Genomic DNA, 143,831 nt, shown 5'->3' with positions numbered 1-143,831 from the left:
CTGAACTTGTATGCGGGACAAATGCTGTTGTTAATGGAGTGACACTACTGCTTGCGGTGGTAAAACGTGTTGTGGAGGAAGAAACTGTGGTTATTGGTTGTACCACTGTTGTTGCTGTAGTTACATGTGTTGTAACAGTGCTTACATCAATTCTAGTGGAAGGTGCCTCTGTACTTGTTATGGGTAAAAATGCTGTTGTAGTAGTTGGTGTGGTTGCAGTAACTGTTATAGGGGAAGAAGTTGAGGTTGTTGGTTGAACCTCTGTTGTTGCTGTAGTGACAGGTGTTGTAACAGTGCTTACATCAATTCTAGTGGAAAGTGCCTCTGTACTTATCATAGGTACAAATGATGTTGTAGTAGCTGGTGTGGTTGCAGTAACTGTTATAGGGGAAGAAGTTGAGGTTGTTGGTTGAACCTCTGTTGTTGCTGTAGTTACAGGAGTTGAAAAAACGCTTACATTAACTCTTGTGGTAGGTGCATCTGTTTTAGTAGTAGGTTCAAATGCTGGTGTTGGTAGTGTGGCTCTACTGCTTTTGGCAGTAGTATCTGTTGTGGATATTGAAGCTGTGGTTGTTTGTTGCACCGCTGTTGTCGCTGTAGTTTCAGCAGTTGAAACGCTGGCCTCATCAGTTTTTGTAGAAGGTAACTCTGCACTTGGTTTAGTTACAAATGTTGTTGTAGATGATGTGGCACTCTTGTGTGTGGCAGCAGTAACTGTTGTAGGGGATAAAGCTGTGGTTGTTGGTTGCACCTCTGTTGTTGCTGTAGTTTCAGCAGTTGAGACGCTGGTCTTATCAATTATTGTGGTAGGTGTGCCTGTACCTGTTGGTGTAAATGCTTTTGTTGTTGGTTTTGCACTAATTTCTGTGGCAGTAGTAATTGTTGTGAAGGAAGTAGCTGAGGTTTGTGTTGGCAACTTTGTTGGCAACTCAGTTGTTGTATGTACCCATGCTGTTGTTGTTGGTGTGGCTTTACTGTTTTCGGTAGTTGTAACTGTTGTGGATATTGAAGCTGTGGTTGTTGGTTGCACCTCTGTTTTTGCCGTAGTTTCAGCAGTTGAAACGCTGGCCTCATCAGTTCTTGTAGAAGGTGTCTCTGTACTTGGTGTAGGTACAAATACTGTTGTAGATGATGTGGCGCTCTTGTGTGTGGCAGCAGTAACTGTTGTAGGGGATAAAGCTGTGGTTGTTAGTTGCACCTCTGTTGCTGTAGTTTCAGCAGTTGAAACGCTGGCCTCATCAGTTTTTGTAGAAGGTAACTCTGTACTTGGTGTAGTTACAAATACTGTTGTAGATGATGTGGCACTCTTGTGTGTGGCAGCAGTAACTGTTGTAGGGGATAAAGCTTGTGTTGTTGGTTGTACCTCTGTTGTTGCTGTAGTTTCAGCAGTTGAATCGCTGGTCTCATCAAATAATGTGGTAGGTGTGCCTGTACTTGTTGGTGTGAGTGCTGCTGTTGTTGGTTTTGCACTAATTTCTGAGGCAGTAGTAATTGTTGTGAAGGAAGTAGCTGACGTTTGTGTTGGCAACTCGGTTGGCAACTCGGTTGTTGTATGTACAAATGCTGTTGTTGTTGGTGTGGCTTTACTGCTTTTGGTCATTGTAACTGTTGTGGATATTGAAGCTGTGGTTGTTGGTTGCACCTCTGTTGTTGCTGTAGTTTCAGCAGTTGAAACGCTGGCCTCATCAGTTCTTGTAGAAGGTGCCTCTGTACTTGTAGGTACAAATGTTGTTGTAGATGATGTGGCACTCTTGTGTGTGGCAGCAGTAACTGTTGTAGGGGATAAAGCTTGTGTTGTTGGTTGCACCTCTGTTGTTGCTGTATTTTCAGCAGTTGAATCTCTGGTCTCATCAAATAATGTGTTAGGTATGCCTGTACTTTTTGGTGTGAATGCTGTTGTTGTTGGTTTTGCAATAAATTCTATGGCAGTAGTAATTGTTGTGAAGGAAGTAGCTGAGGTTTGTGTTGGCAACTCTGTTGGCAACTCGGTTGTTGTATGTACAAATGCTGTTGTTGTTGGTGTGGCTTTACTGCTTTTGGTCATTGTAACTGTTGTGGATATTGAAGTTGTGGTTGTTGGTTGCACCTCTGTTGTTGCTGTACTTTCAGCAGTTGAAACGCTGGCCTCATCAGTTCTTGTAGAAGGTGCCTCTGTACTTGTTTTAGGTACAAATGATGTTGTAGATGATGTGGCACTCTTGTGTGTGGCAGCAGTAACTGTTGTAGGGGATAAAGCTGTGGTTGTTGGTTGCACCTCTGTTGTTGCTGTAGTTTCAGCAGTTGAAACGCTGGCCTCATCAGTTTTTGTAGAAGGTAACTCTGCACTTGGTTTAGTTACAAATACTGTTGTAGATGATGTGGTACTCTTGTGTGTGGCAGCAGTAACTGTTGTAGGAGATAAAGCTGTGGTTGTTGGTTGCACTTCTGTTGTTGCTGTAGTTTCAGCAGTTGAAACGCTGGCCTCATCAGTTTTTGTAGAATGTAACTCTGTACTTGGTGTAGTTACAAATACTGTTGTAGATGATGTGGCACTCTTGTGTGTGGCAGCAGTAACTGTTGTAGGGGATAAAGCTGTGGTTGTTGGTTGCACCTCTGTTGTTGCTGTAGTTTCAGCAATTGAATCTCTGGTCTCATCAAATAATGTGGTAGGTATGCCTGTACTTGTTCGTGTGAATGCTGTTGTTGTTGGTTTTAAACTAATTTCTGTGGCAGTAGTAATTGTTGTGAAGGAAGTAGCTGAGGTTTGTGTTGGCAACTCTGTTGGCAACTCGGTTGTTGTACGCACAAATGCTGTTGTTGTTGGTGTGGCTTCACTGCTTTTGGTAGTTGTAACTGTTGTGGATATTGAAGCTGTGGTTGTTGGTTGCACCTCTGTTGTTGCTGTAGTTGCAGCAGTTGAAACGCTGGCCTCATCAGCTCTTGTAGAAAGTGTTTCTGTACTTGTTGTAGGTACAAATGTTGTTGTAGATGATGTGGCACTCTTGTGTGTGGCAGCAGTAACTGTTGTAGGGGATAAAGCTGTGGTTGTTGGTTGCACCTCTGTTGTTGCTGTAGTTTCAGCAGTTGAAACGCTGGCCTCATCAGTTCTTGTAGAATGTAACTCTGTACTTGGTGTAGGTACAAACACTGTTGTAGATGATGTGGCACTCTTGTGTGTGGCAGCAGTAACTGTTGTAGGGGATAAAGCTGTGGTTGTTGGTTGCACCTCTGTTGTTGCTGTAGTTTCAGCAGTTGAAACGCTGGCCTCATCAGTTTTTGTAGAAGGTAACTCTGTACTTGTTGTAGGTACAAATGTTGTTGTAGATGATGTGGCACTCTTGTATGTCGCAGCAGTAACTGTTGTAGGGGATAAAGCTGTGGTTGTTGGTTGCACCTCTGTTGTTGCTGTAGTTTCAGCAGTTGAAACGCTGGCCTCATCAGTTCTTGTAGACGGTAACTCTGTACTTGGTGTAGGTACAAACACTGTTGTAGATGATGTGGCACTCTTGTGTGTGGCAGCAGTAACTGTTGTAGGGGATAAAGCTGTGGTTGTTGGTTGCACCTCTGTTGTTGCTGTAGTTTCAGCAGTTGAAACGCTGGCCTCATCAGTTTTTGTAGAAGGTAACTCTGTACTTGGTGTAGTTACAAATACTGTTGTAGATGATGTGGCACTCTTGTGTGTGGCAGCAGTAACTGTTGTAGGGGATAAAGCTGTGGTTGTTGGTTGCACCTCTGTTGTTGCTGTAGTTTCAGCAATTGAATCTCTGGTCTCATCAAATAATGTGGTAGGTATGCCTGTACTTGTTCGTGTGAATGCTGTTGTTGTTGGTTTTAAACTAATTTCTGTGGCAGTAGTAATTGTTGTGAAGGAAGTAGCTGAGGTTTGTGTTGGCAACTCTGTTGGCAACTCGGTTGTTGTACGCACAAATGCTGTTGTTGTTGGTGTGGCTTCACTGCTTTTGGTAGTTGTAACTGTTGTGGATATTGAAGCTGTGGTTGTTGGTTGCACCTCTGTTGTTGCTGTAGTTGCAGCAGTTGAAACGCTGGCCTCATCAGCTCTTGTAGAAAGTGTTTCTGTACTTGTTGTAGGTACAAATGTTGTTGTAGATGATGTGGCACTCTTGTGTGTGGCAGCAGTAACTGTTGTAGGGGATAAAGCTGTGGTTGTTGGTTGCACCTCTGTTGTTGCTGTAGTTTCAGCAGTTGAAACGCTGGCCTCATCAGTTCTTGTAGAATGTAACTCTGTACTTGGTGTAGGTACAAACACTGTTGTAGATGATGTGGCACTCTTGTGTGTGGCAGCAGTAACTGTTGTAGGGGATAAAGCTGTGGTTGTTGGTTGCACCTCTGTTGTTGCTGTAGTTTCAGCAGTTGAAACGCTGGCCTCATCAGTTTTTGTAGAAGGAAACTCTGTACTTGTTGTAGGTACAAATGTTGTTGTAGATGATGTGGCACTCTTGTATGTCGCAGCAGTAACTGTTGTAGGGGATAAAGCTGTGGTTGTTGGTTGCACCTCTGTTGTTGCTGTAGTTTCAGCAGTTGAAACGCTGGCCTCATCAGTTCTTGTAGACGGTAACTCTGTACTTGGTGTAGGTACAAACACTGTTGTAGATGATGTGGCACTCTTGTGTGTGGCAGCAGTAACTGTTGTAGGGGATAAAGCTGTGGTTGTTGGTTGCACCTCTGTTGTTGCTGTAGTTTCAGCAGTTGAATCTCTGGTCTCATCAAATAATGTGGTAGGTGTGCCTGTACTTTTTGGTGTGAATGCTGTTGTTGGTTTTGCACTAATTTCTATGGCAGTAGTAATTGTTGTGAAGGAAGTAGCTGAGGTTTGTGTTGGCAACTCGGTTGGAAACTCTGTTGTTGTATGTACAAATGATGTTGTTGTTGGTGTGGCTTTACTGCTTTTGGTAGTTGTAACTGTTGTGGATATTGAAACTGTGGTTGTTGGTTGCACCTCTGTTGTTGCTGTAGTTTCAGCAGTTGAAACGCTGGCCTCATCAGTTCTTGTAGAAGGTGCTTCTGTACTTGTTGTAGGTACAATTGTTGTTGTAGATGATGTGGCACTCTTGTGTGTGGCAGCAGTAACTGTTGTAGGGGATAAAGCTGTGGTTGTTGGTTGAACCTCTGTTGTTGCTGTAGTTTCAGCAGTTGAAACGCTGGCCTCATCAGTTCTTGTAGAAGGTAACTCTGTACTTGGTGTAGGTACAAACACTGTTGTAGATGATGTGGCACTCTTGTGTGTGGCAGCAGTAACTGTTGTAGGGGATAAAGCTGTGGTTGTTGGTTGCACCTCTGTTGTTGCTGTAGTTTCCGCAGTTGAAACGCTGGCCTCATCAGTTCTTGTAGAAGGTGTCTCTGTACTTGGTGTATGTACAAATACTGTTGTAGATGATGTGGCGCTCTTGTGTGTGGCAGCTGTAACTGTTGTAGGGGATAAAGCTGTGGTTGTTGGTTGCACCTCTGTTGCTGTAGTTTCAGCAGTTGAAACGCTGGCCTCATCAGTTTTTGTAGAAGGTGTCTCTGTACTTGGTGTATGTACAAACACTGTTGTAGATGATGTGGCACTCTTGTGTGTGGCAGCAGTAACTGTTGTAGGGGATAAAGCTGTGGTTGTTGGTTGCACCTCTGTTGTTGCTGTAGTTTCAGCAGTTGAATCGCTGGTCTCATCAAATAATGTGGTAGGTGTGCCTGTACTCGTTGGTGTGAATGCTGTTGTTGGTTTTGCACTAATTTCTATGGCAGTAGTAATTGTTGTGAAGGAAGTAGCTGAGGTTTGTGTTGGCAACTCTGTTGGCAACTCGGTTGTTGTATGCACAAATGCTGTTGTTGTTGGTGTGGCTTCACTGCTTTTGGTATTTGTAACTGTTGTGGATATTGAAGCTGTGGTTGTTGGTTGCACCTCTGTTGTTGCTGTAGTTTCAGCAGTTGAAACGCTGGCCTCATCAGCTCTTGTAGAAGGTGCTTCTGTACTTGTTGTAGGTACAAATGTTGTTGTAGATGATGTGGCACTCTTGTGTGTGGCAGCAGTAACTGTTGTAGGGGATAAAGCTGTGGTTGTTGGTTGCACCTCTGTTGTTGCTGTAGTTTCAGCAGTTGAAACGCTGGCCTCATCAGTTCTTATAGAAGGTAACTCTGTACTTGGTGTAGGTACAAACACTGTTGTAGATGATGTGGCACTCTTGTGTGTGGCAGCAGTAACTGTTGTAGGGGATAAAGCTGTGGTTGTTGGTTGCACCTCTGTTGTTGCTGTAGTTTCAGCAGTTGAAACGCTGGCCTCATCAGTTCTTGTAGAAGGTGTCTCTGTACTTGGTGTATGTTCATATACTGTTGTAGATGATGTGGCGCTCTTGTGTGTGGCAGCAGTAACTGTTGTAGGGGATAAAGCTGTGGTTGTTGGTTGCACCTCTGTTGCTGTAGTTTCAGCAGTTGAAACGCTGGCCTCATCAGTTTTTGTAGAAGGTAACTCTGTACTTGTTGTAGGTACAAATGTTGTTGTAGATGATGTGGCACTCTTGTGTGTGGCAGCAGTAACTGTTGTAGGGGATAAAGCTGTGGTTGTTGGTTGCACCTCTGTTGTTGCTGTAGTTTCAGCAGTTGAAACACTGGCCTCATCAGTTTTTGTAGAAGGTAACTCTGTACTTGTTGTAGGTACAAATGTTGTTGTAGATGATGTGGCACTCTTGTATGTCGCAGCAGTAACTGTTGTAGGGGATAAAGCTGTGGTTGTTGGTTGCACCTCTGTTGTTGCTGTAGTTTCAGCAGTTGAAACGCTGGCCTCATCAGTTCTTATAGAAGGTAACTCTGTACTTGGTGTAGGTACAAACACTGTTGTAGATGATGTGGCACTCTTGTATGTCGCAGCAGTAACTGTTGTAGGGGATAAAGCTGTGGTTGTTGGTTGCACCTCTGTTGTTGCTGTAGTTTCAGCAGTTGAAACGCTGGCCTCATCAGTTCTTATAGAAGGTAACTCTGTACTTGGTGTAGGTACAAACACTGTTGTAGATGATGTGGCACTCTTGTGTGTGGCAGCAGTAACTGTTGTAGGGGATAAAGCTGTGGTTGTTGGTTGCACCTCTGTTGTTGCTGTAGTTTCAGCAGTTGAAACGCTGGCCTCATCAGTTCTTGTAGAAGGTGTCTCTGTACTTGGTGTATGTACATATACTGTTGTAGATGATGTGGCGCTCTTGTGTGTGGCAGCAGTAACTGTTGTAGGGGATAAAGCTGTGGTTGTTGGTTGCACCTCTGTTGCTGTAGTTTCAGCAGTTGAAACGCTGGCCTCATCAGTTTTTGTAGAAGGTAACTCTGTACTTGTTGTAGGTACAAATGTTGTTGTAGATGATGTGGCACTCTTGTGTGTGGCAGCAGTAACTGTTGTAGGGGATAAAGCTGTGGTTGTTGGTTGCACCTCTGTTGTTGCTGTAGTTTCAGCAGTTGAAACACTGGCCTCATCAGTTTTTGTAGAAGGTAACTCTGTACTTGTTGTAGGTACAAATGTTGTTGTAGATGATGTGGCACTCTTGTATGTCGCAGCAGTAACTGTTGTAGGGGATAAAGCTGTGGTTGTTGGTTGCACCTCTGTTGTTGCTGTAGTTTCAGCAGTTGAAACGCTGGCCTCATCAGTTCTTATAGAAGGTAACTCTGTACTTGGTGTAGGTACAAACACTGTTGTAGATGATGTGGCACTCTTGTGTGTGGCAGCAGTAACTGTTGTAGGGGATAAAAGTGTGGTTGTTGGTTGCACCTCTGTTGTTGCTGTAGTTTCAGCAGTTGAAACGCTGGCCTCATCAGTTCTTGTAGAAGGTGTCTCTGTACTTGGTGTATGCACATATACTGTTGTAGATGATGTGGCGCTCTTGTGTGTGGCAGCAGTAACTGTTGTAGGGGATAAAGCTGTGGTTGTTGGTTGCACCTCTGTTGCTGTAGTTTCAGCTGTTGAAACGCTGGCCTCATCAGTTTTTGTAGAAGGTAACTCTGTACTTGTTGTAGGTACAAATGTTGTTGTAGATGATGTGGCACTCTTGTGTGTGGCAGCAATAACTGTTGTAGGGGATAAAGCTGTGGTTGTTGGTTGCACCTCTGTTGTTGCTGTAGTTTCAGCAGTTGAAACGCTGGCCTCATCAGTTCTTGTAGAATGTAACTCTGTACTTGGTGTAGGTACAAACACTGTTGTAGATGATGTGGCACTCTTGTGTGTGGCAGCAGTAACTGTTGTAGGGGATAAAGCTGTGGTTGTTGGTTGCACCTCTGTTGTTGCTGTAGTTTCAGCAGTTGAAACGCTGGCCTCATCAGTTTTTGTAGAAGGTAACTCTGTACTTGGTGTAGGTACAAATGTTGTTGTAGATGATGTGGCACTCTTGTATGTCGCAGCAGTAACTGTTGTAGGGGATAAAGCTGTGGTTGTTGGTTGCACCTCTGTTGTTGCTGTAGTTTCAGCAGTTGAAACGCTGGCCTCATCAGTTCTTATAGAAGGTAACTCTGTACTTGGTGTAGGTACAAACACTGTTGTAGATGATGTGGCACTCTTGTGTGTGGCAGCAGTAACTGTTGTAGGGGATAAAGCTGTGGTTGTTGGTTGCACCTCTGTTGTTGCTGTAGTTTCAGCAGTTGAAACGCTGGCCTCATCATTTTTTGTAGAAGGTAACTCTGTACTTGTTGTAGGTACAAATGTTGTTGTAGATGATGTGGCACTCTTGTGTGTGGCAGCAATAACTGTTGTAGGGGATAAAGCTGTGGTTGTTGGTTGCACCTCTGTTGTTGCTGTAGTTTCAGCAGTTGAAACGCTGGCCTCATCAGTTTTTGTAGAAGGTAACTCTGTACTTGGTGTAGGTACAAATGTTGTTGTAGATGATGTGGCACTCTTGTATGTCGCAGCAGTAACTGTTGTAGGGGATAAAGCTGTGGTTGTTGGTTGCACCTCTGTTGTTGCTGTAGTTTCAGCAGTTGAAACGCTGGCCTCATCAGTTCTTGTAGAAGGTAACTCTGTACTTGGTGTAGGTACAAACACTGTTGTAGATGATGTGGCACTCTTGTGTGTGGCAGCAGTAACTGTTGTAGGGGATAAAGCTGTGGTTGTTGGTTGCACCTCTGTTGTTGCTGTAGTTTCAGCAGTTGAATCTCTGGTCTCATCAAATAATGTGGTAGGTGTGCCTGTACTTTTTGGTGTGAATGCTGTTGTTGGTTTTGCACTAAATTCTATGGCAGTAGTAATTGTTGTGAAGGAAGTAGCTGAGGTTTGTGTTGGCAACTCGGTTGGAAACTCTGTTGTTGTATGTACAAATGCTGTTGTTGTTGGTGTGGCTTTACTGCTTTTGGTAGTTGTAACTGTTGTGGATATTGAAGCTGTGGTTGTTGGTTGCACCTCTGTTGTTGCTGTAGTTTCAGCAGTTGAAACGCTGGCCTCATCAGTTCTTGTAGAAGGTGCTTCTGTACTTGTTGTAGGTACAAATGTTGTTGTAGATGATGTGGCACTCTTGTGTGTGGCAGCAGTAACTGTTGTAGGGGATAAAGCTGTGGTTGTTGGCTGCACCTCTGTTGTTGCTGTAGTTTCAGCAGTTGAAACGCTGGCCTCATCAGTTCTTGTAGAAGGTAACTCTGTACTTGGTGTAGGTACAAACACTGTTGTAGATGATGTGGCACTCTTGTGTGTGGCAGCAGTAACTGTTGTAGGGGATAAAGCTGTGGTTGTTGGTTGCACCTCTGTTGTTGCTGTAGTTTCAGCAGTTGAAACGCTGGCCTCATCAGTTCTTGTAGAAGGTGTCTCTGTACTTTGTGTATGTACAAATACTGTTGTAGATGATGTGGCGCTCTTGTGTGTGGCAGCAGTAACTGTTGTAGGGGATAAAGCTGTGGTTGTTGGTTGCACCTCTGTTGCTGTATTTTCAGCAGTTGAAACGCTGGCCTCATCAGTTTTTGTAGAAGGTAACTCTGTACTTGTTGTAGGTACAAATGTTGTTGTAGATGATGTGGCACTCTTGTGTGTGGCAGCAGTAACTGTTGTAGGGGATAAAGCTGTGGTTGTTGGTTGCACCTCTGTTGTTGCTGTAGTTTCCGCAGTTGAAACGCTGGCTTCATCAGTTCTTGTAGAAGGTAACTCTGTACTTGGTGTAGGTACAAACACTGTTGTAGATGATGTGGCACTCTTGTGTGTGGCAGCAGTAACTGTTGTAGGGGATAAAGCTGTGGTTGTTGGTTGCACCTCTGTTGTTGCTGTAGTTTCAGCAGTTGAATTGCTGGTCTCATCAAATAATTTGGTATTTGAGCCTGTACTTGTTGGTGTGAATGCTGTTGTTGTTGGTTTTGCACTAATTTCTGTGGCAGTAGTAGTTGTTGTGAAGGAAGTAGCTGAGGTTTGTGTTGGCAACTCGGTTGTTGTATGTACAAATGCTGTTGTAGGTGGTGTGGCTTTACTGCTTTTCGTAGTTGTAACTGTTGTGGATATTGAAGCTGTGGTTGTTGGTTGCCCCTCTGTTGTTGCTGTAGTTTCAGCAGTTGAAGCGCTGGCCTCATCAGTTCTTGTAGAAGGTGCTTCTGTACTTGTTGTAGGTACAAATGTTGTTGTAGATGATGTGGCACTCTTGTGTGTGGCAGCAGTAACTGTTGTAGGGGATAAAACTGTGGTTGTTGGTTGCACCTCTGTTGTTGCTGTAGTTTCAGCAGTTGAAACGCTGGCCTCATCAGATCTTGTAGAAGGTAACTCTGTACTTGGTGTAGGTACAAACACTGTTGTAGATGATGTGGCACTCTTGTGTGTGGCAGCAGTAACTGTTGTAGGGGATAAAGCTGTGGTTGTTGGTTGCACCTCTGTTGTTTCTGTAGTTTCAGCAGTTGAATCTCTGGTCTCATCAAATAATGTGGTAGGTGTGCCTGTACTTGTTGGTGTGAATGCTGTTGTTGGTTTTGCACTAATTTCTGTGGCAGTAGTAGTTGTTGTGAGGGAAGTAGCTGAGGTTTGTGTTGGCAACTCGGTTGTTGTATGTACAAATGCTGTTGTTGGTTTTGCACTAATTTCTATGGCAGTAGTAATTGTTGTGAAGGAAGTAGCTGAGGTTTGTGTTGGCAACTCGGTTGGAAACTCTGTTGTTGTATATACAAATGCTGTTGTTGTTGGTGCGGCTTTACTCCTTTTGGTAGTTGTAACTGTTGTGGATATTGAAGCTGTGGTTGTTGGTTGCACCTCTGTTGTTGCTGTAGTTTCAACAGTTGAAACGCTGGCCTCATCAGTTCTTGTAGAAGGTGCCTCTGTACTTGTTGTAGGTACAAATGTTGTTGTAGATGATGTGGCACTCTTGTGTGTGGCAGCAGTAACTGTTGTAGGGGATAAAGCTGTGGTTGTTGGTTGCACCTCTGTTGTTGCTGTAGTTTCAGCAGTTGAAACGCTGGCCTCATCAGTTCTTGTAGAAGGTAACTCTGTACTTGGTGTAGGTACAAACACTGTTGTAGATGATGTGGCACTCTTGTGTGTGGCAGCAGTAACTGTTGTAGGGGATAAAGCTATGGTTGTTGGTTGCACCTCTGTTGTTGCTGTAGTTTCAGCAGTTGAATTGCTGGTCTCATCAAATAATTTGGTAGTTGAGCCTGTACTTGTTGGTGTAAATGCTGTTGTTGTTGGTTTTGCACTAATTTCTGTGGCAGTAGTAGTTGTTGTGAAGGAAGTAGCTGAGGTTTGTGTTGGCAACTCGGTTGTTGTATGTACAAATGCTGTTGTTGGTGGTGTGGCTTTACTGTTTTTGGTAGTTGTAACTGTTGTGGATATTGAAGCTGTGGTTGTTGGTTGCACCTCTGTTGTTGCTGTAGTTTCAGCAGTTGAAGCGCTGGCCTCATCAGTTCTTGTAGAAGGTGCTTCTGTACTTGTTGTAGGTACAAATGTTGATGTAGATGATGTGGCACTCTTGTGTGTGGCAGCAGTAACTGTTGTAGGGGATAAAGCTGTGGTTGTTGGTTGCACCTCTGTTGTTGCTGTAGTTTCAGCAGTTGAAACGCTGGCCTCATCAGTTCTTGTAGAAGGTAACTCTGTACTTGGTGTAGGTACAAACACTGTTGTAGATGATGTGGCACTCTTGTGTGTGGCAGCAGTAACTGTTGTAGGGGATAAAGCTGTGGTTGTTGGTTGCACCTCTGTTGTTGCTATAGTTTCAGCAGTTGAATCTCTGGTCTCATCAAATAATTTGGTAGGTGTGCCTGTACTTGTTGGTGTGAATGCTGTTGTTGGTTTTGCACTAATTTCTATGGCAGTAGTAATTGTTGTGAAGGAAGTAGCTGATGTTTGTGTTTGCAACTCGGTTGGAAACTCTGTTGTTGTATATACAAATGCTGTTGTTGTTGGTGCGGCTTTACTGCTTTTGGTAGTGGTAACTGTTGTGGATATTGAAGCTGTGGTTGTTGGTTGCACCTCTGTTGTTGCTGTATTTTCAACAGTTGAAACGCTGGCCTCATCAGTTCTTGTAGAAGGTGCCTCTGTACTTGTTGTAGGTACAAATGTTGTTGTAGATGATGTGGCACTCTTGTGTGTGGCAGCAGTAACTGTTGTAGGGGATAAAGCTGTGGTTGTTGGTTGAACCTCTGTTGTTGCTGTAGTTTCAGCAGTTGAAACGCTGGCCTCATCAGTTCTTGTAGAAGGTAACTCTGTACTTGGTGTAGGTACAAACACTGTTGTAGATGATGTGGCACTCTTGTGTGTGGCAGCAGTAACTGTTGTAGGGGATAAAGCTGTGGTTGTTGGTTGCACCTCTGTTGTTGCTGTAGTTTCAGCAGTTGAATCTCTGGTCTCATCAAATAATGTGGTAGGTGTGCCTGTACTTGGTGTAGGTACAAATACTGTTGTAGATGATGTGGCGCTTTTGTGTGTGGCAGCAGTAATTGTTGTAGGGGATAAAGCTGTGGTTGTTGGTTTCACGTCTGTTGCTGTAGTTTCAGCAGTTGAAACGCTGGCCTCATCAGTTTTTGTAGAAGGTAACTCTGTACTTGTTGTAGGTACAAATGTTGTTGTAGATGATGTGGCACTCTTGGGTGTGGCAGCAGTAACTGTTGTAGGGGATAAAGCTGTGGTTGTTGGTTGCACCTCTGTTGTTGCTGTAGTTTCAGCAGTTGAAACGCTGGCCTCATCAGTTCTTGTAGAAGGTAACTCTGTACTTGGTGTAGGTACAAACACTGTTGTAGATGATGTGGCACTCTTGTGTGTGGCAGCAGTAACTGTTGTAGGGGATAAAGCTGTGGTTGTTGGTTGCACCTCTGTTGTTGCTGTAGTTTCAGCAGTTGAAACGCTGGCCTCATCAGTTCTTGTAGAAGGTAACTCTGTACTTGGTGTAGGTAGAAACACTGTTGTAGATGATGTGGCACTCTTGTGTGTGGCAGCAGTAACTGTTGTAGGGGATAAAGCTGTGGTTGTTGGTTGCACCTCTGTTGTTGCTGTAGTTTCAGCAGTTGAATTGCTGGTCTCATCAAATAATTTGGTAGGTGAGCCTGTACTTGTTGGTGTGAATGCTGTTGTTGTTGGTTTTGCACTAATTTCTGTGGCAGTAGTAGTTGTTGTGAAGGAAGTAGCTGATGTTTGTGTTGGCAACTCGGTTGTTGTATGTACAAATGCTGTTGTTGGTGGTGTGGCTTTACTGCTTTTGGTAGTAGTAACTGTTGTGGATATTGAAGCTGTGGTTGTTGGTTGCACCTCTGTTGTTGCTGTAGTTTCAGCAGTTGAAACGCTGGCCTCATCAGTTCTTGTAGAAGGTAACTCTGTACTTGGTGTAGGTACAAACACTGTTGTAGATGATGTGGCACTCTTGTGTGTGGCAGCAGTAACTGTTGTAGGGGATAAAGCTGTGGTTGTTGGTTTCACCTCTGTTGTTGCTGTAGTTTCAGCAGTTGAATCTCTGGTCTCATCAAATAATTGTATAAGTGTGCTTGTACTTGTTGGTGTGAATGCTGTTTTTGTTGGTTTTGCACTAATTTCTATGGCAGTAGTAATTGTTGTGAAGGAAGTAGCTGATGTTTGTGTTGGCAACTCGTTTGTTATATGTACAAATGCTGTTGTTCTTGGAGTGGCTTTACTGCTTTTGGTATTAGTAACTGTCGTGGATATTGAAGCTGTGGTTGTTGGTTGCACCTCTGTTGTTGCTGTAGCTTCAGCAGTTGAAACGCTGGCCTCATCAGTTCTTATAGAAGGTAACTCTGTACTTGTTGTAGGTACAAATGTTGTTGTAGATGATGTGGCACTCTTGTGTGTGGCAGCAGTAACTGTTGTAGGGGATAAAGCCGTGGTTGTTGATTGCATCTCTGTTGTTGCTGTAGTTTCAGCAGTTAAGATGCTGGCCTCATCTGTTCTTTTAGAAGGTAACTCTGTACTTGGTGTAGGTACAAAAACTGTTGTAGATGATGTGGCACTCTTGTGTGTGGCAGCAGTAACTGTTGTAGGGGATAAAGCTTGTGTTGTTGGTTGCACCTCTGTTGTTGCTGTAGTTTCAGCAGTTGAATCTCTGGTCTCATCAAATAATGTGGTAGGTATGCCTGTACTTGTTGGTGTGAATGCTGTTGTTGTTGGTTTCGCACTAATTTCTGTGGCAGTAGTAATGGTTGTGAAGGAAGTAGCTGAGATTTGTGTTGTGTACTCTGTTGGCAACTCGGTTGTTGTATGTACAAATGCTGCTGTTGTTGGTGTGGCTTTACTCCTTTTGGTAGTAGTAACTGTTGTGGATGTTGAAGCTGTGGTTATTGGTTGCACCTCTGTTGTTGCTGTAGTTTCAGCAGTTGAAACGCTGGCCTCATCAGTTCTTGTAGAAGGTAACTCTGTACTTGTTGTATGTACAAATGTTGTTGTAGATGATGCGGCACTCTTGTGTGTGGCAGCAGTAACTGTTGTAGGGGATAAAGCCGTGGTTGTTGGTTGCATCTCTGTTGTTGCTGTAGTTTCAACAGTTAAGACGCTGGCCTCATCTGTTCTTTTAGAAGGTAACTCTGTACTTGGTGTAGGTAGAAAAACTGTTGTAAATGATGTGGCACTCTTGTGTGTGGCAGCAGTAACTGTTGTAGGGGATAAAGCTTGTGTTGTTGGTTGCACCTCTGTTGTTGCTGTAGTTTCAGCAGTTGAATTGCTGGTCTCATCAATTTTTGTGGTAGGTGTGCCTGTACTTGTTGGTGTAAATGCCGTTGTTGTTGGTGTTGCACTAATTTCTGTTGCAGTAGTCATTGTTCTGAAGGAAGTAGCTGAGGTTGGTGTTGGCAACTCTGTTTTTGTATGTACAAATGCTGTTGTTGTTGGTGTGGCTTTACTGCTTTTGGCAGTAGTAACTACTGTGGATATTGAAGCTGTGCTTGTTGGTTGCACCTCTGTTGTTGCTGTAGTTTTAGCAGTTGAAACGCTGGTCTCATCAGTCCTCGTAGAGGGTGCCTCTGTACTAGTTGTAGGTACATATGCTGTTGTAGTTGAATTGGCATGACTACTTGTGGCATTAGTAACTGTTGTGGAGGATATTGATGCTGTGGTTTTTGGTTTCACCTCTATTGTTGCCTTAGTTACAGTAATTGAGACGCTGGTTTCATCAATTATTGTTGTAGGTGTGCCTTTACTTGTTATCAGTGTAAATGCTGTTGTCGTTGGTGTTGCACTATGTATCGTGGCAGTAGTAATTGTTGTGAAGGAAGTAGCTGAGGTTTGTGTTGGCAACTCTGTTGTAGGTACAAATGCTGTTGTTGTTGGTGTGGCTCCACTGCTTTTGGCAGTATTAACTGTTGTGGATATTGAAGCCGTGGTTGTTGGTTGCACTTCTGTTGTTGCTGTAGTTTCAGCAGTTGAAACGCTAGTCTCATCAGTTCTTTGAGAAGGTGCCTCTCTACTTGTTGTAGGTACAAATACTGTTGTAGTTGATGTGGCACTCTTGCGTGTGGTAGCAGTAACTAATGTGGAGGATAAAGCTGTGGTTGTTGGTTTCACTTCTGTTCTTTCTGTAGTTTCAGTTGTTGAATCGCTGGCCTCATGAGTTCTTGTAGAAGGTGCCTCTGTACTTGTTGTAGGTACAAATGCTGTTGTTGTTGATTTGGCATGACTACTTGTGGCATTAGTAACTGCTGTGGAGGATAAAGCTGTGGTTGTTGGCTTCACCTCTGTTGTTGCCGTAGTTACAGCAGTTGAGACGTTGGTCTCATCAATTATTGTGGTAGGTGTGCCTGTCCTTGATGTTGTCTGCAAAAATGTTGTTGGGGATTTTGGTTTTGTCGAACCATGAGTTAATGTTATAGCAGTTGTCTCTACCACTGTTGTCTTGTCTTGGGATGTTGTTTCTTCCGTTTGGCAAATTGTTGATCCTGTTGTAGTTTGTTGAATCTTGCTTGTTGTTTGTTCATCAACACAGCATTCACAGCAACAGTTGCAGATTTCACTTGCGTTTGTTGAGAGTGAGATTGATGTTGCATCTGACTTTTTTGATAAATCAGTCATGGTTGTTGTTAGAATACCTGCAATTATAGTTAAAGGGAGTTTAAAACAATTGTTTTTCATTCAATGCTTATTATTGACTTACCTGATATTATGAGGAGGCGCAAAAACATTTTTTGAAGTCCCATTGCAGTTTGTCCTCTCAACTGGATAATTTAAGAAATCTCTCCTCAAATTGAAAGTTTTTATTCCTGAAAAAAAAGATGATCAGAATTAAGTTTAACCGTTTGAAATCCTACCAAAATGGGAGTCTAGAGAACTCCAGACAAAGCAGCATCTCAAGTCTAAGCTAAGGAAGTTTAAGTTCAGAGTTCCTCAGAGCATAGTTTAAAATTATTTTTGTTTTAAGTCCAGCGGTGATTGTGACTCACCCAGCACATCTAATTTAAAGAAAATAGTCGATTGCTTTTACTTATAAGAATGCACAGGACTAATCTAATTTTTCCAAATACCTTTGCACTAAAAATACGTCTATCTTTGGGCTGATGTGGTCTTATACTCATGTATGTTAAAAAAGTTTGTCAAAAAATGTTGGACCAGTCCTATTTTAAAAAAATGATATAAGTGATTTTAAAATATACCTATTGTTCCTGTGTTATCTATTACTGTGACTTTTGTTTTCAGCCTTTTCGCTATAAGATGTGAAACCTTCTCTGCACTTATTAAATTGACAAAACTTGTATGTTTGCATTTTGTTGAGACACTCTCATTGTGTGCACACATACTCATATAAACAGTATGAGACAGCCTGTCAGTTTAGTTTTTTGTGTCATCGCTCTTTTGTTTTCTGTGCAGGTTGGCTGTTTCTTCTCCTGGATGTTACCGCCCACTCATTTGTGGCTCTCTATGGAGCAGCGCACAGCTGCTAGCACTTGACTTGATTTGTTTGTGCAGTATTTAAGTGTTGCTGTTTTAGTCCACAGTGTCAGTGTGTTCTGGGGCCTGTTTCAGAAAGGAGGTTCAACCAACTCTGAGGTTGAACTTGAACTCTGAGTTGGTCAATCGGGAGATTAACAACTCTGAGTTTTCTGTTTCAGATAAGCTGATCCGAGTTGGGTCAATCAACTCTGAGTGGACTGATTCGGAGTTTAGCGTGCGCACCGCGACTATAAGAAGCCATTATCAATGGAGCGCAGATATCACGAGTCACCATGGCAACCGTGAAAAAAAGAGGTCTGCGTATTTTTCGCCAGCTGAACTTGACGTGCTGCTGCAGAGTTACAGTGAATATGAGCACATATTCCAGAAGAAAAGCAACACCGCTGCATCTGCAAAACAGAGACAGTTAGCGTGGAAAACATAGCTGCTCAAGTTAATGCCTAAGTTTGCATTTAAATCATTGTTATAAAATATTGACTGTAATAACTTTTTAAATAGCGTAAGGAGTGAAATAAAAAATGGCGATATTTAGGTGTACGTTTGAAGTGTTATTCCTGGTGTAAATGCATGAAATGCTGCATAGTGTACAGAACCAATCTGGGGGGAAAATGCATTTAATGTTGATAATGTTTAGAGGACTTTTTTGTTAACCTCCCCCTCTTGCAAACGTTGGTCAGTTTAATATTAATACATGCAATTGTGTTTTTCAAAGTGAACTTTTGTCTACTGTTGAACCTTTCGCTGCGCGAAGACTTCTCCTTTCTTTTCTCTCGACTTTCCGACCGTGCTCACCCCCCCCCCCCCCCATCTGCACCTGCACTCGCACCCCGCTCACCACACACACACTGCAACACTACCATTGTATTGGTCAAGTGGTATAGGTTTATATGGGATTAAGAAAGTAAGCAGTGCTAGCAAATTGTGTTTCCAAAAATTAATTGTGACATTAATCTAATTCAATGTCCCTGATTTCATTTTCATGTAGATGCAATCCTGCAGGAATTAAAAGAACATGGCAGCAGCTAAAAATGAAGTATAAAAACATAATTCAATCAGGTCAAATATGAGCATGTCATGGATGTAGGCTTTGTTGACAATATTTGACATATGAAACATCTACATAGCAAGACCTAATGTTGTTTTCATTTTGTATATGTAATTGACTGCAACGAAAAACGGTAACGCTCAAACAAAAACGTATGGGGAAATGACAAAATATTGTGTCTTCTCAAAATCCTCGTACGAGGTAAATATAATTCTCTACGAATTAATGCAGCCTCCTCGTCTATTGGGTCCTCCAAAAAAGAACAAGCCATTCTTGTCATTTAGACCGTCTCTGTCTGTGTGACGGAAATTTGGGCAATGAAGGTTAAAGCGAAAAATACCACTTCGTCTTTAAAAAGGGGAGGGGACCGGCAGAAACCTTGAGTTTAGAGAATAAAACCTGCTCCCGACCAGGTTAGGTTCACAGCATAAGTAACCATGGACACTGACTCCGAGTATAAGTTACCTCTCTTTTAGAAACGGGTTTGACTTACTCTGCTTTCTCCTGTTTAACAAACCTCCCATTCTGAAACGGAAAACCCAGGGTTTCCCTGATTCCAGGGTTAACGCACTCAGAGTTTACACTTAACCTCCTTTCTGAAACAGGCCCCTGATCTGTGAACTCTTCACTATCACTGCATTGCACTGAAAACAGTGTTGGTTCCTTTGCTTGTTTTACAGGTTTTTGTGTGCGTGTGTTTGTTTTTCTTTCTTCCCACGTAAGATTTGCTTGATCTATCCTGCAAATTCTGGTATAGCATAAGACACAAATTTTAAGCTTAAATTTAGCTACAATGTTCAATATGTATAAGAGAGCCACCAGTATTTACACTTGCACTGTTAAAAACAAAAAAAGAATCTTACTCTAAATGTTGGTTTCTAGTTATGAAGCAGTGACTTCATATTTCTGGCTAAAATCTTTTACCAAGATAAGCATAAATCTTCTCTTTTGTATTTGAGGAGACTATAAACCTTTATCTATATTCTTGTATAGCTGGACAGGAGTGGCATGCTAAGAAAACAAGTGGCTAGTTCCACCCAACAGAATAACCAAATGCGTTAGTTTGCTTTAGTGTAAAATGCCATGCAGAGGCATGTCTGATTATTTTCTTAAGTAAAATAGGAGTTGCTGCCAGAATGACCTAGATTGTGCCTTCAAGAAGCACCGACTGTATTATTATGCTAGCTAACAGCAATGTACTTGACCACACTGGCCATTAAAAAAGGCATATAATTTGCATTTAGTGTTAGATTCTTTTTTTTAAGCCTCCGCCATCCCTTCTGTATTTTTCTTTTTGGCAAAAGATAAACCAAAAAAAAGTTTATACAGCCATGTATAAACACGGGCATCTATGCTCAATCATTATGAGTTGAATGGTAAGAGTTATAAGTAAGGTGACAATCCCATTGAGAGAACTGTTATTTCCCCATTACCTCAGGCAGACACCAAGCCTATACTAAACTAACCAACAGTAGAGGTGAAGCCCAAGACTAGCAAGCCATTCAGCAGTTGTTCAATTAAAATGATGCTTCTCTTAACCCTTTGATGCGCAACATAGGTCTAAAGTGACCCGGCTGAGTTTTTATTTTTGATATCTTTGCAACAAATTAATGTTGTCAAACAGTCAAGGTATTCCTCAATTAACTTGTTTTAGACCATCACACATGATTTTCTTATTTTTTCATTTCTTACTTTTTGATGAAAAACTGTTTTTTTGTATCACTACCCCTTTAATGCGCAACATGGGTCCAAAATGAGCCACATTCATTTTCTATGTTATTTCTCACATGGCTCAGTATTTATACAACATAACTTTGAAATAATTTACATTTATTCCTCCATATATAGTCAAAATATCTTGTTTTTTGTGCCTCTTGAGCACCATACATGATAACAAAGCGGTGGATGACAACAGGCAGAAGAAGAAACCAGAAGTGATCCAGTACTATGAGAAATCAAAATGAGGTGTGGACACAATGGATCAAATGGTTAGAAACTATTCATGTCAGTGAAGAACACGGAGGAGGTCCATGGTTCTTTGGTACAATATACTGGATGTTGCCACCCTAAATGCCTTCACTGCTCAACACCCTGGCTATTTGGGTGGTGTCATCAATGCACACTGGCTTTTTATCAAGGAACTGGCAAAGAGCCTGTCATGCCACATATGAAGAGGCGCATTGAGGGCACACCCCAACACCAAAAGCATGTTTGGGTGGGAGTGGCTCAGGTGGTTGAGCAAGTCAGCCAATGATCGGAGGATCAGCGGTTCGATCCCTGCTCCCCCCAGTCAACTGTCGTTGTGTCCTTGGGCAAGACACTTCACCCTCCCTGCCTCCAGTGCGGCTCCACTGATGTGTGAATGTGCATGAATGTTCCGGTGATGGCCAGAGGGACCGTAGGCGCCAATTGGCAGCTACACCTATGTCAGTCTGCCCGAGGGCAGCTGTGACTAAAACAGTAGTTACATGAATGAAGAGTGAATCAATAATGGACACATTGTAAGAACTTTGAGCGTCTGGAAAACTGCAGATAAATCCAATCTGTTATTATTATTATTATTACTATTATTTTCAGGCAATGGGAAAATGTGGGTTTAAAAAACAAACAGAGCCACTATCCAGCCTGAAGATAGCATCAAACAGGATCAAACAGGAGGGCCAAAGGAAGAGGAAGAAGTGTGCGATCTGCCCAGTTTCCAAAGACAGAAAAGTCAAAAGCTGGTGTTCTCACTGCACCAGATCTGTGTGCTGAGCACAAATATCACATTATAATTTGTGGCATGTAAAAACGAAGGTTGCAATTTGTGTACACGGATGTCCCATACCAGTTTAAAGTTGTTAAGATACTGAAAGAGTTCAGATTGTTATACATGTTATGTTATCAGAGGTATGTGTTAAAAAAAGGAAAATGACCATGTTTCAATTAAAGACATTAAAGTTTGGCCCAACTCATTGCAAAAATATTACTTTAAAACAAATGTAAGTGTTACAGTATTAAGTAATTTGATTAAAATCACACTTGAATGACTGACTGTGTCGTGTATGTAAATTTGTTGTAAAAAAACATTCTTATTTATAAAGTATGAAAGGAAAAATGTAACTCTTATTCTGGGTTAATAAAAAAAAGACATGTAAAGAATACTTGGAATATTCAACAGCAAAAAATATATATTTCAAAAGATACAACAAAATAAAAACTCAGCCATCATAAATTTACATAGAAAATTAATGTGGGTCATTTTAGACCCATGTTGCACATTAGAGGGAGTGTGGATATGTTGCGCATCAAAGAGTTTAAATGTATTAGAATGAAGCAAATATTCATTTTTTTATATAACTAAAATGTCTAAGTATTGGTTAAAATACAGGAAAACACAAGTGAAGAAGGTGCTAAATTTAAAATCCAAGCTAAAAAGTTATTTAACTCCGGCCGTTAGGGCACACCGTTTTGTAGTGTCTAATGTGTTTCTACTCACACATAACATTCAGCTAATCATCATCCTTTATAGAGACACAAAAAATTACAATAAATAAAACCAGGTTTTGGATAAGTATGCAGGATGGTGTGTCCTAAAGACCAGGATTGGGGAAAAAAAGAACTAAAGACCAGACAATTGAAAGCTGCTTTTAAAAATAACCTAAATTAAAATGCACAGAAGATTGTTCCAAAAACTTAAAAATAATAGATCCTCAGAGTTTTTTTCATGGATTTTTGAATTTACTGGCAAATTGGATGAGTTGACCTTAAAGCTCAGGGGGACAGAAAGGAGACAGCAGGTTTTATAGGTGAGGACTATAGGTTAAATTTTTCCAAAAATTGATACACAGCCAGTGGAGTGAATGTAAAGTCTTTAAAGTGTGTTCTTTTCTAAGTTTTTACTCACAAAAACCCTCTCATCTCATGTCATGCTATAATACAAGGGTAATGCATTGCTTGCCTTCCACGGCTCCACTCAAAAACTCTTTCCACCACCTCTGACACTGTTGGCAGTGTTAGTTTCCTTGTCATCCTGTCTCATCACATTGTGTATCGCCAAGACTTGTTTTTGTTTTTTTTATATTGTTTTATTCTAGACATTACCTCAAAGACTCTATAGAGTGTAAATGAGTTTTTGTGTGTTATGAATTGTCTTATCAATTCAAATATCCAGCAGACTTTCATCTTCAGTCAGCTGATAGTCCGTTTGTTGTCATATTTGAGAAATATTTGTCTCAGTCCAGATGGTTTAGTTGACTTTGCAATTGACATTGTGTCTTATTTCCTATGTTGTTTAACAAAGTTTAGAAATTTGAATATCTTTATGCTTTACTTTGAGCGTACAGGTAGAATATTTGAATATTTTCTATTGCACAAGTACAATTGTAGAGATAGTCTCACCAACTGTTTAAGAATGGTTTTTATCATTTGTCAAAATGTTTTTATTTTTTTAATGCTCCTTTAAGCACAAACCTTGAAGTAAATGTTAAAAAAGCTATTTAATCAGCATTTTTATATTCAGAAAATGAGTAAATCAGGGTTTAACCTGTTAAAATGAAGGGAGATTTCTACACCTTTATCAATGTTTTTTATTTGACTGAATACATGAATTGACATTACCAGTTATTTATATTTTTGCACTCTTTTTAACCCAAAGGATCAAAAATCCCTTTGAGCAACATATCAACCATGAATGAAGTCAAAGTATAAAAGATCCACTTACAAATAGGATGAGTTCCTCAAAAGAAACTTAAATCCAGGTAATAGAACTTAAGAGATGACTTGAACATTATCCTTCTGCTCTTCAACTATTTCTGTGATGCTTTGATGAGTCTTTTATAATAGCTAAGTATCAGAGAAATGTGACGTGACTCTGAGTGTTGGAGGCTTTAAAGGAATCAGGCTAAAGACAACAAAACCAAAAAAAAACATGAAACCCCAATCAGTCATCTTCATGCTTCATGCAAAAATACAGTATAAGTATTGTTGGGATTCCATTCTCTGAAGTGAACAAACCAGTCCTTCTAGCTACCTAGTCGAGTTGTAGAATTGTGACAATTCGAAACCTTAAATGTTTGTTTCTTGCAGGGTTGCTACACACGACAAAGCATAATACAATTTCAGATTTTCTCAATACAGTAAAACAACTGTGTCTTTTCTAGACATTTACAGTAGAAGTAGGTCTTTTGAAAATCTTTTTCTTTTTTTCTTTAGAATTAAGAATTATGAAAGTCTTTGGTGGGAAAAAAGCCAAATGTCTTCAACTTAAAAAAAATAAACGGGCCAGGTTACCTTTCTCTGCCATGGAACCATTTTTAACAAAACATTTTTAAAGTACCTGTTGGTTGTTTGTTTGTTTTTTCCTGAGATAATTAACCCTCTGTAACGTCAAACTGTTACAAGCTGCTTGGATAGGAGCAGAGTTATTCAACATGAGAATTTTGTGGAAAAGCCTGATCCTTTTTGGTACTTACATGTGTACACAAATGTGTACAACAATGGATTACAAAACATTTATAATCTGTACATCATGCACTTGTCCTGGGAGCCGGTTTAGCTCGTGCTGGTTTGCGGCGCCTTCCGTCCGTGAAACCAGGGTTCGACTCCGGGCTGCTCCCTGTTCCCTTCTCTACCTCTGTGCCGGTCCCAAGCCCGGTTTGAGAATGTTGCGTCAGGAAGGGCATCCGGCGTAAAACATTGCAAAGTTTACCATGCGACTTGTTCGCTGTGGCGACCCCTGATGGGAGAAGCCGAAAGGGGAAGAAGAGGAGACATCATGCACTTGTCCTACCAGAAATTTCACTTTTCAAGACCTCTTTAAGGTTGATTTTTCTGTGATTCTGTATTTTTCCCATTTAAAATACATGGCAGTTATCCCACTGAATTTTTTTGTATTGATTTTTTTTTTGGTGTTTTATTTTGTTCTCTGGAAAAGTTTTCCGCAGTCACACTACACTAAAAAAATCACAACACACTATCACATTCACCTGAGCCACACTGGAGATGCTATAAGGTCCCTCGTTTTGCCAAACAAAACATACTTAACAAGAAAATAAATTTTGTTTCGCCCTGGAAGGAATTTGGTCACACATGGTTACACTGGTGCTTTGGTAGACAAAATCTTACTCTATAATAAGTTAAATGTCTCTCACATCACAGTCAGCAAGACCAAGTGGCCCCAGATGGTGACAATGTGGGCCCCAGATGAGTTTGTTCGCAGTTTCCATGTTGGCCCCACCTGTGTTTGCCCACATTGGCTTAAGAGGGCACTCCATCCAGACTGCCGGCTAGCACCGCGGGGATGCTAGGCCACCTGGTGGACAGCTCAGTTGTCCACCTGGCGGCTGCCTAGCGTAGTGAGCCAGCCCACTGAGTGTCCACTTAAGCCAATATGGGCAAACCCAGGTGGGGCCACCACGGAAACTGTGGACAAACCCATCTAGGGCCCACATTTTCTGCCTACATTTTAACCATCTAGGGCCCACATTTTCTGCCTACATTTTAACCATCTAGGGCCCACTTAGCCTTGCTGGCTGGGGCAGTTAGTCAACTTTATTTCACAGTCTCATGTGTAGTTTCACTGTTCCCAACTCAACCAAACTAACAGCATTATGAGACATTATTGTATGATTGGTCAAATATTTGAAGAAACTTTCTTTTGATAAACAGCTGGCAGAGGCAGTGATTAGCTGTGAACATGTCTATAATAAAAAAAACTGTTGTGGATATAAGCAAACTCACCTATTTTATAAGTTGCGCGCCATCCTGTGTGGGTATGCCTTTCATGCTAAGCTATGTAGTCTGCACTAGAGCCCTGCACGGGACTACTTTCTTCATCCCGCTCCCGCCCGCCGAATTTCTGACCATTACTGCCCGCTCCCACAACGTATGCGTTAAACTCCCGCCCACACCCGCAATATGTATGTCCACTCCCGCCCGCAAAACTCTGAGATTGTATTCCCACACAATAATAGAGATGCATTGATTTTGTGTCTTCTCCCGTCCCGCAGGATGAAAAAACACATATGTATTGATATTATTAAAGAGATTCATGGGGTTGTTTGTTTCATTTCCCTTGCCTGTATGTTTAAAAAAAACAATTGAGAAACTTCTCCAAATGTCAGACTTTCCTGCTTAGCTTTTGTGCTGTTAATCAGCGGTCCCCAACCTTTATTACTGCACGGACCGGTTTCTCACGGAGCGGGATATTATCTGTGGCGGACACACGCTGCAGCAAATAGAGGCAGAGACGTGAAAAGACGTACGCTGTGCTTTTATTTTGACACGTAAAACATTGTACATCGCACAGGTGTCGTCATCCTATCCCCTTCCCACACTATTGGTGCTAAAAAGAAGTAATCTCAAAAGGAAGAAAGGCAAAATGAAACACCCGTGCTCAACCCTATTTGACCTGATTTCCTCAGCCTGTTGAACTCCGACAGCAGACCAAACGTGCACGTGACCGACACTACAGTACAACAAAATAATTTGATATGGCCTGCATGAAAACTGTGGTATTTTCTAAACATAACAATGAACACGAATTATGACATGAGCAACGTCCTCTCTGCCGGTGACACTCTGGTCGCTAATCGCTATGATAACATTTAAACATGCCTTCAAAATAAGTGCATGGAAAATCCAACTCACCACAATGCTGAATGGTTCGAGGGAATCTCCCGTTGGGATAAATACGTATTTTAACTAGGACTCCTGATACTTCCTATTAAATGTAGCTTTCTTTTTTTGGAATTCGAAGGCTCCTCATCTGTGTCCTGGCTGGGCCTTTTCCCCTTGGCAAAGAAACTTTCCAGATTTTTGTTTTTTATTCATTTTGCTAGTTCCTGGGTTTTATTTTAGCGGTATCCTATCACGTGACCGAGACAAGCAAATTGGCCTGCGTCAAGAGGAACATAAACGCATGTAACAGAGAAACAGGCAATTTTTCAAAATAAAACATCATTCAGATTCCAAAATCACTAAAATGGAAGTAAAGTAAGTTATTTTATTTTTCTGTGCGGCCCGGTACCAAATGACAGGGGGTTGGACCGCTGCTGTAAATGCCTCGTTTGAGGTTCTTTTCTACATCATCTATTGCAGTGTTTTTCAACCAGTGTGCCGCGGCACACTAGTGTGCCGTGGGAGATGGTCAAGTGTGCCGTGGGAAATTGCCCTCATTAACTGATCATGACATTTACCATCTCCAGGATTTCAGCTCTCTGTTCATCCAAACAGGCCCTGATAAAACACTGAGGAGTTAGGAATATAAAAGATCGTAAAATACTTTTTCTTTGCGTTTATTTTATTTTATTAAAGACATTTTGATAAGAATGACGTACCGCGATTCAGCTGGACCTTCGGCTGTATTTTGGAAACGTCCCGTCCCTTTAACTGTCTCCACCAATCATTCTTGGGGGGGTTAATCACATGTCATCGGTCTGACCAATCAGAAGTGCTTAAAGTCTTCACTTCCTTGTTCTGATTCTGCTCGTAAAGTCGCTCAGTTCTAACAAAAATACCATCTAAAGCTCGTCTTTAGCGGTGTAGCTTTCCACAGAATCCGGTATCAGACCGTGGAACAAGTGAACAAAACAATGAAGCTCCGAAAACCGATCTCCGGCCGTTTTATGCACTACATCTCCCATGATGCATTGGGTTGTGAGAGTGAAAGCGCACAAGGAGATCTGTTGTTAAACGTCTTGAAACCAACGAACACACATCAAACTGTTTTTAAATCTTCTAACTTAACTTTTATTGCATCTTTTAGAAAAAAACAACTGCAACTTCCAGCTTTTTCTGCAACAATGATCACAAACATGCATGTGAGATTGTGGAGGGGCTGTAGATCAATACAGACTATGAGTTTGTCTTTTTTTTTTTTTTTTTTTTTTTGGATGCTGGTGTGCCGCGGGATTTTTTTTAAGGTTAAAGTGTGCCGTGGCTCAAAAAAGGTTGAAAAACACTGATCTATTGACATCTTCTCCATCATGTCGCAAGGCAACCTCCCTATATCCCGCTGTGTTTTTATTTAGCCGCCCGCACCAAAATTCAAACCGCCTGCGAGATTTGGTAGGGTCCCGCGGGACCCAATCCCAATGCAGCCTTCTAGTCTGCACTTCCTCTGATAGTCTGATAACTCATCAGAACTTTGGTGCTGAAAAAACGAATCATGGTAAGGTTCACTACATTGTGAAAGGACATGAACTCACCAGTGAGCCAAAGAGTTAAAGTAAACTAGCATAGGACATAAAGGTGCAGAAAAGTTGAGACTGTAGCTATGCCACAATGAACAGGGCTCACCTGAGCTCATGTTTGTTCTTCGGTGGTTTTTAAAAGTTCAGTATTTCATGCTTTGCTCTAAATGCAAAAATGGTTGGTGTTATGCCATTGAAAAAGTGTCTCAAAATTGGGCTTACGATGGAAAAAAATGAATAAATTATGGAGCTTAAGGACTTCAAAATAATTAAAATGCTTCTAAAACTGAAAGGACTTTTGTGCCAAGGACAAAAAATTTTTAAATTTTTGTCCTTGGCAGTGTTACGTTTGTCTGAAACTCCAAATTATGAAATGATCAAAGACAAAAAGGTTTTAATGGATCTGGTAAATAAAGCATAAAGTTGAGTTGGGGAAATGGCAAGAGAGTCTTCCTATCAACAAATGGCAGTCTCAACAATGGAATTGAGGAACTTCTGTAGCTCCAGACAGGGTCCTGTAGCTCCTGTGGATGGTTTGTTTCTGATCCAGTGAGGATCAGGAACAAACCATCCACAGCAAATCCAACACAGAAGTTGTGTTCTGGTAAGAAGTGCAATTAACCAGGTCCAGGGCAAAACTAACACAGGTCAGATCTGAAAAACTGGTAAAATATCTAAACAGGACACACCATGAGCCAGGCTGGAAGTAAGGGCAGTGGTTCAACACACTTTGGCACCAAAGACCCAAAAGTCAGAGGCAGAATGTATAGGAGGTACCACAGCTGAGCAAAAACTACTAATCGGCAACAATTATGACGAGAAGTACAGGCGTTAGACCAGTTTATGTGTGATGTGTGGGACAGCGTACATCAACCAAGGTACTGTCACTCGTTATAGGCTGTCTGTACCTTGGTGTTTTACATTTTACTTTCCTCCTTGACCCTGTATGTAGCTGCTATGTTTGTGGAAAGAATCCTGAAATATGTAACACAGTCAGCAGTTGGCAAATAAATTGGGTTCAAATGTTTGTTAATCTGATACTGAAAGAGTCAGAATTACCAGCCACCAACTTCACAGAAACAAAGAAATGTGATACTGACAATACAAGTAGGAAAAAAATACCTACGTGATGCATGATTCAAAGGTAACATGATTGGTAAGCAGCTGCGAGTACTTATTAATATTTGTCAATATATCAAAGCAAAGTATTTTACAGGGTCACGACTAAGTTGTGGCATTTTTCTCCCGTCAGTGGTCATTTCTAAGCAATTGTACTGGGTGATGTTTTTTATGTGATTTGGTTTGCTCTCACACCTGCAGAATCAAACCAAAGTAAACCAATTAAAGATTGAACAGTTGTCAACCTTCCCTACAAAAATCAAACAGAGTCTACAAAAGTATATCTGGGTCAGATAACACGTCTGTAGCTTTTCTTTTTCTTGTCCGTGTCGCCAGTTTCTAGATATACAAGTTAGCCAGGTTTTTAACTTACTGTAAAAAAAATTTTAAACCTTTGCAAACTAAAAATACCAAATGTTTCAACAAGCTGATAACTCCTAGTCATTATCTTGTTTAAATTAATCAAGCTGCCTTTCCTATCTAGTAATGTCGGTATTGGTGTAAGAACTGCATCCGACCCACAGAATTTGCAATGTACAATTCAACTGAACACATGATTAAATGTTAATATTCTTGATCAAATAACTAAAAGACACGTTTAATGTAAAAAAAAATCCTTTATTGTGTACAAGGATTAATTTACAAACCTTAAAAACCACAAACCTAGTTAAACACTATCAATGAGCCATATGTACAAACTTGCCATTACAATATATAGGAAGAAACAAACAATTTTTTTTAAAAGATTAAAGTTCCACTATCTGTCACACACCTTGGTGTGCAAAATTTGTTCTCCTTATTTGACCCATCCCCTGGGGAAGCGGTGAGCTGCAGACAAAGCTGTGCTTGCTTGGGAACGATTTGGTGGATTTAACCCCCCAATGCTGAGTGTCAAGCAGGGAGGCATTGGGTCCCATGTTTTTAAAGTCTTTGGTAGACTCGGCCTGGGTTTGAAGACACAACCTTCCAGTATCAGAGTATCATTAGAGCACATATGCAGAGATTTAGATTCCACGGAACCAGACAAACCACCACAAATGTGAAGACAGATTTTCGTGCTTGTCTTGACTCTTATCTTGTCCATCAGTGACATCAGCAGAACAGTTCATTGGAAATAATCAAAAGAAAGTTCAGCTGTGAACTAACTACAATCTACAAGAAACAGCATTAATGTGAAAAATGTCACCAATCTGCTTCTTTTGGGGGAAGACGGTGGGTGTGGATCACATATTCTGTTCCCAGAATTAGTGATCCACACCCACTTTTGACTTTAAAAGTGGTGCAGGATGGCTTGTGCCAGTTTTTCTTTCCTTCATCTTTAAGCTATGGCCAGGTATGAGGCAGATTTACATTCCTAAAGGTCATTCTAGTTTATCCAAAAAAGCTTAAAATGTTATTGAAACGTAAATTTTGTTTGGCCTTTACCCAAAAGTTTCTGAATAGGCTTCAGCATCCTGTTCTTGGTCAGTGACCTTGACCAAGAACAAGCAGGTTGAGAAAATTTTTCTTTTTCCTTGAGAGTATGGAAACGGCTTTTTCATGACGTAAAAAGGGATTTTTTTTTTTGTCAACGACGCTGGAAGAATGAATTCAGAAGAATACAAGCTCAACAGAAACCAAGGTTTAAAGGATTAAGTAACACAAAACATCACTCAATACGGGGGGAAAAGACACTGAAGTCAAGAACTCAAACCTGAACTCATTGTTGTGATTTGTAGGCTTAGATTTGGACAACATCCAAAACATACCCACACTAACAATTGGGGAAATAAAAGCAAACTCAGACAGTCACATTATTCACAATCCAATTGCATGTTTTCGAGTGAAGTAGCCTAAAACTTTTGTCAAATGTAACATTTAAATGTAAAAACGTACGTGCTGCTAATCGAATGAATGTGATTTGTCCTGCGGGGATGGCCTGTTTCAATGCTAAGTTAATGTAAACACACTACATTTTTTAGCTGTGACTGAAAGAATGGGCCTTCCCGGTAAGGATGACTGTATGGCGATAAAAAGGATTTTCAACCAAAACCAAATAGAGGAGGCCAGTTTCCCACACAAAATAGCGAACGAGTTCGCCTTTCAGGCTGCCAAAACTCTGCAGTCTCTTCCCCCCTAGGGCGGTAGCTAATTAACTCACCTGTTCAGCGTTCTATTTAAGTCCAGGTGTGCAGCCGTTCATTCTCTTTCTTACCGCAGCGCTGCATTCGTCGCCCCACCCTCCTCCCCGGCTTCCACCTGTGCGCTCCGATCGGGGTTTCTTACCCTAAAGTTTATGGAAATTATCTCATGGAATTGTACGGAGCCTTATGCCAATCAAAGTTTGTTAATGCCAACTAAGATGTAAATTAAGTATGTGAAAATAAATGTATTCTACTGCAAGAGTTTTGTCTTGCTGAAATCTTGTTTGGCATAAATTGAGTATAACTGATTTTTCTTTATTGCCATTTGTATGGTTCAATCCATCAAGTGTAAAGCTGTCCTTTTGGTCATGACATGAATATAAGCAGCAAATGTTCAACAATTTCCAGTGACTTTGGCATGTTCTAGTCCTGTCGCTGTTAAACATCCACTTGGTTATTTATGAGCGTTTTACTTTTGAGTCATGTTTCTTTTTTTTATTTTGAAGGTGGTTAACGCCCTTTTCCCGACGCAACCAAACGGTGGACTGTCCGTTGGATAAGATCCTCCACCCCCATTCTCTGGAGCTTTCGGTGAAGGTCCGTATTTCATCCTTTTTCATTAACTTAATTAACCCTTGTGCTATCTTAGATCACCTTACATTGACGTGTTCTCCCTACCATGACAAAGGTGGATAAAGGTGGAAAGATTTCATGTAATCCATGGACACCAGTGAAGATCACAAATTATTGAAGAAAAAAGGGTGTGGGTCTAAATGACCCAACTCCCAATGTTAAAGTACACAAGCACAAGGATTACAGATAAAATTATTTATTTACTTGAACACAATGAGAAAAGCAGTAACTTGATAAGTGCAGCATTGGAAACGAGGTGTAATATAATGCCATCCAGTAATGTTATTCTTCCTGTTAAATTTCTATTGGATGCTTTTTGAGGGAGCTTTTAGATGTTGGCTCTTCAGCTCCACCTATTGAGAGCCTTGAAACAAAGGCATGCAAGCGCTCTTCCTCGATTGGGAGTTGGCTGCAAACCGTCACGTCTATTCAAAAGCATAATCTAACATTTCTTGTTCGTTTAGCTAAAAAATGAGGATTTATTTATTTTTTTGCGATGTGATCACATCTAAAGATTTCCAAGAAGACAGACCTGTGTTGTTGTTTTGAGCATTTCTTCTCACAAGTAGATTCTGTTGCCAGATTATGAAATAATTTGAAAGGATTATTTCCATTTTAGCGCATGTTCCTGTTAGAACAATGTCAATGCTTTCCAATTGTTTAATGCATGTAGATATAAAAATTTAATCAAATAAATTTAGCTATTTAACTATAAATAATTTACAGGAATAAAGCGCTTAGTTTCACCCGATGTTATGAAAGCCTCTTGATAAGGAAACTTTCTGCATTTTTGTTTACTTACAGTCACCATAAATCTTTTGAATCTCCTGCATACCAGTGCGTGTGGCAAAAACCTGAATGTTAGGAATGTACTTGTGGCCAACCTCCATGCTTTCATTCTGACTATTAAACATATCAGATAAAAATATCAATAGATATATTTAAAAAATAGGTTACTAACAGATGTGAACATTAAATCGGTAGGACGTGACGGGTGGATCCCCATTTTATTTAGTAGTTAAAAGATTATTTTTTTAAATGAAGAGCCTTTTATAATGAAAATTATAAAGACCCAAAGTGTTTTCTTGAGAATCTAAACTTCAACCTCTCAAGACCTGCGTGATTACAATTTTGGGTTATATTACCAAAGTAGTGAATTCTGCTTGACTTTGGCTTTGTGGTTGTAAAAAAGGCTTATCAAACAACAAACAATTATATTTCACATTTGTATTATTATTTAGCTGCTGGTAGAAACAAAAACAGCAACAAAAACTTTGTGTGTTCAGTTGTTGTTGGGTTTTTGGCATTATTTGTTTAGTTAAAAAAATACTGACTGGTGTGATAATCTACGTACTTAGACTTAATGCCTTGTAAAGCCTAGATTATGTTTTATAATCTCCTGGTGAACCGTGTGTGTACTGAAAGAGAGCTTCATTTCTTGTAAGTCGTGATTTCTTTGAGTGACAGCTGCCCTGCAGCTAGGAATGCAGATATCCTTGACGGAGTGACGTTTGGTGACAGTAGGGAAAAAAAACGAGTCAAGGAAGAAGAAAATAAAAATAAATGCTTTAAAAATATGCTGTGGGTGATCTTTGAGGAGATTTTCTTTTGGAAAGCTAAAAATAGAACTGTTTTATTGGAAATGAATATTTACTTACTAGAGAAATTCATATCATTCCACCTTTTGTGTGGGTTGCAGATGAAGTCAGGTGGTCTTCCAGTCTTTGCCCAAAACCTGTAACCCTAATCAATAATATTCTTTCCAATCTTAAGAAAAAGCTCCATCTTTCTGTCTGTGGTTCATGTTTAGTGTGAAACACAATGAGAAAGTGTTTTTATATCACCTTTTAACGGGCCTATATCAGGCAAAACCAACTTTTTTGAGCTATTCAGTGTATTATAATGTCCATTCCTCACAAAAGCCACAAAGTGGTATTTTGATCCGTTCACGCTTTTCCAAGTATTCTTCTTAAAACCTAAGTTTTGAGAAACCAACCCTGGGAGGGGCTGGGATGAAAACGAGTGGGTTTTCACATTGCGATGTAGATAAGTAAAGAACAGCCCCTTCCAAGAAGAGTCTGCACTGCCGGCACCGCCCCCCAAGATAGCACACACGCCCACTTTGAAACGCAGACATGCTGCTGAGGCCGATTCTACGTTAACGTCATGAAATGGGCAGCACCCACATAGCGCAAAAGTCGTTGCCTCAGAGATGGAGTCATCTTACTTCCGGGTTGGCGAATGAGTTGTTAAGATAAATCATATTTCATAAAAAATGTGTTCTTTAATTTGCCAGAGGTAATATATTATCATATAAATGGACATAGTTTACACTGAAAGCCTTAAGAAAAGCATTCAAATTCAAATCACGTTTTTTCAAAAATTGTTTTTTTTATTTGGAGTTCTGTATGTAAATTTGGAAATTTAAGTATAAGGAATTTCTGATTTTCTTTATTTTTTTACATAATCATTAGTTTATTCAGTGAATATATTGTGGCTTTTCTTTCATTTACGTACTTTAACAATCTCTACCCCATTTAACATGTGTTAAACTTGGATTTTGCTTTTTCACCGTAATCCTATTCATTTGTAATATTTGAGTAATTTTCACATATTAGTATTTTGATTATAGCTTTCTGTTGGTGTGCATGCCTCCAAACTAACTCTTTAGTTCATATTTTAACACTAATAGTTTACAAGTAAATGTTTTATTACATTATGAATGAATGCCGTCTGAGCTGACATGGTGTCAAAGAGGTGAGTGAAATGTCATTAGTATAATGCCAATACAAAAGAAGGTATGAAAGATTGCTTCACTTTAACAGCAGGGGTGTAGCCAAAAATGTGCAACAGTTTATGTAGACATGTTGGGATATGAGCCAAAGTAAGAATAAATTACAGAAGATAAACATATAAAGTTCATTTAAAATATGTTTGAAAGAATTGAGGATTAAATAAATGAAAACTGAAGGTTTTTTTTTTTTATTCTATCATTTGTTACTTTACAGGACTGTAGGGGAGGCACAAATGTTAGCGTTCTTGCTCCTGGAAGGGATGTATGGAGTTTGCATGTTCTCTCTGTGCATTTGTGAGTTTTCTCCAACTACTCCTGCCAACAGTCCAAAAACATGCTTGATAGGTTAATTGTCCTTAGGTGTGATTGTGTGTTTGTGTGACCTGCCAGGGTGTACCCCACCTTTGCCCAACAGTAGCTGGAACAGGCTTGGCGACCCTGAAATGGGATACGGAGGGTTCAGAAAGTGATGTTTCTTTAAAAAATGTTTTACATTTACCCATAATGCACTGATAGTGTAAACTTATATAGCGTTTTACTACCTTCTTAAAAGGCCCAAAGTACTTGTCAGTCATAACCCCATTCACCCATACACATTCACATTCACATGGCCATTTTTGGTGTCCATGTATACATGCCCTTTAAATGCTTCCAATTGGGCTATGTCTATGACAGTCTCAGACACATAGGAGGTACAGCTTTTTATCTGGGTTAAACTTCCAAAGTTCTTCAAAAAAAATGTACTGAAATAAGTTTGGCTCCTTTAGAGTTTGCATGTGAAGTCTACAACCACAAGTGGTGTGGTAACCAGCATAAGGGATCGGAATGAAAAACGCATACGGATTTATTTATTTTTTTAAAGTCATTTTTCAAACCGGAGAAACCTTTTTATTTTTTTAGCATGGAATGTCTGGACTTGTTATACAGCAACCTGATCAGACAGCGTTGGCTGATGGGAATCTGGTCTGATCGGTTTGTCACATCCCTTGATTTTCTCTTTTGTTTCTGTACAGTTCCCTCCAAGCAAAAGCGGAAGTTAGCCACAGAAAAAGAATCATTTAGAACTGACCTCAAACTATGTCAAACAATATTACGATCGCCAATCTGGTTTTTGAAAAAGAACTGCAAATTTTGCAATGTTCTGCGTGATCTGTGAAAGACAGAGACTTAGAAGTGTTTGTTTTGCCGTAGAGAAAGACTTGCAGGTATGCCTAGTAAATCCTTTCACTAACAGTAAGTAACTGTGGGAAAGCCTTCACTCACGCAGACAGAAACAAGGAAGTGGCTCTGTTTTCTTTTGTTCATCATTCCATCCCCTCACAGTTCTTTTGTTTGAATATTTTTTTTCCCTCTGTCATGCTTACATTTTCATTACTTAACAGTTTATCTTTATCGACGGCTTACTCATTTATTCCTTTCTGCTTTGCCAACCTACTCTAATTTCAAATAATTTAGGGTCTGCCAAAACCTTGTCAGCCATCACTATCCCCCTTTTACGGCAAAAAAGCTATGAACCTGATGCTACGTTAACACCAGGCCTGGAAACGGCTCGAAAAGGTGACCACTTCCAAAGAAAAGTCTATGTAAACACATGCATATGCTTGTTTCGGGCATCCACTCTCAAAACTCTCATGTTGATGCATTGCTACCAAGTTTTTAAGTCAGTTTTCGGGCTCTACCTACAAAACGTCCGGCAGTGTTGACAGTTAGAACAACAACACAGGTACGTGAACATAACACACATTTTACTGTTTGGTAAAGACATAATTTTAGTCCATGCTTGCTTTTCTTCAAACATAAGAACGTGTAAATTTTGTGGATCTCAAACAGCTTTTGAAACAGGAGCGAGAATCAAAGCTTCCTTTTTGGTCACGGCATTAGTTCCCATCGTCGAGCTCCTCTTTGACCCTATCTACTTTGTATCATGCAAGCCTTCCCAGGCAACACAGTTGTGTTTGTGTGTGTGCGTGAACAGGAGTGGCAAGCCATGAAACTGAAAGCAGAGTGTTATAATTCTTTCAGTAAAAAAAAAAAAAAATTAACCTGTTTACAATATTAGAATTTATAGACTGATAAATCCAAAATGTCGTACCAGTTTTCAAATATCTGATTACATTTTTAGAGCACGGCTGGGTCTTTCAGCATGACAACGATCTCAAACACACTGCCCGGATGACGAAGGAGTGACTTTTTAAGAAGCATTTCACGGTCCTGGAGTGGCCAGTTTCCAGGGGCTTCATTTATAAACGTTGCGTACGCACAAAAGAAGGCGTACGCCACTCTCTACGCAATAATTTATATTTATAAAAAGCAAACTTGACGGAAAAATGTGCGGTCCTTCATGCAAGCTCTGACCCAGGCGTGCGCACAAAAACGGGTGAAAGGAGAAATGGCGACACCGTCGGCAGATGGAAGAAACACGTGAAAGTGAAAATGACAATACTGCCTCTCAGAAATAACATGAAGACTTCACAAAACAAGTCTTACAATTAACAGCCTACATGAACACCCGTTGGATCAATCAGCAGTGAAACAAAAATAAAAAAAACAAACGAAAATTACAACAGAAATTCAAATGAACACATATTTGCAAAAAGAAAAGTGAAATATGTTGTGCAATATTGGCATGTTGTGCAATTCATCCTCATAAATAATATAGTTATTGCTGTGTTGGCCCCGACCCTGAACCCCATCCCCCACGCATTTGAGCCAAATGCTGTGCGCCAGCGTTTGGAAGTAATGAGTCACTTGTAAAGAACAGCAAAAGGTGTGGAAAATATTATTTATTCAAGAATTCCCTCATTGTGCAGTTTTTTTCAGTCAGGGCAGTCTTGATTTCGCCCAACTCCTTGGCCACCTCTGAATGAAGTAATGACTTCCCTCTGCATTTCAAGGACTGCATCGGTGAGGACACCTCCACTGCTGGAGGGTTGAGAGCCGCGTGCCGTGGAGACGCTGGGTCCAGACAGATGCTCAGCTGCAGCATCGTAACCAATGGCCCCGCTGGAACACCCAGCAACTAAAATAAAATTGTTCTATATTAATAAATTGTAATTGTGAAGCCTGCATACATGTGACTTGACTGCATTCATTTTAATTATTTCTCTTACCTGTGTCACCCGGTGCATCTGGCGCGTCGGTGTCCCCCTCCTCCACCACTCCACTTAATACAGATTCCCCAATAATTACCGCCAGTCTCTCATCAGGAGGGGTCAGCTCCGGTGTCCCCTTTCCCCCACCTGTGGCAGACACACTGTGGCGATGGAGCGCTAGACGTTTTTTTGCTTCGATTTTGATGTCCGACCATTTCTTTTTTATGTCGGCCACGGTCCGAGGTTGTGAAGCTACAGCATTTACGGCGTCTGACTTAAATAAGTAATTTTCGCCACCTACTGGTACATAGTAACTATAACCAGAGTTTATAGAGTTTAACTGCAACTTACAGCTATGTAGTCTGTCAGGTTTTCAGCACACCTTCCAAGAGATGGTGCAGGTGACTAGGCCCGTACAGACCAAAACTCATGATTTCTGGTAAGAATCACATGAGCAAGATATTCCATCTGAAAATTCCGATCGCGCAAGTCACCCAAATATGAAAGCTTTGATTTTCTGTAGGAAAATAAAACCCGCATGGTACTAAACAAAGTTAAATAAAAGCTTCATAAGACTGAGTACACTTAAACATTCAGATTTTACCCTCAGGGTGAGGGTTTGTTACACTAAGTACCAACTTCCGAACACGTAGTTGTAGTACATGCTAGACATTATCTAGCAAATTACTTTTAAAAGCTACTAGTTTAAGGTAATCAAATTCAAAGTTTGAACTTTTTGGGCATTTTCAATTTAAATAAACCTGGTAACCCTGGTCTTATTTGGTTTTTAGATGGTTTTTAGGCAAAATTTTAGTTAGCTAATACACATTTTAAAGGGCCTATATCATGCAAAATCAAATTTTGAGATTTTATGTGTATTATAATGTTAATTCCTCACAAAAAGAAACCCAAAGTGGTATTTTGATCCATTTACTCATTTCTAAGCCTGCGCTCTGAGCAAATGCCCCTCCCAATCGTTGCATTAAATTAGATATAATTCAAGTGTAAAGTGGTGCAGTGCTTATGTTTGTACAGGCAGAGGTTTAGCAGTAAGTCACACTTAACCACAGAGACAGGCTAATGAGAGCATCATTCTTGTCTGATGTCTTCTGACATCCGCATGACAATGAATCACTTCACATATGACACCTGAAACTTTGCCTTTGTTTTTTCTCACTATTCAGTTGGGGTTGGGCATGTAAGTTAAGACTTTGAACAAGATAACTAACATTTAAACAATTGAAAAAATGTTCGGAACTAAAAAGACAATAAATCTCTGTTTCAGACCAAGATTAAATTAATTGTATCTTGTATTAAAAAGAGTACACTGACATTTGTCTGGGCCTCAAAATATAATTCACAAATTAATTTTATTTGCATGAATATTACTTTTTAATTAATGTACTTCAGTCTAAAACATGGAATTAAGCATAAATAAAAATAAGTTGAAGTAAAATGAAAGGAAAAGACAAAACAATCAAATTCAGACACATAACCAATTTCCCCCTATAAATCAGCTCAACAGACAGCATTCCTATTCATACTATTGATTTTGAGTAGTGGTTATGCCATTTTTCAGACAAAATCACAAAGCCTTTTTATTGAGCTAATGTCGGCCACCAGTGGTCAAAAACCCTAATTATAACTTTAAGTGTATAAGTTTAAATCTAAATCCATACTCCAACAACATTAACATAAACTTGAAATAAGCACCATTACCACTGAGTTTGTCTGTGTTATTCTGTTTCTATTTTGCAAAATCAAAAAGGAATTCATTATCATCTATTCTTGGGCTCCCTCCTGTGGCAGATTTAAAATAATGCATTTTTTCCTAATGAGAGAAGGAAGGTCTTAAAGAGCCTACATCATGCAAAATCCACTTTTTTGGGCTTGAAAGTGTATTATAGTGTTAAGTTCTCATGAAATAACCTTAAAGTCGCATTTACATCATTCCACCTTTTGTGTAGGGTGCAGATGAAGTCACATGTACATCAAGCCGATGGAGGTGGTCTTCCAGTCTTTGCCTGTAACCCTAATCAATGATTATTTTTCCAATCTTAAGAAAAAGCTCTTTTCTGTCTGTGGTTCATGTTTAGTGCAAGACCCTATGACAAACGGACAGTCCCTTCAAAGGGTCTATATCATGCAAAATCAAATTTTTGAGTTTTTTAGTGTATTAGTGTATGTATTCTGAACACCAGCCCCTCCCAGTCCATGAAAATGTCTGGGTCCTCACATTGTGACGTAGACCAGTGAGAACAGCCTCTTCCAGGGAGAGTCTGTGCTAGCGGTGGTCTAAACACTTTCCTTTTTATTTGCACAATTTCGTTTCATGGGCAAGAGGCAGACACGATACCGAGGCTGACTCTAAGTTGACGTCACCCACAAGGAGTGACAAGAAGTGCCTCACAAATCGATTTGTAGAAAAATGAACTGAGAAAATAACTAATATTTAATTAAAGAATTGTTCTTCAATGTGCCAAAGGTGATATATTATCATATATATGGATATATTTTACTTTGAAAGTTTTAAGAATAGCTGGCCTATATCAATAGGCCAGCGGGCAGTGCAGGACGTTTAGCACAATAGTAGCCATGGCTTGGAGAAGTCACTTTTTTTAACTTTAAAGTTGACAACTGCTAATAAATCTTCAGTCAGAAATACTATGCTTACATACTAATAACTCAAAAACTGCACAGTATAAGAGTACATTTGTGAGGAGATTGCTTTGTTATGTGTCTTAGTATTATTATTGCAGTGATACATAATTAGAAACATATAAGGGACGCCCCGGGCCTCGAGAAATGCTCCTGCGGGCTGGAGTCGTCCTCCGCTGGGGACCTGGCCGGGAGAAGAAAGAAAGGAGAAAAAAATGTGCTTAGTGTATTCAAACACAGCGACATATGTTTCAGAGGCAAGGCAAGTTTATTTTTTAATTCAAAGTGCTTCACAAAACAGGAAAATGCATTAAAATCACAATAAATAACAGTGCAAAGATAAAAAACATACATAAGCAATTATAAAATTTACCTTTAAAGAAAGGAAAGGGAAAAGAAAATGAAAAGAGGTGTCGATAAGAACCCTTCAGTTATAGACACGGCTAAACGGGAACGTTTTGAGTCTAGATTTAAACCTTAACACAGTAGAGGTCTGTCTCAACCTCAGGGAGACTGTTCCAGCTTTTAGCTGCATAAGATTGAAACGCTGATTCCCCTTGTTTAGTCTTGACTCTGGGCACCCGCAGGAGGCTGGTCACTGAGGTCCTCTGAGTCCCAGATGGTTCATATGGCGCTAACATGTCAGAGATGTACTTTGGTGCAAGGCCATGGAGAGACCTGTAAACAAGCAGAGCTGCTTTAAAGTCTTTTCTTTGAGCTACAGGAAGCCAGTGCAGAGACCTGAGCACAGGACTGATGTGATGGTCCTTCCTTCTAGTCAGGACTCGAGCAGCAGCGTTCTGGATGTACTGAAGCTGTTTAACTGCTCATTTGGGGAGGCCAGTGAGCAGGCCGTTACAGTAATCTCACCTACTGTAGACAAAATGCATGAATAGGTATCTCCAGGTCTGGCTTTGACACTACGTTTTTGGATTTTGGCAATGTTCTTTAGATGGTAAAATGCTGCTGATGTTACTGTCTTGATATAGCTGTTAAAGTTCAGGTTAGAGTCCATGAGTACCCCCAGGTTTGATTTGAAGCTTTTAGAGACAGAGAGTTAAGGTAACTGCTGACACCTTCTCTTTGTTTCTGTGGACCAAAGATGACTTCAGTCTTGTCCGAGTTTAGCTGGAGAAAGTTGTTTTGCATCCAAGCACTGATCTGTTGGATGCAATAACTAAGTGGATCCACTGGTCCATATTCACCTGCTGTCAGTGATCATACTCAGTGGATCTGAGTATGAGACACAACTTCCAGTTTCAACAAAATATTTCCTGTCTTCTAGATAGGACTTGAACCAAGTAAGGGGCAGAGCCAGGAAATGTTCCAGATTAAGCAACAAAATTTTCAGTACAGACTTTAGAAATCTAGTGGGTAACACATCAAGGTAACATGTAGATGAACTAAGACAGGTGATGATCTCTTGGACAGTTTTGTCAGTTACAGGTATCAAGGGAGTCAGCTTAGAGTGACTAGGTTGCTATTGGGTACTGGTTATTTGTGTTGTGGAGTTCATGGCTTTTTTTAATGCCCTGAACCTTGTCATTGAAAAATACAGCAAAATAATTACATTTAATAGTGCAAACCAGTTCTAATGGCAGCTGAACTGGAGGGTTTTTTAATTAGTTTACTGTTGCGAACAAGATACGAGAGTAGCTGCTGCAAAATTTCAATGATTTCAAAAAAGTGCCTTTCCCTTGTTTTGCATAAGGATGTTCGATTGGCCGTTCTGTCTGTTAATCAAGTGACGTATTAGTATTTAACTTTGATGTCCCGTGATATACCGTCACATCTACGTAGTGAGCACTCCTGCTCTATAAAACAGGGGTTTTGAGTCCTTAAATATGATATTTTTCTTGAGGAATCAACCTCACATTGTCTATGGGGCATCCAGTAACTGTAAAGGAGAACTGGACTGAATGTGACATCACCAATAGAAAATGCCTAACTTCCGTATTCATTGAAATAAAGCTTATTTAAGCATTTGGAGCCAGACGACGACTGTGAGCAGTGATTGGCTTGAGATTTTCTGAGCCCATGTTTCTATGGGAACTACTGTTACCAATTTAGAATGTCCTCAGGAGAATTCGTCAATCAAATGTTTTAAAATTTTGGGGTGGGGCCAGCGGGCAACAAGTGCCTTTATTGAGGCATCTGATTGGTCAGTTTACAACTTGAACATCTTGCAATAAAGAAAACATTTGAAAAAAATTTGGATTACCAAGAATATGTTAAAAAAGGTATCAGAGCAAGAATGGTGATTCTGACAAATAGAGTGACTGAGTAAAAGCTGTTTATTTCTCTATAGAACTCTATGGCATTTTTGCTTTTTGGAGCCAGCAGGTACTTCCTTTTTGGAATATGAGAGGGAGAATTGCTAAGTCCAGTTCTCTTATGCAGTTAATGGGTGCGACATTCACTGAAGTGAGATTTGCAATCTCAACAAAACCTTCATGTCCTTATTTTGAAAGTGTGCTGGAAGTGCATTTTGACATTCTCAGCCTTTTTCCTATTTATGTATAGCTGTGGTTCCACAGTGGTTGTGTCCGAAATTCTTTCACTACTTACCAGTTTGTGCACTTTCAAACAAACTGTCTTTATATAAATATAAATAAAACCAACTACATCATATTTGGCTATAGAAAAGGGGAAAACATCTCTGAGTTAAAAATTGAGGATGTTGTTCTTGAAAGAGTAAATGAAATAACATTTCTGGGAGTAATTTTGAATCATACATTATCATGGAAACCACACATAACTTATGTTCTCTCTAAATTGTCCAAATCATTAGCCATCCTACATAAAGTCAAATATTTTTTAAACACAGCAACATTGTATATTTTATATTGTTCCCTCATTTGACCTATTGTCTAGAAATCTGGGGGCATAGTTACAAGTCAAACACAAAACCAATTTTTATTCTGCAAAAAAAAGCAATTAGAATTGTAAATCACTCTTCATACAATCAATCCACAAACCAAATATTTCCTAAATTGAGGGCAATTAAATTTTTTGATTTAGTAGGAATTTTTATGTTTAAAGTTAAAAAAACAATGTGTACCTGCCAAAATACTGAGTTTGTTCGAAATAAAAGTTAATAATTATGATTTTCGAGGTAAAGATATGTTTAAAAAGAAAGTGGTCAGAACTAATGCATTAAGGAATAGTATTTTTGTTCATGTGGAATTTATTATCAAACGAACTGAAAAATGCAAAATCCATACTGCACTTTAAGAAGATGTATAAATTTAAAATGTTTCAAAAATACCTTCTGGACTGAGAGACTTTGGTGGTTGTGAGGTCATTTTGAGAAGTGTTAGTTTTTGTTTTTTTTTTTGTTTTTTTCCTCTTCTTTTTTTCTTTTCTGATTTAAGGTTCTAACAATTTGTAGGTAGATGTGATGTTTGTATTCAGGGTTGGGGAAATAAGCCTTGGCTTCACCCAACTCCTTTTTCGGTTAATTTTGTTCAAATGTTTATGTTGACATTGATCAGTGTCAATGTTTATGTTGATGTTTTTTAAGTTTGTTTGTTTAACATAACCGAAATAAATTTTTCTCACTTCATAGTGTATTCACTAATTTATAATGCTGTCCAAATCTAAAACTCCAAAATCGACTGCTGTAGAAATTTCTCAAAAGTCTCGGTGTGCATCGAGGCTTACTAGATTGACGACTATAGAACACAATACATTGCATTTGAACATTTTTGTGAACGAAAAAAAAAGTATTTTAATTTCTTTTTCTTTAGAAACCATCTAAGTTTTCATCATCTGAACACAAGCTTTTCCAAGTTTTAAAAGGAAAAAAGCAAAAGGTGACTCTGCAGGGAATCAGTATAAAAATGATTTGGTTTGAATGCCACATTAAAATGACAACCACGTGGTCATTCCATGTGAGATTGGATCCAGGAACATGTCTTAGTCCTGGAAAGAGGTGAAAGACCACAAACTGCCGGGGGCCACATTCTTGGTGGGGTTTGTTTTTTCATCAAACTGTGCTTGAACGTGTTAACTTGTCTGAACCGGCTAGAACATTGATTCTAAACAAAGGCTGCCTTTCTGGTTGCAGCACTGCCACCTAACGGTCACTAAAATACTTGTTGCCTCAAGTGACAGACTTATTAAAATTCATCTTTTGAGGGTTATTCCTTTTCTAAACTTGATAAATATACTATAAATATACTATGGTCATTATGAAGTCTGTTTAAATCAAACCAAAATATAAAACTAAACTAAATGTTGCAGGATGTTGTCAGTTCAAAAAAGGCAGCTAACTAAAGATATTGAGCAGCTTTAACTCTTTACTACCCTGAGGGTGTAAAATGTTGTCTAGTAAAAAGGTTGTGCGATGGAGTAAGTGTTAGTACTCCAGACTGTATTTGGTGGAAATGCAGTTTCCAGTGCTGAGAATAAAAGATCTCCAGTGACTTGCTCCAAATATGCTAAAAGGTCTTAGTTCAGTACTGGAGATTACAATTAAAGTGGAACAAAACAAAAACTAGGTCTGTGCAGTGTTCTGAGAAAATACAGTCTTAAGATGCTTGGTGATGCAAAGTCTCTGAAGAACTTTAGGCTGCTGCACCTCATCGCCCTTTTTCAGGTGCAGGAACTGTTTTTGACGTGTTTGAAATCTATAATAAGATAATTTGGCTTTTAGCTGTTTAAAGTCCCACTCTAATCATCTTTTGATCTATCTGTCCTGGGTACACCCCGCCTTTGCCCAATAGTAGCCGGGACACCGGCAACTCTGGATAGATGGAATTTTCTTTGTATATGTCCTCCATGACAAAAATAACTTGTTAAAAACAGGATTTTTCATCAGAGTGGGTCTTTACAATGTCATTTAAGACCGCATATACAAAGAAAATCAAACAAAAGACCAGACTCTGCTGGTTTTTTTTGTGGACACGTGATTCGACTGCCTTGATCCCTTTTGTGTTTCAGCAAACTGTGCCGTTTGCCTCATAAGGGTTTCCACTAACCGGTTTTAACCACCACAAAATCCCCATTTTCAAGTAATCTCTTCATGAATTTGGACTTTCACATTTTCCCATACCTTATGACACAGCAGATACTGGAAATGTTTTTTTTATTTTATTTACAGGGAATCACGTTGTGTTAAGTAAACATTTAAGATCCATTCACCAAGAATTTAAGACAATTTAATGCTTCATAAAGTTTATTTTAGTGCATTTCAATTTAAGACTTTTTAAGGTTTCTTCTTTTTTCCTGTAATCAGGTTTTTTTAGTTCTTCCTCACCAAAAAAGAGGGTCTAAGGTTCATATTTCATGACTGAATTTATGTTTTTGTACAGTTATTGTTGTGAAGCCCATTGAGACAACTGTTGCGATAGGGCTAAATAAATAAAATTGAATTGAATTTAAGGTTCCATGCCCACCTTAAAGATAAATTGCTCAGAGTGCATATAATAATGTCATCTGCAGTTTGCATTTGACCAGGTTAACCCCAGAGTAACAAAAGGTCAAAAAGGAGTCCCAGCACAGATCCTTGTGGCACTCCTCATAAGATTGACCAGCATTGGCTCTGTCGAACAGGAAGTAGGTGGGACAAAATAAGCACTGAGTCCACCCATAAGTCTGCAAAGCAAAAAGCTATTACCCCACATTTGTAGAAATAAGAGCCATAATAAAAGTAAAATTGACTTGGAAAAAATTGACCCTTTGCTGCCTGCCCACAGTTTTTCTGATTTATAAATAAAGCAATATACATATACAAAATCTTTAAAACCAAACTGTAAAAATATTTTTTGGATGTAAAATCAGTAGGAAATGTCTCCCTTCTGCCACCAGCCTTCAGTGGTCCTTGGAGGAACCGTAAACATTCTGCATTTCCCAGTTTGGGAACAGTAAGTGGGGGCTTGGTATGTGTATAGTGTTTAGAAGAAAAATGACAGAGACCCACAGTCTCATTCTGGTGATAATTTGGCTTCTAGGCAAACTTCTTTTTAAATAGAAATCCTTTTTAAACTTTTATTTTGAAGAAGATTCAGACATCTTTCATTGCTGAAGTTTAGCTCAACTTAGCAATACTCATTTTCCTAAAAAAATAAAAAGAAAGAAAAGAACATGGGCAAAAATGTATTCACATCAACTTGACTTAGTTAGGACTTAGTTAGGATTAGCATTATCCTCCTGACTACCAGCAGTGCAAATTTGTCTCTAAACCTGAATATCTCCGACCACTGCACACTAAGAAAGAAAATGTGCTTATCAATTTGTGATGTGGATATATGGAACGGGTTGAATGAAGGTTTAAAACAAAGCAACAGTTTACAGGTATTCAAAAAAAACATACAAGATATCACTGATGAAGCTTTACAAGGCTAAAAATGATCAATATAAACAAAAAATGTCACTTCTGCATAGGTGCCTTACAGAAGGTAATTTGAATGTTTAGAGGAAAAAAGACAAATATGCACAACATAAGTTGGTGGAATCATACAAGATTTTTCTTCTACACAATCCTTTTTAAGCACAATGTTTGGTTTTATTTGTCCATTGTTAACTCTTGTGTTTATTTTCATTTTGTGTGGTTGCAATAAAAAAAACTCCTTTTAGTATCTACGGAAGATATTTGGGACTTCTAAATGTGAGGGGAGGGGGGACTCTGGGAATAGTAGTTTTTGTGGGATTCAAAAAAATGTGATTGGAAAGCTTTTTCTTTTCTGGTAGTCAGGAGGTCAGGAGCACTTTCATTCCAAGCTGTTTGGGTCATGCCAGAATTTGATATGTGGGAAGATAAATGTATCTGAACTGTGGTGAGAAGCAAGTAAGCTTGATCTGGTCTACCTGTAAAAACAAGCTGACTCGTAGGTGAAGGAAAAGATTAAATGATTCTGGAAACCATGGAGTGAAGCAGATCGAAACCTAAAAGAGTAAGTGATTTAAGCACTTTTCTTATTCAGAAGGGAAAAACAGAACTGGCCACAGCTTGAATTCAAAAGAAAATGATAAGAAAAACTTTTTTTAGAGCAAAAGTAAAGATGCTTATTGACATCAGAGGACGTCTGATACAAACCTTCCTGTTTTTTCCCCCTCATCAGTACCTGTTGTGGGCTAGGGTTAGAAATTGCCCCCAAATGAGTTGCTAATATAATTGGAAGACATTTACAGTTTGTTTTGTCTCCTTAGTGTGAAACCAAACCAAATGAAAGTGTGACATTGTTGAAATTCTTTTCCCAGTCTTGGGTACTTTTCTAATGTTAAGACAACCTTAAGTTAAAAGTTAGACTTTGAAGAAAGAAGGAGTAATCGGTTTCTGGCTTTTACTGGAAGTTAGAAAAAAAAGGGGGGGGGGGGGGGGGCTTTTATCCATGGGGGATTAGTCACAATATTCACCAACTAATTACACAACTGCTAGTATTATTATCTACGTATGAATGACTCTATTCATTTCTTCTCAACTTTGAGATCAGATATTACATAATAGCCAGACATTGCAGAGTTTTTTTTTTCAACTTTATTTCTCTTTTTATGCAAACATTATTTGGTGGCAGTTTTAAAGTTTTTTACGCTTTTTATTATGGCAATATTATATTCCATTATTTTCTATTTTGTTCTACCTTATTCTATTCTTTTAAATAATCTATTCATGTTTGACTGCATTGCTGGTAATAAACTATGTTTTTAAAATGATCTTTTAAAAAAATATGTACTAAAAAATGTTATTGAGTTAAAAATGTGTGGAAAATGTTTTCTTTTTTCTTAAGTTAGAGGGGTTGATTTATTGTATCTAAAGTTCCAAAACTTAATGAATTTATTTATTTATTTACACTTTATGATATTATTTACATATTTTAAAAAAACTGGTGGATGATAAATCAGGTATTTCAATTTGAAGTCAACATGATGCAAAACTCGATTGGCTTCTTTACTGGCCTAATTTCCTCAGAGCTACAGAGATTTTTTTCATTCCTGTTTTTCCTCCTTAATTTCTATTAGGCGGTTCATTCAGATGTCAGGAAATTCCACTATAATATCATGCTCATTGTGGTATTTTGAAATTACCTAGAAAATAGAAAAGTGCTCCCTGTACAGAGTTTTAGTATTATTATTTTTGTTTGTTTTTAAATGGTTAAAATGCTTCTTAGTTAACCTAATAATAATAAATAAAAGGTTTTGTATTTTTGGGGGGCTGGCTAAGCATACAAAAATGGACAAATCAAGTTGGCATTCCCCTTTCAAACGTATACGTTCTTTTTGGAATGAAGGAACCGGAACAAAAAACGGAACCCTCGACTTTCCCCCGACCCCGTCCTCTCTGGAAGGGTGTTATGGGCTTAACTGACCCCTACCACAGATTTTCCTCCCCTGACGTCATACTACCTCTAAATATTTAAGTACACGGAGCGCTGAACACTAGAGGAAGAGCGATGACATTAGGGTAACATTTTTGGCATGGGGGCATTTTAACGCACAACACCTGCCCCCCCATTAAAAAAAGAAGTTACGTTAGAACAAAATTAAGATATATTGTTTTTGTTTTTTCCCCCTCTATTACGCTTTTTTGTTATTTAGCTTGGAAAAGGAGCTCATTTGCAGATTTGGGGGTTTTGTTTTGTCAAAAAGAAATTCGGCTGGCCATGAACGGTCTGGACCGCGTGCCTTCCGGAACCAATTAAAGACCCTCTCGTAGCGATCGTGCCAACTCGAACATGCGCAGTCGCCGCTCGTTCGTAGGACTTCTGATTCGTGTTGAGAGAGACCGCGAAAGTCTGCGAAAACACCCTGAAGTTGTCAGACAAAAATACTAAAAGGTAAATTTGCTGTCGGTGTAGGTGAAGACTCAGAGGGTGAGCACGAAAAAGATAAAGCTCAGAACATTTGTTTGCTGTTAACCTGCTACGTCTTTAACCCGGGCTGAGTGGAAATGGCAGAGCAGCAGCAGCAGGAGGAGGAGGAGGAGCAGCAGGCGTTATCCGTGCTGGAGACGCCGGTGTCTGGCCCATCCCGGACGGGGCGTGCGGTGAATCTAGCTCGGCTGCTTCACCACGAGTGCACGGAGCTGCTGCGGCTTTACGTGAGTCACGAGCTGCCGCGTTTGGTTGTGGTCTTCTTTTCGCCAGACATGGTGACCCCTTTGCTTCTCCCCGTTACATCATGATGTGGCACGTTCCTGTGCTGAGGCAGCTAACTAACTACCTGTCCTGTGAAAATATGGTCATTAAACCCCCACCAGAGTGTTTCTGTTGACTGTAAATACACACAAAAACACAATTCTCCTCAATCTCTGGCTGTTTCATGTATAATTAATGAATCGATTTGTTTTTTCTAAATTAGTAGGTTTTCCATCAATAGAATCAGAAATGCCAGTAAAAGTGAAATATGCTACTTGATTTTCACACATCAAAGACATTTTACATATTTTCTAATTTATATATTTTTTCCCTCCCATATTTGCTTCAGAAAAACAGGGAGACCTTTCTATTGGACCACACCCCTGATGGCTCACGCATCGTGTCCCCGTCCCCCCCAGAGGAGGAGCCCAGCGCAGAGAGGCAGGTGCAGCTCCTGCACTCGGCACTGCGGCAGTGCCTGGGTCTGCTGCACTGTGTCATCCAGAAGGAGGAGGAGGAGTGGGGCAAGCTGGAGGAAGACTACGAGTCCATGAAGAAGAACGTCCGAGTGAGACTGGAGGATTTGCTCTACACAACCAAGAATCTGGTGGAAGATGAGGACGGGACCCTAGAAGTTACCCCGGATCACCAGTGTACCGAGGTGAAATCCTCACTCAGTGCATTTTATTGAAAGGGTTTAATTTGCTACATTGAAAGATTAATGGAATCCTTGAGTAGCAAAGGAAATGTGCTGTTTGATTTTTTTTGCTTGTAATCCCGACTCCAATCATCCTTTGATCTATTTTCAAAAGGTTTCCAGTGGTCTTTTAATTATGATTATGTCGTTTTTAACAAAAATCAGCAAAACCTGCACTGTTTTCTTGAACATAGATTCTGCAGAGCGGCATGAGTAATACGCATTTTGCAAAAGATGGCGTAAACTGTGATGAATGGCTTCCTTAAATGTGCTAAAGCAATCTAACGGCAGAGTGAAATGGTTAACACATCAAGCCGTTGGCACGTTGACCAATCGGATGGACGGTTTCTTGCCGTTGACGAAGCCCTTTTATAGGTAGTAGGGACCGCACAGGGTGTCACTGCGCCTGTTTCCTTTACCATTGGAAAAACTTGGTTTCCGCTTTGGAAAATCGACGGTGTTAAAATATGCGTTGCAGTGCTTACTGGGATAGCTTATACTTTGATTTCGAATCGAAAAAAAGTAAAGTGGACAAGCTAACGGTGAGCGAACGGCAACTTTCTCACAACTTTGGTTCCATTTCACAGCTTTGTGAAAGGTACAAGATAAATAAGCCCCCCCCACAAACATTGAGGAAAATTGACAAAACGCATTCATCGTTGCAGACCTAAGTTTTTCACATGACATCATGACGAACATTGTAAATAAGCGTGATAAAGAGTGGTCAAGGGTTCAAGCCCTTAATACGGCATGATAAACTGCAGCCAGAGGACTTGAAGCATTTTATAAAACTAAATGAACAATTCTTTAAAAAAGATTAAAACCTTCAAAATCACTTTTACCATGTCATGTTAGGGCACAGACAGGGAAGATGTGGTATCAAAAAAGACCAAAAATCCTTGATTTGTCTAGCTGTGATTACCATGTTTTCCCATTGTTTTGTAGCAGCAAAACAAAGGCGATCAGCTAGAGTTAAAATATTAGTAACTAGCTCAATTTTAGGTCTATTGGGCAAGTTTTTGTATTTCTGTGTTCAGAATTGGAAACTCTATCGTTTGTGACCACCAACATTTATCTCTTAACCTTAGAAATTTGTGGCCCCTATAGGTAGGGTCATTTAGGAATATACACTAACCAAAAATATAAACGCAACCCTTTTGTTATTGCTCCCATTTTTTATGGTATGAAGTCAAAGATGTGTAACATTTTCCACATACACAAAATAACCAGTTCTCTTACATATTGTTCAGAAATCTGTCTAAATCTGTGATAGTGAGCACTTCTCCTTTGCCAAGACAATCCATCCCAACTCGCAGGTGTGCCATATCAAGATGCTGATTAGACAGCATGATTATTGCACAGGTGTGCCTTAGACTGGCCACAAGAAAGGCCACTCTGAAATCTTCAGTTTTGTTTTATTAATTGGATCAGGGGACTCAGACAACCAGTCAGTATCTGGTGTGACCACCATTTGCCTCATGAAGTGCGACACATCTCCTTCGCATAGAGTTGATCAGGTTGTCTATTGTGGCCTATGGAATGTTGGTCCACTCTTTTTCAATGGCTGTGCGCAGTTGCTGGATATTGGCAGGAACTGGAACACGTTGTCGTATACGCCGCTCCAGAGCATCCCAAACATGCTCAATGGATGACATGTCCGGTGAGCATGCTGGCCATGCAAGAACTGGGATGTTTTCAGCTTCCAAGAATTGTGTACAGATCTTTGAACATGGGGCCGTGCATTATCATGCTGACACATGAGGTGATGTTGTTGGATGTACAGCACAACAATGGGCCCCACAATCTCATCACAGTATCTCTGTGCATTCAAAATGCCATCAATGAAATGCACCTGTGTTCGTCCCCCATAACATATGCCTGCCCATACCATAACCCCACCACCACCATGGGCTACTCGATCCACAACATTGACATCAGAAAACCGCTCACCCACACAACGCCACACACGCTGTCTGCCATCTGCCCTGAACAGTGTAAACTGGGATTCATCCGTCAAGACAACACCTCTCCAACTTGCCAGACGCCATCGCATGTGAGCATTTGTCCACTCAAGTCGGTTACGACTCCTCGATGAGGACGACGAGCATGCAGATGAGCTTCCCTGAGACGGTTTCTGACAGTTTGTGCAGAAATTATGTGGTTATGCAAACCGATTGTTTCAGCAGCTGTCTGAGTGGCTGGTCTCAGACGAACTTGGAGGTGGACATGCTGGATGTGGAGGTCATGGGCTGGTGTGGTTACACGTGGTCAGCGGTTGTGAGGCCGGTTGGATGTGCTGCCAAATTCTCGGAAACGCCTTTGGAGACGGCTTTTGGTGGAGAAATGGACATTCAATTCCGTAGCAACAGCTCTGGTGGACATTCCTGCCATCAGCATGCCAATTGCACGCTCCCTCAAAATTTGCGACATCTGTGGCATTGTGCTGTGTGATACAACTGAAGATTTCAGAGTGGCCTTTTCTTGTGGCCAGTCTAAGGCACACCTGTGCAATAATCATGCTGTCTAATCAGCATCTTGATATGGCACACCTGCGAGGTGGGATGGATTGTCTTGGCAAAGGAGAAGTGCTCACTATCACAGATTTAGACAGATTTGTGAACAATATTTCAGAGAACTGGTTATTTTGTGTATGTGGAAAATGTTTCACATCTTTGAGTTCATACCATAAAAATGGGAGCAATAACAAAAGTGTTGCGTTTATATTTTTGGTCAGTGTAATTAAAGTTAGATTGAGTTTTGTCAGTAAAAGTGTTTCAGTAAAATAGAACTGATGTATTAGTTGTTTTCCCATCTGTTCATGTATCACAGGTCATATCATCATTGCAATATTGATCACTGTTGCATTTCCAAGTATTATATCTTTATTAAACATTGTGAATCAGGGGCAGACAAAAAAAATCCAGTTTAAATGGATCAAATCTGTGATGCAGAAAACAGGCTGGATTGGGCACACGCTCCTTGCTCCACTTAAACAGAGAGCTCTCAACAAAAGGGGGGCGGGGTTGCTCTGCGCCAACAGTCCCGCCCACAACTTTGTGTTCAACGAGGAATTTCTGATAAACTCCTGCTGCTCTGCAGAAATGATGTCCTAGAAAACAACACAGGTTTGTTGATTTTGGCAAAAAACTGTGTAATTAAAATTAAAAGACCACTCTTTGGAAATAGATAAAAAAATGAGCGAATTAGAACTTTAACGAAAATGCAAAAAATATTCAATGCACTTTTCAATAAAGGTTTCAATAAACCTTTGAAATGTCAAGTTGGTTAAAACTTTTTTATTTGGAATAGTGTAAAAAATGAATGAAAACCTTTCTTATTTTCAGGTGAATTGCATTTGTCATTTAAGGTTTCTTTTCAGTCTGTGATTTAAATATTTAAAATATTGAGCAACCCCTGCAAGTGCATAAAGGTTGCCAAAGTACATTTATTTAAAAGAAACTTTAAGTATTACTTTAGTTTATGTAAGGGTTAATACACACTTCGAAGGCCACTAACTCGCTTATACCATGGTCACTTGCAAAAGAGATACATATTCCGTTTTTTGTATTTTATTCTGGTTATTTGTTCGGTTAGTTCGCTTTCCACAAAAAGCGGACTATTTGTTAAGTAATGAGGCGCGTTGTCATGACAGCTTAGCCAGGTCGGTGAGCCGGCACTGATGTCGACTGCAGTGACAAAAGGAAAACAATATATATGCTGATCGTCGAAATGTGTTGAATAAAGCATCAGTTCAGAGAGAAAATTCTCCTCTTACCGCTTGTTTTTGTCCAGATGATGAAGCTAAAGTTTGATTTAAAGAAGCCAGCGCAGTGATATAGAAGATTTAAGCTATGTGACCAGAACTTCTTTTTTAGGCGTGCATTATCACTGTTGATTATCACTTTTTAATCCACACCCAGCAGACACAATCGAGTATTAACCCGGACCATGCTATATATAATAACTGTTAATACTGTTTTCCTTTTTAAAAAAACGACTTATTGGCAAACAACTGGTCATAGATTTTTCTTTTTTTCTGGATTTCTTCTCCCCAGGAAGTGGACGGTGCCGGTGGGGTTTTTGGCCTAAAAATGTGGATCTACCGTGTTCTGGTGGAGCTGGCCCACTGGTCCCACCACGCTGTGCAGACCCTCCACGTCCTGCACAAACAAACACAAGGAGTCGAAGAGGCGGTTTAAATTGGTTTGGCTTTAACCACACCAATCAATGAACTGCAATACTAACAGCCCTTTTAATGTACTCTACAGTAAACATGAATCTTAGCCCGGCCTATACTCTGAACACTGTGTGAAAATACTAAATGCACTGCTCAACACTAAGCTTTCATCGACCCACATTAGGAGCTTTTCCCACACTGGTATTCCCACAAGTACGTGCTAGATTGACCTCTGTTTTTGCTGGAGTTCTAGTGGGTTTGTTGAATGCAGTGCAAAGGTAAATGTGTTACATTTCAATTGTATTCTGTGTGTAATTTATTGAAGTACCTCTGAAAACATTGTAGCTGCTACTAATAACACTCCAAAATGTACTAACTGCTAGATAAACACCAAAGTAATCCACTGTGATTAACGTGCAGCCGGATCTGTATTCACTGTTGAGCAGCTCTCCTCAGAGTCCGCGCTCCACGCCTTCATCGTGAGAACGGTTTGGAGACAGAAGCATCGTGCTGCTCTTTTTGCCAATATTGCTCCTGATGATATACTTGAAGCTGAACTTCTCTGCCTGTTTCAACCGTTAAGACCAATTCTGCTGTGTGCCCCCCCCCCCCCCCCCCAAAAAAAAAAACAGGAAATGGCTCAAGAACTACTGCATAACATTTTATAGTGGAATTGTATGGTCTGAGACAAAAAAAAAGTATTAAACACTTTGAGTTACAAGCCCTTCTCTGTGGCATGAATGAGGTCTGACTTTATGACATGAGTTTTTAAATAAACTGTGTACTTTGTTTGTGAGAGTTGACTTGATGCGTGTTGGAGAATGAAATACCTTATTGGTCCTTAATGGAAGAACGTTCATCTCCCTTAAGAGCCCCGTGGTGCACATACAGATCTAATGCCTCGTAGGTTTCCCAGACCTGAACAAAAATGTTGGTCCAAATGTTCTCTAAACTACGGAGCCCGTGTCCTGACATTAAGATATAAAAATATATCTTGTTCCCACAGATTAATATCTTGTTCCCACAGGTTATTATGTCGTTCGCACGAAATACTATTCCGTTCCCACAGGATACTAAAAGGCACTTACCTTTAGCTTGTAGCATAACAACAATAGCAGTACGTCCCGTTTCCCAGAGTGCTTTGCTGCCAATCACTAGCCAATCACCGTGTCCCTGTGACCAAGGTCTAACAACAAGACCAATAATTGGCCAGTGATTGGCAGCAAAGCACTCTGGGAAACGGGACGTACTGCTATTGTTGTTATGCTACAAGCTAAAGGTAAGTGCTTTAGGCGAAGCATCCAGCTTAATATGATATTTTTCAGATTTTCATCGAGAAAATAACATATCGACTATTCTTGCTTTTATTTTTACCCCTATTGAATGCTCACAGAGACACGGAAGTAGCGGCAGGAAGCGGTTTTTGCAGCAAGATGACTGAGGCGTACCAGATGATGATGTGAACGTGAATACGATGGATGCTTCTGTGCTTTTTAAAATAAATAAATCTGTTCTCTAAACATCCTCCGTGTCTTCAATGCAATGTAATGAGACACACACAGACAGAAATGTGAAGGTATCTGCTGTAAATCTATGACGTAAATTAATAACAGGAAATGATCGGCTAGTCAGTTAGCATGTAGCCTAATAGCCTTCGAATGTAAAGATACTGACTGCTAAAGTTAATAAAAGACAAGTCCTGAATATTATTATTCCTATTCGACCCTAAACTACAATATCAGCTGTCTGACAACAGACCAGCCAGTTGCCCAAATGCCGGCATATATGATCAGAGAGCTCTGCGGCGGAGCTAGTAGTAGTAGCCTAGCAGGAGCTATCGTATGACAAAGCAGCCTAGTTATCATAAATCTTTTGATATTTTTCTTATATTCATTGAGACTGTAATAAAGTGATCATTTTTGTTTTTCATGTTCCTTTTTTGAACGAATATGGGTCACAGAGACACGGAAGTTACCGCTGAAAGCGGCTTTTGCCGGCGTACAGAGAGCATATCCGTGTGAATGACTTATGACGTGAATAATTATTGCGTTCGAACGGATTAACTATTGCGTTCGAACGACATAATTATTACGTTCGCACGAGTTAATCATTTCGAGGGAACGGAATAGTATTTTGAGGGAACGCAATAGTATCTTGTGGGAACGGAATAGTATTTCGTGCGAACGACATAATAACCTGTGGGAACAAGATATTAATCTGTGGGAACAAGATATATTTTTATATCTTAATGTCAGGACACGGGCTCCGTACTAAACAGACAATGGTTGAAAGAAAAAAAAACTTATCAAATCATTTTTGATCTGTTTTCAAAATGTTCCCAGTGGACTTTAAATTATGATTGCTTTTTTTTTAAATCCAAAATGTAAAAACATTGTTTTCTAGGAAATGGTTTCTGCAGAGCAACAGTAATTTGTTTAAAACTCACCTTTGAGTTGTGGCTGTTGGTGCAGAGCAACCCCACCTTGCTGGCTTACTGCCCCTCACACCCCCAACCCAACAGTACTGGTGCAACAAAAATGGCGAGCAATAGTGGAGCTACCCCGCCGTACTGTTTGGAGCCTGAGTCCAGCTCCACATGCTTTTATTAAGGCATCTGATAGGCCAGTTTATGACTTGAATAAGGAAGCTTGTGGTCTGTTGATTGTAGCTTTTTTTGTCATAACTACAAGCGTTTTTTCATCTGCTTCTAACTTACCACAATTTGAATAAATAAATGCACCAAAAACAAAATTTTCCTTGGAGTGGGATTAAAAAAATAAATAATTAAACAACCAATGGAAAAAATGAAATGGAAAATAACTTGACTATATTAATTTAAGGTGTCATTTGACTGACATCACAAATGTCTTCAAACAGGTACTCAGTCTGCCTGTTAAAACAGTGACATGTCTGTGCTGGTTAGTAAAACCCTGTTTACCACAATGGATGTGGATCCCAAGAAAAAAGAGAAGAGTTGGATTAGGAACATCAAAAAATAAATGTACTGACAATGCCTAGTAACCCTTGTGCTATCCTAGGCACTTTTACATTGGGAGTTGGGTCATCTAGACCCACTAGACAGTGCGCTGAACCTTTTTTCTTCAATGATTTGTGATCTTCACTGGTGTCCATGGATTCCATGAAATCTTTCCACCTTTATCCACCTTTGTCATGGTAGGGAGAACACGTCAATGTAAGGGTGGGGTCATCTAAGATAGCACAAGGGCTATAGGCATTCAGCGGACAAGGTGCCTTGTGCATGTTTAGGTGAACACATTATGATAAAGTAATACATGATAGCAAAGTTGTTAACACAAGAAGTCGCTGGTTTGAATCTCAGCTGGGTCTTTTTATTTGTGGAGTTGCGTGTACTCGTGCATGTGTGGGTTTTCTCCAATCGTCGTCCTACCATTGAATGTATAAGTGCATATATAGTGTATAAGGAGTAATGTCCTCCACATCAATGCTTTCTTTTCTGTGCTGTGTGAGATCAGTGGGTATTAAAAACCATGCAGGGTATCCTATGCTAAAGGGGAACTGGGTTCGTCTAAATAATGGGTCCTAAATCTGTCTCAAGGCCAGGTAATAACTGACCCACACAGCACCAGTAGGCCAAGGCCTGAAGGTTGTGGAGCTCTGGGATGTGGATACAGGAGGAAAAATGTGGACAAACTGAGGAGAAGGGTAATACAAATGGTAACCAAACACGTCAAAGTACATCAGGGGGAGATCAAAAGTGGTTTGAGTTGAAACAGATTTCATCAACGATGACCAAGGAGAAAGCCAAGTCCTTCAAAACGCAAAGACTGGAACTTTACGTAGTTCACACTGGTGACAAAGTTTCTGCAAGAATCTCCTTTGAAATGAAACACAAGAGGGTTTTTTAAAAGAGAGGTTTTGGGGGAAACATGGAGGAAGGTGAGTTATGGTCTGGGACTGGTTTTTCTGAATTTGATGGAGGTTTCTTTCAGCAGGTACAAGGCATTCTGCAGCCAAACTAGCTGCATTTGTCAGAAAGCTTGGTTTGAATTACTCACACCCCCATAGATAGATAGATAGATAGATAGATAGATAGATAGATAGATAGATAGATAGATAGATAGATAGATAGATAGATAGATAGATAGATAGATAGATAGATAGATAGATAGATAGATAGATAGATAGATAGATAGATAGATAGATAGATAGATAGATAGATCGATCGATCGATCGATCGATCGATCGATCGATCGATAGATAGATGCATTCACACGCAGGACTTTTCTGTGATGCCCTTTTATGGGTCTTTATTGATTACTTTATTTAATTGTACGTTTTTCTCTAACGATTTTACCTTTTAAATAATTCTACAAAATGACAGTGAGATTTAGCAGACTTTTTTGTGCCAAAAATGGGGGAAAGTGAAAATAGGGTAATAATATTACAAATAAAGTATTTATATTTGTTATAATCACGTAACAATACTGTCTTTTAGTCATATTAGTAAATTGATCAATTTAATTTGTTTAATTTGCTTCTTTTTTTTAAACTCCTTAAATCAAAAAATGTAAAACTTTATTTAACCAGATACCTGCTACAAACGCATCAGATGTCAAATTCAGGGGCTTTGCACCCCATTTTACCATCGGAGCCCCAAAGATGTTGTGCACATGCGCCGTGTGCAATCTACCGGAGCGCCAGCGGTAGGGAAGGGAGTCCTAATGGCGGAGAATGTGCGGTCCCCCTTTGACTACCGGGAGCCCCCGACTCTCGACAGCGACGGGGATGGAAGCAAGCCGCCGCCTCCGCCTCGAGGGTGAGTGAACCCATCAAGAACCGAGCCGCGCTTCCTTTTTATTTAACAGGTTCAGATGAAACGCTTGCGTAGATCTCGCGCGCGTCTGTTTTTATCGTCTTTGGGTCGCGTTCGTGATTTCGGGTGTATGCTGCAAAACTGGAGCGAATTTTATGCGTTTGTTGGTTGCAGCCGCTGCAGCCCAGATGACTCCGTCATCCAGCCGTTTAGCTGGATTTGTACCGAACGACAAGCCTTTTAATTGTTGCTGTTTTTGACGGCGCACAACTCTGCTAGCTACTGGACGCTAACAGGCTAGCTAGCTGCGCGTTAGCATCAAAGCTAGCACCAATCATCAGCTTTACATCCAGAAAGACAGTCGTTTAGTCAAAAAATAAGAACCTCTTGAGTCATTTATGTCGTGCCATTCCACAATAAATATTTCTTGCTCTCTTATATTTATATCGTAGCTTTTCCCTGCTGTTCAGCCACAGCAGAACAGCACTTCGGTGTTGAGTAAACAAAGTTCCTGCCCAATACCTTTAACAGACTGTCTGACAGAGTAAGAGCTGGATATCCGCCGTTTTTGTTTCACTGAGGGGGCAGTGAAGGGATTTATGAAGGGTGCTGGGGAGAATGCTATGGACTGCTAAATCAGAATCCCATATGTGCAACCATCAACAGCAAATCGTTCCCTCGTGCAGTGTGTTTGCAGTGTTGGTCACAGAACTACTGTTTCCTGACCATCAACCCAACATCGGACTGATTTACCCCCAGTGGGCTTACAGGAGAAAAATAGATGTTACATTCCAAATCCAGTTTCTTCTATGGAAGCGATTCTGTAGCATAATTAAAAATAAAAGTCAAAACCAGAAATGCTTTTTCATTTTCAAAATGAAGCTGCATTTTTTGACTGAAAATTAAAATGAAAAAGCAATCCGCCAAAATGCTTTTTCCATTTCTTCTTCAACACTGCTTATTCTGTCACTTAAAGTGATAAAGAAAATGGGATTTGACATTTCATTTTCAAAAAGTTCTCTGGTAAATGTGTAGCAAAATTCATTTAGAAATGTCTAATGTGACAAAAAAATGGATTAACAAAAATGCTTTTTCATTTTCAAAATGTAACAAATGCATGTAAAATGCATCAAATGTAAAATGTAAATGTAAAATGCATCAAATGACTCAAAATTAAAATGAAAGAGCAATACTTCAAAAGTTTTTTTCATTTCTACTTAAAAAATGCAAATTCGGTGTCATAATTAAAACGAAAATTTAAAGAGGGGATTGCATTTTCATTTTAACATCCCCCCCGCAAACATTGTCGCATTATTTAATTAGAATAAGCATTTCCAGCGGGGAGGCGGGGCGATGACGTCAGTGCTATCTCCGTGAGCAGAGCAGACGGACTTTGTGTTTGAGGTGAAGGGAGGATGCTTTGTTACGTGTGCGCTATGTGTGGGAGACTTCGGACAGCGATCCGTCCGGCAGCTCTAGGTGAACGAGCTACCGAACTCAGGAGAACCGGGTCTTCCAGTAAAAGTGTGTGTCCGGGCAGAGCTCGGACCATCAGCTCACACAGCGGCTTTTGGGGGGGGGGGGGGGGGGGGGGGGGGGGGCTGTTCAAAGCAGAAATGCCGCTCAGTCCTTAGAAACCGTTCAAACAATCATATGGATTTGTGTTTCCAGTCGTATCCCGACAAAATAAAGGCTGAGGTTATTCCCACATATTTACATTCAGCCAAGCTGCAAATTGCAGCATTTCCCGCATGGATTTTATGTTCATCAAAGGCTAAATGTTGTTAGCCTCTCCTAGCCCTGGCTTCTTCTGGCTGCGTTCTTCTACAGAAAAAGCACTGACCACATGGAATAAAATTAAAATGATGAGCGAACAGGCGCTTCATAATAACCGTAACATTAATAAAAGCATGTTTAGAAGATTATGTCGTATATTACCGAGCTGCCAGATCAGCGGAACTCATTTCCTCTTCCGGTATTTCAAACACTACTGCGCATGTGCGAATGATTTATTCAGACCGAAAGTGTGACCCATGTGAACGTTTATAACAATCGGAAAAAGTTTGTCTGGGCCCATGTACACGGTTGAATTCTAATCCATTGAGCCGATCAAGATATTTTACACATGTAACCGCGGCTCGCAGCGTGGCGGCGGCGTTGCATCACGGTGGCGTCTCTCCATCGTGATGTCAGACAGCGTCCATCAGCACAACCCTAATTAGAACTAATTTATGATTGTCTGTTTTTAGATTTGTTGTTCGTTAAACAGCTGATCATTTCATCTATCTGGAACATTTCTAGAAAAAGAAAGAACTGACTGTGTTAAATGAACTGTGTCAAAAGGGTTGACTAAAATGTTTCATACTATGATGAGGATTCAGCGGTTGAAGGACTGGGATGCTTTTCACCATATTCATTAAAGCTAATAAAGGGTTAAATATTAAAAATAACCACTTGATATGTTTTATTAAAGCTCAAAAATGGCTTTGACAGCATAGGAGAAACGTCACATTGTGAAACTGATCATCATGTTATGTCTTTTTAGGCCTAACAGTTGTAATGCTTTTCCCTTTGCCTCTGTAGCACTTTGCCGTTCCCAGACAAACGATGTGTTGCAGCCCCTGATGACGGTGATATGAACAGACAAAGCTGGGGTCTCACTTCTTGGCATGCAGAAGCCCTAGAGCGTTGCTTTTCGTTTTTCCTTACCAAATGCTTCTCTGGGATAAACAAATGGCTTTTGTTTCTACAGGCGTGTGTGTGGGAGAAAGAGGAAGGGGACACCCGTGAAGGTGTGCGACCGTGCATACGTGACAGAAGATGAGGAGGAGGAGAGCATGTCGGAGCACAGCTACAGTCCTGGTACGTCTGCGCACGCCATGTCTTCTTCTGATGCTGTGAGGCTAAATGTCACCCTGAATTCCTAGTTGCTGTTATGGCAATGAGAAAATCCTTCATATTTTTCTCGTACTAAGGTGATGGACAGTACCCAGAGGGTGCAGAAGATCGCCTACCCCCACCTGACAGCCCCTACTACCTCCCTGATCCCACTCAGCTCTGGTGAGCAAAGCCTTCTGTAGTCACCTATGCATGTGTGTTTGTGGAAAACCCAGAGGATTGTGAAACAGTTGGGCGAAACTCACAGTGTTGCTAAATTGAGCAACTTTTTAGACCTAAGACCTTTTTCTCTGTCAGTATCGGAAACCTTTGGTGACTTTTGACGTCAAACCATTGACTGTATATGAGAAGTGGACTGAGCGAGTGTGACATTACTCAGAGAAAATGGCTTTACTTCTGACTCCAACTAAATTAAGTCAATTCAGCCGCCTTTTTTCACGTTACGGGCGTCGCCATGTTGGAGCCGCGATTGGTCCGAGTCGGTCTGTCAGCATTTCTATGGCAACCACTCTCGCTAATCGGGTTGTTGGAGCTTGATCTTGTTAGAAGGCGACGACACCTTTGAGCGTAGGGCTGGGTGATATAGTCGAAAAATAAAATCTCTATTTTTTGCTGATTTAAAAAAAAAAAAAATCAAAATATTTTTTCTTCCTCCCTTTACTTGAAAAATTGTTTTATTTAATCGTTTGGCAGTTGGTTTGAACACAAAGTGCAACTAAATACCAGCGGTCAAAATGTTTGTCAAACAATGCGGCAGGTGAGATGCTAGCTTTATGATCTGGTAAAGAGAAACACTGTTCCAGGCGCTGAAACAAATTTTTCGTACTCCTACTTTTGGGAGCAACAGCCTTCAAACAGACTTTGCAGTTTGATGCTCCAAGTCTGACGGGTTGTGTGCGTCGAGGAGTGTTGAAGAAATTCACCAAAAGGACGGCTAATAAACAAGACTAATTTAGCGCAAACTTTTACTCGCCATGTGGCGAGAAGCCCTCTGACTTTTACTTGTCAAATGGAAAAAATTGGTCGTGACTGGCGAGCGTTAGGTCTGGACCCTGAACAAACCGAACCAGGTCCAAATAAGTGAAGATACTGTTGCTGTTTTGGTAACAAGCTTCTCTTTACTAGCCGCCATTTGTACGCCTGCGCATTGTGAGAGACTGATGGGCTGATCTTACTCTGAACAACACAGAGAGCTGTGATGACACAGTCCAGATTCTCCCAAAAATATATTTTCTTAAATTAAAATTTGAATTTATTGATAAAATGGATTTCTCACCCAGCATGCAATAGCAGAGCAGCAACAAAGATAGACCTGGAGTCCACAAGCTGACACAGAGCCTTTTAGGGACTGAAACCACTAATTCTATGGGAATCCTCTGTTTTCAAAATAAAGTGCCACTTGTGGACTTATCTTACAAGTTTTTGCCAAAGAAATAGCTTTTGCGTCATGCCCCAAATCATCCAGTTACAGCTGGGAGCCTGTCTGGGCCTTGACTTGTTTTGGTGGAGGAGTCTCATGTTGTCCTGCAGAGAGCGTAAAGTTTCTAGCTCCAGCCAGACCCCAAGGTGCTCTCAGTCCATGGTCAGATATGTAAGGAAGCACTCTTTCTGCTAAACTGACCTTAATAAAAACGAACATGAGAAACCAAATGCAGAATTTACAGGTTGATATTGGCAACAACGTGTTTTTAGATTCTGTAAATAAAAAAACGAAATGATCAAAATAAAAAGAGGAAAACCAAGACACCTTAAAACCAGCTCAGTGGACTTATGGTTCAGCTATTATAAACAAATCATGACAAATAATACTTGAATGTGTCAGAAAACTAAGAAAAATGGACTTCGGATTAGGCCTGCACAGTAAACCACAAATTTATCGTTATCGCGATATCAAGCTGTGTGTAAATGATGACTCTTATTTTAATGAAACTGTTACAGCTGCATCTCCAGTGTTAGGATTGAGACTGATCAGTCAGTTTGTGCTTTTCAGCGTGCCAGAGCTGGGGGACGAGGGGGCGAGCAGCGTTCGGGGGCCCGTGCTTTTCCACCCGCCTCCCAACTGCCGGATACGAGAGGTCCACTGCGGGACTCAGGTGCGCCTGGTCGTCATAGCAATCCGAGACATCGCAAAAGGGGAGGAGATCACAGTGGACTACAGCCTCACAGAATGGGGGGAGAATGCATTGGTGAGCTTTGATTTCATTTCAAAAACAAACACACACATTTTTCTGTTTCTTTTTTTTTTTAAAATCAAACTCTTTTGATTCATTTTTGAAATGTAGTTGAATCACAGGGTTGAGTGCTTCAATAAGAAGAAATAACTTTTATTTTTTAGTCTTTTAATTTAAATCCTTTTTTGTTTTATTTTGAAACATTTCTTTAAACAGGAAGATGAGGGTGGCCCCCACCCGCTTTCCCTCTCTGTGTCTGATTACCTCACCCCTTCCTGGTCGTTGTCACCCTCATCCTCCCCACTGACCCACTCGGAGCCCAGTGACTCAGACCGCGAAGAAGACGAAGAGGAGGAGGACGATGACGACGACGACGACGATGAGGAAGAGGACATTGAGGAGATGCGGGGGCGGATACTGCGCCGTCGGAAGAAACGCAAGATCCCCACAGCGGTGGACTCCAAAAAGAAGAGCGGGCCCTCTCCCCCCAGGGGGCCGGTTCGCCCCTGCTCCTCCTTTACCCACCCGGCGTCTGTGGCGCCCCCAGCTGGATCCCAGCCCCCCCTCAACAGCCTCGCGCCCCCCACCACAAATATCAACAACAACATCAGCATAAACATCGGCAGCTCCAGCGGAGCGGCGGTGAGCCGGCGCCAGCACTGCCCGTACTGCGGGCGCCACTATCGCTCTCTAGCACGACACCTGGAGAAGTACCACGCCAACCAGCCAGAGGTCCGGACCGCCATGGAGCTGGCACACCTGCACTCGCACAGCTCCTCCTCCTCGAACGGCGGCGTCCCCCACTCCCTATCGTCCACGGCCTCCGTGTCCCACAGCCACTCCTTCGCCGTGCCGCATCCATCGCCCTCCAACGCCGCTCCTCCCTCCCTGTTCCAGAGGGAGCGGGAGTCGCCGGCTTCCCGTTTGGGTCCTGGGAACGTTTCCTTCTCCCTGTCACTTTCCCCGCCCACCTCAGCTCATCCCACCGCCCCTAAGAAAGGCTGTAGCTTACCTCCACCTGCTGTCAAACTATCCACACCCTCCATGGTGTCCCGCGTCAAGAGTCCGTCTCCTCCTCCTCCTTCAGCCTCTACTCCCAGAAGGGGCCGGAGGTTGAAGAGGGAACACGAGGAGCAGCAGCAGGTGGATGTGGACAGTAGGAATCAAGAGGAGCTGCGTCCACCTCCAACGCCAGAGCCGGACGTGGATCCAGACGAGGATCTGGAGTTGAGCGGCGAAGGGGAAGACGATGCACCAGAGAAGAATGGAGAACTCGTGAGGTGTGGTTCGATTCCCATCAAATCCATTTCTGAAGCTCAGCTTTCGATTTTTCTTTCTTCTGGTTTAAACTGAGAGTTTTTCCTGTTTTTGTTTTTCAGCCCCCACAGGCAACACGTGAGTCCTCTCCTGTCGTCCTTGTCCTGTTTGGTCCACCATCTCCGTCACCAGCAGCACTCCTCTTTCCTCTCCCTAACCCGTTCTCCTCACTCTGCTGAGGCTTGGCGTCTGCTCTGCCACGCCAGCCTCTCCCTGCTCATCCTCTACAACCGGCACCGGGAGTGTGAGGTGGCTAAGCTTTCCATCCAGGACTACCGGAACCGGATCAGCCCTCAGTCCAGCTCCAGTGCCGCCTCTCCCTCCAGCATGGAGGCTCTCCTGTCGCCTTTTGAGCGTCAGGTCCTGTGTCACCTCCCCCGAGCGGGTGTCTTGGGCAAACGCGGTCGCGTCCAGCCTCTCATTCTCCCTCCACACTGTGAATCCTGCATAGAACTGCTGCTGCGGACCAGCCCCAACGTGGGCGTGGACCCCGAAAGCCCCTACGTCTTCTCCCGGCCCTACCACTCCCCCGCCACCCCCCTCCGAGGCACAGACCTGCTGAGAAACCTGGCCCGAGCCAGCGGAGCCAAAAACCCCGGAGTGATAACAGGAACGCGCGTGCGGCGGCAGGTCGCCATCCTCACCCAGCTGCTGCTGCTGGAGGAGGGCGACAGCCAGAGCGGCGCCGTCAAACGCCTGGAGGACTTCCTGGAGCGGGAGTTCCACGTGACGCAGAGCTGCTCGGCCATCACGCGGGACCCGGCGCTGATGGGCCGAGTGGGTCGCGTGGTTCTTTACGGAGAGAGGGAGGGGGTGCTGTTCAGGGGGATGAGTTTACAAGACATCTGCCTGGAGTTAGACGGTAAGAGATCAATGAACTTTGATTCAATGTATACAGGATCTATCTCAGAGGTTTCAAACTAGAAGTAGTTTCTGTGCTCTGCTTAAAGACCTACTGCGATGATTGAAAATGATGTTTTTGGTGTTTTTAACCTGTTCTGGTGCCATGTTTCCAAAAATGGACAGTATGCATAGATTAAATTAAGCTCAAGTTTTCTTTATTCAAATCCTTGTGAATCAGGAGCAGACGAAAAAATATCATTTGAAAAAGAGCTTATTTGTGACAGAAAAACACTGGAAAGGCTCCAAGCTCTAAGTAATGGGGAGGGGAAGAGGGGACGGGGTTGCTCCCTCCCAACAGCCCCGCCCACAACTTTCTTTTTATTTTATTTTATTTTTTAATTAATTTTTATTTATTTTATTTAAGTGAGACAACGGAAAAAAATGACAACAAAACAAAACACACTGGAAAAACAGATCTGACAAACAAAGACAATTACCAATACTAACACACAAAAACAGGAGGTTAAATATATACATATATATTCTATGTATCTATATGAATCTCTAACAATGTATCCCGCCCACAACTTTCTGAATGAATTCTCTGAAGGAACTCCTGCTGCTCTGCAGAAACGCGCCTAGAAAACAAGAGAAAACAATAAAACAAACACAAAATCATCATTATAAGACCATTATGGATTTCATTTCAAAGAAATACATTTAATACATTCAGGTTTTTAGTTTTTTTCTAAACTAACTAGGCCTGCACAATAAATTGCAAATTTATCGTTACAGCGGAATTGAACTGTGCAATATGCATATCGCAAAAGAAGGTGAAAATCGTAATAACTGGTTACTTTAAATGTCCTAAAACAATCTGATGGCAGCTTGAAGTATTTAGCAAATCAAATAAATCCATGTATGCATTTGACCAATCAGATGAAGCCCTTTTATGTTAGATGCTAGCCTCCCAGGTCGTCTAGTTTCATTTCGAGTGTAATTTAAGGTATGTTGACTCTTATGTAATTAAACTGCAGTGAAATGGAAATTATGTTTTTTGTTGTTTTGCTATTTGTTCAAATATCCCAGGTTATATTGTCATCGCAATATAAATCACTAACATCGCATATCGCGAGTTTGGAGCCCTAAAACTAACTATGAGGAAGACAATATTTAATACCACGGGCGGCCGTGGTGCAGCGGTAGGGGGTCGACCCATGATCGTAAGGTTGCAGGTTCGATTCCCGCCTTGCACGCCCATGAGTCAAAGTGTCCTTGGGCAAGACACTGAACCCCACCTTGCCTCTGGTGGTGGGCGGGCGCCTGTGTTTGGCAGCGGAGCCGTCACCAGTGTCTGAATGTGTGAGTGAATGTGTGTGTGACTGGGTGAATGGGTCTGTGACTGTAAAGCGCTTTGTCCTTGTAGGAAGAAAGGCGCTATATAAGTATACGCCATTTACCATTTACCATTTAATGCATCTATTGTTTAATAAATTACGATTTTTTTGTTATACTAAACAATACTTCCCTTTCTTTTATTCATGCTATTTGAAAAATTCTTCTCTTTTTTTTCGGACCCATCAGATTTTTGTTGTTACTAAAATTCACTTTTTATTTTGAATTGCACAGTTTCAAGTCCTGCTCATTTCCGTAAAGAAGAGCTAAACACAAAAAGTATTTCCCTAAATGTCCACCAGGGTGGAGATAAAAAGATAACCCTCATGAAAACATCTGAGGAATACTTGATGGAAAGTCTCATTTCTGTCTTTTTAAAGTTTCCAATCAGTTATTTCTAATTTGTGTATGTTTGTTTGTTTGTTTAAGTCTTTAAAACAACAGCCAAGATCTGCACAAGAAGGGCATATTTGTTGCATGTTGAAAGCTTTTTTCCCACAAATCGATGACATTTCCTGAGATTCCAATGAGAATCCTGTTTTGCTTTGGTCAGAAGAACAGACTGAAGGAGCAACATTTAACCTATTGAACCAATTTATTCTCTAGTCATGTCCGGCAACTCGGCAGATTCCTTTTCTGAAGATTCTGAGGGGGAGGAGGATAAAGAGGAAGTCAAAGTGAAAACGGAAGTTTTGGAGAAGAAAAAAGGACCAGGGCGACCTCCACGGAAGAAAAAACCGCCCAATCCTCCACCTACTGCCAGCCCGCCTGTACCTGTAGCTAACGCCAACAAGAGGAGATGCACGCCGCCCAAATCAGGTAAAAGTCGGTTCAGAACGATCACATTTGGGTTCTGGTTCGATGCTTTGCATTCAGCTGCTCCTGCTTTTGGTATCTCGCCGCAGGAAAGCGGGGGGTGCTGAAGCGTCCGTGGTCAGAGGCGGAGCGCGTGGCGGTAGAGACTCACCTAAAGAGAAACCTCCTGGAGCTGCGCGTCCCCGCCAAAGCGGACTGTGAACGCTGCTTGGAACTGTGCCCCCTGCTGGTTAGCAACCAAAGGGACTGGCGAGCCATCAAGTTTTATGTGCACAACCGCATCCAGCTGCTGAAGAAGCAGGGGCGGAGAGAAAGCGCCGCCGCCGCCGTCAACTAGACGTGGTAACCACCAGCAGTCCCAGGGAAGAGAAGAAAAACTGGTTTGGAGGATGAAGTCTTCAGCGTTTCTGTCCTGAAAAGTATCTGTGTGGAGAAAATTCAGTCTGTTTTTAGGGCCTCCTCACATAACAAAGTACGGTTTGTTTGACTACTGTGATTTCTTTTTTTAAACCGAAACATAAGACACAGGACAGGAAGACTGCAGAGCAGCTCTGGAGTCTTGTGTTATGGATTTGATTAGTCCTAAAATTAGCCAGAACCATTGACTGTATATGAGAACTGGAGCAAGCAAAGCTACAAGCACACCGAGCACGTGATGCACGATCAGGAACGCACTGAACGCTTCACCAACTGCAATTATTTATTTCTCCTCCATGTTCAATTTTTCAAGCAGGTACGTCCTATTTTGGTAAAAACCTGGGGGAGGGGGGAGGGGCACTCAGTCCAGTTCTCATGTAAATTAACTGGCCTCAACCCAGACATGTGCAGACCAGCCATGGATGCCAATGCAACACATGCTTTCAGCTCAAGGAGCTTGATTTCTCCATGAAAGTTGCATCCTGGGAACATGAGCGCTAACAAGCCCTCCTTTCCATTGACCAGCTGATTTCTGAAGAAGAGCCTGCTGTATTTGAGGATAGAATATTGGCATCCACACTGCATGTAGTACAGGAAGGTCACAGCCGTGCTCTTAAAGATCCTTTTGGAACCTTTTTCTGGGAATTCGGAGGCGGTGACGGTCTTCTATTTTGCTGCGGTGATGTTCACTTGTAGCTGTTGGAGGACGGCTGCAGACCAAAGCCGACTGACTCACATGAACCTGTACAGTTCTGCTTCACACTGACTTTCTGCTCCCAGCTGAGTGTGGTTGGAAGTCTTCAGACCACGATGCACCTGTTCAGTGTTTCTCGCATACCTCTGTACCATGATCATAGATTAGTGTTGAGGCACGGCTACTTGAATTTCCTTCTCCCATAGGTTTGTTTTGTTTGGAAAATATTGTATTTCTGAATCAACATATGGTATTATTGACTGTAAATACCGATGAAAGTATGCAGCAGTGATTACAAAGTCAGTAATGTGTCATGATGTACATATTGTAAATACTACTTGTACTTAATAAAGTGTATGACATTTTGTTGTGTTTTTCCAACCTGGACTTTAAGATGCATTTGACTTTAAAGACAGCAAAAGAAAAAAACATGTTTTTTTAATAAAAACCGGAAACAAAATGTTTGATATAAAAGTTAGTTTGTAAAGTGAGCCAAATATTTTACAGTGGAGTTTTCAATAAGTCTAAAACAATAGAAAATTGATTTAATGTAAGGTAAAAAAAAAAAGGTTTTTCACTTTCTATATGAAATAATTCCAAATTCTATCAATAATGGAAAAAAAAGTGTTTAAATGTTATATTAAAATCTTTATTTTTTATAACAAAAACATTTTAAATACACATGAAATATAAGCCAAATCTATTTAATTTTTATTTATGAGTAGAACCAAAAACTTTATCCAAAAACAGTCGAGGTTAAAGAGCAGTGATGACACTACATTAGACTATTTCTGGTTGTGTTTTTGTAAATGACAACTGCTCAAATTACTTAATTTTTACAATTTGTTTTATTTGCCGATGACACTAATGTTTCTGTTCTGGGAATAATCTGGAAAAAAATTATTGAAAAGGAAATGATAAAACTTAACCCTAGTGCTACCTCAGATGACCCCACCCTTACGTTGACGTGTTCTCCCTACCATGACAAAGGTGGATAAAGGTGGAAAGATTTCATGTAATCCATGGACACCAGTAAAGATCACAAATCATTGAAGAAAAAAGGTACAGAGCACTGTCTAGTGCAGGGGTCGGGAACCTATGGCTCGCGAGCCATATATGGCTCTTTTGATGGTCACATGTGGCTCGCAGACAAATCTTTAATTCAAATTTTTTTTCTTCATTAGACCAGTCCTTCTCGTGCGCGATGCGATGGCAGAGGCGCGCAGTAGTAGCGGTGCTTAGAGAGACAAATCTGCGCCAGCACTAGTATAAGTTTAAAATTGTCTATTAATTCACAGAGTTTGTACCACCCGGAAACCTGTGAATTGCCGTGCCTAAAACTGCGCGCTCCCGTCTCTGTCCCGTCTGAGAAAGAGCGCGCAGTTGCGGGGACAGGATGTGTGAGGGAGAAAGCAGAGGGTGGGGCTGAGGTGTTGTGGGGACAGGCAGCAGGTGAATCGCGCAGAGATTGTAAATAGGTAAAACCCACTGCCTGTCACTCACTGCAGCGTGTGAGTGTGTGTTTGGCTCCAGGTCCGCATGTGAGCAGTCTGTCTCACATCTACAAAACATTCATACCAACCTAAGATCACGTTTAAAGTCTCAACGCCTGCATGAAGCAGAAACTCACCAAGTAAACCGGACTACACCATCAGCAAAACTACCACGAGAAATACTCATCATTTATTAGAAACAGCATAACAATGTTATTAAAAAGAATCCACAGACTTATTGTACTTTAAAAATGTTGAATTTACATCAAATGCACACATTCACTTGTATTTTAGTTTTAAACATATTGTCGCGGACTGAGTTGGATGGCTGTTGGGCCGCGTTAAAAGTTCTGGAGTTCATGGAACGCATCGATCAAGCAGAGATCTGATTGGCCCTCAGTTCTGTCGCTCAGCCTGTTGTTAGGTAGTTTGGACCAATGGGGTTCAGCTATGGGCCGAATAAGGGAAATGGGAGGGCTGCAGCGGGAGCAGGGGAATATAAAGTTGGGAGACGCGCTCTCGTCTCGTCTCGGCGGGAGAGATTCAGGAGTTGCTGAATTAATTATACGGCGTTTGTTGTGGTCTACAGTAACCCGAATAAAGAACCTTAAAAGAGGTTAAGTCTCCGTGCCTCAGTGTGGGGAAGGGACGCTACATTATTGTATGGCTCTTTCGAAATTACATTTCAAAATATGTGGCGTTTATGGCTCTCTTGGCCAAAAAGGTTCCCGACCCCTGGTCTAGTGGGTCTAGATGACCCAACTTCCAACGTTAAAGTGCCATGGATAACACAAGGGTTACAAAGTGGTTTGATTACAGTAAATTATCTTTGAATCAGACAAAAACAAAGTTTATGGTATTGTGTAATTAATTAAAAAACAGAAGTGATTTTGTCCATTGACAACATAAATGTGGAACTGGTGTCTGAATTAAAATGTTTAGCGTCATGTTGGACGAGAAATTAACATTGAAATCTCATATTTTATGTAAAAAATAAAGTAGCCAAGAACCTTTATGTTTTGAACAAATCCACATTTATTTAACCATGTCATATTATTCACATGTTATATTGCTCTTTGGTTTTACCTTATTTTACATATAGTGTGGGCATACTAATACAATACCCTTCATTTTATTACAAAAGAGAGAGCCATTCAAATTATTCACAAAGCTGACTTTAGTACGGTGGCCCTGAAGTGCAAACCATTCAACAAATCACTCGATACAAAAACATTTTTAAGATCACAACAACAATTAAAAAAAACAAAACAAAATTTCAGAAACCAAAACTTAAAAAACAAAAATGAAAAAATAAAAGAAAAATTCGGAAAAGGAAATTAATTTCCAGGGAAAAAAAGAAACATTAAAAAATGAAAACATTTCAGAAAACAAAATTAATTTCCAGAAAACAAGGGTCACAACACATTAACTTTACACACAACACATTAACTTTACACACAACACATTAACTTTACACACAACACATTAACTTTACACACAACACATTAACTTAACACACAACACATTAACTCACAACACAACACATTAACTCACAACACAACACATTAACTCATGGCCCAGAAGGGTCACAACACAACACATTAACTTACCTCACAACACTTTAACCCACAACGGAAGTAAAGCAGCAATTGAAGTGCTTTTATTCTGAAATGTCCACTGGGCTGAGCAGCTAACTACCTAACAGAAGTTAATGTCACAGTGAGCTGTGGAGGGAGCATGTTATTGCTACAAGAGAAGCTAGCAGCAGTGTTGCCAGAAACTTTCTCTTTATTACTATTCTGCTTCCTCTGAACACAAAACAATATGAACGCACACTCCTCCCTCCCACCCCTCTCTGTCGCTGTACGCGCTCCTCTCCTTTCTTCCGCTCACTCCCTTCACACATGCACGTGCGGTCCCCAACACACACACACACGGGCGCGCGCGCGCACGCACGCACACACACACAATGAATGAAAGAAGGCCGGTCCGCTGAAGAAATATTCAATACTGTCCTCCTTTTATTAGATCAGGAGAAAGAAGTATCCACAGCTTTCGTTGAGTTTTCCCCCCTACTGGACTGATTTAGCACCCGATCCGATGATTTTTCAAAATAAAAGATAGTTCAGACTAATAATAAAAGGATTGATAAACACAGACACTGCTCCATGTAGCGATCAGACCATAACTTTAGCAGGTGGCTCATCCCACACGCAGCCGCAGTGTCAGGCTTTAAAGAACACAATTTTTAAGAGGCGACGCGTTGCACCCCCCAACAACAGGTTAGATGACAGAGCCCGTTAAGCGTCTCTGCCTGGTGCGTTTACTGAGCTTCAGTACATAGAAGTTCACAGCCACACGGCCTAACGTAGTCCGCTATTATATATTCATGAGCGGGGGAAAAAAAGAAACCGACCCTAAAACCGCCCAAATTATGAAAACCCGGCCAAAGCCATTTTTACCCGCAAATTTAGAACCAAAACCGCCCAATCTGGCAACACTGCTGCTAGCTTCTCTTGTAGAAAAATCATGCTCCCTCCACAGCTCACTGTGACATTACTTTCTGTTAGGTAGTTAGCCGCTCAGCCCAGTGGAAATTTCAGAATAAAAGCACCTCAATTACTGCTTTACTTCCGTTGTGAGTTAAAGTGTTGTGTTGTGAGTTATTGTGTTGTGTTGTGAGTTATTGTATTGTGTTGTGAGTTAATGTGTTGTGTTGTGAGTTATCGTGTTGTGTTGTGAGTTAATGTGTTGTGTTGTGAGTTAATGTGTTGTGTTGTGAGTTATTGTGTTGTGAGTTAAAGTGTTGTGTTGTGAGTTAATGTGTTCTGTTGTGAGTTAATGTGTTGTGTTGTGAGTTATTGTGTTGTGTTGTGAGTTAATGTGTTGTGTGTTAAGTTAATGTGTTGTGTGTAAAGTTAATGTGTTGTGTGTAAAGTTAATGTGTTGTGTGTAAAGTTAATGTGTTGTTGTTGTGACCCTTCTGGGCCACAACAACAACAGAAGACAGAATTAATTTCCAGAAAACGAAATCTTCAAAAATGAAAAACATTTCCAAACCGGAAGAGCCAGGTACTATGGGCCAACGCTGATTGGATGATGATGTTTGTCAATCATTTGAACTGAAAACTATTTTAAATTAAGCGATGCCAGATTTTATCGTCCAAACAACAATATACCATATTATTCCATGTAATTCCCATTTGAATTTTAAATCAAAAATGCAGCAAACTGTTAATGAACTTTTAAATTCAAACTACTTCTCCCGGAAGTAGTTTGTGTGCACTTTACTATGAATGCTGTGCGCTAATGTCTACGGCTGCGAGGCTCATGCTGTCATTTATCGTCATTTTCATGGTAAGAAACAATTCTGTGATCTTTTCTTTTGTCAGTTAAATGTCTATAAGGATGTTAATTTGAGGATGTTGAATAAAAGTGCTGCTTTGAAAAGATAATTGTTTATGGAGACGAACTGTTTTCACATGATAGCCGTTCCTGTTTTCGGTGAAAACATGAGAGAAAAAGCTCCGAGCCTGATTCTGCGATTTATACAGTAATTACAGTAATTATATGGCATCAGTGTTGCTAAAATGTACTTTAAGATTGAAATCAGTAAACAAGTTATTATGGGAAATAATGTTAAAGTGCATTGTATATTTTTGAACCTTGCATATACATGAACTGACACTTAAAAATGAACTTTAAAAGTTTATAAAATACTTAATTGAATTAACATGTGACATTACTGCAGGTGAAGTTTCTCAAAGCGAAGTTCCAGAAAGGTTTGTGCTGCAGAAGAACAGATGGCAGCTCTACATGGGAATACAAGAAGACTAAAGTCATTCATATCACTGTGCAGTGTACAGGCAAATCACCATGATTTATGTGCAATGTAATCAATAAATATTATTTAACCTTAATATCTAATTTTTTTTTAATTGCAGGTCCTTTAAAAAAAGTATTTAATCTGCTGCATAAGCCTGATTAGTTGTAAATGATGCAGTGGGGAGTGAAAGACGAAGCATAATTCCTGGCTTTAGTGTCGGGCTGATAATCTGGAAAACCACATTTATGAGGAATTGCATCAAACAGTTGTACAAGTTAATGTTAGCAATGTTTGTAAGCAAAACTCCAGTTTAAAATGTTCATATGAGAATTGCTTCATTTAGGAGTTTTTCCATGTTTACCATTTTAGGTTTTAAAAACAAAGTTGATGTTTGATTTTCAAAGCCGTGGTTTAGAAATGTTTCTTTGTCAATGAAAAAACTGAATGCTGATGTGAGGATTGTAATAATGGATATGAAAATAAATAAATTTGTTTCATAGCAATGCAGTATATTTATTGAAAACTTAACGTGAAAACGTTATTCAACAACAGAAACAAAGAAACAGTTGTGGATTTTGCTTTATGGGCTTCTTCATGCAGTCAATCAAATGTTACGTTTACATTCAGCATTTACTCAGCGTACCTGTCAGTCACATTTATTAGAGGAAAAAATGCATCTGGGAAAAGTCTGTTTGTGCTTAACAACTATATCAAAAAGAGTCATGTCAGGGAAGTTTTGTCCACATTGCTGCTCAGCATCACATCCAGAGGAAGATGCACAGGTAAGGGACCCCAGTTCCTGCTCGTACATGCTTGCAGCTTCCTCTGCACTGGACTCCAGCTCCATTGAAATCCCTGACAGAAATAAATTAATAAATTAAAAATCCCTGACAGAAAAACATCAGCTGCCGTTCATCTTTCATTCAGGAAAAGTTGAGTTCATCAAAATGAGGAGAAAATGGGTTATACCAGAAATTCATTAGGGAGGGGTCAAAACACCAAACTCAGAATAAAATACATTATTTCAGTCTTATAAAAAATATATTCTAAAACACTTTGGTACTCCTCTTCTGCCTGAAAGACAAATGTTTTTTTTTTTTAAATTTTTTTAGACTACAGACTTTGCCACCGTTAGTTACACACCTGGACGTGTCTGATGATGAGCACATCCAGTCATTTACTGTCATGTTTCTGTGCACTGACACACTCTAAAGTCACAGATCTTAATAGTGTGAATAAGAAGCATTCATAAATGTTATTCTGAGACACAAACTGCTGCAGTTTACCTGACAGCTTTGCTGATTTATGCTGCTGGTAGTACACCTGTCTGAGAATCCTGCCCACGTGACCCCCCCTCGCCAGCTGATGGGGTAACCTGTCATTAACGTATGACTGAAGGATCTTGGATCTGTCTGTAAACACCCACCTAGAAATCACGTTTAACGCTACTTTTATTAGATCAAACAAATGTGCCTCCATACCTTATATGTGGATGGCGGGACTGCATTTCCTGATGTGCGCCGTCTTTAACACCCGTTTCTTCGCAGCTGCTGCTTCAGACAGAATCCACTTACAGACATTTTGAAACATTTGTAAACCTGGTTGGTGTTTATGAGGTGCCGTGTAGGACATTATTCAGAATTAGCATTCATAAACACATGTGAAATCTCTCACACACACTAGTGAAATGCTTGTATACATACAACTGAAAATATATTCATTCACATACACATGTGAAAATCTCTCACACACACTACTGAAATCCTCTCACACACACTACTGAAATCCTCTCACACACACTACTGAAATCCTCTCACACACACTACTGAAATCCTCTCACACACACTACTGAAATCCTCTCACACACACTACTGAAATCCTCTCACACACACTACTGAAATCCTCTCACACACACTATCTGAAATCCTCTCACACACACTATCCAAAATCCTCTCACACACACTACTGAAATCCTCTCACACACACTATCTGAAATCCTCTCACACACACTACTGAAAATTTCAGTAGAAACAGATTTTTATTTTTTTAAACTTTATTGTTATAAAATAAGTTGGTCGACGGAAGACACTTCAGTGGAAACGGAAGTTGGTAGAGAGCGGGATTTTAATAGCAGTGGTTGGGATATGTCTTCTCAGTTCCCCCAAACAACTTTGGCCGACGCGACAGCTTTATTAACTAATATCCTGGCTTCAACGGAGACTATTCGCACCCTGTCGAACTCTACAAGCGCAGCCCTGCAAGGGACCCCCGTGTCCCTGAGTACGGAAACGGTGGATAATCGCCTAGCGTCACTTTTCCCGTCTCGGCACCGTGGTGGCGTCCCGTTACCACCAACAACAACCAGGAATTTGAGCGGACGCACCCCACGTTATCACGTACAGCAGTCCTTTGGCTGTGATGCTGCATATCTGCTCATTTTCAGTTTGATCTCACGAGAAACGGTTGAATTATTGCCAGGAACACGGACAGATTCATACACCAAAGTGTTTGTAATTTAATTATTTATAAATCAGTCAGGTTTTCAATGATCAGAACACAGCAGATTCATAAATAGTCTTCGTAAAATGTTCATATTTATTATGTTTTTACTCTGACAAACAAGTGTCATTCTCCGCGTTAAATAGGAGTAGTTCGCCTCCAGACCAGGTGGTGGCGGTAATGCGCCACTTTGTTTCCGTGTCAAGCGCGTTATGAACAACACCCAAAAGAAAAAAGTACTGAGCACGGGTGTCTGAATAGACCTTTTTCGCAAAAACCGGAAGTACGTCATCAACGTGTAAACCTAGTTCCGGTTTGTGCTTCGCTGGCGGAGGAATGGCAGAGCCTAGAGTGTTTTCGAAGAGCCTGAGTTGTGTTCCGAAGTTCACCAGCACCGATGTGATGAAGAGTGTGAAGATGCAATCGTCCACTAAAGGAAACAAATTGGACATGGGATATAAATTCGTCCACGAAGAGTTTATCCACCATTACCAAGGTAAGCTTCAGCTAGCTTTAGCCATAGCCGCATCACCGGTAACTCTGTGTGTTTACGTCAACTGTAAATCCTGGTGTTATTAATTTGTAATATAAGGCATCGCAGTGAATATGTTGTGTGTATGTTTAAGTGAAAAGGCATGAGATTAACATAACACCCAAAAATTTGGTGAAGCTGTAAATAAGAAATGTTAAGTTGCCCGTATGCGTGTTCATTTTGCTGCGGTTGCGGCACTTTCTTCACTTACTAGTATTATTTTTCTGAAAGTATGGTGAGCAGAAGTCCTCTTTTCCTGGACATGTCCTCTCTTTTGATACTTATATAATAAAATAACATTGAACATAGATGAAATGTAATTATATTTGCTTCATGTATGCAGCTCTGAACACCAATTACTCTCGATGAAATATCTCACAAACTCACTTCACTCCTCTTTTTTACAAACTCAAATCTGGTCACCCTATTGACAGTTATAGTTTCATGTCATTCTGAACATTGATGTAGCAACATAAGTATGTCCTAATTTTAACCTATATAATTTATTGTGTCTAGATATCACTGGACGCAGAAAGTGCCAACCTGAAAGCTTTCGTCTGCAGTTGTGTGGCTGCTAAAGGATTTTGCAATCACATAGTTGCCATCCTGTTCCAGACCGCACATTATTCACAGCTGGGTCTGCAGGCTGCTCCACCCCCCTGGCCTGCACGAGTGGCTTGCAAAGATGGCACAGGTGGGTTTGTGATCATATTGTCATTATTTTTTAAGAACGTATGTGTATCCATAACAACTCTAAATTATTATAAAAACACCCCAAGTACTTACTACAGACTTTAATTGCTTTCTGCCTTTTACTTATAAGGGAATCCATCCTGAACCGGTTAGTGAGCTGGTGGTGCAAAAACCCCAAACAGTTGGCAGGGACGGTCAGAGGTCCACACTGTAAAAGGCATACAGGTGATTAACTTTTTGTTGCTTTGTGAGCAAGTTAAGTTTTTTTTTTTTTTAATCTTATGACTAACCAAATTATGGTTACAGCAGATATAATGAATTAAATTGAAATGTAGTTATGCACTTATGTCTAACTTTTGTGTGTTGTGTTTCTCTTGTGTAGGACCACAGCCAGATCCATATGATGGCATCTGGAAGCAGATTATGCCAGGTGCAGCCCCAACCTCTCATGGTTGTGTTGGATGGGTTTCTGAGATGGAATGAAAGAGAACTTGGATATATATTGTGGCAAATGCATGAATGCATACCTTAAATTACACTTATCTTGTCTTTAACAATCAGTTCAGCCTTCTGTCTTACTGTTGATCTGTAATGTTATTTTTTATTGTAAATGTTTGATGTTATTTGCATACCAAAAAATTAAACGAGGCACAATTTTGACCAAAATTGTTTTATTTGTTCATCTAATTTTTTTGTGTAGTCAGTCACATTTCAACAGAAAAACATTACGAATATAACAATTATATTTAATTAGATTTTAAGAATATGTGGAAACACTAAATTTTTCCATACTATTTGCACATTATACATTATTTACATACCAAACATTAATTCACTCTTCAAAACAAAAAAGTCCATGATAATTTGCCAAAACACGGCGGTTAAGCCAGATCTGATTCACACTGCCCATCAGTGTGAGCGGCACAGAGAGTTCCTGATGTGAAAGGACTTTATCCTACTGATCACTCTTTCCACCATAATTCTGAGGCGGGCCATGGCTGCGGTTTGTTCTGTTTCCTCCTTGCTGAATTGAGTTGAAAGCTTAAAAGGTGGAATGATGATCTTAGATCCAATGTCAGTTAGGAGGTCTTGAACGAGGAACTTTTGTCCGCCATGACATCGTCTCCTGGCTCCAGCAAAGGAACTTGGCTTCTAAGTCATGGATGTAATCCAAAGCCTCATCCAGAGCACCTGTGAAGATAAAGAAATTAAAAATCAGTCTTAATATATTAATGCTACCTTTCAACACAACACAGTAATCATGTTTTGAAAAGTATGTTAAGTATTTAATTACAAATACATTTCATTTATTTTTGTTAAGGAAATTACAAAATGACAAAATGCTCAAAAGTGATTAAATACATGTAATTAAAATAGGTGAGAGCATGAACATCTTTTATTATAAATATTAATTTGTTCAGGTAGAAATGCATGTATCCAATAACGGTACACATAGTTGACTAACGTTAACCAAACACATTATGAACAACCTTACCTGCAGGTGGGTGTGTCACGTAGTCGTGATCCATCTTTACTGTCTTAGCTTAGCCACCATGTCGCTAGTATCTTCACAGCTTAGCTGCATAGCCTGACGTTTGAGGTTCTGTCATATTCTGACTCCCTTCTCAAAGGATCAGTAAAGTTGTTCCAAGGGAAAATACTCGGGGCAACACCACTCTTCAGGCGACGAACGACGCAGCCGCACCACAATCCCGGAGCGAAGTTAGTAAGTGCCGGCAGCAGAGGGTGCTACCTGTGTTTATATTAAAACTATGCCCTTCATCTCTTCGGATCGCCTATATCCATTTGGGTTTCAGGTTTAGATCCACAGGAAAATAATGAAATGAAAGGTAAGGCTGTTTTTGGTTGGAAGACGAACAGCCTGGAACGCAACAGAGACTGCAACTCTTCGACTCTGCCATTCTTCATATCTGCTGCTACGCTAACAGGAAGTTGTTTTACACGTCATTGACGTATTTCCGGTCGAAAAATGCGGAAGTGTGAAAAAGGTCTATAGGCTATATGCACACTCACTTCCGCATTCCAAGTCGGCCAGCCAGGTTACATCCGGCGTCGACGGCGCACATAGCGTCAATAACAACTATGGCATTTTTCACTCGGTCCCTTCAAGATGTCCCAAAGGTAACGGTCAACGACGTGAGTCGAATCATACAAAAGTTATGTCACACTTCGACAACCAAGAAAGAGAAGGGCTTCAAATTGTATGTGTCAAGCTACATCCACAATTTTGAAGGTAAGATCTGGACGTGTTCTGTGTTTACATGCCCATAGCATGCATGCTATCTAGTGCTAGCGCAGCAGGTGCAGCGTAGGCTATGTTTACTATTATGTGTCAATCACAGCCAATTTTCCTAACGCCTTTGTCAATGTCAGTTTCAAACAAGGATTCAAGCACAGGAGAGGTAACGATTAGGGCTGAGTGCTACAGATCTATGAGGAAAAGCCAAAAGCCTCACAGCTTAAGCGTAAGAGAAAGTTATACTGCAGGTTCAGCGCAGATTGGTTCATGGTTCATGAGACAGGTTACGTTTGGCAGATCAAAGTTTCTGTGAATCATTGCATCTAATAATGCTAAAGGTTATTTTAAAGACAAATTTCATTTACCATACCATAAATAACACTGGTGTGTTGGAATATTTATCGATATTTAAATATGTACGCTAATCACTGGGATTCACAGAAACTGAGTTCCGTTTTGTCACTGCATTGATTGACACACGTTCTGTGTCCACTGTTGGGGATGATGAGTAAAGTGAGATAAATAATAATATAAATAATATTGTGGCTACAATTTTAGCTCATACAAATTGTTTAGTAGTTATTAATTGTTTTAGTAGTTAATAATTATATGTCGATGGTTCAAATTTGTTTGTTTTGTTAAACATTCTCACTGTACTCATGTATTCTCTTTTTAAAAAACTGCACTTTTATTCTATTATAACAGATTTGTGTATTTTCAGATTGTGCTTGGGGATGCCCGTCCTGTGCATCTACAAAGCTGCCAGTGTACCTGTGTGGCAGGTACAGCTGTGTGTAATCATGTGGCAGCACTGTTGTACCAGACTGCACATTATTGCCAGCTTAGCATCACCTCTGTTCCCCCAACACACAGCTGCACAGAGACTGAACAGAAGTGGCATAAGCCAAGATCCATGGTAACTAATGTTTTTAACAGGGTACTTTGTGTACGATCCAAAGGGGCAGACAGTGTTTGGCCTTGTTGAAATTAAATGCCCCAATGTTGCAAGCTATGTTGACTGCCCATATATTAAGATCAGTGAGGGCACACACACATTAAGGAAATCTCATTCCTACTTTTGGCAAATCCAGGGCCAGATGTTGATTTCTGGTTTAGACTGGTGTGACTTTGTTGTCTACACACAGGAGGACATGTTTATTCAGAGGATTCCCAGAGACAATGAAATCACCAAAACAATGAAAGTAAAAATTGATTTTTTTTATTTTTATTGTTACCTCTTTGCTTCCCTAAATAATTAGATTCTGATTGCCTGTCACACTTCTTTATAGAGTGCTGTTAATTTCTCTTTTCTCCATTTCTCTTACTGGCAGTAACTCTTATTAGTTCAATCCATTTCAAAATATTTGTACATATATATTGATTCAAGTTTTTATATTTTTTCTTAATTGTATTACTATGTTTCTTGTTGTATTAATACTAATCTATTATTAAATTACATGTTACATGTTCTTCCGATTAATTTTTTTGATAATTGGTTACCTAAAAATATTATTTTATAACTGTTGTTTGTAAATTGGGAGCCCTAAATAAATGTTATTCAGTAAATAATTCACTGTGCATGAAAGTATTATTCTTATATTACAGATGGCTTAAAAGCATTGGTGAGGTAAAGTACATATAACATGCAAATAATTCAGTAGTTCTTTATTCAAAGAGTATGTGCAATGTACAGCAGTGCATACATAACATTAATTATAAAATTCAATTTATACAAAGTAATTTACAAAGGTACATTTAAAGAAAGTAGTTATACAAATGGTCATAGGTTATTAATTTTTATTTTTTTCTACTGCTGCTACTCTGGATTCTTTGCCCAAGCCTTTACAAGAGGCCCGTTTTCATAGTTCGTCAGAAGACATGCAACAGTATACAGCTGATTAATGTTGCCAAAAAGCCGAAGTGGAATCTCTGTGTCAAAGAACTTGTGTTCCTTAACACGCCGTATGAGGCGCTCAACATGCACCCTGAGGCGTGCAATTGCTTGGGTCTCCCTGACCTCACAGGCAGACATCTGGGATCTTCCAGAGAGAAATGCTGGCCTATAAATCTTGCAAGGTACAAGGTCATCAACCAGAAAACCTCGGTCGACCATGATGGCCATTCCAGGTCTCAAAAGGGAGAGAATTCCAGACTCACGCGTGATCTGTTTGTCACTGATGGAACCAGCGTACAGTTGAGAAATAAATGTGACCGCCCCATGAGGAGCCACTCCAAGCAGCCCTTTGAGAGTACAGTGGGACTTGTATGCTGAGAACATTTCACTTTGGAGAAGAGGTGATGAAGGGCACTGGCACCTTAGCTCTGTGCAGTCCAGGATGACTGTAGTGTCTGCATAGTCCTTAAACTCAGCTGGCAGATGTGCCCTTATTTTCTCCTCTGGTATCCAGATCCTCACAGACCCTAGCACAGTGTACAGAAAGTTGCTCCATGTTGTAATGATCCGACTGACTGTGGACTGGTGGACTCCATACCGGTCAGCAAGATCACGCTGTTTTGAACCCAGTGCCAGGTAATTGAGAAACATGAACATCTCATCCATGGGCTGCAGGAAACGAGTCTGTTCAAAAGAAAAACAATTTGCGTTATGTTTCTCTCAACCTCTATTAGCCCTGATCTTTGTTAAAGGGATAGTTCACTTCAAAATGAAAATCATATACTCAGTGAATTTCTTTCTTTCTTCAAAATATCTTCCTTTGTGTTCAGCAGAAGAAAGAAATTCATACAGGTTTGAAACAACTTGAGGGTGAGTATATGATGACAGAATTTTAATTTTGAAGTGAACTATCCCTTTAAGTTTTATTGTATGGGCCATGTAAATAACTACTTACTACAGTGGAACTTGGCTCTGTAAAGGTGCCTCTCTGTGCTTGTGTCACACTGACCATATTTGGCAGTGATGGCTCTATTAAGGCCCAGAATCTCATCAGCAGGTCATAGGATGCAAATCTAAATAAATACAATTCAGATATAATCATTTAAATATTATATCAGTGTATACTATGATATTACTTGGAAGCATTTCAAATATACAACTCTGTTAGCCTTCCTCTCTCCCTCTCTCTCTCTCTCACACACACACACACACACACAACTATATCTGTTGTTGCAAAAGTAACGTTACTACAGAACAATCTGATATCTTACCTTGTGAAAAAACGTATGTCCTTGTCTGAGGCAGCAAAACGATGAATTCCAAAGCGCTGATTCATTGTCAGCTTCTCGACGTGTTCCCTCAGCTTGAGAATCTCATCTCTGAGAGAGATGTTGTCATCAAGGGCTAAATCAACAACTGCAGGATCTGAAGCTGAAGCGTAGTCGTGGTCCATAGGGATATCAGCTTTCTCGCCTGCGTCGCCGTCATCCTCCGTCATCGGAGGCGGACGCTCTCTCCTCTCCCACACCCCCGGTCGTGAAGTGGGAAGGGTGAAATTGTTCCACTCAAACAGTGCTGGGACAGCTCCCTTGTTTAATAGCCGCCTCCCCGTCTCTGATAAGGGCTCACGAACATCACCCTTGTTAAAATGTCGGCTACATACTCGGGTATGGGGAGTAACTGTGAATTTCGTCCCTCCGGATAGCTACAAGCCATTTTCGCCTGATTTCCGCGTCAGATGGAAATGTATGAAAACTAAGTAAACTGTTGTACTTGCTCGAAGCTTGACACAGAGGCACACAGCAATGCTCGGCTGTACTATAGATTGTTCGCTGAAATTTGAACGTTTTCTTACTAGTCATATTGTAGTTGCTGTTATATCGCTTTGTAAACAATCGCCTCAGCGCGAGCGGAAATGGCTTAGCAGGCTGAGATTTTAGCGGAAGTACGTCATCACCTCCGTGTGCATATAGCCTATTGCTTTTAAATTCAGAGAACTATATAGACAACTATATAGTGCTGCACTATATAGGGTTTTAGTAGTTAGGGATCAGGGCAGGAATTCGGACACAGGTTCATTTCCACTGAAATGCCTTCGGTTGACCAACTTCGTTTCTAACAATAAAGTAAAAAAAAAAACCGTTTCTACTGTGTATGTGAGAGCATTTTCACATGTGTATGTGAGAGATTTCACATGTGTTTGTGAATGAATATATTTTCAGTTGTATGTATACAAGCATTTCACTAGTGTGTGTGAGAGATTTCATATGTGTTTGTGAATGCTAATTCTGAATAATGTCCTACACGGCACCTCATAGGTGTTGATATTTCTGCGTGCGTTCTGTCATCCCATCCGCTAAATATTCAAAGATTAACGTTTAAGTTAACGTTTTATCCTTTCGTCTTTCCCTTTCATTGTTTACCTGCAGAACAAACCTCATCCACACAAACTACTTACGGGTGACCGTTCTGCTTCAGGCGAAATATTAAAAAAAAGAATTTAAAAGTTCATTAACAGTTTGCTGCATTTTTTATTTAAAATTTAAATGGGAATTACATGGATTAATATGGTATATTGTTGTCTGGACAATAAAATCCGGCATTGCTTCATTTAAAATAGTTTTCAGTTCAAATGATTGGCAAACATCATCATCCAATCAGCGTTGGCCCATAGTACCTGCCTCTTCCGGTTTGGAAATGTTTTTCATTTTTGAAGATTTCGTTTTCTGGAAATTAATTCTGTCTTCTGAAATGTTTTTCATTTTTCAATATTTCATATTGTTTTCTGAAATGTTTTCATTTTTTAATATTTCATTTTGTTTTCTAGAAATAAATTTTGTTTTCTGAAATATTTTCATTTTTTAATATTTCTTCTTTTTCCTGGAAATTAATTTCCTTTTCTGAATTTTTTTTTTATTTTTTCATTTTTGTTTTTTAAGTTTTGGTTTCTGATTTTTTTTTTTGTTTTTTTAAAATGTAATACTGCTTTTTAAATTGTTGTTGTGATCTTAAAAATGTTTTTGTATCGAGTGATTTGTTGAATGGTTTGCACTTCAGGGCCACCGTACTTTAGAGATCATATCAATGAACCTTTCATGAAGTCAGATTTAGTCAAACTTTGCAGACCTTATTAGTTATGTTTAAAGCTAGAAACAGAGAAATACCAGAAGACTTGTAAAAGCTTTTTATTTTAACTACAGGAGATGAAAATCATAGAAGGTTTCATTTCAAACAACAGTTTGCTCAAACAACACTAAAGCAAAAGTATTTGCCTATAGCAGGGGGAATAACGTGGAATTCCCAGGAGAATTAGTTAAAAGGTCGTCAAAATATTCAATTTAAACGGATGTAAACTTGACAATTGAATGGAATATTTGGATTGTATGTACTAAATGAATGGAATGTTTTTACTATGTTTATTTGAACCGTATGTTGACACTTGAGCATAGGTGATTGGGTGAGAAGTGTAAAATGATGCAATGTTTAAAAAGGAGCAGATAATTCGAATAATTGTATTCTTCAACTCTGCTCCTTTTCAATTGTGAAAATGTTCAATAATGTACAACAAACATATAAACAACAATTTTCATGATAGAAAAAAATGCATAGATAAAAAATGATTGAAATGAAATGACAAAGAGGAATTGCTTCACTCTATAAGGTCAAAACTTGTTATTTAAAAAAGGTTGTATAAAACATTATCAGTGTAAGTTCAGTTGGTGGAACCCTTTTGCACTGCTTCTTTCACATATATATATACACATTCAGCTGCTGTTTCTTTGTTTTCACATCTCCAAAAGTCTTTTAATGACATTCATCACATGTGAGCTCAGTAACCATCTGGCTTTCCCTTTTTTCTGAAATCAGACACAGCAAAGATGCAGCCGTCCTTTTTCTCCACAGCGTTAACACTGTTGTTAAATTTTCGGACCGTTGTATGGTTGTGTCCCAGTGCTTTAAGACCCTCAATCACATCCTGAGGAGCAATAAGAAAAAAATAATTCAGATGGAGCAAAGGTGTAACGTTGTTTTAACAATAAATGCTTTTTACCTTGTCAAAGTCAGGTTCAAAATCCAATGCATTTTCAGAGTCCACAAAAACAACAGAAGTATAAATGGCGCCCTTAAGACTTTTTCCTAACCATAGGTGGTTAATGAGAGCCTTGAAAACAAAAGCATTGTTTTTTTCATATACAAAAAAAAAGTTTTTTTGATTTAACTCTGATAATCAACATCTAAAATATAGATATAAAGACAGCTTTGTTATTAGAATTGTAAGCTCAAAATCTTTTCTGCATCAAGCGTGACCTCTACAGACACATACCGATGCCATTGCAGTCGTAATCCTGCCCCCACCAGATCCTCCAATCATAAGTGTCCTTGATTTAGACTTCAGCACAACGGGGGACATGGATGAGGGGGGACGCTCCCCTGTCAACAGAACTTCTAGTTGCAATTATGTGTTACAAGGTCAGTTATAAGAAGAGCTCAAATGTTAAAAAGTTGCTTCTTTCCGTCCTGCTCTTTTTCAGTTGGACAGTGAGATAATAAAAAAAAACAAAGCTGTGTTATTACAGTCAAGTATTTAAAATAACTGCATTCTAGTTTTTCTTATAGAAGCTAAGATGAAAATGAAGTGATGCTGGTCAGATTACCAGGTAAGATGGTGTCTGCTCTCCCGCAAAAGTCTCTCAGCTCATCATTCAGGATGATGCCTGTTCTTGGAGACACAACCCTGGACCCAAAACTTTGAGAAGAAAAAACAAAAAAGGATGTTAACGTGAAGTAATTTTTCACTAACCGTGCTGTTATAAAATAGTTTTGTTTAGTGTTGTTTACATAATCTTTTGAACCTCTTCAATCTTTTCATTCTCGTACAAACACAACTATTTATTTTGTTTCATCTGTTATTCATTGGTATTGTTTTTTTTGTTCTTACAAAATGCTGGTCATGTAACCCTTGTGCTATCTTAGATGACCCCGCCCTTACATTGACATGTTCTCCCTACCATGACAAAGGTGGATAAAGGTGGAAAGATTTCATGTAATCCATGGACACCAGTGAAGATCACAAATCATTGAAGAAAAAAGGTCCAGAGCACTGTCTAGTGCAGGGGCCACCAACCCTGTGCCCGCGGGCGCACTGGCGCCCGCGAGCACCCCTTGTGGCGCCCGCAGGGAATGCACCCAAAAAAAATGTTTTTCTTTTTTTTGATTGAAGTAAATTTTCAACAAACAACCATGGCATGTCTATCAATGACAACAATATCAATTCTGAGATAAAGGTAGACAAAAAAAAACAAATATAAAAACAAATATTACTTAAAAAATAATAAAGTAAGGATCTATTACAAAAGTTTAAATAGATCAAATAAATGACACAATGTCTGGGCGTTCTTATGATTCATGTAATGTAAAGATTTAGAGATTAGGTTGAGTAATCCAATAATGTGAAGTTTCACTTTTAAGAATTTACAAGTATGAATAAAATGCTTTGAAATTACAATCAGTACATTAATCAGAAAGTCCAGATTTTTGTCAATTAATTTTAATCAAATTTTAATTGTATAATTGTATTTTAATTGTAATTGTATTCCAATTTAAAGGGTTAATGATGATTTTTTTTGGATTTAAGCCAATTATGAAAAGAAGACCAAAACTTCTTTACATGCAAACATTCAAAGAAAAGATGTTCCACAGTTTCTAGATCATTTCCACAAAATACACAAAGATCGCTGTCCCAGTTAAAGCGAGAATGTAAAAAATGATTGGAAGGGTAAATATAATTTAACGGGAATGCTCCAAAAATAGCACTGCTCATATAGCAAATCAATATATTGTGGCGGAAACCTTCAGCTTCTAAGACTCATGGGAAGTGGGGAATCTTGGTGTGTTAAATCGCTCACCATAAGTGAGGGAGCTGTGAGCAGAAGTTAGGTTAATGCTGTTTGGCTGGCAGTGGGGGTGTTCAAAATAAACAGACAGATATGATTTTCCGCTAACTTATGTGAGTGTCGTTTTTGACAAACCGGGTTTGTGCTTAACATGAGGCACGGGTAGCAGATTCAGACATGTCCAGTGGAGCTGCTTATAAGTAAGAGGATAGTAAATCAAGACTTGAGCGTAACAGTACCGGCCTGGATAGTAGGGGTGGTGATTCAGTGCTTGCTATTAGTATTTGATGCACTTAAGTTCTGCTATCGTGAAATATATGGCAGAGTATGGAACGACCTGAAACTTGCGAATCTGCGTTCCCGCCTATGAGAAAAGGCGCGCGTGTGTGTGTGAGGAGGAGAGGGGTAGTGGGCGCAGGTTGCGAGGTGAAACGTCGCATTGCGCAACACCTGGATCATGGGGTGGCTTAAATGACTCAGGTCATTCTAATAATGTCATTCTTTACTAATTATTGCGGACATTTTCAATACTTGTCTGTATTTTCCATATACATTTATTTTTACGGTTGTTTAGTTGGTGATAGTTACTTATAAATAAAGACAGCAGGTAATGCAGGCTGGAAAACAGCTGCACTTTTTCAGACCATAAATAAACTATAGATCATTTGTTTATAAAAGTATTGAGGATTTTGGAGGATTTTTACTGTTGGTGTTGCACAAAATTAGAAAAATGCCAAATATTTTTGGAGTAATCCCAGTGATGAGCTCTGTGATTTAGTTTTTAATGTTTTATGAGAACTAAATATGATTTTCACAATAACAGGTTTTTAAATAATCATATCCCTCTGATACGTTTCACAAAGGCACACACAGGACCAAAGACACACACACAGGACCAGAGACACACACAGGACCAAAGACACACACACAGGACCAGAGACTATCACAGGACCAAAGACACACACAAGACCAGAGACTCTCACAGATCACACACCAAGCAGAAATGAACTTATTGCCAAAAATGATAACAGGAGTTGAGCTCTAAGAAAATGACAAAAGAGCAAAGAAAATGGAATAATTTGATTTATTATTTCTAATTATTAATATTTTCTGGCTTTGTTTGTTCATATTTGCATCATTTTACAGAATATATTTATTATTCTGGATTAATATTCCTGTCTGTTTTTATTCACATTTATGTTTAAAAAGTTAAAATTAAGTTAAAGTTTTTTTGGTTTAAAAGTTTAGCTTTAGTGTGTTCAATAAATATTTATCTTGTTTGGCTGCAACTTAAAGTGTGTTTTGGATTTAGGCCCCTTCTGCAACTGACTTTGACCCCCCTGTAATACGAGTCTAGAAAATTCATGCTTCTTTTTGTGTGTAAAATGAGCAAATAAAAATAGGGCACACAAAAGAAAGTCCTCAAATTGTGTTTTTTTTTTGTCTTTTCTTTTTTTTTGGGGGGGGGGGGGGGGGTAGGAGGTTTTTAGTGGCGCCCTTCATACAACTTACTGCCCATGAAATAGCCCTCGGTCTCGAAAAGGTTGGTGACCCCTGGTCTAGTGGGTCTAGACGACCCAACTCCTAATGTTAACATGCCTAGGATAGCACAAGGGTTAAAGTTGGGAGTTGGGTCATCTAGACCCACTAGACAGTGCTCTGAACCTTTAGGGGATAAAATATTGAGCTCTCAATTGTGAAGCAGAACTTTTGGGTCACCGACATGTAGTTTATGGTGCTGGTGACAGCAACGGCAGATCCGTCTTCATGTAGCACCGACACATGCGTGGTGCCAGTGCTGTCCAGATGTGGGGTAACGTTGTAAAACTGGAGCTCATGCGTCTTGTCATCTGTGATCAAGCTTCGTATGTAGTTGGCAAAGCTTTCTTCTGTGATTTGCTTCGCCCTCTGTGAGAAATATAAAAAACAAAGAGGTACATTTAAAGACCCACTCTAATGAAATCATATTTTTGGTGATGGTTTTTCTGATGATGGAGGACATTTACAATTGCATTTCTGAGTATTTCTTTATTCAAACTGTTGTGAATTGGAAGCAGATGAAAAGAAGAATTATCGTATTTGTGACGTAGAAAAATACACTAGGCGGGCCACAACTCTGCGCCGCTCCATTCTGATGCATCCACTTGTAGACAAATAGATTCATGTATGTTTTCTTTTTCCTCGTCCGAGCTAGAAAACTGCACGGCTGGATGGCTCCAATATTGCTTGTCATTTTTTGTTGTGTTTGTGTGTAATTCAACAAGTGTATCAATCCACCGCTAAATGAGTCTGGAAGGATAGATTGTAGAAGTAAAATGCTTTTCACTGTTTGTGTGTTTTCTTGGTAAGTAGGTAGCTCAGTTATGAGTGATGGTAAGGGGGGCGGGGTTGCTCAGTTCCAACAGTGTTGCCCACAACTCAGAGGCAAATTTTTAATGAAATACTGCAGCTCTGCAGAAACTATGTCTTATAAAACAACAAACTTTTTTTTTGTTTGGTTAAAAATGGCATAATCATAATTAACCCTTGTGCTATCTTAGATGACCCCACCCTTACATTGACGTGTTCTCCCTACCATGACAAAGGTGGATAAAGGTGGAAAGATTTCATGTAATCCATGGACACCAGTGAGGTTCACAAATCATTGAAGAAAAAAGGTTCAGAGCACTGTGTAGTGGTTCTAAATGACCCAACTCCCAACGTTAAAGTGCCTAGGATAGCACAAGGGTTAAAAGACTATTAGTTGGCTCCAGTGACATATCTTAATCAAAAATGATAACCGTGTTTCTAAGGCTGGGTTTGACAGCCTGTTCAAGAAAAAATGAATGCTGCTTAATCCCTGGTATGGCATCATCAGGGGCAATAGCTAATGTTTATGTTTCTGAGTTTAGCTGTAGAGTTTTCACAGCTAAACAGAGTTAGCTGTAGAGTCCAGTGAGACATCGCTGGACTCCTGGATGATCTTCCCCACACTGTCAGAAAAAATGTGCAAAATTTGTACCTTTAGAGGTACAATGGCTTGTCACTGGGGCAGTACCCTCAAGGGTACAAATGTTGTACCCTTTCATATAGGTGCGTATCTGTACCCTTACAGTATGTACCTTTCAAAGGCAAATATGTACCTCTGTGGACAAAATTGTACCTTAGTGTTATGGTACCATAATGTACCTTTATAAAAGGTACAAATTTGTTCTTTTAAGGGTACTGCCCCAGTGACAAGCCTTTTGTACCCTTTGATGGCAAATTTGTACCAGATACAGCACATTAAAAGACCAGTATACTGTTTATCACATTTATTAAACATTCAAAACAATTACAATTCTGACATTTCACAGTATGAATGTTTTAAGCTCCACAGTGTCACATAAGGATGCATATATTTACAATTATTAGCAATTTTACAATAATGAAAAATCTATATTTTTCCTTCAGTTCACATTGCATTCATTGTAACTATAACCTTAACATTTGATCAATTGTAAACAGCACATAGCACTTCAGTTACCATTTTTAGCCATGAAATAAAACTTGTGACATTAACAAAAGAAGCACTAGACCTCATTTTAAGTAAATCTTTCTACTGCATTCTACATTTTCTAAAAATAGATAATAAAAAAGTAAACTTATAACCAAGTTTAAATGCATAATTTAATAATAAAATGCATAAATGTGATAAGATAATATTGATACGAATTCTAAAAAGAAGAACTATAAAACACTAAAGATTACCAAGGCTTACATTTTATTTGAATACCTAGTAGATCCTCTGCAAGCATCTCTTCTCTTGCTTCTTTGGAGACTTTGGCTAATGGAGCTTTTCTTTGAACAAGCTCAAGCACCTTTGGCACAATACTGGTAAACGCCGTCCTTGAAGCGCTGGCTTAAACTGACAGGTGATGGATGCATTCGGTCAACATCAAACAACTGAAAATTGAAAAAAATTAGAAAATTAATCATTCACTTTAACTAAAACAAACAAAAGACATAAAACATTCTAATATTCTTTATTGCCTCTTTCATTGCCATTTCCCTTTAGTGATCTCATTGTATAAATATTACTTGGCTTGAATGACTATATATATTTATATATGGGTTTAGAAAATTACAATGTTTTTACAATTGAGTTAAAGCTGTTAATGATCATTTTAGCAGATGTCTCAGCTTATATTGACATTCAAAATGTATTTTAAGCTGAGAACTGATTTAAAATGTCACTGACCCCTGAGGTTGTCTTCAAGAAAGGGTACTTCTTTAGTATATCCTCTCGCACCTTGCTGTACTGGATATGCAGGACATTCACATGACCTTCAACGGATGATGCATCCTCACCAATGACAGCAACCACCTATTGGATCAAATTTAAAAGTCCATATTAATAATAAAAAATACAACTGCAATCACTGATTACTGGGGTTGAAGCACTTTGAGATGATGTTTAAAGACAGTTTGTGCAGAGTGGTATGGAGTTGATCAGAAATTAACTTCTGAGTTGTAGGCGGGGCTATTGACACAGTAGTTACCCTCTGCTGATGTCCGATCATCCCTTTGTTTACGCCCTCTCCCTCTAGCTTACAGTCCTTCCAACCTAAAACTAACATTAGTGGTGAAACCAAAATGGTGAGCAATATTGAAGCTTTCCGGCCATAGTTTAGATCAAGCTCAGACAAGTATGATGAAGATGTTAATGGATCTGTTTGTCTGCAAGTGGACGCATCAGAATACAGCAGAGCAGAGGGACTCGGACCCACTTCATTTCATGTGGTGCGTCACAATAGAGACCTTCCTCAAACTGCATTTATTTTGTCTGTTCCTGATTCATCCCAATTTGAGTGAATACTCAGATGTGCAGTTTTAAACATGCCCATCATGAGAAAAATACTGCGACATGTTAAAAATGGGGGACCCACTCAAATGAAAGTTATTTTTTAAAATGTAGCATTTTTATGATGACATATTGTTATAGGATTTAAGAATAAAACTGTGTTTCTGAATATTTATTTTCTCAAATTGGGATGAATCAGGAGCAGATGAAAAGATGTAATTTGAGAAAGCTTGTAGTTGTTACGTACAAGCTACATTTGGCAGGCCACAAGCTCCCTGCTCCGCTTGTCTTCATTCTCCTCGTCTGAGTTGGCATCTGGCTCACATCTATAAGGCTGGATAGCTCCAATAAAGACAGCCTGACTTTGAATGCTTAAGATGAATTTGTGAAAAGATTATTTACTTACTTTGGCCAGAGAGGTGTCTTCAACTCTTCGTCTTGTTGTAGGACTGTGTTGTAATAGTATTGTGTCAACTGAATCCACTTCAGTATCTCCACTTGAACTGGTATTGCAGCTCTTCGCAGGACAACTCGGCTGATCTGTCAAAGTATTAAAGCTTTCAGTTACTGTACTATTTAAATTAGTATGATAGCAAAAACAAAAAAAGTAAAAACAAAGATTTTTTAAATACTGACCGACTTAACAGTTTGGCAGATTTATTATCTTGTCTAAGACAGCAATAGGATATAAAACTCATACTTATTTGCCCGTGTTTTGTTCCCCACACTATCCTGTCAAAGAAATCATTAACCCTTAGACTCCTATTGATGCAAATATACAATCAAAACTCTTCAGCTCAAAAATGTTCTTAATTTAGCATGTACTTTAAAAGGAAAAACTCAGATTATTTCCCTTGGAAATAAATTCAGACATCAAAGGGGAATTTACCCAAAACCATTCAAAACAAAATAGATAAATTACAATTTAAAAGAAAAACTTCACCTTCTGGATTTGAATCTTCGGCCAGACAAATTTCCAACACACCAAGGTTTGGGTTTTTCAACAGGAGATCAAAAACCTGCTCATCAACTTCTGTCTTTGAGTCATCAAACACTTTCAAGTCCAAGGTTGGGATGTTGAACTTTTTGGCAGCTGTGAACACAGCAAAATTATGTTTAGAATACAGCACAGAAATTATCTTTAAATTAAAAAGCAATTAAAAAAATCTGTTTGCATCACAGCTGACAGTTTATCCACAAAGTTGACTGATTCCTGTAAAGAAAAATGCTGGAAATTGTGATGTTTCCACTCACCGCATTCCCAAAAGGATTTGAAGGTCAGCTGAACTTCAAAACTTTTTTTTTTTTTTGGCGTTCGACATGTTCACGCACAGCTTGCATCTTTCCTGGTGGGAAAAAAATAATTACAAAAAAGAAAAAACATTACAACACCAAAAGGTACCAACACAGCATTTATTCAGGAGAATGATCAAAATCAACAACACAATGTATGTAAACTTCGCTTGACCAACAATGAGCGATCATGACAACCTAAACAGTCTCTGTCACTGTCTTGCATTGAAGAAATGGTGGCTGCGCGCGCACAGCAGCTAAGGCAGGCTGACATAAATGGGAAGGACTGCCATACTGCGGTGTAAAAATAAAATAAAATAAAACGTTTTTGGACTCCTACACATTACAGATTAAAATGATTAACGCATTGAATTCGACGGACCTGAGCTGGTCGTTTCAAAAGTAGCTGGCTTCCTTACTAAGAAAGACAGAAAGACAGACAGAAAAAAAAGGGGGGGGGGGCAACAACAACCGGTGCATCAACGCCAGCGTACATCGGTAAAACGGCGACAGAATTATCTAGTGATAAAATGTATATATTTCAATGTATTTAACGGAACGCGGTACAACACCAATAAAAACAACAGCTTAATTTATTTAATGGCTGCATTTAGCTGAACTTCAAACGGCTGAGGCTAACCGTTAGCAAACTCCTGCTCGTAGTTTTCAATCTCCTCACAGGCACATACACGGCGGAATAGCAGCATTCCACTACAAAAAAGTTAGTCCTTACAGATAAAATAACCGAACCCGCTCAAAACAAGTTTCCAACTTATTTTTGAGCAATTAGCAGACTTACCTCAGTCACAGCCTCTATCTTCCTCCGGCCGCTGCGGGATAACAAAATGGCGGAAGAAACGAAACTTAAGAAAGTAGAGTGGGCGTGGTCTCGCTGGTTTACTCCAACATATTTCCTCTACGTTTTTACACCTACTTAAACAAAAATTACTGATGGTAACTCCGAAAAAAGTACTCTCATTTTTCCTGTGTAGGTAGAAAAGCTAAAAGGTACTAATATGTTCACATAATGTAACGTAGTAACAGAGAAATTTACTTTTTTTATGAAAATGTATGCTTAGAAAGAAAATAACTTAAATTAACAGCTCAAAGACTAGAAATTTAAATTGAACTTAGGCCAAGTTAAAGTACACAATATAAGGTTAAAAACATCAAATAATGTTGTCTATAGTGTGCTTTTGCTCTAAATTAAAGGCAAAACAAAACAGCTCTTATATAAGTTAAAAAAAACAGGCTCACACTAATACATGTTTAAAAGTTATTATCTTGATGCTCTGCACAATCAATAAAATATAATGTGCTTGTGTACTGTTCAGAACTAGTCATAAAAGATGTGTGGTCTCTTAAATATATTTGGTTATTTTGTGCATCTTTTCCAAATAACCAACAACGTATTAAATGATTTTGGGTGACATTTCATACACTTTGAATTATTACTTTTGTCACACAAGTTATTGTACCTTTGTTTGTGGAATAAAGGGTCCAAATATGGGCCCTCTGATGGTTGGAAACATATTTGTACCTTTTTTATCCTTAAATGGTACATATGAGTACCCTAAGGTGTAATTATGACTCACTTAGGGTACAAATTCACCATTTGTACCCTAAGTGTTCACAAACGTACCCCAACCGTACCCTTTTTTCTGACAGTGCAGGGGGCTCATACGTATCAGAAACAGAACATGACCCAGAACAGAGCTCTGAGGAACACCGCACATTAAGCTTGCTAACTTGGACATTATGTGGCTATAGCCGTGAAACTTAAACTCTGAACAGATAATTAAGAGGAAAACTAGTGGAGAACTGATCCTGACAAACCAATCAGGTCAATCTTTTTTTTTTAAATCTGTCAAAGGCTGGTGAAAGATCTAGTAAAACTAGAACAGTATATATGCCAGAATCAGGAGACATCACAATGTCACTGGATATTTTCAGCAGGGCTGTTTCTGCAGAGTGATGTTTATAAAAAGCTGACTGGCTGATAAGTGTATCTTATCCAAGACAGTTAATTCAACTATTGAAATCCTTTTTAAATTGAGTGAGATAATAATTCAGTTAGAATTTAAAAGAAAAATGTACATTTCACTCAAAATGTTTGAGTAAAACATTTTGCGTAGATATATCAGAGAACACATGACAAACCCAATGAAACAATCCAGTTAATTACCAAAGCCTTAAAGAATTATAGAATCATAATCAATATTTATAATGCTATACCTGTAATGGCTTAATGCGGTACATAGAGGATCCTAACACTAGCCATATTTCTGAAAAAATAAGCTAAATGAAGAGATGCTTAACAAAAACTATAAAGCATTGTACCATGAGAATTCTACGGTAACTATTATAGAGATGTTAAATATTATTTTGAAACACTTTAAAGGTTAAAGTAACCAATAAAATCAGCAAGTTTACTCTCTTTAGTCGTCACAGCCGCCTTTTCCTTCCAACTATTCTGTCAGAGACCTCCTAGCTAACACCAAATGTACACGTTCTCCATCAGTAAATCCCTGAAACACCTTTGAAATACATTATACAGCACTATATATATATATATATATATATATATATATATATATATATATATATATATATATATATATATATATATATATATATATATATATATATATATATAAGTTAGAGTTCAGAAAACAGTGCTGCAGGTAAATAAGATGGCCAGAATCATAAAGAATCCAGGTGTGTCTAACTTGTGGTAGAAATGTTCAAATGGGGCAAAGAAGTTCACGTTTGCCATTATGCTATGTGGTTTTTCACGTCAGCTGGCGAAAAATACGCAGACCTCTTTTTTTCACGGTTGCCATGGTGACTCGTGATATCTGCGCTCCATTGATAATGGCTTCTTATAGTCGCGGTGCGCACGATTAACTCTGAATCAGTCCACTCAGAGTTGATTGACCTACCTCGGATCAGCTTCTCTGAAACAGAAAACTCAGAGTTGTTAATCTCCCGATTGACCAACTCAGAGTTCAAGTTCAAGTTCAACCTCAGAGTTGGTTGAACCTCCTTTCTGAAACAGGCCCCTGGTTTCTCTGACAGGGTTTTTTTATTTTATTTATTTATTTATTTTGCTTCACCCTGCTCAGTGCTTTTTAACTATTAAAACCTTTTTTTTTTACTTGGAACCACCTTCCTCCTTGTTAGGGATGGGAATAGAAGCCCCATAAAGCCTCATTGTATGGAGTCCTATACTGTTCATAATAAATAAATAAATATTTAATTAAATAAATAAATATAACCTCATGCAAATACACAATCAACCAATAAATCTCTCATAAATATATAAAAAGATCCTGAAATTGTGAAAAACCTGCACACTGATTTTAAATTAGCCATTATATCATTCAATATATTTCATTTTGCTTTAAAAACCTGTTCATTATTTTAAAACAGCATTTTAAAATATTCATTTTAATCATGTGGAATATTATTATAATTCTACGCCTTTTTTCAGAACCTTGGATTTCAAAATCAATATTTTCCAAAGTAGCTTTGTTTTTATTTCATGTTGCTGTTTTTCACAATGGCGTATTTATTTCATGAAGAGCTTTTTCAGGAGAATGGGTCTATCTGTCAATCAAACTAGACAAGGCGGAGACACTTTTGTGATTGGCTACTCCTTTACTCAGACATGAGCAGCAGCACCCTGACTACATCGATCGAAGATGCTTCACCATGAGTTCACATAGACCTTTTTCACACTTCCGCATTTTTCGACCGGAAATACGTCAATGACGTGTAAAACAACTTCCTGTTAGCATAGCGGCACATATGAAGAATGGCAGAGTCAAAGAGTGGCAGATTCTGTTGTGTTCCAGGCTGTTCGTCTTCCAACCAAAAACAGCCCGGCCTTTCATTTCATTATTTTCCTGTGGATCCAAAACTGAAACCCAAATGGATATAGGCGATCTGAAGAGATGAAGGGCATAGTTTAATGTAAACACAGGTTGCTCCCTCTGCTGCCGGCACTTACTAACTTCGCTCCGGATTGTGGTGCGGCTGCGTCGTCTGTCGCCTGAAGAGTGGTGTTGTCCTGAGTATTTTCCCTTGGAACAACTTTACTGATCCTTTGAGAAGGGAGTCAGTATATGACAGAACCTCAAACATCAGTCTATGCAGCTATGCTGTGAACATAGCGACATGGTGACTGAGCTAAGGCAGTAAATGGATCACGACTACGTGACACACCCACCTGCAGGTAAGGTTGTTCATAATGTGTTTGGTTAACGTTAGTCAACTATGTGTACCCTTATTGGATACATGCATTTCTACCTGAACAAATTAATGTTTATAATAAAAGCTGTTCATGCTCTCACCTATTTTAATTACATGTATTTAATTCATTTTGTCATTTTGTATATTCCTTAACAAAACTAAATGAAATGTATTTGTAATTAAATACTTAACATACTTTTCAAAACATGATTACTGTGTTGTGTTGAAAGGTAGCATAAATATGTTAAGACTGATTTTTAATTTCTTTATCTTCACAGGTGCTCTGGATGAGGCTTTGGATTACATCCATGACTTAGAAGCCAAGTTCCTCTGCTGCAGCCAGGAGACAATGTCATGGCGGACAAAGAGTTCCTCGTTCAAGACCTCCTTACTGATGATATAAGATCATCACTCCACCTTTTAAGATTTCAGCTCAATTCAGCAAGGAGGAAACAGAACAAACGCAGCCATTGCCCACCTCAGAATTGTAGTGGAAAGAGTGATCAGTAGGATAAAGTCCTTTCACATCAGGGACTCTCTCATGCCGCTCACACTGATGGGCAGCGTGAATCAGAAATGGCTTAACTGCCGTGTTTTGGCAAATTATCAAAGACTTTTTTGTTTTGAAGAGTGAATTAATGTTTGGTATGTAAATAATGTATAATGTGCAAATAGTATGGAAAAATTCAGTGTTACCACATATTCTTAAAATCTAATTAAATATAATTGTTATATTCGTAATATTTTTCTGTTGAAATGTGACTTTGACTTCACAAAAAAATTAGATGAACAAATAAAACAATTTGGTCAAAATTGTGCCTCATTTAATTTTTTGGTATGCGTAACAACAACTGATTAATCACAACTCAAATAACATCAAACATTTACAATAAAAAATAACATTACAGATCAACAGCAAGACAGAAGGCTGAACTGATTGTTAAAGACAAGATAAGTGTAATTTAAGGTATACATTCATGCATTTGCTATAATATCTATCCAAGTTCTCTTTCATTCCATCTCAGAAACCCCATCCAACACAGCCATGAGAGGTTGGGGATGCACCTGACATAATCTGCTTCTAGATGCCATCATATGGATCTGGCTGTGGTCCTACACAAGAGAAACACAACACACAAAAGTTAGACATAAGTGCATAACTACATTTAAATGTAATTCATTATATCTGCTGTAACCATAATTCGGTTAGTCATAAGATTAGAAAAAAAAACTTAACTTGCTCACAAAGCAACAAAAAGTTAAATGAATCACCTGTATATGCCTTGTACAGTGTGGACCTCAGGCCGTCCCTGCCAACTGTTTTGGGCTTTAGCACCACCAGCTCACTAACCGGTTCAGGATGGATTCCCTCATAAGTAAAAGGCAGAAAGCAATTACAGTCTGTAGTAACTACTTGGGGTGTTTTTATAATAATTTACAACTGTTATGGATACACATCCGTTCTAAAATCCTAATGACAATTTGATCACAAACCCACCTGTGCTCTTGGTCTGTGCCATCTTTGCAAGCCACTCGTGCAGGACAGGGTGGGTGGAGCAGCCTACAGACCCAGCTGTGAATAATGTGCGGTCTGGAACAGGATGGCAACTATGTGATTGCAGAATCCTTTAGCAGCCGCACAACTGCAGAAGAAAGCTTTCAGGTTGGCACATTCTGCATCCAGTGATATCTAGACACAATAAATTAATAGGTTAAAATTAAGACATACTTATGTTGCTACATCAATGTAACATGAAACTATAACTGTCAGTAGGGTGACCAGATTTGAGTTAGTAAAAAAGAGGAGTGAAGTGAGTTTGTTAGATATTTCATCGAGAGTAATTGGTGTGCAGAGCTTCATTCATAAAGCAAATATGATTACATTTCATCTATGTTCAATGTTATTTTATTATATAGGTATAAAAAAAGAGGACATGTCCAGGAAAAGAGGACGTGTGGTCACCCTACTTTCAGAAAAATAATACTGATAGTAAGTGAAGAAAGTGCCGCAACCGCAGCAGAGCAGCAAAAAGAATGAACACGCAAACGGGCAACTTAACTTTTCTTATTTACAGCTTCACCAAATTTTGGGGTGTTATGTTAATCTCACGCCTTTTCATTTAACATAAACACAACATATTCACTGTGATGTGTTATACCTTATATTACAAATTAATAACGCCAGGATTTACAGTTGACGTAAACAAAGAGTTACCGGTGATGCGGCTATGGCTAAGCTAGCTGAAGCTTACCTTGGTAATGGTGGATAAACTCTTCGTGGACGAATTTATATCCCTTGTCCAATTTGTTTCCTTTAGTGGACGAATGCATCTTCACACTCTTCATCACATCGGCGCTGGTGAACTTCGGAACACAACTCAGGCTCTCCGCCAGCGAAGCACAAACCGGAACTAGGTTTACACGTTGATGACGTATTTCCGGTTTTTGCGAAAAAGGTCTATTGGCTTCACCAAACCTGACGGCGCAGTGCACTCTCCTCAACACTAGGGGGAGTATGCACCTCAACACATCCACAGTGTTACACGAAATTGGGCAGTTTTGGTTCTACATTTGTGGATAAAAGTGGCTTTGGGCGAGTGTGCATAATTCGGGTGCTTTTGTGGTCGGTTCGGCAATTTTCATCTTCTCATGAACATCTAGTAGTGGTCTAAGTTAGGCTGGGTGGTTGTTGGAGTTCCACAAAACTTCTATGAACTGGAGTTCCATGAACGCAACATGCCCTGTATGGGAGGGGCTACCACCTAATGTTTTTAGCCTGATAGCCACATGGAGCGGTTGCCTGTGCTTATCTCAGTAACAATGCATGGATGCACAATGTACATGGAGTGTTAAAAGATTAGGTTTATTTATTTTGAATAGTTTCACATGATAACAATGTTTCCATGTTTGAGTTCATGAGATCATCCCAGAGAGTCTCTGCTTCAGGTCCTGCAGTCAAACTACGTCTTTAAATTACGTGTAAATCAGAGCGCCCAGGCAGCGCGAGAGTGTATGTGTGAGCGCAAGTTAAGGGTCTGTTGCCCAGTCCCCCGGAAAAGTAATAGTAAAAAAAGGTATCCTCCAAAGTACAGAGACGGATTATGGAGTAAGCCCTGGCTGCAGAATTGCTCAATCAATCCTGGATCTCCGCTGCGTTTTCCGACCGCGGTCAGAAACGTCATCGCAGGAAAGGTTCAACATATTCCCGGGAGCGAAAAATAAAATCAGAGGACCTGATTATAATCATTGTCTCAATGAAAATAGAAAAATATAAGGTTCAGGAGGCCTGAGCAGGCTTGTTCCGCTTTGCGCAGCTCGCCTCCTGCGAGCCGACACACAGTGTGAGGCACGATGTGAGCTATGAGAGTGAATGGCGTAAGAATGAGGAGTGTTTCAACGGGGGACTTATAGACGTGGACGAGCGGAGCTCCTCTGTGGTTTGGTCCACACAAACCCTCAAACTACAAAAACAGAGTTGTCAATGTTTGGTGCAGCAGACAGATTGTTTGTCTCTATTTGATCTATAATGTCAGCAAAATCGTGCAGATATCACTGAAATATGTCATCTCTCTGACTGGCACACCGCTAAGCGGGTATCGAGGAATAAGAGTCGATTTCCATGGATGAGCCAATAATCGTTTAGACCCCGCCCACTTTCACTGATTGACAGATAGCTCTTGACAGATAGCTCTTCATGAAATAAATAAGCCATTCTGAAAAACACCAACATGAAATGAAAACAAAGCTATTTTGGAAAAAATTGATTTTGAAATATGAGCTTCTGAAAAAAGACAGAATTATAATAATATTCCACATGATTAAAAATGAATATTTTAAAATGCTGTTTTAAAATAATGAACAGGTTTTTAAAGCAAAATGAAATATATTGCATAATATAATGGCTCATTTAAAATTAGTGTGCAGGTTTTTCACAATTGCATGATCTTTTTATATATTTATGAGAGATTTATTGGTTGATTGTGTATTTGCATGAGGCCATATTTATTTATTTGATTAAATATGTATTTATTTAATTATGAACAGTATAGGACTCCATATCATTGGGGTTCATGTAATTGTGCCGGAAAAATTAACCACCCATTTAGGGCTTCGAAACCACACAGAACAGCGGCATCTGGTGGCGGACTAGTTGTATTTCGACATATATTTCAACAAAGCTACTTGTAACACTTCAATGTGGAAATAATGATGAAAAAACGTAAAACAGAAAATTTTTGTTAATGATATTAACAAAAATGGGAAACAACACAACATGTGATGCTTTCTGTGAGAAGTGCTTGACACAGCAAAATACACATCACATGAAAAAACAAAAATACACGCAAAACAAATATGTATAGTGCCAGACTTGAACCTAGATCCACTGGAAGTAGATGCCATTGACTATTCCACTGAGCTATATCTAATAACAAAGAAATGGCATGCCATTATAGATTCATTGCAGTGTTTTGGTTTTGATACACAACGTTCATAGTGTATTGTTTTATTAGGTAAAACCGAGTTGAAATGATCTTGAGCCACAGAACGTTTTTAATAGGAGCCATGGTAAAGTGCAATGAACTGACACTGATTCCAATACAGGGGAAACAATGGAACTGGTCGGGAAACGTTCAGGATTTATTTCGCATTTCTAGAGAATTGCGAGCCCAACTGTTCAAAACACAAGTGACATCTGAAGCGTGGTTCGACCCCCCTACCTAACACTCTTCTATTCCAAGCAGTTTTTATATGGATTTGGCCAAAAAACAATAACCCAACAAACTAAGCAAGACAAGGAAGTGGCAGAGCAAAAACACATGTATTGTAAAACACAACTGCTAGTCTGTAAATCCTCTGCAAACAACTTTCAGAATTTGTTTTAGAAACAGTGTACCGGTCCATCAAACAAGAGACCCACGCTGTTAGTCAAAGGAAACTGGCATCTGTATCAGTCAACCAGCTTCCCATTTAAGTTTTCGAGCTTTAGAGAGCAACCGTGGTGCCTTCAATTACAAAAATGAGGTTGAAATTTCCTCAATTTGCTTCAAGAACACCAACAGAAAACACTTAGACCCCAAAAAGTAAGTTGAAGTGAGTGGGTCTACAAAGATAAACTGACAAGCTCAATAAAAAAATGTAAATATAAAATAAAACGTCTCAAAGAATGCATCTATGTGAGAGAAATGAGCTTTAGCTAGAGCAGAAAAATATTTATAGCCACAAGAAATCATACAAACCGAAATTGATCAAATTCTATGAAAATGTCCCCTTTTTTAAAAAAAATAAAGAAATTTCACTAAAATCATGTGGCTGATAACAAAATACTTATTAAGAGTTTTGCAGAACTAACCTTTTCTGAGGTGAACCTTGGATCTCGAATGTATTTCTTGAGTCCATTTGCAAACTTGAAAGATTCAATGTAACGATGATAAAACAGTGTCTTTTCTTTCCCAGTCAGACTGTCTGGATTTAACGGGAATCCTACAAACAAACACACACACACAGAAGTATAAATACTTGAAAACACATATCAGTTGAGGCTATTCCTTAAACGAAGCTTCATAATTTTGCTTCACGTGTGAGAAACGGCAGCTCTGCCACTGGGAACCTCTCATGATGTTGAGGATGAGTGTGAGGAGACTTCCTCCTGCAGGCGGTGGGGGGAAGTACATCCGATACTCCCCCATAGACACATTCCATGCGTCAGTCAAGGTAGCGTTGTATGATGCCAGGTCCTGCAGCTCAAGTGTTCCTCCTGAGCAAAGCCCATGAAACAAATGCTGTCGGTTCAGCAAAAGCAAAGGCAAACCTATTCATGGCTGCATAAATCTCTGAAAACTGTCTAACGGTACCTGCTGCCTTCACATCCTGGACCAAATCTTCTGCTATTTTTCCAGTATAAAAGACATCTGGTCCTTGGTTTGCAATCATCTCCAGAGTGTCGGCCAGTTTCTCAAACTTGACAAAGTCTCCAGCTTTAAGAAAGTTATTGTTGTTGTCTGTAAATAATTTTCTTCAAAGCAGAAAAGAAAAGATCAATTTACAATGCTGTTTTCACTTTTTTTTCACATCTTGCTATTCTTTTATCAATACCGTAAAGACTGGGTCTCATTTGAATTTGGGATATTCTCAATGTGTGAATGGAGGAAATCAGAGATGGGAATTCCCTCTCTTGCCAGCTTGATGGCGGGCTGAAAGAGATCTGCCCAGGGCAACTTTCCATACAGCTTGTGAGCCGCTTCATATCCACGAATTTCTCCTGGAACTCCAATCCATTTCACATCTAAATAAATGGAAACACGGACAAAGATTATTTTATCTCATGACACATTTCCTCAATTCACTTCAGAAACCTCTTATAGTCTAAAATAAGGTGAGGTCCTCTGACGATTGACCATAACACTTCATGCACATGTTTTAAATAATGAAAGAAACCAAATGTCAACACACATGCAGAGAGTACATGTAAGAACCAAACTAAATAGTTTGAGTACATTTGAATAGTATGGATAATTTACATGATTTGCTTTGCTTGAGATTTAGCTTTACTTTATATTTAACCCTTGTTTTTTTAACACACAGAATTTAGTTTAAACATAGGAGTAGATGTTTGTATTGTGTGAAGTAGCAACATACTATAGTGTCTATAGTATCTTTTTATATCTTACTCTTGCTGAAGTAAAAAAAAAATTAATCATCCTAAAAAATAGTGGTGATTAGGTATCAGTGTCACTTTAATTAGATTTATTAAGTTTAAGGCTGATGCTCTTGTAACAGTAAAAAAAAACAGTTTTACACTGCTGCTGACTGTACTGTCAATCAAAAAAACTTCTGTAAACTATGTATGTTTTTTCTTTTTTCGAACAGGTTTATGATACACAACAGTGTTTAGCTGCTGTCTAGAGGGGGAAGTACTGAACATTTATATTTTCAAATAATTCTATTGGATCATAAGCCAATAAAGTCACATTAAGGTTGACACCAGTACAAGAAAAAAAGACAATGGCACTTCAGTAGTGTGTTTGGAACTGTATATAAGTAGACTTTATAAAACAACCAAAAGTTTATTTTCTTTAATTTGTTTTGCGTGTATTGTTTAAATGTTTCCTTAGAGTGGAATGACGCTGGAGCAGGATGTAGCACAAAGTCTTGTGTCTAAAAGGACGTCATATGCACTTTTGTCAAAAGTAAAAACACATTTTGTATTTTTTTAAAATGGCATAGTTTAACATTTATTTTAAAAAAAGCAATAAGTCAGTTCATTATTGGGTCAATAATTCTTGTTTTATTTATTTATAATTATAACATGAATTCAAAACAGTGTCTCCTGGGTTTAGAACAGAAAGGTTCTTTAAGTCTTGAAGGTTGCAGATCTCTGGACAAAAGAGATGATTCTCCAGTCACCATGTGAGGTCAGAAGGTCAGCTTACTTTGGACACCAGAATTTTGTTTGTAGGCACCAGTATTTCGGTGGAAGGTAGCGAACCCCATGTCAGGGCAAATTGTAACTGCCAAATGTGTCATGATAAGACATCAATCATTTTTTTCTGCACATCTGTGAATTCTACCGAGGTGAAGTTGGTGGGATATTGGACATTCGGCAGACATTCGCTCCGGGAACAATGTGGCACTCGAGCTGAAAGAAGAGCCAGTCAAGCACCTTGTGCCAGCTAGAGGTGTCGGTAGACTTTTGTGTTTAGATTTAGGGACTGTCAACAAATTGCTTTACCAACAACAACAAAAGACAACACATTCAAAATCCTCTTGGTTATAGACATAAATAGCTAAAGTGGGAAAAGTGTAAGATGTAAGACCAGCAAAACAATACAAACAAAAATGTTACATTTGGGATCAATTTTATGAAGGTAATAATGTTCCAATATGGACGAGCTTGTAGATAATTACAACTGCTCAAAACTGCTGCCATGAATCACGAGCACATTACAACTGCGCTTGGACTTTTGATACATTCCTTGCTAGATTTATGTGTCAAAACTGATCTATAACTGGTAATGGAATGGGGGCGGGGTCAACCAATCAGATTGCAGGACTTTAATGGGCTTCTTTACCAACAAGACTCGGTAAAGTTAGGAAGATTTTCGCAGATTTGAGCTTCCAGACTCAATAAGTCTTCTGATAAACGTTCTAATGTGACACCACATATATGAATGATTTTGTATTAACACAGAGAGAGAGAACTACAAAAGCATTTCGAAAGAAAAAATATCATTTTTTTCTGCCTTTTAATGAGGATTGTTTTCTTCCAGCTGTAAATGCAGAAACAGCAGCAGGATGGGTGCCAAGGGACCGTCAACAATTTGCAAGCTCCGTGAAAACACTATTAGATTAATAGTAAAAATCAATAATCCATCAAAAATGTAAACATGTCTACATTTATATGAGCTGGTAATAAAGACTCGTCAGCATATTCATGCTATAATAAATATTTTGTGAGAAATTCCATCTTTATTTTAATGTTTATATTTCTTCAAATTTTAATAGACTTGTGATTCATAATAAAGGTGCGCAATAGCCCTGAAGATACTGAAGCTACTGTCACCAAATTTTCTTTACTAACTATCATGACCCTATTGTCTTACTACAACAAAGATTATATCAGAACATTACTTTGTTAGCTTCAGTATTTTTAGAGCTTTACCTCTAGAACAGTAAAACTGAATAAATATTATCGGGGACAGCATTTTAGATTAGCTTTTAAGTTTTTATCTAATTTTTGTAATTTCTAAACAAGGAATCCAAAACAGAAGTAAAAGCAAAGAAAAACGCGAAAACTTACACTAAAAGTACCGGTAAACTAAAATTAAAAGGAGCCTCAAATTCCTCATGAGACTTAAAAGCTAATAGAATTGTCAGATCCTGATGGTACTTAATCAGTTTTACTATTTTAAAGTGATTTGGGCCGATTGGGTCCTATACCTAAAAAGCCATTTAAGAAAGGTGCTAAAGTTTACACAAAAAAAAAAAAAAAAATTGAAAAACTCTTAAAAGCTAATCTAAACTACTAACCAGTAGTGGTTAATCAGTTTTACTATTCTAGAGTGATTTGGCGTAATTGGTCCAATAATTGAAAAGTTATTGAAGAAAACTTTTAAAAAATTTGTTGACAGTCCCTAAAACTGAATAGTGCGAATATCTGCCAGATTTCCAATATCCAACTCTACGAAAGAGGATTAGAGCCTCAGAGAAAGAAAAGAAAATTGGGCATAAAAATATTCTGACTTGTTTTCCCTCCAGAATTCTGACTAACAGAGAGCAAGAAAAACAGACAGGATGGGACATTTACAGGAAAACATGCATTTTTCGGCCAGACTACCTGTCATGCTCTCCTCGGGACAGGACTTCAGCAAGTCAGATTTCACTTTTGTAGGCGCTACCTCTCTGGAGTTGATGATTTTGAAATCACCTTTAAAAATGTAAAACACAATAACTTCAATTCTATGTGTGTCGAACTTCATGACAAAAGAGCAAATGACGAAAACTGAGCAAATGTGAATGTCTGCTACCAGAGCTGTCCATCACTGTGAATATGGAGCCCCCTCCAATCCCCGCACTGTGCGGATTTGCCACAAAAGTGCACAGCAGCGCGGCAATAGCAGCATCTACTGCAGAGCCCCCTTTTTCTTTAAGTATGGCCCTGAAACAATTCACGCAAGAGCAAACTGTCACTTATTATTAGTGCTACACTTGTGATTTTTCTGTGATACGCAGAAATATTAATGAAAATGGCTCCAGAGACTCAAACTCTGACAGATTTGCGTAATAAACGGCACAAGTGCACCTACCTTCCAATTTTCGAGCATATCTCTGAGTCTGTGGCTACTGCTATTTTTAGGTAAGCTTCTTTTGGACACCTGCGCCTGGCAAAACAGCTATACACCCAATCACGGAGATAAGGCTGATCAGAATCAGCGCGGAACAGAGATAAACTTTTGCTTTAGACCGCGCCATGGCTCCAACTAAACGCAATGCAGACTTCCGTGCACAGCAATTCTGAAGAGGAGTGCCACAGAATGAAACATGAGACAACACTTCAGGGGTTATAGCACCGCAGGGGAAAAGGGTGTGGCTTCTTGCTCAGTTTCTTCCAATGAACCTGTCTAAAGAAACTAGATAGGAGGTCTTGAAATCTATTGTTTGAGCAGGCAGTTAGAGGGTTAAAGGAAGAGCTGCAGGACATCCGTGTCACGCGAACACAAAGTGCAGTGGAGTGCAAACGCCATCGGAAATACGATAAATCAAAGATGTGTAGAACGCAAGTCATATTTTTTATACTGTTAACTTTATTTTCAGACTAATTCCAGGTTCAACTATGTACAATGTGGGTCATAAAATATATTTGATTTCCATCAAACTGTAAGAAATCAACCTGAAAATGTCGTCCTCTCTTTTCATGACAGAGATGTCTAGTTTGAAAGACAGAAAACAGACCTGAATACAGACCTGAGATGGAAAAGGGATTGTTTGTCAAGAAAACAGGATTCATTCCTAAAGGGTCACTAATTGACTCAAGAGTTGTGAAGTTAAAGACAGAAATAGGCGTTGGTGAAAAAGGTGAGATCGTTTTTAGCGTTATGTCTGCAGGCTGCAGATGACTGTAATGGTTTTGGCACCAGATCAAGTACCGTAAATTCCGGACTACAAAGCGCACCCGATTACAAGCCGCACCCACCCATTTTCACGTGTAAAATTAGTTTTATACATACACAAGCCGCGGCAGAGTACAAGCCGCGCATGTGTTAGGCGATATTGTCGTCCTGACAGATCACGGCCAGAATTCCAGAATGAGTGCAATTCATTAGCACATTGTGGGTGGTGCCAGCTTTGCCTCTGGGTCATGTATTTGAGTGTATTGACATCTGTCAAACAGCATGGACCTCTATTCTGTTCACAAGTTCCTCAGTTATGGTGTTTTTATTTCATTTTTTTTTTTTTTACTTATTGACAATCTAGGTATCATACATAAAATTACAAACAGTAACCATATAATCAACATTACATCCCTCAGTTATGATGAGGAAATTTACATCCACGATTCCACATTTCCCATGAGTCTTAGGGGCTAAAGGCGGGGCCAATGCCCGGCTCGCCATACTGTTGTACGTGTTTAAGAATGAGTATCAGCAGTGCATGGAGGGGCGAACGGGTAAAGCTCTCCTTCCGCTTGTGTCGCGGCAGCGTTATGGGAGTAACAGGGCTGGTTAAAAAACACACCGGTAAAATACAGCAGCGGCGACTGAAAAGCGCGCGCCTCAGCGTGATACGCGCGCCTCAGCGTGATACGCGCGCCTCAGTGCGGCGCGTGCATCAGAATTCAGAAGCCTCTGCGCTCCGCTCCCGCCCCGCGCGCTCCTTGTCTCCCCTTCCTATCTACTCCGACACCTCTGGCCAGGGCTGCTTCAAGGAGGAGCACTTCGTCCCCGTTGCGCCGGTGGACGGAGCAAATCGTTTCTGTGCAAAGCAATCGGACTTAATACTGTACGTTTTGTGTATGAGGGGCGGATGCGTTGTTACGTGTGGGAGCCTTCAGACTGCCATCGCCCCACAGCTCTATAAGAGCAGCAGGAGAAGATGTCTCCAGCTCACACGGAGGCTGTGAGTTTTTCAAAGCAAAATTCCGCTTTTACGGTTTCCTTAGAAACCGTAAATGGAGTGTACATTCACTCCATGCGCTGTTCTCTCCGTCACGCAGCAAACCGGCTTTTCCAAACCCGTTGGTGACGGTGGACTTTTTTACGCTGCTTTTAACGATTGCTTTTAACTTGAAAGCTTCATCATATTGTAGCGGCGATCACGTGCACGTTGGGTCTAATGGCCCCAAAGGATTCTGGGAAGCGGCCGGGCATGCGTGTTTCATTTTGTTGAACCATGACTGAAGTGTCTAAGACCTGAAGTCAAGTCCCATGCTGTTTGGCTGCTTAGAGGTGTGTTGAATATAAATGTCTTGTGCTTGGTGTTAGATAGAGAATTCAAACTATTCACTGAGTTCGAAAGTATGTACATGGCGGCCGCTAATTAAATCCATAAATTAGCCGCGTCACTGAATAAGCCGCAGGAAAAGCGCAGGAAAAAAGTAGCGGCTTGTAGTCCGGAAATTACGGTAATTACATTTCATTTGAAACTCTTCCTGTTCTTTCGACGGCTTGGTTGTGATCAGTTTTATTATGTTCCCCTGTCTACTACTTTGGTGAGAGCTCCTTTAACCACCAGCTCTCTCCATCCTGCCTGAGAAAGAAGTTTCACTAAAGGGCCTTTCTCTGAAATAGTCTTCTCTTGTGGATTAATGAGTTTTATGGAATGGATGTAATGCACATGACCTGATTACGGTACTCTATTCAGGGAAAAGTGAAAGAGACCAGGGCTGTGGCTTCAGCACCAAAACAACAAAAGCTGCTTTTCTTAGTGTTACAGGTCCTCAACTGCTGCTTTTCCTGACTTATTGTGTTCTCCTGTCTGCTGGAGGTTTTAGTTTTAATTGATTGATGATGATGATGATGTTACAAGCTAGTTTGATAGGAGCAGAGTTATTTAAAATGAGAATTTTGTGGAAAAGCCTGATCCTTTTTGATACTTACATGTAGGTACACAAATGTGTACAACAATGGATTACAAAACATTTATCACCTGTACATCATGCACTTGTCCTACTAGAAATTTCATTTTTCTAGACTCCCGCCTCTTTAAAGTTGATTTTTCTGTGATTCTGTATTTTTCCCATTTAAAATACACAGATATGCCACTGAATTCTTTTTTTTTGTTTGTTTTTTGCTTTTTGCTGTTTTATTTAGTTCTCTGGAAAGGTTTTCCGCAGTCACAGTGGCGGTTTTTGATATGGGCGATGTGGGCGGTCGCCCAGGGCGGCACGTCATAGGGGGCGGCATTTGCCGTGCCTGATGCGTTACGCATAATGTGCTTCATACTGAATTCAAAGAGGAAGCTTGGCGCTTTTAATTTGAAATTGTTTCAGCAACCGACACTTAATGCTGGTATTTTGACACATCAGACTATTAAGAATCTCTTCCTCCTACTTCCTCTTCACACTTATGGTGCAAAAAAAAAAAAAAAAAAAAAAAAGAATACCTCAGAGTGAAACAATGAAAACAGGCACATGAAAAGGAATTAGGCAGAACAAACATCCGTGCTCAACCCAATTTCGAAAAAAGCAGGCAATGGAGATTATTTCCCACAATTCTTTGCTCCGACACAGCAGACCCGATGCGCACGTGACCACCGCCCTCTGCTACAAGACGCTTGCGGCCACACCTCTTTGCGGTAGTCTTTGGAATATAAGTCAAAAAACTCAAGAGGGGAGCGCAACTCGCCGGTGGCTGGGTGAATCACACTAACAGGTGATTGGGAGTCTTTTTCTATCTGACAATCAACTCTGAGCCGCAGCTGCGCCTCCCGTCATAGAGACGGAGCCGCGTGTGTCAGAGGGAAGGGGAGGGGGAGGGGGAGGGGGGATGAGCGCAGACCATTTTTTTAGGATTGAGTTTTTTTGGAGGATTTCTACTGTTGGTGTTGCACAAATTTAGGGAAATGCCAAACATTTTTGGAGTAATCCCACTGATGAGTTCTATGATTTAGTCTTTAATGTTTTATAAGACCTAAACATATTAATCACAATAAGTTTTATTTTTTAGATCTAATCCCTCTGTTATGTTTCACAAAGACACACACAGGACGTCACACATTAAGAAATTATTGCTAAAAACGAAGCAGGAGTCCAGCTCTAAAAAAAATGCTCTAAAAAATGATGAAAGAGCAAAAAAATGGAATTATTTGATATATAATTTCTTATTAATATTTCCAGGCTTTCTTTGTTTTTTGTCCTGCAGCATGTTCATATTTGTATAATTTTGACAGAATATATTTAAATGGAGAACAAATTATTACAAGTTATTTAAGGTTTAACTTGAATTATTCTGGATTAATGTTCCTGTTTTTATTCATATTTATGTTCAAAAAGTTCAGTGTAAAAGGTTTAAAAGTTTAGCTTTAGTGTGTAGTTCAGTAAATCTTACCTTCTTCGGCTCAAAACCTTAAGCGTGTTTTTAACTTAGGCCCCTGTGTGACTGAGTTTGACCCCCCTGTAATACGAGTCTAGAAAATTCATGCATTTTTTGAGTAAAATGGCTAAATAGAGGATAGGGAACACAACAGGATGTTGTCAAATTTTGTATGTGTCGGCGGGGGGGGGGGGGGGGGTTACTCGCCCAGGGAGTAAGTTAGTGTAGAACCGCCACTGCGGCAGTCACACTACACTAAAAAAATCACAACACACTATCAAGTTCACTTGAGCCACACTGGAGATGCAGATGGAATGAATTTGGTCACACATGGTTACACTGGTGCTTTGGTAGACAAGATCTTACTCTATAATAAGTTAAATGTCTCTTACATCCCAGTCAGCAAGGCCAAGTGGCCCCAGATGTTTACAATGTGGGCCCCAGATGAGTTTGTTTGCAGTTTCCATGTTGGCCCCACTTGTGTTTTCCCACATTGGCTTAAGAGGGCACTCCATCCAGACTGCCGGCTAGCTCCGCGGGGATGCTAGACCACCTGGCGGACAGCTCAGTTGTCCACCGGGAGGCTGTCTAGCGTAGTGAGCCAGCCCACTGAGTGTCCACTTAAGCCAGGGGTCGGCAACCCACGGCTCTGGAGCCACATGCGGCTCTTTGGCGCTGCCCTAGTGGCTCCCTGGAGCAGTTTAAAAAATGTTTGAAAATGTAAAAAGATGGGGGGAAAAATATATATTTTTTGTTTTAAAATGGTTTCTGTAGGAGGAAAAACAAGACACATATATTCTTAACGTTTTCCTATGCTGTGAGAGCTTGTGGTGTTTAAATTTGTAACGGCCAGCAGGTACGTCACTTGCAGTTGGAAAACGGGAGCCAGGCTATCTACAATCAACTAGCTACATTGGAGAACAGTACGTGTACCTGACATCGCACAACTCTGCACAGCCTCAGAGAAGAGAGGCTAGTAAGGGAAGCTGAGAGCATATTCTCCTTTCCGATATTACAAGCCCCATTGTTTTTGAACACGCAACACATTGAACATTGCACAGGAGTCATCAACGTCTCCCCCTTCCACACTCATGGTACAACAAAAAGAAACAAACATAACAGGAAGAATAAACTACGGTGGAACAACAAAACTGCTATTTAAAAAGAAACGTGGGCAAACAGAAACGCTCATGGTGAGCCCTAATAAGATCAGGAAACCGTGTCCCACAATCCCCTTCTGCTAACAGACCTAAAATGCACATGACCGCAGGGGTTAGCCCTGCCTTCAGCCCCTAAGGCTCATGGGAAGTGGGAGATTTGGGGTAAAACCTTGAGTAAGAGTGTTGTGAACTGAAGTGACCTCCATGCTGTTTGGGCTGTTTGTGTGTGCTGGAGAAAATGAGCTTGTTATTGAGAAGTAGATTTTGCCTTTCTTGCTAATAATAAGTCATTGAGACAGTCCCGGGTTGTGCGGTGTTTGAGGCACTCCAAGGGAGCCTCTTGAAAAGGGGGTTGGCTGCTGCTACCCTGCTCAGGTAACTGTCCGGCTGGGTCCTGTCCTGGCTGCTTATAGCTTACGACAGTGTTTTTCAACCAGTGTGCCGTGGGGAGATGGTCACGTGTGCCGTGAGAAATTGCCCTCATTAACTGATCTAAAAACATTAACCATCTCCAGGAAATCAGCTCTTTGTTCATCCAAACAGGTCCTGATAAAACACTGAGTAGTTAGGAATATAAAAGATCATAAAATACTTTTTTCTTTGTGTTTATTTGATTCTATTAAAGACATTTTGATAAGAATGACGGCACCGCGATTTAGCTGCAGCTATAACTGTTTTCTGAAAAGTCCCCCAGCTTTTACTGTCTCCACGACTCCCCCAATCATTCTTGAAGGCTTAATCACATGTCATCAGTCTGACCAATCAGAAGTGTTAAAAGTCTCCACTTCCTTGTTCCAATTTAGCTCATAACTCACTCATTTCCAACAAAAACACCAGCTAAAGCTCGTCTTTAGCGGTGTAGCTTTCCACAGAATCCGGTATTAGACCCTGGAACGGGTGAACAAAACAATGAAGCTCAGAGACGCGAGTCTTTCTGCCGTTTTCTCGCAGTATTCACACTACATCTCCCATGATGCATTGGCTTAAAGGGACAGCGCCTCAGCGTACAATGAGTCGTCCTTGTTACACGGATTGAAACCACAACGAACATACAGTTTGTATGTAACTTAACTTTTATTGCATCTTTTAGAAAAAACATCTGCAACTTCCTGCTTTTTCTGCCACAATTATCACAAAAATGCACGTCAGATTGCCGGGGGGGGGGGGGGGGGGGGGGCTGTAGATCAAAACAGACTATGAGTTTCTGCTTTTTTATTTTTTTGGGGATGCTGGTGTTCCGCGGGTTTTTTGTTAAGGTTAAAGTGTGCCGTGGCTCAAAAAAGGTTGAAAAACACTGGCTGCACTAGAGCCCTGCACAGGACTGTTTACTTCATCCCGCTCCCGCCCGTGCCCGCCGAATTTCTGACCATTACTACCCGCTCCCGCAACGTATGCGTTAAACTCCTGCCCGCACCCGCAATATGTATGTCCACTCCCACCCGCAAAACTCTCAGATTGTATTCCCGCACAATAATAGAGATGCATTGATTTTGTGTCTTCTCCCATCCCGCAGGAAAAGAAACACGTAGTTGTATTGATATTTTTAAAGAGATTCATGGGGTTGTTTGTTTCATTTCCCTGGCCTGCATGTTTAAAAAAAACAATTGAGAAACTTCTCCAAATGTCAGACTTTCCTTGCTTAGCTTTTGTGTTGTAAATCAGCGGTCCCCAACCTTTATAGCGGCACGGACCGGTTTGATGTCTGGCAAAATTTTCACGGAGCGGGATATTATCTGTGGCGGACACACGCTGCAGCAAATAGAGGCAGGCAGAGACACATGAAAAGACGTACGCTGTGCTTTTATTTTGACACGTAAAACATTGTACATCGCACAGGTGTCCTCATCCTCTCCCCTTCCCACACTATTGGTGCTAAAAAGAACACAACAGGAAGAAATACCTAAGGGTGAAACAACATAACTGCCACATGAAAGGACCCGTAGGCAAAAAGAAACACCCGTGCTCAACCCTATTTGACCTGAGTTCCTCTGCCTGAGTGCCACGAGATTTGGTAGGGTCCCGCGGGACCCAATTCCAGGGCAGCCCTCTAGTCTGCACTCCCTCTGTTAGTCTGATAACTCATCAGAACTTTGGTGCTGAAAAACGAATCATGGTGAGGTTCACTACATTGTGAAAGGACATGAACTCACCAGTGAGCCAAAGAGTTAAAGCAAACTAGAGACAGTAAATGATGCAAGTGCAGATCGTTTCAATTTGGAACTTTTAATTAATTTTTGTTTTAATTATTTGTTTTTTTATCATGTTTCTTTTAAAATTTGGTGGTTTAACTGCTATTTTTGATTTGTTGTGCAGCACTGTGTGATCTTGAATTGTTTTAAATGTGTTATACAAATCAGGGATGCGTGGACAAGGGAACACAACGGCCATCATGACATGTGTTAATGATTAAATAAGTACTTGTCCATCGGTCTGTGCTATAAATGCAAGTTCTGTGTGATTTTAAAAATTTCATTTTTAGTATCAAAATTACTGTGTTTTGTGTATTTCCTGTTCAATTACAATGTAGACTGTTGGGTTAAGGTGCATTGAGCTCTGCCTTGTATCAGATTGCGCAATCCCATGCAAACTGGTTGAACTATGCCTGTGTTTACACAGTGTGTGAAATCAATCTAATCCTTTTTAATTTTTCACACACTGCAGACATTTTTCATCAGATGTCTTCACTTTCAGTAATAGCATAGGACATAAGGTGCAGAAAAGTTGAGACTGTAGCTCTGCCACAATGAACAGGGCTCACCTGAGCTCATGTTTGTTCTTCGGTGGTTGTTAAAAGGTCTGTATTTTAATGCTTTGCTCTAAATGCAAAAGTGGTTGATGGTGTTATACCACTAAAAAAAATATATATAAAGTCTGAAAATTGGGCTTACAATGGAAAAAAAAAGTGGATGACCAACAAAGTTTAAGGACTTCAAAATGCTTCTAAAACTGAAAGGACTTTTACGCCAAAGACAAAGATTTTTGTCCAGCAGTGTTAAGTTTGTCTGAAACTCCAAATTATGAAACGATCAAAGACAAAGGTTTTAATGGATCTGGTAAATAAAGCATGAAGTTGAGTTGGGGAAATGGCAAGAGAGTCTTCCTATCAACAAATGGCAGTCTCAACAATGGAATTGAGGAACTTCGGTAGCTCCAGACAGGATCCTGTAGCTCCTGTGGATGGTTTGTTTCTGATCCATTGAGGATCAGGAACAAACCATCCACACCAAATCCAACACAGAAGTTTTTGTCATGACGTCGTAGACGTAGCAGACCCAGTTGCTGAAACCCGGAAGTAAACTCTTGACCAGAAATAATTTACAAAGAATTTAATTCTCCTGGGGCTTTACAGAGTCTCCAAGAGAGCGTAGCTTGAGTAATCTTTGGATGAAGCTCTGACGTCCCAGGAATGCGGCGGACCGTGGAACCTGAGGAGCGTTATGTGGGGGAGCCGAGGACGGCGGAACCAACTTGAGGTGGAGCAGGACGCCGAGATCAATGTGGAGTGAGGCGTGGGCGTCGCGGACGGCGGGACCAGCATGGAACGTGGAGAGGAGCTCTGCCGCGGGAACCAGCGTGACCAGTGGAAGATGAACCTGAAGGTGAGCACAAGCGAGGTAAGTAACATGACTTGACTAGGTTTAGAAGATACTAAAAGGCCAGACATAAGCACCGGCGTGAGTATAACAAACTGGCGCTGGATACTGGAGAAGAGAACCCTTATGAAGGCAGGCAGGAGATGAGGAGATGCAGGACAGCTGGTTCCAATCAGCAGAGCAGGAGCAGGAGTGCTGGGAGGGGGAGGTGGCTGACACAGGCACCATGACAGTTTTGTTCTGGTAAGAAGTGCAATAAACCAGGTCCAGGGCAAAACTAACAGGTCAGATCTGGAAAACTGGTAAAATATCTAAACAGGATACACTATGAGCCAGGCTGGAAGTAAGGGCAGTGGTTCAACACACTCTGGCACCAAAGACTCAAAAGTCACAGGCAGAATATATAGGAGGTGGCACAGCTGTGGAAAATTACTAATCGACAACAATCATGACTAGAAGTACGGGCGTTAGACCAGTTTGTGTTTTGTGTGGGACAGTGTACATCCACCAAGGTACTATCACTCATTATAGGCTGTCTGTACCTTGGTGTTTTACATTTTACTTTCCTCCTTGACCCTGTATGTAGCTGCTATGTGTTGGTTCAAATCTTTGTTAATCTGATACTGAAAGAGTCAGAATTAACAGCCTCCAACTTCACAGAAACAAAGAAATGTGATACTGACAATACAAGTAGGAAAAAAATACCTACGTGATGCATGATTCAAAGGTGACATGATTGGTAAGCAGCTGTTTATATCATTTACGGTTCCATGTGTTGGGAACCGTAGCAGCTGTTTATATCAAAGCAAAGTATTTTACAGGGTCACGACTAAGTTGTGGCATTTTTCTCCCGTCAGTGGTCATTTCTAAGCAATTGTACTGGGTGATGTTTTTTATGTGATTTGGTTTGCTCTCACAACTGCAGAATCAAACCAAAGTAAACCAATTAAAGATTAAACAGTTGTCAACCTTCCCTACAAAAATCAGAGTCTACTAAAGTATATCTGGGTCAGATAACACGTCTGTAGCTTTTCTTTCTTTTTCTTGTCCTTGTCGCCAGTTTCTAGATTTACAGGTTAGCCAGGTTTTTCAACCTTTTTTAAACCTTTGCAAAATAAAAATACCAAATGTTTCAACAAGCTGATAACTCTTAGTTATTATCTTGTTTAAATTAATCAAGCTGCCTTTCCTATCTAGTAATGTCAGTATTGCTGTAAGAACTGCATCCAACCCACAGAATTTGCAATGTACAATCCAACTGAACACATGATTAAATGTGAATGTTCTTGATCAAATAACTAAAAGACACGTTTAATGTAAAAAAAATAATCCTTTATTGTGTACAAGGATTAATTTATAAACCTTAAAAAACACAAACCTAGTTAAAAACTGTCAATGAGGCATATGTACAAACTTGCCATTACAATATATAGGAAGAAACAAGCAATTTTTTTTTAAAAGATTAATGTTCCACTATCTGTCACACACCTTCGTGTGCAAAATTTGTTCTCCTTATTTGACCCATCCCCTGGGGGAGCCGCGAGCTGCAGACAAAGCTGTGCTCGGGAACCATTTGGTGGATTTAACCCCCCAATGCTGAGTGTCAAGCAGCGAGGCATTGGGTCCCATTTTTTTACAGTCTTTGGTAGACTTGGCCTGGGTTTGAACTCACAACCTTTCAGTATTAGAACGGACATTCTAACCATAAGGCCACTGAGCTGGTTGTAACAAATCAAAGAGGCATTTGTGTATTTGATGTATAACAAGTATTTATTTGCCAAAACTTAATAAGGTGAAAATTGTGTTTGAATACTTTTCATTAGAGCACATTTGCAGAGATTTAGATTCCACAGGACCAGACAAACCACCACAAATGTGAAGACAGATTTTCGTGCTTGTCTTGACTCTTATCTTCTCCATCAGTGACAACAGCAGAACAGTTCATTGCAAATAATCAAAAGAAAGTTCGGCTGTGAACTAACAACAATCAAAAAGAAACAGCATAAATGTGAAAAATGTCACCAATCTGCTTCTTTTGGGGGAAGACGGTGGGTGTGGAGCACATATTCCCAGAATATGTGCTCCACACCCACTTTTGACTTTAAAAGTGGTGCAGGATGGACTGTGCCAATTTGTTTTCTTTCCTTCATTTTTAAGCTATGCCCAGGTATGAAGCAGATTTAGATTCCTAAAGGTCATTCTAGTGAATCCAAAAAAGCTTAAAATGTGATTAAAATGTAAATTTTGTTTGGCCTTTACCCAAAAGTTTCTGGATAGGCTTCAGCGTCCTGTTCTTGGTCAGTGACCTTGACCAAGTACAAGCAGGTTGAGAAAATCTGTGTCTTTTTCATGACGTAAAAAGGGATTTTTTTTTTTGTCAACGAGGATGGAAGAATGAATTCAGAAGAATACTGGCTCAACAGGAACTAAGGTTTAGAGAAACAAGTAACACAAAACATCACTCAATACGGGGGGGAAAAGACTATCTACAAAGAAAGACACTAAGGTCAAGAACTCAAACCTTAAGGTCCGTACACACCGGGACGAATATTTGCCAGGCGTTATTCGCCAGCGTTTTTCGCCACGTCTTTTGTGTTCACACCCAGGCGATTTTCGCTGACGATGAGTGGAGTGAACATGCAATTTCCTTCCCTGACATTAGATGGCGCTTAATGTAAAACAGAAATACTCCTGTACACAAGGTGGCGCTGCGCAACTTTACGCTTCTTAAAGTCGCTTTTCACTCAGAAGAAGAGAGTAAGTATTTACACGCTTGTCAGAATCAAACAAAGAAAACATGAATATTTCAAGCACCAGTAGCTCCAACTGGTGCTTGGTTCGGGGATATTTTAGAATGTCCGTCATTATTGCTTCGCGGCTGTGTAGACGCTACTTGGCGTCTATCTTCTTCGCTGGTATGTGTGCTCAGCAAGGCAGTTTTGTGTTTGAGCGCCCCCAAGTTGTGTTTTACTGTAACTTCAGAAGCTCCAGACACGTGAGCAAAAGCGCCATTCTCATTGGTCGAGTAGATTTCGACGCGACGCGTCGAAAAAAAAAAACGAACCCGAGGCGTTTTTTTTTTTTGACGCTTTAACGCCTGGCGTTTTTTCGCGTCGGTGTGCACACTCTCGTTGGTGCCCTTTGTTTAGTCACGAGGCGTTAAACGTCGGCGAAAATCGCCGGCGAAATTCGTCCCGGTGTGAACAGGCCTTTAGTGGTGGTTTGTAGGCTTAGATTTGGACTACATCCAAAACATACCCACACTAACAATTGGAAAAAAAGCAAACTCAGTCACATTATTCACAATCCAATTGCATGTTTTCGAGTGAAGTAGCCTAAAACTTTTGTAAAATGTAACATTAAAATGTAAAAACGTACGCGCTGCTAATCGAATGAATGTGATTTGTCCTGCGGGGATGGCCTGTTTGAATGCTAAGTCAGTGTAAACAAACTACATTTTTTAGGTGCGATTGAAAGAATGGGCCTTCCCGGAAAGGATGACCGTATCGCCAATCATTATTGTTTATGTTTATTTTTTGTGGACAGCAATTTGCATTACATTATGTATGAAAAGTGCTAGACTGTATAAATAATGATTGATTAATACAAGAGGTCCTGCACGGTCTGAACGTACAAGAGTTGAAAGATCTTAACCATGGCAAATATTCTCATTGCTTTAAACATTCAGGAACTTGGCTTTGGTAGTGATATGATGATTTATGTGATCATTGGGTGGACTTTCATACCAACATGAAAGAAAAGCTCATTCTTGCTAGTTGTGCTCATCTCGAGCTTTAGGATGTTTTTACACATTTGTATCAAGAAAAGAATTGATATGGTGCCTCTGTCAGACTCCTCCCCCATTCCTGTCCGGTTGGCTCCTGATTCAGCCCAGCTGCGACCACTTACCTCATCTCATCACCTGCCTTCATAAGGAGCTCCAGGATCAGTATTCTTCGCCAGTCTGTTGCCCCTGATAGTGCATATTTGGCCTCCAAGTCAAGTTCTTTATGCTCTCGTTACGCCAAGCCTGCACTTAATCTCTCTGTCTACTCACCCCCAGGAATCCATTGCCACAAGTGGTCGCCTGAATCAGCCTCTGCCGTTGTCCTGTCCCCCGTAACTCCACTGACGACAACAACATCTTCCAAGACCTGCGGAGGAACCCATCAGTGACGCCAGTAAAGTCTGTCTCACATGTAGTGATCTCCACGAATCCTGCTCACGCTCGGCTGACTTACCTGTCCATTAAATCTACTTACCTGCCACGTTCGTCCTCCTCTGTGTTTCTTCCGGACTCCAGCGTTTGGGTTCGAAATTGTTCTGTAGCCATGACGAGAATAAAAGAACTTGGCTTGGTGAAAGCTCAGCAAGAGTATAGTATAGTAGTAGACAGTATGAATGAACTTGTGAACCCAGATAAGGAGACGTGCTAGCTGGCAACTTTTTGTAGAGCTAATCAACTTAAAAACCCATGCTCCTCTCGCAACATCATTCATGTCTTCCATAATGTGGGACTGATGTTGTTTAACCTTAAACACTGGAGCTTTTGCTCCAGTTTTCTTGACTACCATGACTGTTCATGGTTGCACCTCAACCCCCCAAGAAATGTGAAAAGAAATATTATCTGTAGCCTGACACATATAATTTTTTCTTTGATTGTGGCCATGTTTGGTGTCCATGTATACATGCCCTTTAAATGCTTCCAATTGGGCTATGTCTATGACAGTCTCAGACACATAGGAGGAACAGGTTTTTATCTGGGTTAAACTTCCAAAGTTCTTTCTAAAAAACGTAGTGAAATAAGTTTGGCTCCTTTAGAGTTTGCATGTGAAGTCTACAACCACAAATAGTGTGGTAACCAGCATAAGGGATCGAAATGAAAAACGTATACAGATTTTTCTTTTTAAAGTCATTTTTCAAACCGGAGAAACCTTTTATTTATTTAGCATAGAATGTCTGGACTTGTTATACAGGAACCTGATCAGAGAGCGTTGGCTGATGGGAATCTGGTCTGATCGGTTTGTCACATCCCTTGATTTTCTCTTTTGTTTCTGTACAGTTCCCCCCAAGCAAAAGCGGAAGTTAGCCACAGAAAAAGTCTCATTTAGAACTGACCTCAAACTATGTCAAACACTATTACGATCGCCAATCTGGTCTTTGAAAATAAACCACAAATTTTATAATGTTCTGCGTGATCTGTGAAAGACAGAGTCTTGAAAGTGTTTGTTTTGCCGTAGAGGAAGACTTGCAGGTATGCCTAGTAAATCCTTTCACCAAGTAACTGTGGGAAAGCCTTCACTCATGACTACGACCTAGACGGAAACAAGGAAGTAGCTCTGTTTTCTTTTGTACATCATTCCATCACCTCACAGTTCTTTTGTTTGAATCTTTTTTTCCCCTCTGTCATGCTTACATTTTCATTACTTAACAGTTTATCTTTATTGACGGCTTACTCACTGCAAAAAAAGAAAAGTTGGTTGAACTTAAAATTGTAAGGCAACAAACTTCGGCAAAGTTTTGAGTTAAGGACCTAAACTCAACATTTTAAGTTTTGTGTTGGAGTTTTCAAACTCATTTATCTAAGTTCTTCTAACTCAGTTGTATGGACTTAAAAGTTCAAGTTCTCAGATGCTAGAAGTAACATTGTCCTAAAATGTCACGTAATCCTAACTCTGAATCTTAACTTTTCACAACTGAGGCTTAGATGTACAGACTTAATTTTTAAGGCTGTAACAACTGTAAATTCCAATTATTGGTGACGACCAAATGTTGAAGTAACTTAAAATTGAGTTTTGAGAGCACCTCTGATTTTGACTTCCAATTCAGTTGTATAATCACACAGACCTTCCCATATTTTCACATTTCCACATGTGTCCCAGATCTTTTCAAGATCATTGAGGCACGGGTGAGCAGTCACAGTTTACATGTAAACTGTTTACATGTTGACATGTAAACAGTTTACATGTTAACATTTAAATGCTGTTTATTATACTGTTTGGTAAAGACATAATTTTAGTCCATGTTTGCTTTTCTTCAAACATAAGAATGTGTAAAAGTTGTGGATCTCAAACAGCTTTTGAAACAGGAGCGAGAATCAAAGCTTCCTTTTTGGTCACGGCATTAGTTCCCAGCGTCGAGCTCCTCTTTGACCCTATCTACTTTGTATCAACGACCGTGTCATGCAAGCCTTCCCAGGCAACACAGTTGTGTTTGTGTGTGTGCGTGAACAGGAGTGGCAAGCCATGAAACTGAAAGCAGAGTGTTATAATTCTTTCAGTAAAAAAAAAAAAAAATTAACCTGTTTACAATATTAGAATTTATAGACTGATAAATCCAAAATGTGGTACCAGTTTTCAAATATCTGTTTACATTTCTAGAGCACGGCTGGGTCTTTTGACAACGATCTCAAACACACTGCACGGGTGACGAAGGAGTGACTTTTTAAGAAGTATTTCCAGATCTCAATCCCATAGAAAATCTTGGAAGGGGGTTGAAATTTCATGTTGTCCACTGAAAGCCCCAAAACATCACTGCTCTAGAGGAGATCTGCATGGAGGAATGGGCCAAATACCAGCAACAGTTTGTGAAAACTTTGTGAAGACTTCCAAAAAAACGTTTGACTGCTGTCATTGCCAACAAAGCATATTTTACCATGTAATGAGTTGAACTTTTGTTATGAACTAAATACTTATTTTCCACAATAATTTACAAATAAATTATTTTAAAATAACACACTGGGATTTTCTGGATTATAGTTTTTCCTCATTTGCTCTCTCATAGTTGAAGTATACCTATGAGGAAAATTACTGGCCAGAATTTGCACAATTGGTGGCTGACTAAATACTTTTTTGCCCCACTGTATTTAGATAAAATACGTACAAATATGATTTAAAAAAAGGGGGTCTATCTGGTCCGGAGTTGAAGTATCTGCCGGACAGAGACTACAAATTTAAACAATTATGTGTTGGAGCCGTGTTTGACTAAAGGAGTAATTATCGCCACCTACTGGTACATAGTAACTATAACCAGAGTTTTTTTTAACCGCAACTTACAGCTATGTAGTCTGTCAGGTTTTCAGCAAGCCTTCGAAGAGATGGTGCAGGTGACTAGGCCAGTACACAAGTGCCAAAACTCATGATTCCTGGTAAGATTTACATGAGCAAGCAATTCAGTCTAAAAATTCCGATTATGCAAGTCACCCAAATATGAAATCTTTGTCAATGCTATACATTTTCAGTAGGAAAATAAACCCCGCATGGTACTAAACAAAGTTGAAAAAAGTTTCATAAATGCTTAAGACTGAGTACAGTTAAACTTTCAGATTTTACACGGTATTCCCATCCTCAGGGCGAGGGCTTGTTACACTTAGTACCAACTTCCACACACGTAGTTGTAGTACATGCTAGACATTATCTAGCAGATTATTTTGAAAAGCTACTAGTTTAAGGTAATCAAATACAAAGTTTGAACTTTTTGGGCATTTTCAATTTAAATAAACCTGCTAACCCTGGTCTTATTTGGTTTTTAGATGGTTTTTAGACAAAATTTTAGTAATACACATTTTAAAGGGCTTATATCATGCAAAATCAAATTTTGAGATTTTAGGTGTATTATAATGTTAATTCCTCACAAAAAGAATCCAAAAGTGGTATTTTGCGCCATTTTACTCATTTCTTAGCCTGCGCTCTGAGCAAATGCCCCTCCCAATCGCCTTATAGTAGTTGCATTAAATTAGATATAATTCAAGTGTAAAGTCGTACAGTGCTAATGTTTGTACAGGCAGAGGTTTAGCAGTAAGTCACACTTAACCACAGAGACAGGCTAATGAGAGCATCATTCTTGTCTGATGTCTTCTGACATCCGCATGACAATGAATCACTTCACATATGACACCTGAAACTTTGCCTTTGTTTTTTCTCACTATTCAGTTGGGGTTGGGCATGTAAGTTAAGACTTTGAACAAGATAACTAACATTTAAACAATTGAAAAAATGTTCGGAACTAAAAAGACAATAAATCTCTGTTTCAGACCAAAATTAAATTAATTGCATTTTGTATTAAAAAGACTACACTGACATTTGTCTGGGCCTCAAAACATTATTCACAATTTAATTTTATTTGCATGAATATTATTTTTTAATGAATGTACTTCAGTCTAAAACATGGAATTAAGCATAAATAAAAATAAGTTGAGGTAAAATGAAAGGAAAAGACAAAACAATTAAATTCAGACACATAACCAATTTCCCCCTATAAATCAGCTCAACAGACAGCATTCCTATTCATACTATTGACTTTGAGTAGTGGTTATGCCATTTTCCTAGTCAGACAAAACCACAAAGCCTTTTTATTGAGCTAATGTCGGCCACCAGTGGTCGAAAACCCTAATTATAACTTTAAGTGTATAAGTTGAAATCTAAATCCATACTCCAACAACATTAACATAAACTTGAAATAAGCACCATTACCACTGAGTTTGTCTGTGTTATTCTGTTTCTATTTTGCAAAATCAAAAAGGAATTCATTATCATCTATTCTTAGGCTCCCTCCTGTGGCAGATTTAAAATAATGCATTTTTTCCTAAAAGTAGAAGGAAGGTCTTAAAGGTCCTACATCATGCAAAATCCACTTTTTAGAGCTTGAAAGTGTATTATAGTGTTAAGTTCTCATGAAAACAACCTCAAAGTGGTATTTACATCATTCCACCTTTTGTGTAGGGTGCAGATGAAGTCACATGTACATCAAGCCGATGGAGGTGGTCTTCCAGTCTTTGCCTGTAACCCTAATCAATGATTTCTTTCAAATCTTAAGAAAAAGCTCCTTTCTGTCTGTGGTTCATGTTTAGTGCAAGACCCTATGACAAACGGACAGTCCCTTCAAAGGCTCTATATCATGCGAAATCAACTTTTTTAGTGTATTAGTGTATGTATTCTGAACACCAGCCCCTCCCAGTCCATGAAAATGTCTGGGTCCTCACATTGTGACGTAGACCAGTGAGAACAGCCTCTTCCAGGGAGAGTCTGTGCTAGCGGTGATCTAAACACTTTCCTTTTATATGCACAATTTCGTTTCATGGGCAAGAGGCAGACACGATACCGAGGCTGACTCTAAGTTGACGTCATGAAATGCGCGGCACCCACAAGGAGTGACAGGAAGTGCCTCACAAATGGAGTTGTAGAAAAATGAACTGTGAAAATAACTAATATTTAATTAAAGAATTGTTCTTCAATGTTCCAAAGGTGATATATTATCATATATATGGATATATTTTACTTTGAAAGTTTTAAGAATAGCTGGCCTATATCAATAGATAAATTTAAAATAAATGAAAAATGTGCTTAGTGTATTCAAACACAGTGACATATGTTTCAGAGGCAAGGCAAGTTTATTTTTTAATTCAAAGTGCTTCACAAAACAGGGAAATGCATTAAAATCACAATAAATAACAGTGCAAAGATTAAAAACAAACATAAGCAATTATAAAATTTACTTTGAAAGAAAGGAAAGAGAAAAGAAACTGAAAAGAGGTGTCGATAAGGACCCTTCAGTTATATACACGGCTAAACGGGAACGTTTTGAGTCTAGATTTAAACCTTAACACAGTAGAGGTCTGTCTCAACCTCAGGGAGACTGTTCCAGCTTTTAGCTGCATAAGATTGAAACGCTGATTCCCCTTGTTTAGTCTTGACTCTGGGCACCCGCAGGAGGCTGGTCACTGAGGTCCTCTGAGTCCGAGATGGTTCCTATGGCGCTAACATGTCAGAGATGTACTTTGGTGCAAGGCCATGGAGAGACCTGTAAACAAGCAGAGCTGCTTTAAAGTCTTTTCTTTAAGCTACAGGAAGCCAGTGCAGAGACCTGAGCACAGGACTGATGTGATGGTCCTTCCTGGTTCTAGTCAGGACTCGAGCAGCAGCATTCTGGATGTACTGAAGCTGTTTTACAGCTCATTTGGGTAGGCCAGTGAGCAGGCCGTTACAGTAATCTAACCTACTGGAGACAAAATGCATGAATAGGTAACTCCAGGTCTGGCTTTGACACTACGTTGTTGATTTTGGCAATGTTCTTTAGATGGTAAAATGCTGCTGATGTTACAGTCTTGATATAGCTGTTAAAGTTCAGGTAGTTCAGGTAGGTTATAGTCCAATAGTACTCCCAGGTTTGATTTTAAGCTTTTAGAGACAGAGAGTTAAGGTAACTGCTGACACCTTCTCTTTGTTTCTGTGGACCAAAGATGACTTCAGTCTTGTCCGAGTTTAGCTGGAGAAAGTTGTTTTGCATCCAAGCACTGATCTGTTGGATGCAATAACTAAGTGGATCCACTGGTCCATATTCACCTGCTGTCAGTGATCATACTCAGTGGATCTGAGTATGAGACACAACTTCCAGTTTCAAAAAAATATTTCCTGTCTTCTAGATAGGACTTGAACCAACTAAGGGCAGAGCCAGGAAATGTTGCAGATTAAGCCACATTTTAACTGAGTAATTTGGTGCTGACAAAATTTTCAGTACAGACTTTAGAAATCTAGTGGGTAACACATCAAGGTAGCATGTAGATAAACTAAGACAGGTGATGATCTCTTGGACAGTTTTGTCAGTTACAGGTACAAAGTGAGTCAGCTTATAGTGACTAGGTGACTGTTGAGTAATTATTAGTGTTGTGGAATTCATGGCTTTTTTTAATGCCCTGAACCTTGTCATTGAAAAATACAGCAAAATCATTACATTTAATAGTGCAAACCAGTTCTAATGGCAGCTGAACTGGAGGGTTTTTTAATTAGTTTACTGTTGCGAACAAGACACGAGGGTAGCTGCTGCAAATTCCAATGATTTCAATAAAGTACCTTTCCCTTGTTCTGCATAAGGATGTTCGATTGGCCGTTCTGTCAGTTAACCAAGTGACGTATCAGTATTTAACTTTGATGTCCCGTGATATACAGTCACATCTACGTAGTGAGCAATCCTGCTCTATAAAACAGGTGTTTTGAGTCTTTAAATATGATAATTTACCTGAGGAATCAACCTCACATTGTCTATGGGGCATCCAGTAACTGTAAAGGAGAACTGGACTGAATGTGACATCACCAATAGAAAATGCCTAACTTCAGTATTCATTGAAATCAAGCTTATTTAAGCATTTGGAGCCAGACGACGACTGTGAGCAGTGATTGGCTTGAGACTTTCTGAGCCCATGTTTCTATGGGAACTACTGTTACCAATTTAGAATGTCCTCAGGAGAATTCGTCAATCAAATCTTTAAAATTTTGGGGTGGGGCCACAAGTGCCTTTATTGAGGCATCTGATTGGTCAGTTTACAACTTGAACATCTTGCAATAAAGAAAACATTTGAAAAAAATTTGGATTAGCAAGAATATGTTAAAAAAGGTATCAGAGCAAGAATGGGGATTCTGACAAATAGAGTGACTGAGTAAAAGCTGTTTATTTCTCTATAGAACTCGATGGCATTTTGGCTTTTTGGAGCCAGCAAGTACTTCCTATTTGGAATATGAGAGGGGGGAATTGATCAGTCCAGTTCTCTTATGCAGTCAATGGGTCCCACATTCACTGAAGTCCGATTTGCAATCTCAACAATACCTTCATGTCCTTATTTTGAAAGTGTGGTGGAAGTTCCTTTTGACATTCTTAGCATTTTCCTATTTATGTATAGCTGTGGTTCCACAGTGGTTGTGTCCGAATTCCTTCACTACTCACCAGTTGGTGCACTTCATAGTGTGTTCACTATTTTATAGTGCTGTCCAAATCTAAAATTCCAAAATCGACTGCTGTAGAAATTTCTCACAAGTCTAGGTGTGCATCGAGGCTTACTAGATTGACGACTATAGAACACAATACATTGCATTTGAACATTTTTGTGAAAAAAAAAAGTATTTTAATTTATTTTTCTTTAGAAACCATCCAAGTTATCATCATCAGAACACAAGCTTTAAAAGGAAAAAAGCAAAAGGTGACTCTGCAGGGAATCAGTATAAAAATGATTTTGTTTGAATGCCACATTAAAATGACAACCACGTGGTCATTCCATGTGAGATTGGATCCAGGAACATGTCTTAGTCCTGGAAAGAGGTGAAAGACCACAAACTGCTGGGGGCCACATTCTCGGTGGGGTTTGTTTTTTCATCAATCTGTGCTTGAACGTGTTAACTTGTCTGAACCGGCTAGAACAGGGGTGGCTAACCCTGGTCCTCAAGAGCCTCAACCCTCCCTGTTTTCCAGTTCTCCTTAACCAGCTTGCTGTTGATTGGCTGCCTCAAGTGATTTCACATCCTGATTGACTGAACACACCTGATTTTGGTTATCATTATCGAGCAGTCTAGGTGGATTCTAATTCACATTTAGAAGTCCCAAATATGAGGGGGGGAAGGGGGGACTCTGGGAATTGTAGGTTTTGTGGGATTCAAAAAAATGTGATTGGACAGCTTTTTCTTTTCGGGTAGTCAGGGGGTCAGGAGCACTTTCACTCCATGATAAATATATCTGAACTGTGCTGAGAAGCAAGTAAGCTTGATCTGGTCTACCTGTAAAAACAAGTTAACTCGTGGGTGAAGGAAAAGATTAAATTCTGCAAACCATGGCGTGAAGCAGATCAAAACCTAAAAGTGATTTAAGCACTTTTCTTATGCAGAAGGGAAAAACAGAACTGGCCACAGCTTGAATTCAAAAGAAAATAATAAGAAAAACTTTGTGTAGAGCAAAAGTAAAGATGCTTATCGACATCAGAGGATGTCTGCTACCAACCTTCCTGTTTTTTCCCCCTCATCAGTACCTGTTGTCGGCTAGGGTTAGAAATTGCCCCCAAATGAGTGGCTAATATAATTGGAAGACATTTACAGTTTGTTTTGTCTCCTTAGTGTGAAACCAAACCAAATGAAAGTGTGACATTGTTGAAATTCTTTTCCCAGTCTTGGGTACTTTTCTAATGTTAAGACAACCTTAAGTTAAAAGTTAATTTATTTTTCTTTTTATGCAAACATTATTTGGTGGCAGTTTTAAAGTTTTTTACGCATTTTATCATGGCAATAACAGATTCCATTGTTTTCCATTTTGTTCTAACTTATTCTATTCTTTTAAATAATCTATTCATGTTTGACTGCATTGCTGGTAATAAACTATGCTTTTAAAATGATCTTGTCAAAAATATGTAATAAAAATGTTATTGAGTTAAAAATGTGTGAAAATAGGTTTTCTTTTTCCATAAGTTAGAGTGGTTGATTTCTTGTATCTAAAGATCCAAAACCTATCGAATAATAATTATTTTATTATTAATTTACACGTTTTGCTATTATTTACATATTTTAAAAAAACTGGTGGATGATAAATCAGATGTTTCAATTTGAAGTCTAAATCTAAATCTAAGTCTTTTTTTTCTAAATTTGTCCCTCTGTAGGTTTTCCATCAATAGAATCAGAAATACCAGTAAAAGTGAAATATGCTACTTGATTTTCACACATCAAGGACATTTTACATATTTTCTAATTTATATATTTTTTCCCTCCCATTTTCTCTTCAGAAAAACAGGGAGACCTTTCTATTGGACCACACCCCTGATGGCTCACGCATCGTGTCCCCGTCCCCCCCAGAGGGGGAGCCCCGCGCAGCGAGGCAGGTGCAGCTCCTGCACTCGGCACTGCGGCAGTGCCTGGGTCTGCTGCACTGTGTCATCCAGAAGGAGGAGGAGGAGTGGGGCAAGCTGGAGGAAGACTACGAGTCCATGAAGAAGAACGTCCGAGTGAGACTGGAGGATTTGCTCTACACAACCAAGAATCTGGTGGAAAATGAAGACGGGACCCTAGAAGTTACCCCGGATCACCAGTGTACTGAGGTGAACTCCTCACTCGGTCCATTTTTTTTGAAGGGGCTTAATTTGTTACATTTGAAGATTAATGGAATCCTCGAGTAGCAAAGGAAATGTGCTGATTGATTTTTTTTTTTTTTGCTTGAAATCCCGACTCCAATCCTCTTTTGATCTATTTTCAAAAGGTTTCCAGTGGTCTTTTAATTACGATTATGTCGTTTTTAACCAAAATCAGCAAAACCTGCACTGTTTTCTTGAACATAGATTCTGCAAAGTGGCAGGAGTAATACGCATCTTTCAAAAGATGGCGTAAACTGCGATAAATGGTTTCCGTAAATGTGCTAAAGCAATCTAACGGCAGATTGAAATGGTTAACACATCAAGCCGTCGGCACGTTGACCAATCAGATGGAGGGTTTCTTGCCGTTGACGAAGCCCTTTTATAGGTAGTAGGGACCTTAAAGGGTGTCACTGCGCCTGTTTCCTTTACCATTGGAAAAACTTGGTTTCCGCTTTGGAAAATCGACGGTGTTAAAATATGCGTTGCGGTGCTTACTGGGATAGCTTAGTGGACATATGTGAGCTAACGGCAACTTTCTCACAACTTTGGTTCCATTTCATAGCTTTGTGAAAGGTACAAGATAAATAAGGCCCCCAAACCCCCCCCCCCCCCAAACATTGAGGAAAATTGCCAAAACGCGCCAGTCAGTATCTGGTGTGACCACCATTTGCCTCATGAAGTGCGACACATCTCCTTCGCATAGAGTTGATCAGGTTGTCTATTGTGGCCTGTGGAATGTTGGTCCACTCTTCTTCAATGGCTGTCCGAAGTTGCTGGATATTGGCAGGAACTGGAACACGCTGTCGTATACGCCGATCCAGAGCATCCCAAACATGCTCAATGGGTGACATGTCCGGTGAGCATGCTGGCCATGCAAGAACTGGGATGTTTTCAGCTTCCAAGAATTGTGTACATCATGGGGCCGTGCATTATCATGCTGCAACATGAGGTGATGTTGTTGGATGTACAGCACAACAATGGGCCCCACAATCTCATCACAGTATCTCTGTGCATTCAAAATGCCATCAATGAAATGCACCTGTGTTCTTCGCTCATAACATACACCTGCCCATACCATAACCCCACCACCACCATGGGCTACTCGATCCACAACACTGACATCAGAAAACCGCTCACCCACACAACGCCACACACGCTGTCTGCCATCTGCCTTGAACAGTGTAAACTGGGATTCATCCGTGAAGAGAACACCTCTCCAACGTGCCAGACGCCATCGCATGTGAGTATTTGCCCACTCAAGTTGGTTACAACGACGAACTGGAGTGAGTTCGAGACCTCGATGAGGACGACGAGCATGCAGATGAGCTTCCCTGAGACAGTTTCTGACAGTTTGTGCAGAAATTCTGTGGTTATGCAAACCGATTGTTTCAGCAGGTGTCCGAGTGGCGAGTCTCAGGCGATCTTGGAGGTGGACATGCTGGATGTGGAGGTCTTGGGTTGGTGTGGTTACACGTGGTCTGCGGTTGTGAGGCCGGTTGGATGTGCTGCCAAATTCTCGGAAACGCCTTTGGAGACGGCTTTTGGTGGAGAAATGGACATTCAATTCCCTAGCAACAGCTCTGGTGGACATTCCTGCCATCAGCATACCAATTGCACGCTCCCTCAAAACTTGCGACGTCTGTGGCATTGTGCTGTGTGATACAACTGAAGATTTCAGAGTGGCCTTTTCTTGTGGCCAGTCTAAGGCACACCTGTGCAATAATCATGATGTCTAATCAGCATCTTGATATGGCACACCTGCGAGGTGGGATGGATTGTCTTGGCAAAGGAGAAGTGCTCACTATCACAGATTTAGACAGATTTGTGAACAATATTTCAGAGAACTGGTTATTTTGTGTATGTGGAAAATGTTTCACATCTTTGAGTTCATACCATAAAAATGGGAGCAATAACAAAAGTGTTGCATTTATATTTTTGGTCAGTGTAATTAAAGTTAGATTGACTTTTGTCAGTAAAAATGTTGCAGTAAAACAGAAATGATGTATTAGTTGTTTTCCCGTCCGTTCATGTATCACAGGTCATATTATCATTGCACTGTTGGTGGCAAAATTGTTCATTTGATGACTGTTTATAGTTTTCAGCTGTGTGGTGGGCGTGTCACTTAGGTAGACAGCTTTGATTATATGAATGAAGTTCACCTGTTTACTGTTTACCTGTTTACTCGGAGCAGGTGAGCTGGGGATTGGCACCTTTTGTTGGCCGCTAGCGCGAAACGCAATGACGCGATACTTTGTCGCTTTGACAATTTGTTGCGTGTATATTTGCACCCGTTACTTGTTGCTCTGAAATGGCAATAAAGACGCTTAAAGCAACCCCTTTCATAACGTTCATGATGAGCCTGTCGCCACAAATGAAAATAATGACAAAATTGAATACTCTAAATAAGTAATATTCGAACGTAGCTAGTTGTGCGCGTCATTAATGGAAATAATCCCCCGTTAGCTTGCAGCGGAACACATTTAAGAATTCGAATTCTAGAGTCAGTCAATTTGGTCTTTGGGAACTGAACAATAAGCCCTCTTCTACTTAACGTTTTTCCCCCCATCTGATTTAACCCTTTAACTCTGTTTGTCATCAACCACACTCTTTTACATACCGCAAACTCCTCAACCCTTTATGCAATCAGTGTGAATCGGCTTTGCACCAATCTGCAAAGACACAATGAACGTAAAGTGTAAAGCTTCTTTTCTTGTAAATCCTTTATGAAAAGAAGTGTTTGGTTTTGATAAATCTTCCTTTTTTTTATTGCTTATCCTTTTACCGTTTGAATTCATTCTTTAGGTCTGAACTTCTTTAAGTAGACCCATTCTGATAGAAATTGTTTAATTGTGGCATTTTTCTAAAGATGGAGAAGAAAATTATGGTGGAAATTGCATTTCCAAGTATTATATCTTTATTAATCATTGTGAATCATGGGCAGACAAAAAAAATCCAGTTTAAATGAATCAAATCTGTGATGCAGAAAACAGGCTGGATTGGGCACACGCTCCTTGCTCCACTTAAACAGAGAGCTCTCAACAAAAGGGGGGCGGGGTTGCTCTGCGCCAACAGTCCCGCCCACAACTTTGTGTTCAACGAAGAATTTCTGAAAAACTCCTGCTGCTCTGCAGAAACGATGTCCTAGAAAACAACACAGGTTTGTTTATTTTGGCTAAAACTGCGTAATTAAAATTAAAAGACCACTCTTTGGAAATAGATCAAAAAATGATCGAATTGGAACTTTAACGAAAATGCAAAAAATATTCAATACACTTTTCAATAAAGGTTTCAATAAACCTTTGAAATGTCAAGTTGGGTAAAACTTCCCTTTTTATTTGGAATAGTGTAAAAAATGAATGAAAACCTTTCTTATTTTCAGGTGAATTTCATTTGTCAACGCTTTAAGGTTTCTTTTCAGTCTGTGATTGTAATATATTTAATATATTACGCAACCCCTGCAAGTGCATAAAGGTTGCCAAAGTACATTTATTTAAAAGAAACTTTAAGTATTACTTTAGTTTATGTAAGGGTTAATGCACACTTCGAAGGCCACTAACTCGCTTATACCATGGTCACTTGCAAAAGAGATACATATTCCGTTTTTTGTGTTTTATTCTGGTTATTTATTCGGTTAGTTCGCTTTCCACACAAAGCGGACTATTTTTTAAATGATGAGGCGCGTTGTCATGACAGCTTAGCCAGGTCGGTGAGCCGGCACTGATGTCGACTGCAGTGACAAAAGGAAAACAATATATATGCTGATCGTCGAAATGTGTTGAATAAAGCATCAGTTCAGAGAGAAAATTCTCCTCTTACCGCTTGTTTTTGTCCAGATGATGAAGCTAAAGTTTGATTTAAAGAAGCCAGCGCAGTGATATAGAAGATTTAAGCTATGTGACCGGAACTTCTTTTTTAGGCGTGCATTATCACTGTTGATTATCACTTTTTAATCCATACCCAGCAGACACAATCGAGTATTAACCCGGACCATGCTATATATAATAACTGTTAATACTGTTTTCCTTTTTAAAAAAACGACTTATTGGCAAACAACTGATCATAGATTTTTCTTTTTTTCTGGATTTCTTCTCCCCAGGAAGTGGACGGTGCCGGTGGGGTTTTTGGCCTAAAAATGTGGATCTACCGTGTTCTGGTGGAGCTGGCCCACTGGTCCCACCACGCTGTGCAGACCCTCCACGTCCTGCACAAACAAACACAAGGAGTCGAAAAGGAGGTTTAAATTGGTTTGGCTTTAACCACACCAATCAATGAATTGCAATACTAACAGCCCTTTTAATGTACTCTACAGTAAACATGAATCTTAGCCCGGCCTATACTCTGAACACTGTGTGAAAATACTAAATGCACTGCCCAACACTAAGCTTTCATCGACCCACATTAGGAGCTTTTCCCACACTGGTATTCCCACAACTACGTGCTAGATTGACCTCTGTTTTTGCTGGAGTTCTAGTGGGTTTGTTGAATTCAGTGCAAAGGTAAATGTGTTACGTTTCAATTGTATTCTGTTTGTAATTTATTGAAGTACCTCTGAAAACATTGTAGCTGCTACTAATAACACTCCAAAATGTACTAACTGCTAGATAAACACCAAAGTAATCCACTGTGATTAACGTGCAGCCGGATCTGTATTCACTGTTGAGCAGCTCTCCTCAGAGTCCGCGCTCCACGCCTTCATCGTGAGAACGGTTTGGAGACAGAAGCATCGTGCTGCTCTTTTTGCCAATATTGCTCCTGATGGTATACTTGAAGCTGAACTTCTCTGCCTGTTTCAACCGTTAAGACCAATTCTGTTGTGTGCCCCCTCCCCCCAAAAACCAGGAAATGGCTCAAGAACTACTGCATAACATTTTATAGTGGAATTGTATGGTCTGAGACAAAAAAAAGTATTAAACACTTTGAGCTACAAGCCCTTCTCTGTGGCATGAATGAGGTCTGACTTTATGACATGAGTTTTTAAATAAACTGTGTACTTTGTTTGTGAGAGTTGACTTGATGCGTGTTGGAGAACGAAATACCTTATTGGTCCTTAATGGAAGAACGTTCATCTCCCTTAAGAGCCCCGTGGTGCACATACAGAGCTAATGCCTCGTAAGTTTCCCAGGCCTAAACAAAAATGTTGGTCCAAATGTTCTCTAAACAAACAATGGTTGAAAGAAAAAAAAAGTATCCAATTTTTATCTGTTTTCAAAATGTTCCCAGTGGTCTTTAAATTATGATTGCTTTTTTTTTAATCCAAAATGTAAAAACATTGTTTTCGAGGAAATGGTTTCTGCAGAGCAACAATAATTTGTTTAAAACTCACCTTTGAGTTGTGGCTGTTGGTGCAGAGCAACCCCACCTCGCTGGCTTACTGCCCCTCACACCAAGGTTATAATAGTTTCGGATTTTTTATTAGTTTTAGTTTTTATTTCGTTTTGAAGTTTTGTTTTTAAATTTATTTAGTTTTAATTAGTTTTTAGAGGCAGCTTTACTAGTTTTTATTAGTTTTTATTTTTTGAAATTGCTTCGTTTTAGTTTAGTTTTTATTAGTTTTAGTGTTAGTTTTAGTTTTTTTTTTGTAAATTAGGATATTTGTCAGGTGCATGATTCAAAATCACCAGAATAAGTATTGTATAATAAAAACTCAATCAAAGATCCATTTTGAAACACTTATTATTCACACAAGGACAACCAACCTTAAATTAAAATACAACAGCCGACAACAGCATTACGTTATCTGCTCTCGCCTCTTTTTCGGGGGAGGGCGGGCGACAGGCTAGCTTGTCTAGGTACTGTTGATTTGCGTTTTTGTGTGCGCTTTTTAAATGTACTTTTATATTCGTAGGGTTTCTTCCCTTTGAGGAGCGTTCCACAAATTTTGTCTCCTGCTTCGACTACAAGGCACTTACTTTTGTTTTCTACGCTGTTATATTCAAAAAAGTCCCAAATAGGACTCTCCCGCTTTCTCCCAACTTTTAATGCAGCCATCACACTCATGTAAATGTCTATGACCACACTAGCCGGCAGTGTCTGACAGACATCATGTGACGTCACAGACAACGTGATGCCGTAGGGTAGAGCCCTGCGCGGGACTATTTTCTTCATCCCGCTCCCGCCCGCTGAATTTCTGACCAATCCCGCCCGCTCCCGCAACGTATGTGTTACACTCCCGCCCGCACCCGCAAAACTCAGAGAATTTATTCCCGCACAGTAATAGAGATGCATTGATTTTGTATTGTCTCCAGTCCCGCAGGAAAAAAACACGTATTTGTATTGATATTATTTATTATTAAATAGATTCATGTCCCTCCTCCAGCCTCATCTTTTCATGCATTCCTCTTTGGTGTAATTTGCAACTTAATTATTAAATATATTTTCACTAATCCTGTTCGGTTAAAAGTGTGCGTGTGTCCGCGCGCAGACAGACGGCCTGAAGCGCGCTGAACCAGCTGGTAAAGATGCAGGTCAAAGTCATTTGAATTTATGGAGGAAAAAAAACATTGTAATGGTTCAACAGAGCTGAAAATTTATGAATTATTTTTTTCCTGACGGAAAAATACTTTTTTTTAGCTTCAGCCTTTTCCAGTTTTGCTGATTCGCAGATCTGAGAACCATGCGTGACTCAGGATGAACCTCGTTTGAGTTTCTTTTCTACTTCATCAATTGACATCATGTCCCTGCCAGGCAACCTGCTCCATCCTTATCCGCGCAGTGTTGCCGGATAGATTGACAGCTCTTTCATCCGTGTGCTGCGCTGTGGCGCCCGGACTATCGTGTCAACCTACGGTGACCGTATTTTGCGCTCTCTGTGTAGGACACATTGGGAGCGCGGGGATAAACAATTCTCAGCTACAGAGGATGAACAGGTGAACAGGTAGAGAGGAAAAGCAGGTAGAGGGGGGGGGGGGGGCTTTGGTTTCAAACTCTGTCAGAGAGATGAAAACACGGGCGTCAGATTCAGACGCAGTTTTGACTGCAGGAGTTGAAGCAGAGACTTTCTCGGATGATTTTATGAAATCAAACATGGAAACATGATTACCAAGTAGAACTCTTCAAAATAATAAACCTGATCTCTCCACATTCTTCGTGTCTACCATGCATTGATGCACACATCGCTCCATGCAGCGATCAGACCAGAACTTTAGCTCGTAGCTCCGCCTGCACGCGACCGCGGTATCAGGCTTTAAAGAACACACTAAGGCTACGTTCACACTGCAGGGCTTAATATTCAATTCGGATTTTTTGAAAAAATCCGAATTGTTTGCTAGACCGTTCACATTTCCAAGTAAATCCGAACTTTTGTGATCTCCAGTGTGACCGTGACACGACCCAAACGAGACCCGCATGCTTAGAAGCCAGAAGAATACTCAACGGTGAACGACGTCACTTGTTGTTTGCGGAGCAAACGTTAACAATGGATGTCAACAACAGTGTTGTCAAAAGCGGAGCTCTTTTTGTAATATTAAATTTATTTTCACGAAGGAGCAGCACAATTACAATCTTCTCATTTTAAGAAGGCAATGGAGTCGGGATCGTCTGTACCCACTGTTGTGGAAAGGAAGTGTGTATGTGTTGGGGCCGCGCGCCCGCGTGTGTGCAAGCGCGTGCCGCGATAGAGAATAAGGGGGGGGGGGGGCAGTGTGGGCGCGCATTCATGTCGTGTGTTACGGAGGACGGTAATAAAAGAAGGTTTCCCCCAGAATAAATGCTATGGACTCTTTATCAACCCGTTCTGGAGAATCTAAGGATCAGAACAGGGAGGAGGAGGAGGATCGCCTCGGGTCCCCCGCGCTTCTGACCACGGTCGAAAGGGGAGAAAGAAAAAAAAGTCATCGCGGGAAAGGTTCAACACCACGCTCTGCCATTTAGCTGGAATTTTTTTCAAAAACCGCCCAGTTGCAATAAGAGCCCTGGAGTTTGGCCTGAATCGAGCTGTCACCCCAAATATTAATCCAATCGGGGACATCGCTTCCCTTCCACTGACTCGTCTTAGCAGCATCGTCCACCATGGTTGATGTTTACGTTCTCGTTCCCGCCTACTTCAATGCAAAATGATGACGTTTGTTGCGTGTCGATGACGTACAGTTTGGAATCAAGTCGCCTGGCCGGTCAGACGGCGGTCGCAATTGAAAAGAACGGCTACAATTCGGAATCAGGACGGCAAACCCACGGGGCCTGGGTCGCAATTGAAAAGATCGGATCTGTGTCATTCAGACTGTCATGAAAAGATCGGAATTGGGCCACTTAGGGGCAAAAAATTCGGAATTGGGTCGTTTCAGCCTGCAGTGTGAACGTAGCCTAAGAGGCGGGGCGGGGCGTTGCACACCAACAACAACAGGTTAGCTGACAGGGGCCATTGGGCGTCTCTACCTGGTGCGTTCACGGAGCTTCAGTACATACGAATCCAACAGCTGCACAGCCTAACGTAGTCCGCTAATATATATTCATGAGATATTCATGGCAGCACTGGTCCCGCGGGTTTTTTTTGCCGCCCGCTCCCGCCCGCAGCACAATTCAAACCGCCCAATCCCGCGAGATTTGGATTGGGTCCTGCCGCGGGACCCAATCCCAATGCAGCCCTCTACCGTAGGGGCCAAATACACAGTAAAACTAGCAGCGTGAAGTAAATAGATTTTATTTCAACCCAAAAGACTTATGTATTAACAAAGACGAAAACGAAGTATTTTTTGGGGTTAATATTATTTAGTTTCAGTTCGTTTTATACACACAACAAACAGTTTTAGTTAGTTTTCGTTTTTTTTTAAAACTCTCGTTTTTATTTTTATTTAGTTGACGAAATTTTTTTTTCAGTTCTAGTTTTTTCGTTTGTTTTCGTTAACTATAATAACCTTGCCTCACACCCCCAACCCAACAGTACTGGTGCAACAAAAATGGCTAGCAATAGTGGAGCTACCCCGCCGTACCGTTTGGAGCCTGAGTCCAGCTCCACAGGCTTTTATGAAGGCATCCGATAGGCCAGTTTATAACTTCAATAATGTCGGTTAAAGAAAACTTTGTGGGGAAAAAAATGAACAAGAACATGTTCTGCAAGTGGATGCATGAAAATGAGGTGGAGCAGGAAGCTTGTGCTCTGTTGATTGTAGCTATTTTGTCATAACTACAAGCGTTTTTTCATCTGCTTCTAACTTACCACAATTTGAATAAATAAATACACCAAAAACACGATTTTCCTTGGAGTGGGATTAAAAAAAATAATTAAACAACCAATGGAAAAAATGAAATGGAAAATAACTTGACTATATTAATTAATGTGTCATTTGACTGACATCACAAATGTCTTCAAACAGGTACTCGGTCTGCCTGTTAAAACAGTGACATGTCTGTGCTGGTTAGTAACACACTGTTTACCACAATGGATGTGGATCCCAAGAAAAAGAAGAGTTGGATTAGGAACAGCAAAAAATAAATGTACTGACAATGCCTAGTAACCCTTGTGCTATCCTAGGGACTTTACCACTGGGAGTTGGGTCATCTTGACCCACTAGACAGTGCTCTGAACCTTTTTTCTTCAATGATTTGTGATCTTCACTGGTGTCCATGGATTATATGAAATCTTTGCACCTTTATCCACCTTTGTCATGGTAGGAGAACACGTCAAAGTAAGGATGGGGTCATATAAAGTAGTAGCACAAGTGTTAATTGTAAGTTTTTCTCTAACAATTTTACCTTCTAAATAAATCTACAAAATGACAGTGAGATTTATGATTTAGCAGACTTTTTTTGCCAAAAATGGAGGAAAGTGGAAAAAGGGTAATAATATTACAAATAAAGTATTAATATTTGTTAAGGAATAACACGTCAATGTAAGGGTGGGGTCTGCACTACCAATGTGTTGATGAGACTTCGAACTGCAATCCGTCCCGCAGCTCTAGGTGAACAAGCTACCAAACTCAGGAGAACCGGGTCTTCCAGTAAAAGTGTGTGTCCGGGCAGAGCTCGGACCATCAGCTCACACAGCGGCTTTGGGGCAATGTGTGAGCTGTTCAAAGCAGAAATGTCCCTCAGTCCTTAAAAACCGTTCAAACAATCATATGGATTTGTGTTTCCAGTCGTGTCCCGACAAAATAAAGGCTGATGTTAATCCCACATATTTACGTTCAGCCAAGCTGGAGATTGCAGTAGTTCCCGCATGGATTTTATGTTCATCAAAGGCTAAATGTTGTTAGCGTGTGTTAGCATCTCCTACCCCTGGCTTCTTCCGGCTCCGTTCTTCTACAGAAAAAGCACTGACCGCACAGATTAAAATTAAAATGATGAACGAACAGGCGCTTCATAATAACTGTAACATTAATAAAAGCACATTTAGAAGATCATGTCGTATATTACCGAGCTGCCAGATAAGCGGAACTCATTTCCTCTTCCGGTATTTCAAACACTACTGCGCATGTGCGAATGATTTATTCAGACCGAAAGTGTGACCATGTGAACGTTTGTTACAATCGGAAAAAGGTTTTCTGGGCCCATGTACACGGTTGAATTCTAATCCAACCATTGATCCGATCAAGATATATTGTACATGTAACCGCAGCTCGCAGCGTGGCGGCGGCGTGGCATCACGATGGTATCGTCCATCGGCACAAACCTTATTAGAGCTAATTTATGATTGTCTGTTTTTAGATTTGTTGTTCGTTAAACAGCTGATCATTTCATCTTTCTGGATCATTTTTAGAAAAAGAAAGAAATGACTGACTGTGTTAAATGAACTGTGTCAAAAGGGTTGACTAAAATGTTTCATACTTTGATGAGGATTCAGCGGTTGAAGGACTGGGATGCTTTTCACCATATTCATTAAAGCTAATAAAGGGTTAAATATTAAAAATAACCACTTGATATGTTTTATTAAAGCTCAAAAATGGCTTTGACAGCATAGGAGAAACGTCACATTGTGAAACTGATCATCATGTTATGTCGTTTTAAGCCTAACAGTTGTAATGCTTTTCCCTTTGCCTCTGTAGCACTTTGCCGTTCCCAGACAAACGGTGTGTTGCAGCCCCTGATGACGGTGATATGAACAGACAAAGCTGGGGTTTCACTTCTTGGCATGCAGAAGCCCTAGAGTATGAGGTGCCGTGTAGGACATTATTCAGAATTAGCATTCACATACACATGTGAAATCTCTCACACACACTAGTGAAATGCTTGTATACATACAACTGAAAATGTATTCATTCACATACACATGTGAAATCTCTCACATACACATGTGAAATCTCTCACATACACATGTGAAATCTCTCACATACACATGTGAAATGCTCTCACACACACTACTGAAAATGCTCTCACATACACATGTGAAATGCTCTCACACACACTACTGAAATCCTCTCACACACACTACTGAAATCCTCTCACACACACGTGAAAATCCTCTCACACACACGTGAAAATCCTCTCACATACACATGTGAAAATGCTCTCACATACACTATCCAAAATGCTCTCACACACACTACTGAAATCCTCTCACACACACTACTGAAATCCTCTCACACACACTACTGAAATCCTCTCACACACACTACTGAAATCCTCTCACACACACTACTGAAATTTTCGACAGAAACGGAAGGCATTTCAGTAGAAACGGAAGTTGGCTGATTATCGCGAGATAATCATTCATCTGAATCATTCGAAAATGGCAGCCGGTTGCGCAAGGAAAACCACAGAAACGTGTAAGTATATTAAAAAATATCCAGTATCTGTTGTAAAATATATTTGTAAATACTTATGATGATGTGTTTAATATGTTATATTCCTCAATCAACAACCTAGATTGTTTTGAAGCTCATCAATTTCAGTAATGCTAAAGCTAACGCTAACGCGAATTAGCGCCGAAGGCTAAAAACAAACGCTAGATATTACATCAAAAAGCAGTGACTTCTAACCGTGGTCACAAGTTATTAACACATGTTTTAAATGTGTTCATATATGTAGGGACAGACGAGGATGAGGAAAATCCGATCCATTTGCGGATGGAGAAAGATAGCCTGTTTGTTTTCAAGCTAGCTCGTGCCAGATGGGTAGAGACATATGATCAGATTTGACTTCATTTTAATAAACGGTTAATCGTTGTCGAACTGGGTTAAAGGTCTATGTTAAAGACCCAGAAGAGAGAGGAGGAAAGGGCTAGAAGGGAGGAACAGCGACAGGAGAGTCTGTTAAGTTTACTTGAGTTGAAATTATTGTTCTAAAATGTAATGCAGCCATTGTTTTTCCAATTTGTTTAATAAATGTATGAACAAAAATGAATAATTTACATGTATTATTTAAATCTGAGCTATTTTTAACAATCTTAAAAGGATTTTCATATAAATATCAGATGTACATATTTAGAATTTCGTTTTATATGTTAATATTTATTTTTATACATGTTAACAATAATCCTGGTCTTCTAGAGTCATGTGTGTCACAGTTGGAGCTGAAAGGAAAGCAAAGATTTGTCCTTGCAGACAGACGTGACTCTGCTCGTCCTGCAT

General features: G+C 39.9%; 5 protein-coding genes and 4 long non-coding RNA genes across 12 annotated transcripts in view; 4 read left to right on the top strand and 5 right to left on the bottom strand.

The window, feature by feature from the left end:
* LOC105358295 (mucin-17) overlaps positions 1–23,782 on the bottom strand; it is a 31,963-nt gene extending 8,181 nt beyond the window's left edge. The window contains exons 1-3 of the mRNA XM_023948996.1: positions 23,029–23,782; positions 16,488–16,593; positions 1–16,422 (exon numbers count right to left, since the gene is read on the bottom strand). The exon at positions 1–16,422 is cut by the window's left edge and continues 2,306 nt beyond it. Of these exons, the coding sequence (XP_023804764.1) occupies positions 1–16,422; positions 16,488–16,530 (16,465 nt within the window). The 5' untranslated portion in view covers positions 16,531–16,593; positions 23,029–23,782. The remainder of the gene's footprint in view (positions 16,423–16,487; positions 16,594–23,028) is intronic.
* A 24,600-nt stretch (positions 23,783–48,382) lies between these two features.
* On the top strand, positions 48,383–136,414 carry LOC111949219 (ciliary neurotrophic factor-like). 2 transcript variants are annotated; one of them, XM_023965792.1, is made up of 3 exons: positions 48,383–48,958; positions 130,987–131,298; positions 135,428–136,414. In XM_023965792.1, the coding sequence occupies exons 1-3, from the start codon at positions 48,809–48,811 to the stop codon at positions 135,569–135,571; spliced, it is 606 nt and encodes a 201-aa protein (XP_023821560.1). In that variant the 5' UTR covers positions 48,383–48,808; the 3' UTR covers positions 135,572–136,414. The 2 variants fall into 2 exon arrangements, with proteins under 2 accessions (XP_023821560.1, XP_023821559.1); XM_023965791.1 differs by lacking the exons at positions 130,987–131,298; positions 135,428–136,414 and adding exons at positions 49,345–49,656; positions 53,748–54,665 and having other exon boundaries at positions 48,405–48,958.
* On the top strand, positions 58,528–69,596 carry LOC105357673. The gene is made up of 8 exons (XM_011492927.3): positions 58,528–58,667; positions 61,417–61,526; positions 61,640–61,724; positions 63,553–63,748; positions 63,950–65,013; positions 65,113–65,912; positions 67,895–68,107; positions 68,194–69,596. The coding sequence occupies exons 1-8, from the start codon at positions 58,573–58,575 to the stop codon at positions 68,439–68,441; spliced, it is 2,811 nt and encodes a 936-aa protein (XP_011491229.2). The 5' UTR covers positions 58,528–58,572; the 3' UTR covers positions 68,442–69,596.
* LOC111949223 lies at positions 78,220–78,691 on the top strand. Its single transcript, XR_002875241.1, has 3 exons — positions 78,220–78,259; positions 78,389–78,483; positions 78,641–78,691. It is a non-coding gene; the product is annotated as an uncharacterized LOC111949223 (long non-coding RNA).
* Positions 80,275–81,988, top strand: LOC111949220. 2 transcript variants are annotated; one of them, XR_002875237.1, is made up of 2 exons: positions 80,275–80,744; positions 81,240–81,988. It is a non-coding gene; the product is annotated as an uncharacterized LOC111949220 (long non-coding RNA). The 2 variants fall into 2 exon arrangements; XR_002875236.1 differs by having other exon boundaries at positions 80,282–80,512.
* On the bottom strand, positions 82,167–84,390 carry LOC111949218. The gene is made up of 3 exons (XM_023965790.1): positions 83,684–84,390; positions 83,368–83,485; positions 82,167–83,096 (listed from the first exon to the last, which is right to left on the bottom strand). Exons 1-3 carry the CDS (start codon positions 83,908–83,910, stop codon positions 82,335–82,337), a joined length of 1,107 nt encoding a protein of 368 aa, XP_023821558.1. The 5' UTR covers positions 83,911–84,390; the 3' UTR covers positions 82,167–82,334.
* LOC105357674 (glutathione hydrolase 5 proenzyme) lies at positions 85,583–108,668 on the bottom strand. Its single transcript, XM_023965789.1, has 11 exons — positions 108,479–108,668; positions 108,010–108,330; positions 104,769–104,958; positions 104,528–104,688; positions 104,284–104,430; positions 104,026–104,156; positions 90,030–90,214; positions 87,068–87,159; positions 86,737–86,843; positions 86,464–86,574; positions 85,583–86,388 (listed from the first exon to the last, which is right to left on the bottom strand). Exons 2-11 carry the CDS (start codon positions 108,149–108,151, stop codon positions 86,242–86,244), a joined length of 1,413 nt encoding a protein of 470 aa, XP_023821557.1. The 5' UTR covers positions 108,152–108,330; positions 108,479–108,668; the 3' UTR covers positions 85,583–86,241.
* LOC111949221 lies at positions 92,182–94,218 on the bottom strand. 2 transcript variants are annotated; one of them, XR_002875238.1, is made up of 5 exons: positions 94,072–94,218; positions 93,829–93,860; positions 93,535–93,668; positions 92,526–92,651; positions 92,182–92,230 (listed from the first exon to the last, which is right to left on the bottom strand). It is a non-coding gene; the product is annotated as an uncharacterized LOC111949221 (long non-coding RNA). The 2 variants fall into 2 exon arrangements; XR_002875239.1 differs by lacking the exon at positions 93,829–93,860.
* Positions 94,439–95,703, bottom strand: LOC111949222. The gene is made up of 2 exons (XR_002875240.1): positions 95,221–95,703; positions 94,439–94,474 (listed from the first exon to the last, which is right to left on the bottom strand). It is a non-coding gene; the product is annotated as an uncharacterized LOC111949222 (long non-coding RNA).
* Positions 136,415–143,831: the final 7,417 nt, after the last annotated feature.

The sequence above is a fragment of the Oryzias latipes genome, chromosome 18 (genome assembly GCF_002234675.1).
Source record: "Oryzias latipes chromosome 18, ASM223467v1".
Taxonomy (NCBI): domain Eukaryota; kingdom Metazoa; phylum Chordata; class Actinopteri; order Beloniformes; family Adrianichthyidae; genus Oryzias; species Oryzias latipes.
The sequence above is the reverse complement of the archived record's forward strand: the minus strand, read 5'-3'. Positions and strand labels throughout refer to the sequence as shown.

Excerpts from the sequence above, each read along its gene's own strand:
- LOC111949219 (XM_023965792.1), top strand. The coding sequence starts at position 48,809 with ATGGCAGAGCAGCAGCAGCAGGAGGAGGAGGAGGAGCAGCAGGCGTTA. Across the intron at positions 48,959-130,986 it reads CGGAGCTGCTGCGGCTTTAC|AAAAACAGGGAGACCTTTCT; the intron begins GTGAGTCACGAG and ends TTTTCTCTTCAG. Across the intron at positions 131,299-135,427 it reads CGGATCACCAGTGTACTGAG|GAAGTGGACGGTGCCGGTGG; the intron begins GTGAACTCCTCA and ends TCTTCTCCCCAG.
- LOC105357673 (XM_011492927.3), top strand. The coding sequence starts at position 58,573 with ATGGCGGAGAATGTGCGGTCCCCCTTTGACTACCGGGAGCCCCCGACT. Across the intron at positions 61,725-63,552 it reads CCTGATCCCACTCAGCTCTG|CGTGCCAGAGCTGGGGGACG; the intron begins GTGAGCAAAGCC and ends TGTGCTTTTCAG. Across the intron at positions 65,014-65,112 it reads AAGAATGGAGAACTCGTGAG|CCCCCACAGGCAACACGTGA; the intron begins GTGTGGTTCGAT and ends TTTGTTTTTCAG.
- LOC111949218 (XM_023965790.1), bottom strand. The coding sequence starts at position 83,910 with ATGACGGAGGATGACGGCGACGCAGGCGAGAAAGCTGATATCCCTATG. Across the intron at positions 83,486-83,683 it reads GACATACGTTTTTTCACAAG|ATTTGCATCCTATGACCTGC; the intron begins GTAAGATATCAG and ends GTATTTATTTAG. Across the intron at positions 83,097-83,367 it reads CAGAGCCAAGTTCCACTGTA|ACTCGTTTCCTGCAGCCCAT; the intron begins GTAAGTAGTTAT and ends TCTTTTGAACAG.
- LOC105357674 (XM_023965789.1), bottom strand. The coding sequence starts at position 108,151 with ATGAAGTTCGACACACATAGAATTGAAGTTATTGTGTTTTACATTTTT. Across the intron at positions 104,689-104,768 it reads AATGAGACCCAGTCTTTACG|AAAATTATTTACAGACAACA; the intron begins GTATTGATAAAA and ends TCTGCTTTGAAG. Across the intron at positions 90,215-104,025 it reads CAAGGTTCACCTCAGAAAAG|AGGGCGAAGCAAATCACAGA; the intron begins GTTAGTTCTGCA and ends TATTTCTCACAG.